The sequence below is a fragment of the Palaemon carinicauda genome, chromosome 12 (genome assembly GCF_036898095.1).
Source record: "Palaemon carinicauda isolate YSFRI2023 chromosome 12, ASM3689809v2, whole genome shotgun sequence".
In the NCBI taxonomy this organism is placed as follows: domain Eukaryota; kingdom Metazoa; phylum Arthropoda; class Malacostraca; order Decapoda; family Palaemonidae; genus Palaemon; species Palaemon carinicauda.
This window is the reverse complement of record NC_090736.1, coordinates 148776749-148920927: the sequence shown is the minus strand read 5'-3', so window position 1 is coordinate 148920927 and position 144179 is coordinate 148776749. Positions and strand designations below refer to the sequence as shown.

Below are 144179 nucleotides of genomic sequence, written 5' to 3'. Positions count from 1 at the left end.
TAAACTGTAATTCTTCCATAAATAGCTAATTTGTTAAATAGCATTTACATTTTACATTTACGAAAAGTCTGGTTCACACATCTCGTGTGACTGTTTGAATTGGCAGCCTGTCAAAAGTCCAGTAAGAGTTGAAAAGAGAAATGAAAAGAAACAGCATAGCTGACCCTAACGATGTGTAAATGATTGTATCCTCATATAACAAACAAATTTTTACTTGAAAGAAAGTCGACCTATTCTTCCAATAAGAGCTTTGGTAAGTAGGTGTTAGAGGTACCAACTCCTCATATGTTTGTCAATAGATAGGTCCAGGAGATAGGAACCAGGAAGGGTTTGTGTACGTGTGTGGAGAAAGAGCGAGAGGAGGACTTAGGAGGAGGAATCTACCATCAGAAAACCTCAAGGGTCCTCGAGTCAATCCTAAGGACTATTGAATGCACCTGTGAGGCGAGCACCAGAAGCCCGATCAGGTACAATTCAATTTGAGCTCCGAGGATAAGGTAAGAAGAGAGTAATTCCAATGGCATGGAATTAGTATTGTTTCATACTCTGAATATTTCTTTACTTGCCACTAGACTAGGATGTTGATTTAAAGAGATTCCTATTAATTTCATCTTATTTTTTTTCAATTTTCAAAATTCCATATATTGTTTCTTATAATCTATATTTATTTTGATTTATTTTAAATAATTTTGTTGGTGAGATACATGGCTGTAAAATACCAGGAAGGTAAAAAAATGAATAACGTAAAGCGAAAGTTATTGAAAAATCGTCTGTAGGAAGATACCATGGAAATTACTGGATGAAATAAAGAAAAAATGTATAAGGAAAACTAATAAATAAAATAAACGACTAAAGTAGGTCAGTGCTTGCAACTAATTTATTATCGTGTTAAAATTATTGCAACGGTATAGCTAAGATATCAAATGAACCGTGAAAGTATACGACTAGCAGGGATCTGGCTGCATTTATAGGTAGAGCAATGGATATAAAATAAGAATTTATGAAGTCCAAACTGACCACAATAGGTTGCCAAAACTGACGATGGCAAGGTGTTATCCTATCTAATTTCAAGGTAGAATGGAATAAAAGTAAAGATTGAGAATCTCATTACGGTATTAATTTATTTAATATTGTGTACGATTTTAACAGAATGCGGCCATTAAAGTTATTCTAAGCAAACAAATCTATAATTGATTTTATTTCTTTAGTGAAAATACACTAATTTGGCTGAGAAATGAAATGCATTTCATCTGGTATGAAGTTAAGTAAGGCCACCTGAGTCGGTGATTCCTCTGTTTTATATACATAGGGAATATTTTTAATAATTTTCAGATACCTTCTGAAAGGAAAATTATCTGTAATTTCCTTTCTTCTGCCCTAAAGACAGCTTATACTAAAATACGATAGTGGCAAAGCATTACTTTCTGATATGAGATTTGGGGAGAGCTAGCGTGGCACAAACCTACTGAGCCGCAAATTAATTCTAAAAACTTTCAACATATTTTTGATTCTGCAATATTGCAAGGGCCCATGTCAGGCCAGAAGGGCTAAATAATATGGCAAGAAGTTTCAAGAACTAGTTCCTGTTTTCCCCAGAACTATGATTTATTACATGTCCCATGGCTTACCGGTTTCTTATAAATAAAGTATGTAGAAAAATTTGTTGCATTTTTATTTTAGTATGTGTATCAATAAGAATTTCGTTATGATATTTCATTCTCGCGGAGTAATACATTGTTTTCTCTAGCACCAGCCACCAGCTGTCAAATGTCAATAGTTACAAGAATAGCCTGTAGTTATTTATAGTTACAACTACAGTACTGGACATTTGAGGTGGGCAATACCATTTGTTGTGGAGTAATTAGTATATGATCCTGGTTTAAACTCAAAGCTTTATAGACCATCACTGATGGCTATCTCGTCTAATTATAATTATAATTTATAAGGCAACACTAGAGCTGAAGCCGAGTAAGTTTATTGTAAATTTTTTTCTAAGTGTTTACAGTTTCTCGTATTTGCCCCGTCCCCAGAACTTTGCTGTATTTGATTGACTCAATAATAACTCCCGATTAAACTGCTGTAACGTGATTAATTAGTTAACGAATTTCCCTAAGATAAGGCAAATCATGGATGTACATTGCACCAAACATAGGGTAAACAGCGTCAGCGGCCAATTCTTTACACAAGAACAAGTAACCTAAACTTTCCTACCTTATATACAAACTGTGTCGTTACCTACTTACCTGACGCGGGGGGGGGGGGGGGTTCTTTCCCCCTTATGCTGTCTTATTCTTAGCCGGCCGCTATCATACATACACCCTTATTTTTCCTACTCTGTCTTTTGTTTTATTTATTTTTGACCATGATTGTTGTGAATTTTTGGAACTATATATATAGACATTTGTAGGGAACCCCAGTGCAAAATCTGGGTTCTTTGGGAGGGGAAATACCAATAACAGACTGATTTGCAGCAATAATAATGAGCAGAAATGCCAAATAAATTTAAGTAACCAGTTTGATAAATATGTGGTTCATGTAAAATTAAAGGGTAAATTTTTAGTTTCAGCCAAATTTGGAAAAATGCAATAAAAATATATTTGTTGCATCAGAAATAGTGTGGTTTCAATGAATTTAACGTTTATTTTGACTGCAAACCAACCGATTTAGAGATTTACTATGTATACCCTAGTTCATCCCACCAATTATGGGGGACACCCTTTGGGAACCGGGGTTTTGGGTGGGGGAAGGGGGGGAGGGTGTTGGGGCATTGAATGATATTTGCAATAAATGAATAATTAATGTTCCAGCACCCCTCCCCCATACCCCTAACTAGGCCTACCGGGGGGAGGGGGGTAGGGCCCCCCAGCGACCCCCCCTTAAAGCCACAGTAATTTTCAGGGCACCACAGAACCTAACAAACCCACCTAACCTAACCTAGGGGCCCTGTACCCCTACCGGGGGGGGCTTCGCCCCCCCTGCGACCCCCCCTTATGGCCAAAGTAATTTTCAAGGCACCACAGAACCTAACAAACCCACCTAACCTAACCTAGGGGCCCTGTACCCCTACCGGGGGGGGGCTTCGCCCCCCCTGCGACCCCCCCTTATGGCCACAGTAATTTTCAAGGCACCACAGAACCTAACAAACCCACCTAACCTAACCTAGGGGCCCTGTACCCCTACCGGGGGGGGCTTCGCCCCCCCTGCGACCCCCCCTTAAGGCCACAGTAATTTTCAGGGCACCACAGAACCTAACAAACCCACCTAACCTAACCTAGGGGCCCTGTACCCCTACCGGGGGGGGGGGGGGGGGGCTTCGCCCCCCTTGCGACCCCCCCTTTAACCAGGGGTAAATTTGAATATATATATTTTGTTAAATCACTTCTTACCTTAAACGGAAGATGACGATGAAGATGTGGAAGGTTGTGGTTGACCCTCTTCTGAATCATCAAGTACTGGAATACGTTCAGATTTGGTACAATACCACACATGTCTATCCTCACGAAAATGTAAAGGCGAATCACAGTTACCACACTGGACACTTAAAGGTAATACGGAATGCTCCCTTAGAAAACGATTCACTACTTCAGGAGTTCCATTATAATTCCCATGAAATCGGCCGATCACATCAAAATAGGAATAATGACATATTTCACACAACCGTACCGGAGGATCCATGACAGTAAAATGACGTGTGATGAAAATATAGAAACCGGAACTTTTGAAAACCGAAAACAAACGACAATCACGGGTTTCTCCCATAATGAAATAGGGAAAAAAACAAAATAGTATCGTTTACAATGTTATATTGCACGAAAAACAGATCCTTGAAACAAGACTGAGAGACCAATGAATCGTCCAATAATAACCCTTGAAAAGAACCCAGTAGTATTTTGATTGGAGGAGCGACATTAGTGGGAGGAGCAAATGCGCATTCAAGTAAATATTGTCACATTACGCAATGGGGCGGAGCCAAGTAAGATGAAAACAGACATACAAACGAACAAGAGCTACCTTGCGTGCCCATGGAAAGATATACACTAAACTTAGAAAAAGTCAAGACCTTCAATTCCTGAAATATTTTTTTTCTCTGTAAGTATGCATTAGCGACAATAATGTATTGAGAAGAAGTGTTTTGTTATCACGTGCTTTACTAGGAAAATATATTAATATAATACATTTCCCAATTTGGTTGAATCCAAAACTTTACCAATTAAAGTATCATAACTATCTATGATTCCCTAAACGTCCCTCTAATGGTTTTTGCTCCAATGTGGCTCGCTTCGCTTGCAAATAAACAATGTCACTGCTCCTATAGTCTGTACCACTGAACATGGATGTGCTGCGCACACTATGACCGTTGGTCATTATTTCGGGAATATTATTTACTTTTACATGAGCAACAGCAGCTATACACTGAACAGAGGGCATTTTCATCATACTAAATTGCTGATATAAGGTTAATTTACACTAAATATTGAAATAGATAGTACTTTACTCTTGAGGCATCTTTATGTGATGGTGGTCAAGCTAAAACTGAAGGGGAGGTGTGAAAAAATTTGGTGTTGTAGAACAACATCTGGGAATTAATGCATAAATATTTTGGAAGCTTGTAATTGTTTATAAAAGCCAGGTAAGCTAATGATGATACAAGCGAACTCAAGCAATGCATGTGCAATGCCAATAACTCATCAGTCTCCCAAATGTAAACAAACAATGGAGTTAGAGCGAGAAATACTTCACATTTTAATCAACCAATAAGTGATTTATTATGCCCCTTCCCACATTTAACATATAGAGAAAATGCCAAACTATCCAGCACTAGTCCATTTTTTATAACGAATTCTAGATGTTCCGCAACTGAAATACAAGCCAATGCTATTGATAGGGGTATTACTTTCGGCGAAGATGAAAGGACAAGCCATTAAAATTTAGCGAGGGTTAACTACCCATCCGGCAAGTTAGCGGGGGTTAGGGGGGTACCTTGCTACCCCTTTCCCACTCACACACCTGTGATTGAGCTCACTTTGCTTTTGGCTCGTATGGAGAGTGTTGTCACCGCTCTTCCTCCTCGCCTTTTTGGACTGCCATTAATCTTTGACTTTTAACGTTTTAACTTGTGTATGAAAACATACTTAATGTTTTTATATATATGTTGTAGGTTTTCTTTTCATTGTTGTGCTGTGTGTGTGACAGCGTAGTACGGCAGGTTCTCAAGGAGGGAGAACCTTCCCTCCCGACCTTTCTTCCTTGGTCATTGGTCTTCCCATTGGCGGATGGCCTTCTGTGCAACCGGCCGCCACCGCTGCTAGGGAATAGTCATCGTTGGGATACTCCTCCGTTTGCCGGTTATCGCCGCCTTCCCCTCTTCATCTTCTTAGAAGAATCTGCTTGGGGAAGGGAGTGCAGCCGCTCACTTATGCGCTGCTGGCAGTATACTACGCAGGGGTTAGGTTGCGCTTATGAATGGTTTTCTTCATTAAGTAAGTAAAATTATAACTGTTGTAATTTAACTTTTAGCTTCGTCTCTGTGGGGTGCCCCTCCATCCCGCCGGAGGGTTGTGGTTCTCTCGAGTAGTTATTTTTCTCGGCTGAATTGACTAATTGTAATTCTTGTTTGTTGCAGTTTTAACGCTGCCGCTCTCCTTCTCCCATCGATATAGGCCTGGGAAGGGAGTGCACAGTCTTGATTTGTGTCTGTTCGCTTGATGGACACCTTTCTCATCTGCAGACAAGGTGGTCCTCCCGAGGGAGTTTTTGGTTACTTAATTTGTTTTATTTTACTTCGGTTAGCGATGCCGTTCTTCTTTGTTTGATTATAATAGCGGATGTAGAAAAGCAGTGCCTTTCATCCTTGGGGAATCTGCTGTCACTGTGCCATCATATTCCTGTTCTCCTGTACCTGCGGCAGCCCCGAATAATCACTCTAACCTCGAGGAACTGGCTCCGGCTATGTTTTCTCAGGTAACGCTCAATGTTCTCTTGATGGACACCTTTCTCATCTGTAGACTAGGTGGTCCTCCCGAGGGAGTTTTTGGTTACTTAATTTGTTTTATTTTACTTCGGTTAGCGATGCCGTTCTTCTTTGTTTGGTTATAATAGCGGATGTAGAAAAGCAGTGCCTTTCATCCTGGGGAAATCTGCTGTCACTGTGCCATCATTTTCCTGTTCTGTGCCTGCGGCAGCCCCTAATCATCACGCTAACCTCGAGGAACTGGCTCCGGCTATGTTTTCTCATTTAACACTCAATGCAGACCTTCAACTTGAACAAGACTTGTTGATGGGAAGCAAAGAGCGCTGCCTGGAGGTCCGCCTCCAGGGGTTAGGATTTCTTTCTCTTCCGAAGGAGAGTTTTCCTCTCCAGATGTTGGGCTCTTTCTCCCTTCTGATGGAAAACTTCCCTTCATCATCTCTTGTCTCTTCTGTGAGGGCTCCCCTTTCTAGTGAAGGGTGTCTCATAGAGACTCCTCTTCGGAGACCTGCTGATGGTCAGCTTGCTGGGCCATTAGATGCTGTTCGACGTCAGGTGGCAGAAGTCCTCGCAGTGTTTGTATTCCCATCCTTGCCTCTGCAGTCTTCCTCTTCGGAGGAACCTGCCCAGCCTGCTTCTTTTGGTTCCCGACCTTCGCTTCAGTCATCGGCCTTTTCCCAATGAACTTCAGTTCATTCGTCACCTTTAAGGGATCGTTCTCGATCTCCTGAGTATGTGTTGCCTCACAAGGGTCACATTTCTCCGCCATAGCTCCCAGCTGCAGTTCCTTGGCTGCATTCTCCGTCTTGTCAGGCATCTGCTCGATGTTCTCCTGCTCGTCAGGTTCATCATTGACCTTCAACGCGAGAATTGCCAGTGTCCCGTCAGCTCATAGATCGCCTAGCCATTGCGTATAGCTAACGACTCTCTCGATCTCTCGTAAATCGCCTGCTACGTGAGAATCGCTTGCAGTTCGATAATCGCCTGCTCGTTCAACCTCTCTTATTTTGCCTTCTACGCCAGAATCACTTGCAGTTCGACAGCCGCCTCCTCTTCCATCTCCCTCTCGGGAATCGTATGCTACACGTGAACCGCTTGCAGCTCGACAATCGCCTGCTGTTCCAGCTGTTCGGAATCGCGCACTCGTCAATGTCGGGAACTTCGATCTCCTACCTGACAGCATTCTCACGCTGCTCGTAACCGAAACGCGTTGATCACTGTCAAAAGCGTGAAACGCCCAACGGCAGGTGAATCGCCTCGGCGTGAACCGTCAGCCCACCTCCTCGTCTAGGGATTCATAGCTTATCGATGCTTAAACTCTCATCGCTTAACGAGCCAGCGTTTGGCTGTTGTTCAGAGTGTTTCAGTCTAACGTGTCTCTCTGCTTTGGAACGCAATTGCCCTCCAGGGCATGAATCGCTCAGCCTTCATAACGCTCACCTGCTCGACAGTCTCACCATCATCTGGCAGGGCGTGAATCGCGGATGCTTCTATCAGCTCGTTGTAGTGGTTTGCGAACTGTGGCCAGATGTAGCATGCAGACTGCCTATTGTCCGAATGCCGACCACACTCCAACATTCACTACACAAAAAGATCAAACGATGGAATACTCAGCAATCTGGGCAACAGGTAAACAGTCAAGGGAACTGGGCACTGGGCTCCACCCCTTGATTTTATACTGGGCAAGGGGACCCAACCAGAACTGAGGTTGCTTAATATTATTCAAGAGGTAAGCCGTCTCACTTGTTACGAGCATGCATGGATTCCAATTTGAATAGTTGCAGCATGCTTTCAAAGTAGAAGGTTTTTCTTATTTTTTAGGTAATTTAACATTAAGAGAGGAAAAATGACATTAAAACCATATATATAAAAATCTAGATTTGTGGCTGAGAAGGGGACACTATTATATACTGGAAGAATATGCTGTTTACAAAAATTTAAAGAATATTTATTTTGAGAAAAAAATAGAGAGGAGAAGGTTCAGATCTCCTCAAAACAGAAGCAGAGACATACTGTAGATATATCCAGGCGGAGCCTCTTAACATTCAATCTTGAAAATATCAAATCTACATATACAAATATAAATAGTATACATATCTTGGCTAAATTCAAATTTAATTTGAATGAATGCTTCCGTTACGGTCAAAGGGAATACAATGTTACATTTCTGACTTCTTTCCAATCTCACTTGTACAGCAGGAAGACAAAAAATTTGTAATAAAAAAAAACAACTTACAACCCCCAGTGTTACATCCAGAGGGGATGGCTCAATAGCTTACCAAATACAGAATAGTAACTTCCTAAAGCCATGCTACAAACATCTACATATTATAGTACATAATAAACGCCACCGTGTATACATTGGTGTTTTGTGGGTATTCCAACTATCTCACCAAGCAACACTATCGCTACAAAAAAAGTCCCAACACCAAATGTTTCAGCAGCCAATTCCAGCAGCTACAATCATTGTCAAAGTTTCCAGCTGGCGGCACAAGAAATTATCAAGCTTAATTGAGAACTACACCACATTACAGTTCAAGATCTACACAGTGAGTGAACAGTGTCTGGTAAAAAATCTCTGAATATATATATTTCAACCATTGGGGTTTCTTCCACTAGAAGTGTTCACTTGACTAATATCCTAAGAATTCCCCACGTAACTAAACTAGAAAATATATATTCACCCGCTTAAGTGTATGATACTTTCAAAAGCAGAGAAGTCCAAATCACTCTCGCCACCTATCTTTAACAGGTTCTCTTTATTTCATCAAGTCAAATAATTTACTCAGGTACACCTGCTTTTGACAGTCTTCACCAGGCTGACCAGCAATGTAAACAGATGCAGGATTATGAAATGTTACTCCTATTCTAGTACCTCTACTTAACTCCCTACTGCGGGTAGGGCCTTCCTGTTACAGTATTACCTGTTAGAAAAAACAATAACAGATCAATTCATTTATTGGGGGGCGCCACTTGAGGATTCATAAATTTAACAATTTATTATGAATTTAAATGACAGTTTATTTTTTTCACACAATCCATAAAGCTTTTTTTTTCCCCACACAAACCATAATTCATTGTACCTTCGAGGGAAAGGCAACAAGGGATCCGCAGAGGCTGATCCTGTTAGGACGGCAATCCTCGCATATGTTCACCTGTGGAGGGATGTCTGCAAAGCCGGTGGCTTAGGTGGCGGCAGCTCAGGGCTGAACCCTGGACGGTCGAGGTGATTCATTCAGGGTATTGCATCTCGTTCATTTGATCTCTCCCTCCTCTGACTTGGAATCCAGTCCCCATAAGCTCCTATGCGAAGGTATCCGCAAAGAAGCTGGCCCTTGGGCCGAAGTCCATACCATGTTAGAGGAGGATTCTCTCCAAGAGGTCCTTGACAGGTCTCCAGGCTTCTTCAGTCAACTCTTTCTGGTGAAAATGCTGTCTGGAGGCTGAAGACCAGTCATCAATTTCTCGGCCTTGAACAGGTTTGTCAGTCAAACCACATTCAAGGTGGAGACAGGAATAAGATTGCACGACTTCATGTGGACATTGGATGTCAAGGAGGCATACTTACAGATCCCAGTTCATCCGTCTTCAAGGAAGTATCTAAGAATCATGTTCAACCAGAAACAATATCAGTTCAAGGTGCTGTGTTTCAATCTTTCAACGGCACCCCAGGTCTTAGTGTCATCTTGGCATACGTCTCCTAAGATATCTGAACGATTGGCTGATTCTAGCAGACTCGGTGGCAACCCTTCTAAAGCACTAAGGCAGACTTCTCATACATTGCCAAGATCTGGGGATCACGGTAAACCTCATGAACTCAATTGCCCCCCTCTCAAAGACATACAGGTATCTGGGCATGATGATAAACATCAAACAGCACAAAGCGATTCCATCAGACAAAATGATTCAGATGCTGAGGAAGGTAGTAGGGCCCTTCCCCAAACGAGAAGAGCTTCCAGCCCAGAGCTGGCTGCATCTCCTAGGCCACCTATCATCTCTGACCTGACAAGTACCTAACCCAAGTACCCAACCCAAGTACCCAACGGGCACCTCAGGATAAATCATTCCAGCGGCGCCTGAAGTCCTAGTGGAATCAGGCCTCCGATTCCCCGGACACCCTAGTTTGTCTAGGGTCAGAGGTATGAATGGACTTCAGATGGTAGGTGGTAGATAAGAACCTCCGCTTTGGGGTCGACCTTCTCGTCTTGTCTCCCGGAATTTATGTTCTTTTCAGATGCATCAAAAGAATGGTTGGGGCCCCACATGCTCTGCCATATCATCTCTGGCCTTTGATCCAAATCAGGAAGGTACTGTATAGTCGGCAGGGTTCTTTCTTTGCGGTTTCGTTTTATGCAACCATGATGAACAACACAATGCCCATTAAATAAAAATTCTCATAATCGCAATAAAATTCACGTTGTCCTAAAATTTCAAATAGCCCGCACTCCTTTACACTTGAATTGCTGCGCGCCACTACCTTTCTCTCCACCTAGCTAGTCCTAGCTCTCTCTGTGCAGTGTACAGTATATCCATATACTGTGGTAAAAAAATTGCAACTATATATGAAATAAACCAGATTTTGATTAAACTTGTGCTTCACTTAATTGTATCCAATAATAATGCATGTAATATTTGCATTTTAAACACCTGACTTACCCGGTGGATATATATATAGCTTAAGTCCCTGACGTCACGGCAGAAATTCAAAACTCGCAGCAATCGCAGATTGAGTAGCCAGGTGTACCACCTGTGAGCCCTCATGCGACCGTACTTAGAACCACTCCCTGTACCGTACTTAGAACCACTCCCTGTATCTTCAGATTTTCTCTGCCGCTCATGCAGGCAACATCGTCGGATATTCACTCGTTATTAACCTGAATTTTGGAGTTATCTTGGTGATGTATTCCTAAATTGGTTATTGGCATTCGCTTATTTTGGTTTTGTTTGGTATTTAATCACTATGTTTATAGCTTAAAAGGTAGGATTAGAAGTTTTTTCAACCTACTGTAAACTAACGGAAAACATATGGCGGTAGGTAAACACCCCGCCTACTCTATGACGTCACAGTCATATGACGTAAACTATAGTATGACTTGCAATTTCTTTCTTTTTCTACAAAGAATGATAAGTGAATACCATCTTATAAGATGAAAGGATTATGTTATTTTAAGAAAATTTTTGTCCTTTTAGTATACTTTCTTTAGATAATCTTCGATCTGTTTTCAAAGATTAACTAAACTAGCGTTCAGTTTAATTTACGCTACGCAGTTCTCAGTCAATCGATACAGTATTACAAATTTCTTTGTATCCTTATTTATGAAAAGTTAATTCTTCTTAAAAACCAAATTATTTGTTTTATAAGATAAAAAGTAATATGTTATTTTACAAAGATATTTGTTCTTTTAGTATTTTTTTCTTTAGATAATCTTTTTGCAGAGATTAAAGAAAATTAGCGTACATTTAATTTTACACTACATAGTATTCATGACAATCAATATAGTCTCACGATTCTTTGTATCATTGTTTACTTGTTCGTTTTTGGGAATACTAATATTTTTCGTAAAATATATATAGATGTTCCAATTGTAAAATGTGGCAAATCATCTTTTATTGGAAACCCTTAAGTAATAAGGGTTGTTTACTTTAATATATATACTTTATTCCTATATCTGTTCATTTAATATTTTATATAAAATATCTTGTTACATTTTATATAGGATTCAGAGAATATCTATTGCTTACTCATTCAAGCCCTTGATAGAATAGTAAGATCTCTCACAACGGGCATGTCTACTTTTGGTCTTATGTGAAAGAGTTCAAAAGTGCAAGTTTTTAGTGCTAAATTAGTGCAGTGAATTTATGCAATACAGTGGAGGGTGCTTCTGCTCGGACCTGTCGTTATCCTAGCCTTAGACCTCTTCCAAGCTCCCCAACCCCTGGGAGAAGGAACGTCGATCGGCGAAAGGAAACGAGAGGCGTTAGCTTGGCGCCGAGCGTCTTGTAAGACCCGAGCAGAAGTTTCCTCGAGCGTTCCTATTGACGCTTCCCAGAACGCTCGCCCTCGCCGTAGGTAAGGCGAGGTAAAAGTGTTATCTTCACTGTGTTGACTCAGCTCACAGACAGAGCTGGCGTCTTACGTATTTCACTTCCTTCTAGATAAATAAACTAGCGTCAAGGAGGACGCCGAGCGTTAAGGAATGGACTACATCACGCCAAGCATTGATTAGCTGGAAGTCATGACACGTAACACCGAGCGTGACGTCATCGAGCTTCCAGCAGGACTTCATTAAACAGGCATGACGTCATTGAGCTTCCAGTAGGACGTCGAGCATCCAGCAGGATGTCGAACATCCAGCACTGCTAACGATGCTGTAAGAGTTTGACACGATGTTTGGAACTTTGGATGAGCGATTGTTCTAGACGCGAACGTCATAGTTCCGAGCGTCTGAATCGCGAGCGTTTGAGTCGCAAGCGCTATTGTTCTGAAAGTCACGTGGCGCCAAATGTCAAGCAGTTTCATTGCGTCAAGCATCTTGTAGTTGGACTTGACATCGAGTGTCAAGCAGTTAAACAGGACACAAAGTGTCTAGCACAGTTCCGAGCGTTTAAATTGCGAGCGTTTAGTCGTGAGCGTCTAAATCGCAAACGTCATTGTTCCGAGAGTCACGTGACGCTGAACGTCAAGCAGTTGCATGGCGTCTGGCTTCCAACAGTTGAACTTGACGTCGAATGTTAGGCACTTAGATGTGACGCCGAGTGTCTTGCAGTTCCATGGCGTCAGGCTTCCAGCAGTTGGACTTGACGTCCAGTGTCTAGTAGTTAGAGGTGACACCGAGCGTCAAACAGTTGCATGGCGTCAAGAGTCCAGCAGTTGGACTTGACGTCGAGTGTCAAGATCGCGAACGTCTTAGTTCCGATCGTAATGACCGTGAGCGTCTAGCGTTGGAATAATTATTACGTCAGGCGATATATTAAGAGATTCAGAAATAAATATTAACTGGAAAGATATTATTTTCTCAGACCAAGGCCCGCTTGAACTAACTCTTGGTGTCTGTTGGAGGGCGAGAATTAAACATCTAAAAGCATTGAGGCCAGAATTCAGGACCTTAGGGAGTTGACTCCTAGGAAACAAGACATCTCTACCTTGGTTAGAGACTTGTAGGAGGAAGGGATTGTCGATCTCTTTTCCCTTATTTATCTTTTAGTGGAATTCTCTTAAGAGAAGTTCCTAAGATCCTTCTCCCTTCAGTTGACTTTAAGAAACTCATGAGTTTTTTCAGAAGAGTTTCCAATTTATTTTGTGCCTGCTGCTCCTCGTCCCGCCTTCAGAGTTTTCGCCAAGGAAGGCATCGAAGGAGTCTGTTTACTAAGATGGTGCTGGTAGGGCAGTGCAATAGCACATCCTCAGTGCAGTATAAAGAGTCTAACTGCAGATGTTGGTGCAGCAACACTTTCAGCTGGAGCAGCAGGAAGTGCATTAGTGTTTTTGTGAGAGAAGAGTGTACCCTTTTTTGCTGTGTGCTTGTGGACGTAGGTCTTTAGTCTGATCTTCCGTCAAAACCCTGAGCAACAATGCTGCTGTACAACCGGGTTTGTGAAAAAAGTCGTTGTACATAGAAAAATTCTAGATCATCTAATAGAGCTTGAGGATGGTGGGAGACTGGAGGCAATGAGGCATAAAAACCTATGAAGCCAGCTTCCTTATCAGGTATGCCAGAATAGCAAAGGTGGAGGTCTAGACACGTTAAGGTCGAGGACCTATTGGCAGCCCCACAGAGACTTTTATAGCCCCCTGGGTGGATCACTGAGTCTCTTAAGGAATGCAGGCAATGAAGCATGATTTCTTTGCACCACCCCTTTTTTCTTCCTCTCTTCTCCTTCAAGAGTTGGTCAAAAGACACAGGTTTTGGTGTCTAAATCTGCAAGAAAGTTTCTACATACTTTTTCTCCAAACCGCACAGACAACAGTAGGAGCCAGACTTAACTACTACTAGCAAGCCTGGGAGAGGAGAGGAGCAGACCTTTGGTCCGTGCTATTACTGAAGGATGGATGCGAAATCTTTTTCCTAGTGAAACCTCCTTTATTAGTTACTCCAATAGACCTTTCTGCCAAATACAGAGAGGAGCCTAAGAGACAGACTATGCAACATCAAATGTCTCTCTTTTTGGAGAGGGAGGCTATTGTCCGGTCCTGGATGTCACTGCTCTCAACGCCTTCGTTCAGAAGACAAAGTTCTCCATGGAGACATCGAAATCAGTCCTTATAGCAATAGGAAAGGTCCACTGTATGGTCTCTTTAGACCTCCAGGATGCTTACTTCAACATCCTCATCCATCCGAACTTCAAGCAATACCTGAAGGTTCGTGTATAGGAGGAAGTTGTCCAGTTTTGGGCTCTTTGTTTCAGTCTAAGCACCACCCCTCAAATAGAGGGTGCGTCTGTTAGGACCTGTCGTTCTTCTAATCTATAGACCTCTTCCAAGGACTGTCGACCTTAAAACTTCTTACAAGCCCCCTATCCCCTGGGAGAAGGAATGTCAAACAACAAAGGAAACGAGAGGCTTTAGCTCCCGAGCAGACGCCTCCTCGAGCATACCTATTGACGCTTCTCAGGACGCTCACCTTCATCATAGGAAAGGTGAGGTAAAAGTTTTTCATCATCTTCGGATGACGCACCGCCCAGACGAAGCTGGCGTCAACTTCCGGACCTCTGAAGAGGAAGGTGGACACGGTCAATCAGCGTCCTATCATGACACGCAAGCTTCTGGTTGTAGTCTTTTGAGCAATCCTGAGCGTTTTTTCTTTCTACCGAAGAAAAATCTCCTACCTAACATCCTTTAAGGATGTCGGCAACTGTCAAATAACATCCAACTCACCCAGTTGCAGGACAGTTGTCTGAGCCTAGCATGACATCAGTTCATGCTCCTTCTCCACCGTTAAACTGGTTATCATCTTCTGGACGCTCTGCGTGTTTTTTAAACGGTGTAGAAAGAGAGCTTGTGGTAGATGTGACGTCTCCTGTACTACAATAGGTTGACCCTATTTTTATTATGCTGCTAGATATGCAACAGAAGGTCTTTCCGCTCATGCTAGTTTTATCAGCCTGCGAACACAAGAGAGTAGCAGGCCTGGACCCTGAGTGTCGGATAACTTCAAACCTGGACACCAAGCATAGTGAGGCTACTAGTCGAGATGTTCTTGATGACGAACGTCTTTATAACTCCCTAGTTAAAAGTCGTATTTTAACTATTTTAACCCAAGGAGTCAAGCAGACAGACGTGAGGTCGAACGTCCACCTAACGGGACGTGGAGCTTCCAGCGGAACATGACGTCCTGCAGGACGTGACGTCGAGCGTCCAGCTAGACGTGACGTCGAGCGTCTATCGGGACGTGATGTCAGCCATCAAGCAGAATGCGAGCCCGAGCGTCAAACAGCTCGTGACATGGATTTGTACGCATTTCCACTGTTCAATTCATTACAAAGTGATGCAAAAGTTTGTGTCACACGAAAGGAACGGATTGACTCTAGTGGCCCTCTTTTGGCCCTCACAGAGGTACTGCAATGGATGGATGGTAGACTCTCAAGAAGTCTTTCATTAGGAGTGGATTTACTCACTGTATTCATGGCACAAAGACTTGGACCTTTCTAATGTTAAAGACCTACAGAAACTTCTCAAATCGTTTGAAACATCAAAGCAACAGCTCCAGGATTCACCAGTTTGGAATCTGAATATTGTCCTGAAGTTCACTATGAGTTACTGTACAGGTTTGAGCCTTTGCATTCAGCTTCATTTAAGGACCTCACAATGAAGACTCTATTTTTTGTCAGTCTGGCGACAGCTCACAGTGTCAGTGGGATTCATGCTTTTAGCTTAAATGATTGGGTTTTTTTTCGAGATCGCAAAGCTATCTGCTCATTGCAGTTAGCCTTTCTCACCAAGAATGAACGCCCTTCTCAACCTTGACCCAAGGCTTTTGAGATTCCGAACCTTTCGGATATGGCTAGCGAGGAGTTAGAGAGAGTCCTGTGCTCAGTAAGAGCCCTTAAGTTATATCTGAACTGAACGAAAGAGTTGCGAGGCTAGTCGGAAGCTCTTTGGTTCTCGGTCTAGAAATCCTCGCTACAGATGTCGAAGAATGCTCTTTCATTCTTCATCAGGCTCTTAATTAAGAGGTTCATGCACTTTGCAGTAAGGCAGACTGCAAATTTTTATAAAGGCCAAAATGCTTGAAGCTCAAACTGTAACAACCTCGGTGGCCTTCAAGCAGAGTAGATTGTTGCAAAGCATTAAGGACACAACCTTTTAGAGGAGTAAATCTGTGTTCGCTTCACATTATTTGAAACTCGTCCAGACTTTTTGAGAACTGCTTCACTCTGGGACCATTCGTAGCAGCGAGTGCAGTAGTGGGGGAAGGATCCACCACTACATTCCCATAATCCTAATACCCTTTTCTTCTCTTGGAACTTTTGAGTTTTTATGGTTGCTTGGAGATTGGTCGACAGTCTTCCACAATCATTGATTTTAGCAGGTGGTCAATTTTGGTCCTTGAGAGAGTCCGGAACAAGGGTATTGGTTGAGGTCCTGTCAACATAAAGGTTTTTACACCGGTTTGACAACTCCTAGAGGTCTTCAGCCCCCTGAGTGGATTGCTGGGCCTCATAAGGAAAGCGGACTAATGACTAGTATCATAAAAGTCAGCTTCCTTATCAGGTACGAACCCTTAAGCGTGTTATTTAACTCTTAGGTAATATTCCAACAATGTTAGCTGTCTCTGACCCTCCACCAAGGGTGTCAATCAGCTATGTATATATCCACCGGGTAAGTCAAATGTTTAAAATGATATTTTCATCATAAGATAAATTTTTGAACATACTTACCTGGTGGATATATATAATTTAACTCCTGCCCTCCTCCCCTCTAGAGACCTATGGGCTTAGAAAATCTGAGGATACAGGGAGTGGTTCTAAGTACCATCGCGTGAGGGCTCACTGGTGGTACACCTGGCTACTCGATCTGCGATTGCTGCGAGTTTTGAATTTCTGCCGTGACGTCAGGGACTTAATCTATATATATATATCCACCGAGTAAGTATGTTCAAAAATTTATTGTATAATAAAAATATAATTTTTAGTGTCATATCTATAATTAAAAACAGCAAATTATAATCTTGTGTATTGCTTACATTTAAATCAGCTGATCAACCCTGCTGAGCCCGCCATTAACCTCTATTTTCGGATCAAATACTTCCCTTATTATTAAAGCATGCTACCGAAGGATATTTCATATTTACTAAAAGATGCAATTATTACTTGATCTATCATTTTCCAATTACCATACTAATTTCATTATTTTATTTGAAACACTTCTCTCATATTTATTTACTTGTAGGCCTGAGAGTGAGTGAGTGAGTCAGTTGAATTCACTGTTTTTGTTTGTTTCTTTAAAATAAACCCTTATTACCAAGATTTGTTTTTAGTTTTTAGAATAAGCTGTATATCTGTTTAAGAAAGTATAAAAATAAAACATTTTTCAGCACTGTTTACAACTTCGTCAATGAGATTATATAAGCATACCGTCTACTGCCATCTTGGCAAAATAGGTACCCTTACGATACTGACGATACTTTTATCGTTATCTTTTATTGTCTTTTATTTTTAGCCCATTGAAGCAGAAGATGGAATAAATATAATTACAAGGTTACTGCCCTGTAGATATAGCATACAGTGCTGCACAATAGACTATGCATAGTTGCGTCGTGCTTCAAGAAAACACATAGGCTACGTGAGTCGTCTGAACGAAAACACCGAACACTTGCAGTTTAGTACAGTTGAGCTGTACTATAGTAATATTACTTGACATATATTAAAGTAATATACACTACAGTATCAGCGAGTGTTAGATTACAGTATTACTAGATATGAACAATTGTTTTTCAATATTAAACTTAGCCGGTGATCATATAGCTGCAACTCTGTTGCTCGACAGAAAAACCTACGGTCAAAATACGCCAGCGATCGCTATGCAGGTGGGGGTGTACATCAACAGCGCCATCTGTCGAGCAGGTACTTAGTACTCCAAGTAAACAAAGAACCAATTTTCTCTCTGTCGGGCTACTGACAAGACCTACTAATACGCTGTTACTAACTGGATTTGTTTTCACAACTATTTGGTGAAGTACACTATTCTAGTTTTGAGCTTTCGCTATGCAGGGGTTTTATCTTCATCTCAAAACTTGAACTCGTTTTGGATAGATTTAATTATGGTGACAAAGAGAGTATGGACTCTCTTTCACTTTTAAATGGCCGACCCTTCCCTTAGACGGAAGTGTGTTTAGGTTTTTAGTAATTTTGCTTAACACGTTATAGATCTATATATTTTATATCTCTCCGCATTTATTAGGCCGCTTCGATTAACTTTCCATTTATTATAAACATATAAAAATAAATTTTTATGTTTTGTTTATATGCGACCTTTCCTGATAGTAGGCGGTCCTAACTTGGAACCGAAGTTAATCAACGTTGAGCCCGTTATATCGTATTTAGCCTTTAAAGAATTTAAAACTTTTTAAATTTAATGTTTTATGAAAGAATTTCTTTGATAGTCTTCGTACTGTTTTCAAAGATGAACTAACGTTTAGTTTTTTAGACTACGCAGTTGTTGACGTTCAGGACGTTCAACATGCGCTCTATCGTTACGATAGAGAGAGAGTGTATCACGGTTTCACTTTGCAGTAAGAGTAAATCGATTCTGACGTTTCGTTCATTCTTTCTTAGCTTAAATGGTTTAAATTCTAAATTAAAGGAACTTTTTATTTGGAAAACCTTTCAGTTTTTTTCCTTTAGCCAAATAACATGTTTTTTTTTGACGATATATAATTGGGCTCTTCTCTCAGGAGCGAAGTCAAGAGAGAAAGAGAGAGAGAGATAGAGACGGAGGGAGAGAGAGGAGAAAAAACGTTCCGTTCAAGCGGGTAACGTTGTTCTCTTGTTACTCTCCTCCCTAGTCGCTGTACGGGGAAGAAGGTAAAACGTTTCTAGGGTTTTATTCTTGTCCCCAGGCTGTGTGCGGTGAGAGATTGTAAACATAGTTTATTTGAACTAATGTTTAGTCTCTTTCCCAGCCACTGAATTCTTTATCTTTATATATGTTTTCTGTTTTTGCTAGTATTAATGAGCTACATTATACGACTGTTTTCGCAATTACTACCTTTTAATGAAGGGTAGAATTGCGTGTTTCAGGTAGAAATCAGTAAAAGTTTCGATTTCAGTGAAATAAGTGCAAAACAGAAAATCGAAGTGATAAAGTGATATGCGCAAAGTGTTACAGTGTTGCGTCCGAGGGTTCGTCTGTTCGTGCCTGTCGTTCACCTAGTCCGGGACCTCTTGCAAGCTCCCAAGCCCAGGGGAGAAGTAATGTCGAACGACTTATGGGTTCGTCAGGCCTTGATCAACGAACAGACGTTTCCCTCCGTGGTTTCGGGCGTATCTACCAAGATCGCCCCACCCACACAAAGACGAGAGAGCCCATTTACTTCTCGTCTGCGGAAGAGGTTTCTCGTAAGAAACCATGGACCAAGGTCTCGCAGCTTATTAAGCGCAAGTCGGTCCCTTCCGCGCAAGTCCAACGGCCCAGTTGTAGCCACTGGGTCAGTTCGGACTCGCTGCAGTCTTCCGACGACTGCTCACCTCCTAAGAGAGGCAAAGCGGTACCGCAACAGGCAGTAACACCGTCTGTTGCCGCACCTGCTACTGTAGACCCTAAGTGGTCTTTGCTGCAGACCATGCAGACACAGTTAACATCTTTAATGCAGGACTTTCGTGCGGAGAAGGTTGACGCTGCACCCGTTAGCCTACAACCAACCACGGTTGTGCGTTCAGTTGACGCTGAGGCTACCTTCTCCCGCACTCCAGCTGTGAGAGTCCCGCCACCCATGCGCAGTGTACCCTGCCAGCCGCATGTTGACGTTCAGCGACGCACGGAACCCTCCGTTGACGTTCGCGAGTTACAACAACAACCTAAGTTGTTTTGTTTTGACGCGGTGCGTCAACCTCCGCATTCTAGAGTTGTTTTGACTGCTCAGTATAGACAGTCAAAGCAGTCTCGAGTGAACACTGTATGTCCTCACGCACCTGTTGTGGTTGACAGTTCAGTTGTTGACAGTTCACAGACTGTCAAGCAGTTACATGACGTTGCCTTCTGGTCTGCTACTAATGCACCAGTGCTGTATGTCCTCACGCACCTGTTGTGGTTGACAGTTCAGTTGTTGACAGTTCACAGACTGTCAAGCAGTTACATGACGTTGCCTTCTGGTCTGCTACCTATGCACCAGTGAGAGACTCACTGAGATAACCTAGCTTTTATCGGACAAGGTTCCTGTAGATGAGAAAGTGCTGTTCTCCCTCCTACTGATATTCCTTTGAGGACTCTGTCATTTGGAGAGGAGCCTTAAGCTGCTTAGCCTCCTATGGACTTTAATTAAATCATGATGATTTTTTAAGGATCTTCGTCCGGATCTTGTAACTGCTGCTCCTCGTTCGCCTAAACGTCAGAACTTACACTAGGCCTAGCTACTTCGAAGCCGTTGTTGTTAAGCTAGTGCTCTCTCGCTCTCCTAGAGAGCGTTACGTTGGCTAGGCGACTGGTTTTTGCACCAGGAGGAGTTTTAGGGATACAGCCTTTGATTTCCCTTCTTTTAAACTGGCTTATAGAGCGAGAGTCTATAGGACACGAGAGAAGTTCTCGGCTTGGGAGTTCATGCCTCTGCCCAGATAGACTTCTCAATTCTGGTAGACTCGCCCTGGCGCCTAGCCAGGAGACGCTCCAAGTTGTTTACAGGTCAACTTCTCAACTTTTGTCGAGCCTTTGAAGTTTTGCTGTACTATTATGTCACACATAACAAGGCTTCCAGGGATGGTAAATGGTTCCGCCTCAGTCGCTAACCCCGTCTGTTGCCACACCTGCTCCCGTAGACCCTAAATGGGCTTTGCTGCAAGACATGCAGTCCAAGCTTGTGTCCTTGATAGAGGACTTAAATGCGGAGAAGAACCTTCTGGCCAACAACCTTCCAACCGGTTGGTTGTGCGCCCTGTTGACGCTGAGGTATCCTACTCGCGTCTGCCAGTTGAGGTGGTTCCTCCACCGATGCGACCCAGTGTGGGTTGCCAGTCGCACGTTGACGTTAAGCGACGCTCGGAGGTGGTTGTTGACGTTCAGTGTGTCACTAGGAAGACGTTCAACAACCAGCAGAGGTGACTTGTTGTGAAGCAGTGCGTCAACCTCAGCAACCCGGTAGGGTGTTGACTGCACACCCAGACAGTCTAGACAGTTTCGGGTTGACGCTGTACTTCCTCGCGCACCCATGGTTGTTGACAGTTCATAGACTGTGCAGCAGTGCCATGATATTGCGTCCGGCTCCGTCACGCATCCACCAGTGCGACCGGATTCAGCGAGTCAGACGTTGCCCACTCCGTTGCCGTTTCCTCATCAGTTTCGGATGAGGAACCCTCTGATGAGGACGTTGCTGAACAAGACGATCAACCCCCAGCCCTGCTATCCATCCAGAAGATGCTGAAGAAGGAACGCTGCCCAGTCAGGCTGTGGATGAGTCTGGTAGGGACACTGTCATCCGTGGATCAATTTGTGTCACTAGGAAGACTACAACTCCGTCCTCTTCTATACCATCTAGCTTTTCACTGGAAAAAGGACAAGACGCTAGAAGCGGTCTCGATCCCGGTTTCCGGAAAGATAAAGTCTTGTCTGTCTTGGTGAAAGGACTATATCAACCTTAGAGAGGGTCTTCCCCTGACTGTTCAGACTCCCAACCACGTTATCTTCTCGGACGCATCGGACGTAGGCTGGGGTGCGACATTAGACGGTAGGGAATGCTCGGGATTATGGAACTTGAGTCAAAGGACAATGCATTTCAACTGCAAGGAGCTACTGGCAGTACGTCTGACCTGGAAAGCTTCAGGTCTCTCCTTCAAGGCAAAGTGGTGGAGGTGAACTCGGACAACACCACGGCTTTGGCTTACATCTCCAAGCAAGGAGGGACCTACTCTCTGACATTGTACGAGATCGCAAGGGACCTCCTCACCTGGTCAAAAGGTCTAGACATTTCACTAGTAACGAGGTTCATCCAAGGCAACTTGAATGTCATGGCAGATTGTCTCAGTCGGAAGGGACAAATAATTCCAACAGAATGGACCCTCCACAAGGATGTATGCAAGAGACTTTGGGCCACCTGGGGCCAGCCAACCATAGATCTCTTCGCAACCTCGATGACCAAGAGGCTCCCAATATTTTGCTCACCAATCCCGGACCCAGCAGCAGTTCATATAGATGCCTTTCTACTAGATTGGTCACATCTAGATCTATATGCATTCCCTCCGTTCAAGATTGTCAACAAGGTACTGCAGAAGTTCGCCTCTCACGAAGGGACAAGGTTGACACTAGTTGCTTCCCTCTGGCCCGCGAGAGAATGGCTCACCGAGGTACTTCGATGGCTAGTAGACGTTCCCAGAACACTTCCCCTAAGGGTGGACCTTCTACGTCAGCCACGCGTAAAGAAGGTACACCAAGGCCTCCACGCTCTTCGTCTGACTGCCTTCAGACTATCGAAAGACTCTCGAGAGCTAGAGGCTTTTCGAAGGAGGCAACCAGAGCGATTGCTAGTGCAAGGAGAACATCCACCCTTAGAGTCTACCAATCGAAGTGGGAAATCTTCCGAAACTGGTGCAAGTCAGTATCCGTATCCTCGACCAGTACCTCTGTAACTCAAATAGCTGACTTTCTCTTATATCTGAGGAAAGAACGATCTCTTTCAGCTCCCACTATCAAGGGTTACAGAAGCATGTTGGCATCAGTCTTCCGTCACAGAGGCTTAGATCTTTCCAACAATAAAGATCTACAGGACCTCCTTAAGTCTTTTGAGACCACGAAGGAGCGTCGTTTGGTTACACCTGGTTGGAATTTAGACGTGGTACTAAGATTCCTTATGTCAGACAGGTTTGAACCGCTACAATCAGCCTCCCTGAAAGATCTCACCTTTAAGACTCTTTTCCTGATATGCTTAGCCACAGCTAAAAGAGTCAGTGAGATTCATGCCTTCAGCAAGAACATCGGATTCTCATCCGAAACGGCTACATGTTCTACAACTTGGTTTTCTAGCCAAACACGAGCTGCCTTCTCGGCCTTGACCAATATCGTTCGATATTCCAAACTTATCGTATGGTTGGAAATGAACTAGAAAGAGTCTTATGTCCTGTAAGAGCTCTTAAGTTCTATTTAAAAACCTTTACGAGGCCCGTCTGAAGCTTTATGGTGTTCAGTTAAGAATCCATCTTTGCCTATGTCAAAGAATGCTTTATCCTATTTTATCAGACTGTTAATACGAGAAGCTCATTCCCATCTGAATGAGGAAGACCAAGCTTTGCTGAAGGTAAGGACACACGAAGTTAGAGCTGTCGCAACTTTCGTGGCCTTTAAACAAAATAGATCTCTGCAAAGTATAATCGACGCAACCTATTGGAAAAGCAAATCAGTGTTCGCGTCTTTTTATCTTAAGAATGTCCAGTCTCTTTACGAGAACTGCTACACTCTGGGACCATTCGTAGCAACGAGTGCAGTAGTGGGTGAGGGCTCAACCACTACAATTCCCTAATTCCATAACCTTTTTAATCTTTCTCTTGAAATGTTTTATTATTGTTTTTGGGTTGTCCGGAAGGCTAAGAAGCCTTTCGCATCCTACTTGATTTGGCGGGTGGTCAAAGTCATTTCTTGAGAAGCGCCTAGATTAGAGGTTTTGATGAGGTCCTGTTGTATGGGTTGCAACCCTTGATACTTCAGATCGTAGGGGTCGCTCAGCATCCTAAGAGGATCGCGAGGCTCCGTAAGGAAGACGTACTTAAAAAGGCAGAGTAATTGTTCAAGTCGACTTCCTTACCAGGTACTTATTTATTTTATGTTTGTTATTTTGAATAACTGCTAAAATGAAATACAAAATACTTAGCTCATAATAATGTAAACATGTAATGCTGGTCTCTACCCACCCCCCTGGGTGTGAATCAGCTATATGATCACCGGCTAAGTTTAATATTGAAAAATGTTATTTTTATTAATAAAATAAATTTTTGAATATACTTACTCGGTGATCATATATTAAAGGACCCTCCCTTCCTCCCCAATAGAGACCCAGTGGACCGAGGAGAAAATTGGTTCTTTGTTTACTTGGAGTACTAAGTACCTGCTCGACAGATGGCGCTGTTGATGTACACCCCCACCTGCATAGCGATCGCTGGCGTATTTTGACCGTAGGTTTTTCTGTCGAGCAACAGAGTTGCAGCTATATGATCACCGGGTAAGTATATTCAAAAATTTATTTTATTAATAAAAATAACATTTTATTTTTATACAGAAAAGTAAGGGGATGACTACAATTCGGTAAATATTTACTTTAGCACAATACTGTACTGTAGCCTTACTGTTACCAGCACATAGTGTACATGTATGCACATGTACTGTACATTGTACATATGATTATAAACTGTGATAGTAACCAAATAAAAAAAATATTGGGCAGTATTTAATGTGTTAATCATCAGCTCAGACACCCACTTCTGGCAAGTGGCAGTGACTTTTTAGGTTAGGAGTTAGCCCACCCTAGTGGCACATTTATTCACAAAAATTCCTTTATTGCGCTTGTGTCTAACCTAACTACCACGAATAACGAGTGCCGACTGTATCAGCATATAAATCTCTTGGAGATGAAGGCAGCCTTCCTTGCCTTCCAACAGTTCCACCAGTTCCTGGCGGGGCACTCCGTGATCTTGATGAGGGACAACACCATGGTAGTAGCCTATCTAAACAAGCAAAATGGTACCTTCTCACAGCCCCTCCACCATCACCAGTAGAGATACTCAGATGGGCAGAAGACAACTCGGTGTGTCTATCTGCTCGCTTCATTGTAGGCAAGAAGAATGTGCTTGCAAACAGTCTTGAGTAGAGCCACTCAGATAGTGGGCTTTAAGTGGTCTTTGGATCATCTAGTAGCCAACAAAGTCCCGTCTTGGTTGGGTTCCCCGACTGTGGATCTGTTCGCGACGGCCCAGAACTTAAGGCTCCTGCTATACTGCTCCCCAATCCCAGACCCCCAGGCTCTATGGCAAGATGCATTCCAACAATGGTGGGACAATATAGATGTGTACGCATTTCCTTCATTCTGTGTGATGAGAAAAGTCCTCAACTAAGTCAAGATAAGCAAGAACTTATCAATGACTCTTAATAGCTCTGTTATGGCATCATGCAGTGGTTTCCCGGACCTTCTGCAGCTCCTGACGGAGCTTCCAAGGGAACTTCCTCCATGACACAATCTACTCAAATAATCACATTCCAACATCTTCCACAAAGCTGTTGCTTCGCTTCACGCCTGGAGACTTTCCAGCATTTCCTCACTCGGAAAGGCTTTTAGCAACGAGTTGCGGAAAGGATAACTAGACACCTCAGATGCTCTTCATTGTCAGTCTTCCAGGCTTAGTGGTCTTTTTTTTCTGTGGTTGGTGTTGTGGAAGGGGTATCACTCCCCTCGATTCCTCTATTCAAACAATAGTGCAGTTCCTAGTATACCGTCGAGAAGAAATGTTCCTCTCGGTATCGACAGTCAAAGGTTACCGCTCAGCCTTGAGTCTCGCCTTTGTTCCTCATTGAAACTATCTCTTCTCATACGGAGTTACAAAATTACTTCTCCCCGGTTGGAAGTTATACCTCCTCCTTGGAATGTGCTTAGAGTCCTTCAGTCTTTGAAGGGCCCTCCCTATAAACCATTATGCCAGGCAACAGATCGCCACCTTACTCTGAAGACGGTGTTCCAACTTGCTTTGGCTTTGGCCAAGAGAGTTGGTGAACTGCATGGTCTATCATACATCATCTCCCATTCAAGGGGATGAGAATTCTCAGATTCTTCCCTGAGTTTTTTGCTAAGACTCAAAATCCAAGGGTAGCAGATCCTCGAATCAGATCCTTTAGGATAGAGTCTCTTCATTTTGTAACTGAAGATTCAAATCAATTGGTCCTTTGCCCAGTGAGGAGTCTGAGGTGTTACTTGAAAAGAACAGCTGCATCTCGCCCCAGTGTGTTGGCACTCATCGTCAGCATGGGAAAGATCAAGAGGAGTGTCACGAAGAATACCATCTTGTCATGGATTCGCAAGGTCATTGACCTTGCACTTAATCCTGACCCCCCTCTACAACGATGACCCAGAGCTCAGACGTCAGTGGCATTGCAACGTCCCTGGCGTTCAAGAAAAACTACTCAATGGTGCTGGTACTGCAAGCCGGCATGTGGAGGCATCAGACAACATTCACCCCCACTACCTGCAAGATGTAACACACAGGAACATGGATACATTTTCCATTGATCCTGTGGTGGCTGCACAACAAGTGGTCTAAACACCTCAAGTTCCTTGGTGGACGAGTAGCAGAGGATTGAGGGCTGAAGTTAACGGGGTTAGTCTGGGGTGAATGAGTAGAATGACTCTTCAGGTAAGATCCATTTCTCTTGTGTAACCTGAGTATAGAAATAATACTTGTTGTGTCCCCAATACCTCTAGCGAGGGGGTTATTGGTTAAAGTCTTAGTACTCTCAGATTTCTGTGACTCGAGATCCTGTTACTAGATCAGCTACATTGCTAGTACAGTATTGCAAACAGCTGGCACAGGCTGTTAGACAATTTTAGCGGGTGCAGGGTTCCTACCGCCTACGATCAACAGTATACCGTAGGCGGTGAGAACCCCGTGTCAAATGCCAAGAGCTAGTTGGCGAGGACTTACTCCCTCCTAAGAGGTAAGTCATCTCCTATAAATAGCGAATGGTTTGTATAGAGTGACAGAGCAAATGACAAATTTGGAAGAAATTTATATTTTTCGTAACGACACAAACCTGGAATTATCTACACAAATTGGCCTGCCAGCCCTCTCCCCCAAGAATGCACTGCCTGCAAGCAAAGTAGGTGCTCAGCCCAGGTATGAGTGGGGTAGCCGGCTACCCCCACCCCTCCCGCTAACTGGCGTTTGGGGTAGTTATCTCTCGCTTAAAATCTTATGGCTCGTCTTTCAGCTGCACCGAAATTAATATCCCCTACTTTCCTCTTGGTATGGGTAGAAGAGAGACTTTAGCTATGGTAAGCAGCTCTTCTAGGAGAAGGATACTCCAAAATCAAATCATTGTTCTCTAGTCTTGGATAGTGCCATAGCCTATGTACAGTACCATGGCCTTCCACTGTCGTGGGTTAGAGTTCTCTTGCTTGAGGGTACACTTGAGTACACTATTTTATTTGGTTTCTCTTTCTCTTGTTTTGTTAAAGATGATATTTTCCTAATAAAATAAATTTTTGAATATACTTACCCGCTGGTTATATAAAGAGCTGAAGTCTCCTGACGCCCTGGCAGAAATTCAAAATCTTGCGCTATCGAAGATACGGCAGGTGTATACCCACACCCTAGCGGTAGTTCAGGTGGAACAACAACACACCTTCAATTCTTCCATGCCTCATAGCAATACCACAGGTAGTCTCTAGAGGGGAGGAGGGTGGGTGTTAAATTTATATAACCAGCGGGTAAGTATACTGTATTCAAAAATTTATTTTGTTATGAAAATATTTTTAAATATAAAACTTACCCGCTGGTTATATAAAGAGCTGATTGACACCCATTGGTGGTGGGTCAGAGACAGCAACATATTGAAAAATTCACTTAAGGGTTACACACAACAAACTTAAGCGGTTCTCACCTGATAAGGAAGCTGACAGCAATGATACTCTGCCTCATTTCGTCCGCTATCCTTAAGAGATCCAGTGATCCACTCGGGCTGAAAATCTCTAGGAGCTGTCAAACGGTACAATCTCCAATAACATGACAGGACCTCAACTAATGCCCTTGTTCCGGGTGCACTCTAGGAACAAATTGACCACCTAACCAAATCAAAGATTGCGGAAGACTGACGACCAATCTCCACAAACAACCATAATAAACGAGTTCCAAGAGATAGAAAAGGGGTATTAGGAAAAAGGGAACATAGTGGTAGATCATTCACCTACTATCGCATTCGCCGCTACCAAAGGACCCAACGTAAAACAGTCCTCATAGCGAGTCTGAACATTTCTCAAATAATGGGATGCAAAAACAGACTTACTTCTCCAAAAGGTCGTATCCATCAGACTTTGCAGAGAACGGTTCTGTTTAAAGGCCACTGAAGTCGCTACCGCTCTGACTTCATGTGTCTTTACTTTGAGAAGCCTCTGATCCGTCTCATCACATTGAGCATGAGGTTCTCGAATTAACAATCTAATGAAAAAAGACAAGGCATTCTTTGACATGGGCATCAAGGGTTTCAGAACTGCACACCACAGAGCGTCTGAGTTACCCCTCAGATTCTTAGTCCTGTCCACATAAAGCCGTAACGCTCTAACTGGACAGAGTACCGTTTCTAATTCATCTCCCGCCAAATCAGAAAGGTTAGAAATCTCGAAGGATTTGGGCCATGGCCGAGTAGGGTTTTCATTCTTGGCCAGAAACCCCAGTTGTAAAGAACAAATGGCTTTTCCATTCCGAAAACCAATATTCCTGCTTAAAGCGTGTACCTCACTAACTCTTTTAGCAGTGGCAAGGCTAACCAGAAACAGAGTTTTCAAGGTTAAATCCTTAAATGAAGCAGAGTGTAAAGGCTCAAATCTGTCACTCATGAGAAATTTAAGGACAACATCCAAATTCCAGGCAAGGGGAGCTGTTTGAATCTTCTTGGTTGTATCAAAAGACCTAAGCAAATCTTGTAGATCCTTATTATTAGAAAGGTCTAAGTTCCTGTGTCTAAAAAACGTTGCCAACATACTCCTGTAACCCTTAATAGTAGATGACGAGAAGTTATGTTTAAATTTAAGGTCTATGAAAAAATCCGCTATCTGGGTTAGAGAGGTACTGGAAGAGGAAATTGCGTTAGTCCTACACCACTCTCTTAATAACTCCCACTTGGACTGATACACCTTGATGGTTGAAGATCTCCTTGCCCTCGCAATTGCCTTGGCTGCTTTCTTCGAAAATCCTCTAGCTCTAGCGAGTTTTTCGATAGTCTGAAGGCAGTCAGACATAGAGCTCGGAGGTTTTGATGATTTCGGGCCAAGTGAGGTTGTCTGAGAAGATTGGGTCTTATGGGAAGGCTTCTCGGGAAATCTACCATCTATTCCAGTACCTCTGGAAACCAGTCCCTTGACGGCCAGAACGGAGCTATCAGTGTCATTCTGGTCTCTTCGTGGGATATGAACTTCTGAATCACTTTGTATAGAATCTTGAATGGAGGGAAAGCATAAACCTCCATGTGTGACCAGCTCATTAGAAAGGCATCTATGTGCAAGGCTTCGGGATCCAGAACCGGAGAGCAGTAACACTCCAGCCTTTTCGTCTTTGCGGTGGCAAAGAGATCCACTAGAGGACGACCCCATAACCGCCACAGACTCTTGCAGACGTCCTGGTGTAAAATCCATTCTGTGGAGAGAACCTGACCTCTCCTGCTGAGTCTGTCTGCGCTCACATTGTTGACCCCCTGGATGAATCGAGTCAAAAGAGTCACCTTCCTTTCCTCTGCCCATATGAGAAGAAGTCTTGCAATCTCGTACAGAGACCAAGAGTGGGTCCCGCCTTGTTTCACAATATAGGCCAGAGCTGTCGTACTGTCCGCATTGATTTGGACTACTTTGCCCCTGATCTGCTTCTCGAAGCCTATGAGAGCCAGATGAATAGCCAAAAGCTCCTTTTGGTTGATGTGGAGAGAAGTTTGCTCCACAGTCCAAGTCCCCGAAAGCTCCTTCTTCTCTAGAGTGGCTCCCCACCCCGAGTTTGAGGCGTCGGAACACAACACGAGGTCTGGGCTCTTCTGAAGTAAAGACAAGCCTTCTTTCAGTCTGGGTTCGTTGTACCACCATTGAAGATGAGACTTGATGGAAATCGAGATGGGAACGCCATCCCTGTCGAGGTTGTCCCCTTTCTTCCAATGGCGATTGAGATGAAACTGAAGAGGATGCGAGTGCAACCTCCCCAGGGTTACGAACTTCTCTAATGATGAGAGAGTCCCCAGAAGGCTCATCCAATCTCTTACGGAGCAAAGTTCCCTCTTCAGGAAAGTTTGGACTTTTAGGAGGGCTGCCTGAATTCTCACCGACGACGGAAAAGCCCGAAAACTCCGACTGTGAATCTCCATCCCCAAATAAAGAATCTCCTGGGATGGAGTCAGTTGCGATTTTTTCGAGCTCACCAGGAGGCCCAGTTCTCTGGTTAGATCCAAAGTAATTTTTAGGTCCTTCAAACAATAATCGGCTGAGGAGGCTCTTATCAGCCAATCGTCCAGATACAGAGAGGCTCTGATTCCCCTCGAATGCAGCATGCTTGCTACATTCAGCATGATCTTGGTAAACAATAGAGGAGCCGTGCAGAGTCCGAAACAAAAGAGCCCTGAATTGGAAGACCTTGCTTCCATCCATGAACCTCAGATAACGTCTGCAGCTGGGATGAATCGGAAGGTGGAAAGAGGCGTCCTGAAGATCTATAGAGACCATCCAATCGTCTTTCCTCACAGCTGCCAGAACTGTCTTCTGAGTTTCCATAGTGAACGTCGAATTTTGGACGTAACTATTTAGAACACTTACGTCCAGAACCGGTCTCCACTCCCCCGAACTCTTGGGTACTAAGAAAAGGCGGTTGTAAAACCCCGGAGAAGTTACATCCTGCACTTCCTCTATTGCTTGCTTCTCTAATAAAAGAGACATCTGAAGACGCATGGCTTGCTTCTTCGGACCCTCTCTGTATTTGGGCGAAAGATCCACCGGATCTGTGACTAAAGGAGGATTTGCCTGGAAGGGGATCTTGTAACCCTCCTTTAACACTTGGACGGACCAGGGTTCCGCTCCATTCCTCTCCCAAGCCTCCCAGAAGTGAATCAACCTGGCACCCACTGCTGTCTGAAGGAAAGGGCAGTCAGACTTTACCTCGGCCGGACTTGCCTCCTCTGCCTCTAGGTTTCCTTCCTTCTGGTTTGAAAGAGCCCCTTCCAGAGGATTTCCCACGAAAGGACTGAGAAGTTCGAAAACCAGAAGAGGATTCCTTAGGCTTACGAGAGGAAAACGTCGAAGGCAAAACTTTTCTTGTCGTATTGGTTACTAAGTCATGCGTGGCCTTCTGCGTGAGAGCAGTGGCAACTTCGCCTACCAACTCTTGCGGAAATAAGGTATTAGCCAAAGGAGCGAAAAGAAGGCCCGTTTTCTGGTAGGGAGACACTCCTGCAGAGAGAAAAGAGCACATCGTGGCCCTTTTCTTGAGGATTCCAGCCGTGAACAAGGCAGCTAACTCGTTGGAGCCATCCCTCACACCTTTGTCCAAGCAGGACATCAAATGAACCAGTCCACTAGTGTCCGTGTCCTTCATATCTGAGACCCTTTTACTCAAAGCTCCCAGAGCCCAGTCTAAGAAATTAAACACCTCGAAGGCCCTGAAAAGACCCTTAAGCAAATGATCGAACTCTGGAATAGACCACCAAATCTTCGTTTTCCTTAAGGCAAGACGACGAGACGCATCCACTAAACTTGAGAAATCCCCTTGGGCAGACGAAGGATAACTCAAGCCCAACACTTCACCAGTCTCGTACCACACACTAGATTTAGAAGCCAACCTTGCGGGTGGAAAGGTAAAGGCTGTTTTGCCAAAAGATTTCTTAAGAGTCCAACCAGGAACCCATTAATTTCAAGGCCCGTTTAGAGGACCGAGAAAGAACCATCTTGGTATAAACTGGAACTTTGGTTGCTTTACCTAAGATGAACTCAGAAGGCGGAGAACGAGGGGCCACAGGAGTAAACTGATCCGGAAAAAATCCAGTAAGAATCAACATAAACTTACGAAGATCAACAGCATGTTGATAATGCTTCTCTTCCTCATTCTCAGAAACTTCCTCTATAGGCTCGTCCACATCCGACTTTTCCTCAAGTTCGTCTTCTGGCAGTGCAGCAACTGCTGCAGCCTGAACTGAAGGAACAAAGTCTGGATGAGATTGCCTGTCAAAGTCAATATCTGCATCCAACTGACGGGGAGAGGTCAAAGTTGATTGACGTGAAACATGGATGGGTAAACATTCTTCGTCAACTAACAACTGCCGAGACCGCTTAGAGTCCGACTGCTGTAGACCAGATTGACGCTTGGACTCAGAAGGCAACTGCTGAAGATCGCTGAGTGGACGCGTACAGTCCGAAAACTGTTGACGCGAACGATCAAAGCTGTCGAGATGTTGACGCTGAGAATCGATGTTTTGACGCGAAGCGTCCACTAGTTGTTGACGCGGGCGATCCACTTCTTCAAAACGTTGACGCGTCGTGTCCACTTGTCGACGCCGATGTTCTTCCTCACGACCAGAAGACGAAAACCGTTCAACCAAACTTCTCTGACGTGACTCATCAAAATCAACCTGGTGTTGAACACTATGAATGGGAGACCGCCTAAGCGATAACTCGTCAGCACCAGAGACCATTGATCGCCTGTGCGATAACTGGTCTGACGCCTGACGCCCAGACATACTGCCAACACCTGGTTGAAAAGAATCCATAAACGACGAGAGTTGTTCTTTCATAGTCACAAGCATAGACCATTTAGGATCTTCAGAATTCCTTAAAGGAATATTCGTTCCATCGTCACCACGTATTTCGGGAGAAGAAAGCCAATCTGAAGGAAGAGGAGGAGCATGAATCGTAACAAGGTCTGAATCGGAAGGAATCTTATCAACACGAATACGGTGATCTGGACGCTTAGCCGGAGTGCAAGCGATGGGAGAACGGAAACATTCCGGTGAGTCCCACGGACTACATCCTGGACGCACAGGCGATTCCTGACTCTGAGTAACTTCATGCGTCCGTTTAAGCGGTCTTGACGCGCGACGCCAGATCTCACTACCCGACCCTTCATCGGAAGACGGGGATAACGCATGAACCTCATCTTTCCTACGATGAGGGTGAACGGCCTGAGTTACGGCAACAGGAACGTTCGAGGGGACGTCTGCACGATTGATGACGCTTCTCGTTCCCTTAAGCCGTTCGACATTACTTCTCCCATGGGTTCGAGAGCTCGAAAGAGGTCTTAGGCTAGGTGAATGACAAGATCGTGCAGATGCACCCTCCACAACACTAAACACATTAGAAACACTTCACATTACCGAGAGATTCACGACTTTTCAGTACACTAAATTCAGACACCGAAACACTTTCCACAGTTCCGACAGAATCACGGTTTTTCAGTACCTTTAACTCAGAAAAAATCATATTTCTATCTGCCGCTAAGGACTCAACTTTCTCACCAAGAGTCAAAATAGCAGTAAACATGTCTTTCATAGTAGGTTCCTGATCTACCACCACGGGGGAAGGAATAGGATTAGGAACATTAACATTAGGTAAGGCTCTATCCACAGATCGTGAAGAACTACGCCTAACTCTATCCCTCTCTAGTCTCCTAACATAACGTTCGTATGTTACAAAATCATCATCCGTTAAAGAAAGACACTCATTGCATCTATCATCAAATGAACAAAATTTACCCCTACATTTCACACAAATACGACACCCTTCACTAACACACCTACGTATAGCGGTTGAGGAGTCGGCCATTTTGAATGGTTACGTGAAAGACCGACGAGCAAAAAATAAGGGAAATATTAATAAAGATAACCTCAAACAAAAAGATTTCAAGATTAGAATAAAGAGAAAACAATTAACGATAGCTTAAACTCAGAAAAGAACGTTGTACATCACCAAACAACTTCCCAAAAGAGTAAAACCACGAGAGTGAACTTCAATATGACAGCCAGCTAGACGGGCAGAAGAAGAACTGAAGGTGTGTTGTTGTTCCACCTGAACTACCGCTAGGGTGCGGGTATACACCTGCCGTATCTTCGATAGCGCGAGATTTTGAATTTCTGCCAGGGTGTCAGGAGACTTCAGCTCTTTATATAACCAGCGGGTAAGTTTTATATTTAAAATTTTTAGTTTATTCAGTATAGGAAATATTTATTTAGATGTTACTGTTCTTAAAATATTTCATTTTTCCTTCTTTCCTTTCCTCACTGGGCTATTTTCCCTGTTGGGGCCCCTGGGCTTATAGCATCCTGCTTTTCCAACTAGGTTTGTAGCTTAGCAAGTAATAATAATGATAATAAAATAGCTCCAGGTTTGTATCGTCAGAATAAATGCAAATTACTTCCAAATTTGTAATTTTATCAAAATATTTTCAGATAGTAAAGTATTTGAAAAGATTATGTTCTCCATCTTTTATATTTGTACTTAAGATAATTATACCTAATTATCTATTCACCTAGTTAATTGTGAAATTTTACTACCATTCAATTCTTGATACTTCAGATGCAATATTACCAATACAATGCCAATACGGTTAACATAACAAAGAATAGTACTCATGAACCATTGTTTAAGGAATAGGGTTGATGTGAGAGCACTAATCTCATATTATATATGGTTGCTACTATAGAAGCCGATAAATACCCAAGCTGAACTGTCTTATTCTTGTTTTTTTTTTCATGAACTTGAGTTCTAAGCAATGTTCTTCCAGCAGATGTTTTTGTTGAAAATCATGGTCAGATTTAAGGTCTGAAAGTGTATGTTATATTGATCTCTGTAATGAAGTTGAATATGCAATTACTGTATTTTAATGGATAATCCTAAAAAGGGACTCTGTATTGAATTAATTATCATATGTGTCAGGTCATCTCCTGAAGGTAAAGAACTTTTGGAATAAAGATATCCCTTTTTCTTTCAGATGTGTTTAATTACATGCACGTTTAAAATCCATAAGCTGAAGCCAGTAAATAAAAGAATTCCTGATCCCTTATTAACAAGGAAACGAGAATGAAGCTAAAGGAATGTTGTTGGCATAAAATTAAATCAGTCACATCTATCAGCACTGATAACATGAATAAAGGCTGTAAGATTCAACTGAAGTTAGTTTAAAGATAAGTTTAAATTTTTAATTAATTTTTTTCACAAATTTACACCTTAGATAGATTACAGAGTAAGTAATAGATATACAGTATATATGGAAGGTAGCTTATGTACAGAGTGATAATATAACGTTAAACATATTATATCCATAAAAAAGTCCAGTAGTGCATAAATTCTCTTAAGTGAGATTGTTCTCAGAATATTTTGTGAGAGGAGCATATTTGTTCCGTAACTGGAATACAAACCACGCTATTTAATAGTGGTTTGTTCCGTAACTGGAATACAAACCACGCTATTTAATAGTGGTTTGTTCCGTAACGGGAATACAAACCACGCTATTTAATAGTGGTTTGTTCCGTAACTGGAATACAAACCACGCTATTTAATAGTGGTTTGTTCCGTAACTGGAATACAAACCACGCTATTTAATAGTGGTTTGTTCCGTAACTGGAGTACAAACCACGCTATTTAATAGGGGGGTATTACTTTCGGCGTAGCTGAGATGACGAGCCATTAAAATTTAACGAGAGTTTACTACCCACACCGCTAGTTAGCGGGGGTAGGGGAGGGTAGCTTGCTACCCCCCCCCTCACACACCTATGCTTGAACTCACTTTGCTCTCGGCTCGGATGGTAGTCGGACGTGTCCGCTGTCATCCTCGCCGCTCATTGGCAGCCATTAATGCTTTTTTTGCTTTCTCTTTTTGACAGTTTTGTGTGTGAAGTTGGCTTCTGCTATTTTGCGCACCTGCCCTGGATTACCCGACCGCCCCTGTGGAACCTTCATGTCGGCGGTCGAGACAGACCCTCACGCCCTTTGCCCTTCCTGTAGAGGTCAATGGTGTGATAGTGATAATAAGTGTAGTGAGTGCAGGGAGTGTTCTACCTCCCAGTGGTAGAGGTTTTCACGGCGACGGAAGAAGAAGTCCAAACGGGATATTTTTCCTTCGAAGGTTTCTTTGAAAGGAGAAAAACCCAAGGCCTCTTCTTCCGTTGTTCAAACCACCTCCAAAGCTCCCACTCGGTGGGTCTCTTTCGAGAGACCATCGAGTGGTAGCGTAGACCGTTGTATTGTTGTCCAAGCTCGGGGTTCGAGAGATGGCGTTGCCTCCCCTAGCGAGGCAGCTCCACCTCTACCCCCGGGGGAGGATTTGTCACTAATTCATCTTTTACAGGTTTGGTCTTCCTTGGGGCTTGAGGGTTCGCCCTTCAAGGAAGTCTTACTTGACTACTGTACATCCGATTGGATGCCGCTGTCAAGCAATCGCCACCTCCGGCAGAGGTTGATCCTCTGTTGATTGTCGACGTTGTGGTGGCAGAGGTATCCAATGCGGTATCTCCTACTACCTCTGCCTCTTCAAACCCCACAGTAGCTGAAGGCTTAGTTTCTCCCGTTCCTGTTCAACCAACGAGGGAGGAACTAAGTCCAACAGTCTCTCCTGCTAGTGTTTCTCCCCCTCGGGGAGTTCACTTACAGAGAATCCTCTTCGAAGGACTGCAGAAGGTCAGCTTGCTCATCCCACGGTCCCCAGAGAGCTTATTCGTCGCAAGGCTCGCCTTCCTTCACCTGCGGTGAGGAGGCGCCTCTTTGGTTCTACATCTTCGTTGCAGTCCCCCGCAGAGGAGCCTCATCAGCGATCACCGACTGTTCCTGCTTTGGTCCTGGACCTCTCAGCGGATCGTTCGCAATCCCCTTCGGTGGAAGGTCGTCCTTTCAAAGGACACGTCGACCTTCCACCTGTCAGACCTGCCGACCTGCCGTCTCCGTTCCTGAATGCTGAGGCGCGTTACGCGTCGACGAACCTGACCTCCACGCTCGTCAGGCATCATCTTCTAACCCTAATACAGGGCATCAAGGGCGTATGCGCCAACGCACGCATACTTCCCTCACGCGCTATGCCAGAAAAGTAGAGCATACGCGCCCACGTTCTCCTGCGCGCCAGGCTTTGGCTGAGCAAGCGCGCCAACGCCCAGCTACTTGCCATCCCTCACCTGGGCGTCAGTGCGCTCCTGGGCGTCAGCGCGCTCCTGCGCACCAGCAACCACCTGCGCGCCAGCACTCTCCTACGCGCCAGCGCTCTCCTACACGCCAGCGCTCTCCTACGCGCCAGCGCTCTCCAGCGCGCCAGCGCTCTCCAGCGCGCCAGCGCGCCAGCGCTCTCCCGCACGCCAGCGCCCACGCACAGCAGTCATCTGTCCTGCGCGCCCACGATCTTCGGATCTGGGCGCTGTTGGGAAGTCTATACTGACTTCTCCCACGCGCCAGCGCTCGCCAACGCGCCAACGCTCGCCAACGCGCCAGCGCTCGCCAACGCGCCAGCGCTCGCCAACGCGCCAGCGCTCGCCAACGCGCCAGCTTTCTCCAGCGCTCGCCATCGCGTCAATACGCGCAGTCTCCTGCACGCGTCCACGAGGATACGCGTGCGCGCCCCGCGCGCCCTTGCCCATCCTCTCCTGCAGTTGCGCGCCACCATTCTGATGCACGCCCACAAGATGCGCGCCCACGAGCAGCACAGGCTTCAACTGCGCGCCCATGCGCCAGTTGTATCTCTCCTGCGCGCTCGCGCCCTATGGCTTCTTCAGGGGCGCGCGAACTCTCGCCCGCGTGCCCACGCGTTCAACGCCCTAATCTTGCGCGCACACCATCTCAGGCTCCGGCGCGCGCTCCGGTGCGCCATCAGTCTCCCGCGCGACCCCAGGTATTCTCCATTGCGCGAGCACCATTACTCGCCCCCGCGCGAGCGTCAATATCGTCCCGCGCGCGAGGCTGCTAGACAACGCATGGTAAGGTTGCCATCGCCTCATTCCCCTCCCCGCAAACGCATAACGGCGCGTATTGCGGCGGAAGGGAAACATCCAGAAGGGTCCAGGATCCCTATTCCTTTTCAGGCGAACCCACCTACGGGAACTCCTCCCAGGGATCCTTCTATCCCTGTCCCTTCAAAGGGGGTGTCTGACAGCACGTCTGTCAGTCAACAACCTTGGTTCGGTGCACTAATCAGAGCAGTTAGACATGCGTTCAAGCCTGTTTTCTCTGAATTAGGTCACAGATCCTTGGCTGTCTCTACCCCTCTAAAGAGAAAAACAGGAGTTCCGGACGCGGTAACTTCTCCAAGGGCTAAGCTGACTCCACGCAAGTCTTCGAGGCAGGTTCCTTCACTCCCCCAGACTTTCTCTCCTTCCCTGTCGGACGAGTACTTCCCGTCCTCGGGAATCGCGTAAGGTGAAACTTTCCCCCATCGCACCAATAAGGGAAACCCCTCCTCGCGCTGAGAAGTCTTCCCAAGTGGGGGCTGGAAAGAACTTGCCATCTTTTATGTTGGAGTCCTACATCCTTCCCAGGAAGGAGTGGAAGGACTCTTAAGACTTTACCAAAGTCCTCTACAAGACCAAGGACGGAGCCAACTAGCCACTCGGAGAACGTCAGCAACTCTCCCCAAGAAGAGCCTTTGGGGATAGGAGACTTCGCTGCAAGTCCAACGTCAGGAAGAGAACAGCAAGAGTCAGAGCATGCGTTTTGGCAAGTTCTGACTCTAATGAGGGCTCTCAATGGGTTTTCCGACCCAGAGATCCTTCCTCGAGAGGGCAAGAACTCGGTCTTGGACCGCGTATTCGGTACTCAGAAACCATCTGAGACCAGTGCGGCTCTGCCCTGGTCTCGGGGTTAAGAGTACCAGGGACAAGGTCGCTGTACAGCTCTCCGAGTTGTCCTCCTCCAACCGTTCCAGTGCCGGCAACAAGCTTCTCCCACTTCCTCGCATACAGCAGAGGAGGTACTTTGAGATCTTGGAGGAGCCTTGTTTAGCTCTTCCTCTCCACCATTCGTTGGAAGAGCTTACCAGGGGAGTCCCTCTTGAGAGACTCTCCTACCGGCAGGTCTCGTTCTCGGCAACCGAGATCCTTAACCAGGAGAAGGTTGCGAATTGTGCTATGCAAGCCACTTCGTGGCTTGACATCTGATTAAGGACCTTAGGTATCCTGATACGCTATGAGGATTTCTCCAAAGAACGTACAAGGAAAGCTGTGGAAAGTTTCCTTCTCTCAGGAACTCGCAACGTCGAGTTTCTGGCCCACCAAGTCTCGAACTTGTGGGCAAACACCATCCTGAAAAGTCGGGATGCGGTGGCTGAGAGATTTCATCAGAAGGTCCCTAGCACCAAGATCAATAAGCTCAGGCATTCTTCTTAAGTAGGAACGATCCTGTTTGAGCCTAAGGATGTGGAACAGGCCGCTGAGAGGTGGAGGAAGTCTCACCAAGACTCCCTCCTTCATAGGGCTTTAACATCTAAGCCCTATAAGCCTCCAGCACCCCAGCAGTTCCGTCCGACCAAGACCGCAAAATCAACGACAGCAGCGAAGACAGTGGTGTCTAAGCCCTTTCCTGTCAAGGATAGGAAAGGCAAAGAGTCCTCCAGGGGAGGTAAGAATCCTAAAGGGAGCAGCCGAGGCCGCAAACGCTAGGATTGGCAGTCCCCCTGCATGTCCACCAGTGAGGGGATGCCTACAAAGTTGCTCAGACAGGTGGCAGCAACTCTGGGCCAATTCCTGGACGATTTCCGTAATCAGTCAGGGATATTGCGTTCCGTTCACAACATCTCTACCTCCCCTGACAACGAATCCAGTGTCATTGAGCTCCCTTGCCATGGGATCGGCAAGGGGGCAAGCCCTTCGGGCAGAAGTCCAGACCCTGTTAAAGAAGGGCGCTCTCCAAGAGGTCCTCGATGAATCTCCAGGCTTCTTCAGTCGACTCTTTCTTGTAAAGAAGGTGTCTGGAGGCTGGAGACTAGTCATCGACCTCTCAGCTCTGAACAATTTTATCAAACAAACTCCATTCAGCATGGAGACCGCAGACACGGTCAGACTAGCAGTAAAACCACAAGACTTCCTGTGTACACTGGATCTAAAGGACGCGTACAGTGAACCCTCGTTTATCGCGGTAGATAGGTTCCAGACGCGGCCGCGATAGGTGAAAATCCGCGAAGTAGTGACACCATATTTACCTATTTATTCAACATGTATATTCAGACTTTTAAAACCTTCCCTTGTACGTAGTACTGTTAACAAACTACCCTTTAATTTACAGAACACTTAATGCATGTACTACAGTACCCTAAACTAAAACAGGCACAAATATTAAAGGTGATTTTATATCATGCATTTCCTAAACACGCTAAAAAGCACGATAAAAAATGGCAACCAATGTTTTGTTTACATTTATCTCTGATCATAATGAAGAAACAATCTGGAGGTAGAGCTTTGCTTATTACCCAGACATATTTCCCATACTTTTCCCTTAGAACTACATCACATCTTCCTACTTTATATATATATATATATATATATATATATTATTATTATTATTATTATTACTTACTAAGCTACAACCCTAGTTGGAAAAGCAGTATGCTATAAGCCCAGGGGCTCCAACAGGGAAAATAGCTCAGTGCGGAAAGGAAAAAAGGAAAATAAAATATTCTAAGAAGAGTAACAACAATAAATATCTCCTATATAAACTATAAAAACTTTAACAATACAAGAGGAAGAGAAATAAGATAGGAGAGTGTGCTCGAGTGTACCCGCAAGCAAGAGAACTCTAACCCAAGACAGTGAAAGGCCATGGTACAGAGGCTATGGCACTACCCAAGACTAGAGAACAGTGGTTTGATTTTGGAGTGTCCTTCTCCTAGAAGAGCTGCTTACCATAGCTAAAGAGTCTCTTCTACCCTTACCAAGAGGAAAGTGGCACTGAACAATTACAGTGCAGTAACCCCTTGGGTGATGAAGAATTGTTTGGTATATATATATATATATATATATATATATATATATATATATATATATATATATATATATATATGTGTGTGTGTGTGTATATATATATATATATATTTATATGTATACACATATACATACCTACATATATACATAAATACATGCATACATATATATATATATATATATATATATATATATATATATATATATATATATATATATATATATATATATATATATATATATATATTACTGTATATATATGGGTTATGGAAAAAATCCGCGAAGTGGTGAATCCGCGATGGTCGAACCGCGAAGTAGCGAGGGTTCACTGTACTTCCAGATCCCAGTCCATCCGTCTTCAAGGAAGTACTTAAGATTCAGCCTAGACAACAAAGAGTACCAGTTCAAGGTGCTGTGCTTCGGTCTCTCCACAGCACCCCAGGTTTTCACCAGAATGTTCACCCTAATATCTTCGTGGGCACACAGGATTGGCATCCGTCTCCTTCGTTATCTAGACAACTGGTTAATCCTAGCAGACTCGGTGTCATCCCTTCTTCAACACTGGGACAAACTTCTGAGACTTTGCCAGGATCTGGGGATCTTGGTAAATCTCGAGAAGTCCTCACTGCTTCCCACTTAAAGACTGGTATATATAGTCATGGTTATAGACACCAATCTCCACAAAGCCTTCCCATCAGACGACAGCATAGCAAGGCTGAGGAAGGTCTCAAGCCATTTTCTCAGACAAGAAGAACTTCCAGCCCAATTGTGGTTACGTCTCCTCGGTCACCTTTCATCATTGGCTCATTTGGTTCCCAACGGTCGCCTCAGCATGAGATCCTTCCAGTGGCGACTCAAGTCCCGTTGGAATCAAGGGTACGATTCCCCGGACGTCCTGATCCCTATGGGACCTGCGGAAATGAAGGACCTCCAGTGGTGGGTGGCAGACGAGAACCTACGAAAAGGAGTGGACCTTCTGGTCCTCCCCCCGGATTTGATGCTGTTTTCAGACGCTTCAAAGAAAGGGGGTGGGGGGCCCACGTACTGCACCACACGACCTCAGGCCTGTGGTCAGAGTCAGAAAAGTATCTCCATATGAATCTAATAGAGATGAAGGCCATCTTTCTGGCCATTCAACAGTTCCAAAAATACCTGGCAAGTCACTCTGTGGTGGTGATGAGCAACAACACCTCAGTAGTGGCTTACATCAACAAACAAGGAGGTACTTTTTTGCAGAAGCTATCCCATCTAGCAGTAGAGATACTGAGATGGGCCAAAATCCACTCGATACCACTATCGGCACGCTTCATTCCAGGCAAAAGGAATGTGCTCGCCGACAATCTGAGCAGAGCGTCTCAGATAGTGAGTACCGAGTGGTCTTTGGATCCTCTAGTAGCCAACAAAGTCCTGACTTTGTGGGGTTCTCCGACTGTGGATCTTATCGCGACAGCGTTGAACTTCAAGCTCCCGCTGTACTGCTCCCTAGTCCCAGACCCCAAGGCTCTCTGGCAAGATGCTTTCCAACAACGGTGGGACAACATCGACGTTTACGCCTTTCCCCCGTTCTGTCTGATGAGGAGGGTGCTCAACAAGACCAGAATATCGGTCAATCTTTCAATGACCCTCATAGCTCCGCTATGGCATCACGCGGAATGGTTCCCGGACCTTCTGCAACTCCTAACGGAGCTACCAAGAGAACTCCCTCCACGGCACAATCTGCTCAAGCAACCACATGCCAACATCTCCCACAAAGCCGTAGCTTCGCTACGACTTCACGCCTGGAGACTATCCAGCATCTCCTCTCTGAGAGAGGATTTTCGCAGCAAGTTGCAGTCAGGATGTCTGGACATCTGCGAAAGTCATCCGCAGCAGTGTACCAGGCAAAGTGGAAAGTCTTCTGCGGTTGGTGTCGTGGAAGGGGTATCTCTCCACTCGATGACACTATTCCAACAATAGCGGAGTTCCTCGTGTATTTGCGGGAAGAAATGCCTCTTTCAGTCTCCGCAGTGAAAGGCTATCGCTCAGCCTTAAGTCTAGCTTTCAGGCTGAAAGGAATGGACATTTCTTCATCGCTAGAACTTTCTCTACTCATACCTAGTCATGAACTTACCTGCCCTCAGTCGGAAGTGAGACCTCCTCCATGGAACGTGGTTCGAGTTCTCAGGTCTCTTAAGAGACCTCCCTATGAACCATTACGCCAGGCATCAGATCGCCACCTAACCTGGAAGACGGTGTTCCTGCTAGCTTTGACTTCGGCCAAGCGTGTTAGCGAACTTTATATTCTCTCGTATGACATTGCCCATTCAAGTGGATGGGGGGAGGTAACGTTGACATTGCCCATTCAAGTGGATGGGGGGAGGTAACGTTCAGCTTCGTCCCTGAGTTTATTGGTAAGACTCAGAATCCTGGAGTAGCGGATCCTCGATTCGACTCCTTCCGGATTTCTAGTCTCCGCTCTGTAACAGATGACCCAGACCATCTCTTACTATGCCCAGTATGGTGTTTGAGGCTATACCTCAAAAGAACAGCTGCAGTCTGTCCTCATGTGCCAGCATTATTCGTCAGCACAGGGAGGACTAAGAGGAGGGTCACCAAGAACACCATCTCTGCATGGATTCATAGGGTCATTCATCTGGCCTTCATTCCAGATCTTTCTCCGTCACTTCGCCCGAGAGCACATGATGTCAGGGGCATAGCTACGTCCCTGCCCTTCAAAAGAAATTTCTCTGTGAAGCAGGTCCTTCAAGCGGGGGTGTGGAAGCATCAAACAACGTTCACAGCCCACTACCTGCAAGACGTGACCCACAGGAGGCTCGATACGTTCTCTATCGGTCCTGTGGTGGCTGCACAACAGCTGGTTCAAAACCTCAAGCTCCTTATTGGACAAGTAGCAGAAGGTTGAGGGCATTGTTACCTGGTTTTAGTCTACATGAATGAAAAGGTTTGACTGGCCTTTATTCTTTTCTTCATCATCCCCTCTCTTCGGGAAAGCAGCATCCTGGGTTCTCTGCATAGCTGACCTCAAACCACTGCATGTAAACCATGCTCCCTTGTGTTCCTAGTATTAAGTTAATACTGTTACGTCCCCATACCCTGACGAGGTGGTATTGGGAAAGTCCTAGTCTACAAGTTTCCATCTAAAGAACTTCAGAACAACTTTCTAGGACGAGTCACACTTCTTCATACCTTCACATACAGCTTGCGTAGGCCGCAGTCCTTGCATAGCAAGGTTTTAGCGAGGTGCAGGGACTCCTTATTTCTTGGGTGCTTACACACTCAAATAATGAGCCCCCGGGCAAAGCCAAAAGCCAGTACTGGTTGGGACGTCCACCCTTCCTAATGGGTGAGTCACCCCTATTAAATAGCATGGTTTGTATTCCAGTTACGGAACAAATGACAAATTCCAAGATAATTTGTATTTTTCCTAACTATACAAACCTTAGCTATTTAACCAAACTTGCCCGCCAGCCCTATCCCCCTTGAATTCCTACCTCCAAGCAAAGTGAGTTCAAGCACAGGTGTGTGAGAGGCGGGTGGGTAGCAAGCTACCCTCCCCTACCCCCGCTAACTAGCGGTGTGGGTAGTAAAACCTTGTTAAATTTTAATGGCTCATCATTTCAGCTACGCCGAAAGTAATACCCCCTTATTAAATAGCTAAGGTTTGTATAATTAGGAAAAATACAAATTATCTACGAATTTGTCATATTACTTTCGGCGTAGGTGAAATGACGAGCCATTAATTTTTAACAAGGGTTTACTACCCACACCGCTAGTTAGCGGGGGTAGGGGAGGGTAGCTTGCTAACCCCCCCCCCCCCTCTCACACACCTGTGCTTGAGCCCACTTTTGCTCTCGGCTTGGATGGTAGTCGGACGTGTCCGCTCTCATCCTCGCTGTCATTTGGCAGCCATTTAATGCTTTTTTTGCTTTTTCTTTTCTAGTTTTGTGTGTGAAGTTATCCACTGCGAATATGCGCACCTGCCCTGGGTTTCCCGACCGCCCCTGTGGAACATTCATGTCGGCGGTCGAGACCGATCCTCACGCCCTTTTCCCTTCCTGTAGGGGCCAATGGTGTGACAGCAGCGATAACAGGTGTAGTGAGTGTAGGGAGTGGTCTACTTCCCAGTGGGAGAGGTTTTTGCGACGACGGAAGAAGAAGTCCAAACGGGATATTTCTCCTTCGAAGGTTTCTTTTAAAGGATAAAAACCCAAGAGGCTTGCCCAAACCTCCTCCTAAGCTCCCACTCGATCGGTATCTTTCGAGAGACCGTCGAATGGTAGCGTAGACCGATGTACTGTTTACCAAACTCAGGGCTCGAGAGATGACGTTGCTTCCCCTAGCGAAACAGCTCCACCTCTCCCCCCGGGGGAGGATATGTCACTAATCCCCTTTTTTCAGCTTTGGTCCTCCTTGGGGCTTGAAGGTTCGCCCTCCAAGGAGGTTTTACTTGACTACATCCGATTGGGTGCCGCTGTCAAGCAATCGCCGTCACCGACAGAGGTTGATCCTCTGTCTCTTGTCAACGTTGTGGTGTCAGAGGTATCCAATGCGGTATCGCCCATCACCTCTGCTTCTTCAAACCCTACGGTAGCTGACGGCTTAGTTTCTCCCGTTCCTGTTCAACCAACGAGGGAGAAACTAAGTCCAACAGTCTCTCCTGCTAGTGTTTCTTTCCCCTCGGGGGAGTTCATTTACAGAGACTCCACTTCGGAGGACTGCAGAAGGTCGGCTCGCTAACCCTACGGCCCCCAGAGGGCGCATTCATCGCAAGGCTTGCCTTCCTCTTCGCCAGAGAGGCCTTCCTTCACCTGCGGTGAGGAGGCGCCTCTTCGGTTCAACATTTTTGATGCAGTCCCCCGCAGAGGAGCCTCGACATCAATCACCGATCACTGTTCCTGCATTGGTTCCTGGACCTTTCTGCTGATCGTTCGCGATCTCCTTCGGTGGAAGGTCGTCCTTTTAAAGGACACGCCGACCTTCCACCCGACAGACCTGCCGACCTGCCGTCACCGTTCTTATATGAACCTAATAAGGTTTCATCTGATCACGCTAAGGCTCGCCAACCAGATACGCTCTATGCTCCAACGAAACCTGATGAGCGCGCTATAGTACCTCGTCAGGCCCCGTCGACAAACCCTAACACAGGGCATCAAGGGCGTATGCGCCAACACGCACATACGTCCCAACAGGAGCCCAGCTCTTCTACGTGCTATGCAAGCACTTTTGTATATATGCGCCCACATTCTCCTGCGCGCCAGGCCTTGCCTGAGCCTAAGCATACATGCCCACGCCCAGCTGCGCGCCAACCCTCACTTGCGCGCCAGTGCTCTTCTTGTGCCGTCAACCTCCTGCGCGCCAGCGCTCTCCCACGCGCCAGTGATCTCCTGCCCGGCAGCGCTCACACCCAGCAGTTATTTCTCCTGCGCACCCACGATCTACTGATCTGGGCGCTACTGGGAAGTCAACTAGAGTGACTTCTCCCACGTTTCAGCTCTCACCATCGCGCCAGCGCTCTCCATCGCCCGCACGCATCCGCGAGGATACCCCACGCCCCGCGCGCATTCGCCCATCCTCTCCTACGGATTCGCGCCCACGAGCAGCACAGGCTTCAACTGCGCGCCCGCGCGCTAGGGGTCTTTCTCCTGCGTGCGCGCGCCCTACGACTGGTACAGGCACACGCGAACTCTCGCCCACGCGCCCGCGCACTCAACGCCTTGATCCTGCGCGCCTGCGCGAATACTCTCCTGCGAGCGCGTGCGCGCCAACAGTCTCCCGCACGCGCTCCTGTGCGCCATCACTCTACCGCTCGCCCACGCGCCCGCGTGCACATCAACAGTGTCCCCCGCACGCGCTCATCAACAGTCTCCCCTGCACGCGCGCATCAAGAGTCTCCCCCGCACGCGCGCATCAACAGTCTCCCACGCGCAACTCCCGGTATTCTCCCTCGTGCGAGCACCATTATTCTCCCTCGCGCGAGCGTCAATATCCTCCCGCGCGCGAGACTGCTGAACTACGAATGGCAAGGTTGCCATCGCCTCATTCCCCTCCCCGCAGGCGCATATCAGCGCGCATTGTGGGAGAAGGGAAACATCTAGAGGGGTCCAGGATCCCAAAGCCTTTTCAGGCGAACCCACCAATGATGAGAACTACTCCCAGGGATCCTTCAATTCCTGTCCCTTCAAGGGGTATGTCTGACAGCCAACAGCCCTGGTTCGGTGCTCTAATCGTAACGCAGGCGTTCAAGCCTGTCTTCTCTTAATTGGGGCACAGATCCTTGGCTGCTTCTACCCTTTTGAAGAGAAAAAGAGGAGTTCCGGACGCGGTAACTTCTCCAAGGGCAAAACTGACTCCACGCAAGCCTTCAAGGCAGGTTCCTTCTTTCCCCCAGACTGTCTCTCCTTCCCCTTCGGACGAAGATTTCCCGTCCTCGGGAATCACGCGTCGAGAGACTTTCCCCCATCGCACCAATGAGGGAAACCTCTCCTCGTGCCGGGATGTCTTTTCAGGTGGGGACTGAAAGGAACATGCCATCCTCGTCAATGTTCGAGTCCTACATCCTTCCCAGGAAGGAATCTAAGGACTCGAAAACATTACCAAAGTCCTCTACTAGGACTAGGATGGAGCCAGCTAGCCACTCTGAGAACGTCCGCGACTCTCCCCAAGAAGAGCCTTTGGGGACAGGAGACTTCGCTGCAAGTCCTACATCAGGAGGAGACCAGCAAGAGTCAGTACATGCATTTTGGCAAGTTCTGACTCTAATGAGGGCTCTCAACGGGTTTTCCGACCCAGAGATTCCTCCTTGAGAGGGCAAGGACACGGTCTTGGACCGTGTCTTTGGTACTCATAAACCCACCAAGACCAGTGCAGCACTGCCCTGGTCTCAGGGGGTTAAGAGTACCAGGGACAAGATCTCTTTACAGCTCTCCGAGATATCCTTCTCCAACCGTTCCAGTGCCACCAACAAGCTCCTTCCACCTCCGCGCGTACAGCAAAGGGGGTACTTTGAGATCCTTAAGGGGCCTTGTTTAGCTCTTCCTCTTCACCACTCGCTGGAAGAGCTTACAAGGGGAGTCTCTCTTGAGAGACTCTCCAACCAGCAGGTCTCATTCTCGGCAACCGAGATCCTTAACCAGGGGAAAGTTGCGAAGTGTGCTATGCAAGCCACGAATCGGGTTGGGGCCCTTAGGTATCCTGATACGTTCTGAGGATTTCTCCAAAGAACGTACCAGGAAAGCTATGGAGACTGTTCTTCTCTCAGGTACTCGCACGATCGAGTTTCTGGCCCACCAAGTCTCGAACTTGTGGGCAAATACCATTCTGAAATGTTGGGATGTAGTAGCTGAGAGATTCCATCAGAAGGTCCCTAGCACCGAGATCAATAGGCTCAGACATTCTTCTCCAGAAGGATCCATCTTGTTTAAGCCTAAGGATGTGGAACATGCCGCTGAGAGGTGGAGGAAGTCTCATCAAGACTCCCTCCTTCATAGGGCTTTAACATCTAAGCCCTATAAGCCTCCAGCACCACAGCAGTCCCGTCCAGTCAAGACCGTTAAAACGACGACAGCAGCGAAGACCGTGGTGTCTAAGCCCTTTCCTGTTAAAGGAAGGAAAGACAAAAAGTCCTCCAGGGGAGGCAAGAATCCTAAAGGGAGCAGCCGAGGCCGCAAACGCTAGGATAGGCAGTCCCCCTGCATGTCCACCAGTGTTGGGATGCCTACAAAGTTGCTCAAACAGGTGGAAGCAATTCGGGGCGGATTCCTGGACAATCTCCGTGATCAGTCTAGGATATCGCGTCCCGTTCATTACATCTCAACCTCCCCTGACGACGAATCCAGTGTCATTGAGCTCCCTTGCCATGGGATCGGCAAGGGGGCAAGCCCTTCGGGCAGAAGTCCAGACCCTGTTGAAGAAGGGCGCTCTCCAAGAGGTCCTTGATGAATCTCCAGGCTTCTTCAGTCGACTCTTTCTTGTAAAGAAGGCGTCTGGAGGCTGGAGACCAGTCATCGACCTCTCAGCTCTGAACAAGTTTGTCAAGATAATTCCGTTCAGCATGGAGACAGCGGACACGGTCAGACTAGCAGTAAGACCGCAAGACTTCATGTGCAATCTGGACCTGAAAGACGCGTACTTCCAGATCCCAGTCCATCCGTCTTCAAGAAAGTACTTAAGATTCAGCCTAGACAACAGAAAGTACCAGTTCAAAGTGCTGTGCTTCGGTCTCTCCACAGCACCACAAGTTTTCACCAGAGTGTTCACCCTAATATCATCTTGGGCACACAGGATTGTCATCCGTCTCCTCCGTTATCTGGACGACTGGTTAATCCTAGCAGACTCGGTGTCATCCCTTCTTCAACACCGAGACAAACTTCTGAGACTTTGCCAAGATCTGGGGATCATGGTAAATCTCGAGAAATCCTCACTGCTTCCCACTCAAAGACTGGTATACCTAGGCATGATTATAGACACCAATCTCCACAAAGCCTTCCCATCAGACGACAGCATAGCAAGGCTGAGGAAGGTCGCAAGGCCTTTTCTCAGATGAGAAGAACTTCCAGCCCAATTCTGGTTACGTCTCCTCGGTCATCTTTCATCGCTGGCCCGTCTAGTTCCCAACGGTCGCCTCAGGGTGAGATCCCTCCAGTGGCGACTCAAGTCCCGTTGGAATCAAGGGTACGATTCCCCGGACATCCAGATCCCCATGGGACCTGCGGAACTGACGGATCTCCAGTGGTGGGTGGCAGACGAGAACCTACAAAAAGGACCGGATCTTCTCGTCCTCCGCTCGGATTTGATGCTGTTTTCGGACGCTTTAAAAACGGTTGGGGTGCCCACGTGCTGCACCACACGACCTCAGGCCTCTGGTCAGAGTCAGAAAAGTACCTCCATATAAATCTCCTAGAGATGAAGGCCGTCTTTCTGGCCCTTCAACAGTTCCAACAGTACCTAGCAAGTCACTCTGTGGTGGTGATGAGTGACAACACCACAGTTGTGGCCTACATCAACAAACAAGGAGTTACTTTTTCGCAGCAACTATCCCATCTAGCAGTAGAGATACTGAGATACCACTATCGGTACGCTTCATTCCAGGCAAAAGGAATGTGCTCTCCAACAATCTGAGCAGAGCTGCTCAGATAGTGAGTACCTAGTGGTCTTTGGATCATCTAGTAGCCAACAAAGTCCTGACTTTGTGGGGTTCTCAGACTGTGGATCTTATCGCAACGGCCCTGAACTTCAGGCTCCTGCTGTACTGCTCCCCAGTCCCAGACCCCAAGGCTCTCTGGCAAGATGCTCTCCAACGACGGTGGGACAACATCGACGTTTACGCCTTTTCCCCGTTCTGTCTGATGAGGAACATCGGTCAATCTTTCAATGACCCTTATAGCTCCGCTATGGCATCACGCGGAATGGTTCCCGGACCTTCTGCAACTCATAACGGAGCTACCAAGAGAACTCCCTCCACGACACAATCTTCTCAACCACATGCCAACATCTTCCACAAAGCCGTAGGTTCACTACGACTTCACGCCTGGAAACTATCCAGAATCTCCTCTCTGAGAGAGAATTTTCACAGCAAGTTGCTGTCAGGATGTCTGGACACCTGCGAAAGTCTTCGGCAGCAGTCTACCAGACAAAGTGGAAAGTCTTCTGTGGTTGGTCTCGTGGAAGGGGTATCTCTCCACTCGATGCCACTACAGTATTCCAACAATAGCGGAGTTCCTCGTATATTCGCGGGAAGAAATGCGCCTTTCAGTCTCGGTAGTGAAAGGCTATTGCTCAGCCTCAAGTCTAGCCTTCAGGCTGAAAAGAATGGACATTTTTTCATCGCTAAAACTTTCCCTACTCGTACGTAGTTATGAATTTAACTGCCCTCAGTCGGAAGTGAGACCTCCCCCATGGAACGTGGTTCGAGTTCTCAGGTCTCTTAAGAGACCTCCCTATGAACCATTACGCCAGGCATCAGATCGTCACCTAACTTGGAAGACTGTATTCATGCTAGCTTTGGCCTCGGCCATGCGAGTCGGCGAACTTCATGGTCTCTCGTATGACATCGCCCATTCACGGGGATGGGGGGAGGTAACGTTCAGCTTCGTCCCTGAGTTTATTGGTAAGACTCAGATTCCTGGAGTGGGGGATCCTCGATTCGACTCCTTCCGGATTTTTAGTCTCTGTACTGTAACAGATGACCCAGACCATCTCTTACTATGCCCAGGAAGGAGCTTGAGGCTGTACCTCAAAAGAACAGCTGAAGCCCGTCCTCATGTACCAGCTCTATTCGTCAGCACAGGAAGGACTAAGAAGAGCACCAAGAACACCATCTCTGCATGGATTCTTAGGGTCATTGACCTGGCCTTGAATCCAGACCCTCCTCCATCCTGTCGCCCTAGAGCACATAATGTCAGGGGCATAGCTACGTCCCTGGCCTTCAAAAGAAATTTTTCAGTGACGCAGGTTCTTCAAGCTGGGGTGTGGAAACGTCAAACAACATTCACATCCCACTACCTGCAAGACGTGACCCACAGGAGACTCGATACGTTCGCTATCGGCCCTGTGGTGGCTACACAACAGCTGGTTTAAAACCTCAAGCTCCCTATTGGACAAGTAGCAGAAAGTTGAGGGCATTGTTACCCGGTTTTAGTCTGCATGAATGAAAAGGTTTGACTGGCCTTTATTCTTTTCTTCATCATCCCCTCTCTTGGGGAAAGCAGCATCCTAGGTTCTCTGCATAGCTGACCTCAAACCACTGCAGGTAAACCATGCTCTCTTGGGTTCCTAGCATTAAGATTAATTCTGTTACGTCCCCATACCCTAACGAGGTGGTATTCGGAGAGTCCTAGTCTACAATTTTCCATCTAAAGAACTTCAGAACAACTTCCTAGGACGAGTCACACTTCTTCATACCTTCACACACAGCTTGCGTAGGCCGCAGTCCTTGCGTAGCAAGGTTCTAGCGAGGTGCAGGGACTCCTTATTTCTTGGGTGCTTACACACTCAAATAGCAAGCCCCCGGGCAAAGCCAAAAGCCAGACTGGCTGGGACATCCACCTTTCCTAATGGGTGAGTCACCCCTATTAAATAGCGGGGTTTGTATTCCAGTTACGGAACAAATGACATATTCGTTGATAATTTGTATTTTTTTAACTATACAAACCTTAGCTATTTAACCAAACTTGCCCGCCAGCCCTATCCCCCTTGAAGTCCTACCTCCAAGCAAAGTGAGCTCAAGCACATGTGTGAGAGGGGGGGGGGGTTAGCAAGCTACCCTCCCCTACCCCCGCTAACTAGCGGTGTGGGTAGTAAACCCTCGTTAAAAATTAATGGCTCATCATTTCAGCTACGCCGAAAGTAATACCCTTATTAAATAGCTAAGGTTTGTATAGTTAGGAAAAATACAAATTATCCACGAATTTGTCATATTTTATCATTACTTTACATCATTAGTTTTATGTTCTTATGATATTTAGTCATTCTAGATATACAAATGTTTCTTTAAAGGTAGATTCTCCAAAAACATCTTATCAGTGATGCAGCAGCTAATATAAAATTGAAAATGCTTTCATTGGTCACAGATTTTAAACATTCGGTCTTAGGGCCATAGAATTCCATATTTCTTGAACCTGTTGTAGGATACTTGTTGAATACTGTAATTGTAATGTTTGTTGCTTGGGAATTCATAACATTTTGGCAAAAAAGGATGGTGTTGATTATTTGTAAGTTTGTATTTCACCTACCATACAGCTAAAATTTTAAGTTATTCCTGAACTGATTCTACCTGGTACTTGGAGTGAGGGGAGTCCAACTTTATTACCATGACAGAGTATATTTTGTTGATATTTGAATTTTCCTTCCAGCACTGAAGTATAACAATTTCTGTCAACTGACTTAGATTTCCAGGCTAAAGGTTAAAGGTGTCTGGTTTCAGTTCCAGTTCTATCAGAATAGATGCTCATCAGAACGTCAGCCGGGCAAGCCCAACCCCCCACTGTGGTACCCTACCACAGCTGTAGCCTCCCCAGTAAACAGCTTAATAAGGTTCAACGGAAAATAACACAAGCCAATCCACTAATCAAATTATCAAATAGAAAATGGTAACTTAGGTTAGGTTGCTATGCTTTGACAATGGCATGCGTTTAAAAAATGTATAGATTATATGATAAAAGTACAGTATTTTCGGTTTTTGTTATTCAACTGTCAGATGTGTACACGAACTAGGCAAATCTGTACAGGTTGTAGACAAGTTTCTTTTAAAATTTTGATAGTAGAAGTAGTGAACAACAGTTCTAGACATGATGTATATTTATTTACAGTCTCTTTCTTACGATTTGAAACTGGGATAAACAAGATCTACCATGAGGAAAATCTTGCAACTTTGAAGTTTGAAAGTTTGTCTTCTACATAAACGTTACATAAACAAGTCAGTAGGGTATTGAAATTTAACATTTGTATAACTTATATCTTCTGTAAATGGAAAATTTTTTCAGTTCATATTAGTCTTATAAGAACGGTAATAAGGGGTATTATAATCCTTTTTTGTTCCTACACTAAATACAAACCCTCATTCTTTACTATAGGAGATATTCTAGCACGAGCTGGAAAATACAGCAGAAAAACCTTAACAAGGTTGTTAACGACCGGGCAGGTAGTTATCCCCCTGTTAGTGGCTACTGAATACCTAATCAAATTCTAGCCGTCGCAGTGGTAACACCGCTGCTCCTGCTTTTGTTTGACTGGCAGACCAGCCTTTCTTTAGTGTTTTTTTTTATTAACTTTTTCTTTTCTTTCTTTATTAGATGTGATGTCCTCTAATATGAGGAAGTGTCCCGGGATTCCCCCAAAATCTTGTGGCACATTCATGTCACCACCGGAGGTGGATCCTCATTCCCTATGCCCTTCGTGTAGAGGTCATAGGTGTTCTGAAGGCTCCCCCTGCCAAGTATGTAGAGAATGGTCGCCAACGCAGTGGGATAAGTTCATGAAGAGGAAGAAGAAGAAATCAAAGAAAAATTCGTTACCTCCAGGTTCGCCGTCGAAAGGTAAGGAGTCTCGGGCCTCTTCTTCGGCCTCTTGATCTCTTCCTTCAGACTCTTCCTTGCCTCCTTCCTCCGGGGGGAAGTCAAGGAAGAGCGCCACCATTGACTCAACTCCCATTCCCCCGGGTCAGGCAGATCAAGTTGCCCCTCCCAGTGGGACAGTTTCTTCCATCATCGGAAATAATTCTATTACCACTTCTATTCCAGATATCGTATGAGCGTTATGGCCTGCCCTTGGACTTCCTGGTTCTCCTTCGGTGGAAGTGTGGAACCAGTTCCTCGTGGGCAAAGTTTTACCTCAGGTCCCTTCTGTTTTGGAACCTTCTGGAGTTCCGGACCTCGCCGACATCCCATCAGCCCAATCGGCGGCCGCTGAAGTGTCAGCAGATGTAAGAACTTCGGCTCCCGCAGAACTTACTTCGCTCCGTGCTTGCGCTTCTACGAAACAACATCGCAAGCGCGATCATCACGATACCTCCCCCTTCTTCTCCTCCTCCTCCTCCTCCTCATCGTATTCGTCGTCCTCGGAGGATAGGAGAGAGAGAGAGAAAAGAGGAAAAGGAGAGCTCGCTCTCCTTTGCCCAGACGTTCTCGTCGGAGAGAGAGGCAACATAGGAAGAGACGTCATCGTTCTAGCTCTTCCTCGCCTTCTGTCTCTTCACGAAATGGCTCGCCGAGAAGCGATAAGCGCTCTCGCCATAAACATAATAAGAGTACATCCTCGCGCCATCGTTCTTCTAAGCGATCGTCTTCCTCTCGTGAGGAATCATCTAGGCACTATAAGAAGAAGAGTGCTACGATACATTCGCCCTCTTCGTCACGAGAGTTTTCTCGTAAGCGCAATAAGCGCTCCCGTTTGGGCGATGTTAAATCTAAGGAAAGAGAGCACTCGGAGCTTGATTCCTCCCCTTCACATTTTATTGGGAGGAGCTCAGAGCGCTCTAGGGAAGGGAGAAAGAACTCTTCTTCTCGCCGTCGCTTTATATCAACAGAGAGAGAGCACTCCCGTCCTTCAACCTCCTGTTCACGCAAAACTCCGGACTTACCCGCGCGGGGTCATTCACCTCGCCCTCGCGGGTCGGACAGAACAGCTCCCGTTCCCGTACTTTCTAACGAGTTACGGAATATGAGCGTCACAAGAACTTCAGAAGAAGACACGGGTTTAACCCTTCTTCTCTTCGGCTTAGAACAGAGGAGAAAACCGATCAATGCAACCTCTTATTGAGACAGTACCGTTAATTCGGTCGCCTTCGCCTAAACCATCAACTTCCAGGCAAGGTCAGGCGAGTGCGGTGCCATTGGCTAGCGCCCAGCCTTCCCTGGGAATATCGGCAATGGAGTATGCTACTTCGCCGTTACCTTCAGACACTAGGGCTTCTATCGCCCCCCTCGCGATTAATTAGCGTGACCAGAAGATTCCTCTGAAGAACAACCATCAAAAGATTTAGAGTCCGCCTATCTGAGGGCTCTAAGAATAATGCGTAATATCTCAGGCCCCGGAGATTTACATCTGTCGCCTCGACATACCGACGCTCCAGTCTTAGACAGACTATGTCGTCCTCCACCAAACCCTAAGATCAGAATCGAACTTCCCTTGTCTATTCACACTGCAGGCCGTCTGAGGACGGTCTCGCAGGCTGTCTCGGGGGAAACGGGTTCCTTGAAGCCTCAAGGATCCCATAAACTTCTGCATTTTCCTTTTTCGAGGCAGAGGCATTTTTACAAGGTCAGAGATGCCCACAACCCTTCTCCTCTGACACTGGACCCCCTCACAGCAAGGCTCACGCCTGGCTGCTCTACAGAGAGACTCTTCTCTCCCAGTCTCTTTCACCGCCACAGAAGCCTCGGCAATGGAAGCGGCGTCAATGTCCCTTCTGGAGGCATTATCCTGGTTTGACACGTGGTCAGGTACAGTTGGCTACCTAGCTAGTCACGAAGACCTTTCAAACCAAAACTCCATGCAGTCCCTACAAGAAGTCCTGGCAGCCGGGGCCAAAACAATGGACTTCCTAACTGCTACGGCTGCAACAATGTGGGCAACCGGATTCTCAAAAGGAGGGAATCAGTAGTCTCCAGACTTCATAGGAGCATCGGTAAGACTGAAAAGTCTGATTTGAGGAACTCAGATCTTCTGCAACCTCTCCTCTTTTCTAAGCAGGCGGTCTCCTCTGCCCTGGATACTTGGAGGAAAGAGACGCAGGACATCACGATGCAAAAGGCTGCTTCCTTTCGCCCAATTCAACAGCAGCCAACTCCACAACCTAAAACAACAATCGCAACTCCACTGCCAGCCAAGATGCCCCTCTTTTACACCCAAACCGATGGGCAGAGGAAAGTCGGCTCCTCCTAAGGCTAAAGGCAGAGGGAAGAACCCTAGACAGAAATACGGTCATGGCTCCCCCCTCACAGTGCGTAGGGGGTGCCTGCAGGGGAGTTGGAGGAGGTGGAAGGCTATGGGGGCCATGCAATGGACCATCAAGGTGCTTCGTTGGGGGTACCGCATCCCCTTCATAGACTCTCCTCCTCCTCTAACTCCTCCCCCAACTCCTCCCCCGATCTCGTCCTCCCAGATCCCTCGGGATCCTGGGAAACAGCAAGCCCTAGCTCGGGAGATCCAGAGCATGCTTCTAAAAGACGCCATTCAAGAGGTCTCCAACGCTTCCCCGGGGTTTTTCAGTCACCTTTCTAGTAGAGAAAGCCTCGGGAGTTTGGAGACCAGTAATTGATCTTTCGACCTTGAACCAGTTTGTAAAGCAAACTCCATTCAAAATGGAGACAGCTGCCTCCATGACCCATGCGGTACGTCCAGGAGACTTTATGGTATCTGTGGACTTGAAAGATGCATATTTCCAAGTGCCGATCCATCGCACATCTCGGAAATTTCTGCGCTTTCTGGTTCAGGGTTGAATCTTTGAGTTCAAGGTCCTGTGCTTCGGCTTCTCGACCGCCCCAGAGGTCTTTACGAAGATTTTCGAACTCGTATCTTCGTGGGCTCACAAACACGGAATTCGTTTGCTAAGATACCTGGACGATTGGCTACTCTTAGCCTCATCCCGGAACTAGCTCTGGATCATCTGAGAAGACTTCTGAGCCTTTGCAAGGACCTGGGGATCCTTGTAAATGCAGAGAAGTCTTGCTTGACTCCGACCCAAGTCTTAAACTATCTGGGTATGTCCATCAACACCCAGGTAGAGAGAGTGTTTCTGTCGGAAGACAGGCTGCGGAGACTGGACCAGTCCATCGCCCATCTCCTGTCTCCACTTATGCCTTCAGTCAAGTCGTGGCAGTGTCTTCTGGGTCATCTTTCCTCCATGGAAAAACTAGGTCCAGGTGAAAGGTCGAGAATGAGAAGTCTCCAGTGGCATCTGAAGACTCATTGGTCTCAAGACACAGATTCCCCATTCTTGGCAGTGGAGGTTCCAAATCTGGTGTTACCAGATCTTCATTGGTGGTCGACCAGAGAGAATACCCAAAAGGGCATTCCCCTCTAAAACCCCAGTCCGAAGTTAATACTCTTTTCGGACGCGTCGCTACAGGGATGGGGTTCCCACCTAGGCCCAAAATTAGCATCAGGAGTTTGGTCTCCAGTAGAGAAGTCTCTCCACATAAATCATCTGGAATTATTAGCAGCCTGGAAAGGCCTAAAATTCTTTGTAGAAGATCTATAAGGACGAGAGGTGGTTCTGATGAGCGACAACTCCACAGCCGTCTCATACATCAACAAGCATGGGGGTACTCTGGCAAGAGACCTCTGTCTGCTAGCAGTCCAGATTTGCCAGTGCGCAGAAAGTCACAGCATTGCTCTCACAGCCAGGTTTATTCCGGGCCGGAGAAACATCGTGGCAGATCAACTGAGCAGGCATCACCAAGTGCTGAGTGGCGAATGGTCTTTGAATCCTCGAGTAGCGAAGACAGTACTAGCTTTGTGGGGTTTCCCCACAATAGACCTGTTCGCCACCTCTCTGAATGCGAAACTTCCCCGCTACGGATCCCCAGTTCCAGACCATCAGGCAGCGATTCAGGATGCCCTTCAACATTCCTGGGACAACCTGGACGTATATGCCTTTCCACCCTTTTGCCTGCTCAGAAGGGTGATCAACAAACTCAGGATCTCCCAGAACTGCAAACTAATGCTAATAGCTCCGGCGTGGCCAAGCAGAGAGTGGTACGCAGACCTCCTTTCCCTGCTGGTTCGAGTGCCGAGGTTTCTACCTCTAGAACCCCGTCTATTGACGCAGCCACACAGTGGTATCCCCCACGGGAGAATCCATTTCCTTAAGCTTCACGCCTGGAGACTGTCCAGTCTCTCCTCAGAAGCAGAGGCTTTTCAGGGAAGGTGGCTGAACACATGTCCAGGCACCTGCGCCAATCTTCCACAAACCTCTACCAAGCAAAATGGAGAGTGTTTGCAGCTTGGTGTAGAGGGCGAGACGTGTCTCCACTCAATCCCCCTCTTCCATTAGTGGCAGACTTCTTGGTGTACCTCAGAGAGGAGAAACTCCTATCAGTCTTGGCAATTAAGGGCTATCGATCAGCCTTAAGCCTCATCTGTAGACTGAGAGGAGTTGACCTTTCCACCTCAGAGATATCACCTTGTTGATTCGAGGTTTTGAGTGATCTTGCCCCCCAGAGGAGATTAGACCACCACCTTGGGACGTGTCCCTGGTCTTACGTTCCTTGAAGGGACCTCCCTATGAGCCCTTAAATAGGGCCTCTTGACTACTTCCTAACCCTTAAGACTATCTTCCTTGTAGCTCTGGCCTCGGCAAAAGGGGTTGTTGAATTTCATGGTCTATCCTACGAAGTCACCCATTCCAGAGGATGGGGGAAGTCTCGCTCAACTTCGTGCCAGGCTTTGTGGCCAAAACTCAGAATCCTTCATCAGCCGATGAGAGGTTTTGAGAATTTCAATTTTCCAGCCTTAATAAGGTAACAGGATACTGACCAATTGCTACTGTGCCCAGTCAGGGCGCTAAGGAAATACCTGAAGCGCACCAGACCTTTCAGACCACGTCTTCGTCATCTTTTCCTCAGTACCAATAAGGTAAAGAAGAGAATCTCTCGCAATACCATCTCTTTCTGGCTCAAGAAAGTTATTGCGAGAGCCATTCACAGAAACTCAGAGGCAGCTCAACCCAAATCCCATCAAGTTAGGAAAGTGGCTGCCTCTCTGGCATTTAAGAAGAATTTTTCAGTCTCCCAAGTCTTAAGATCTGGAGTCTGGAAGCGCCAATCTACATTCACCTCTCACTATTTAACCGATGTGACACATAGGTCTCTAAACACCTTTTCTATAGGGCCTATTGTGGCAGGGCAACAGGTGCTGTAATTACCTTTGTGCCCTTTCAGGGGACAGTAGCCATTGGTCGAGGATTCTGCGTTACACTAGGCTTTAGAAGAACATCCATCTATCTTCTGCTCCTTTCTTCTTCCTCCCATCTGGGTATCCTAGTCTGTAACCAGTTTCAGCTGGACTCACCAATGGAAATAAGGTATGAAACTCATCTGACTCCTCTCACAGGGTATAAGTTATACTCGTAGTCACGAGGATTCCCCTTTTCAAGGTCAGGGGTTTCCTATGTATGATAGGGTCCAAGTCATTGTTCCCGACCCTCTTCATACTGAAACATTTGTTTCCACGTAATTACAAACCTTCAGTCGTGCAAAGATTTTTGGGGATCTACAGAGGAAGGTTAATGGGAGATTTGTTCATCAATAGTCTAGTCTTAGGACTATCTTCCCTAGGAATAGGGAACCCTTCGTCCACCCTGACCTCAAGACTAAGTCTCCTATAGTAAAGAATGAGGGTTTGTATTTAGTGTAGGAACAAATGACAAACTTATAACAAAGTTTGTATTTTTCCTAACATACAAACCCGAATTCTTTACTCAAATCTTCCCTCCGTCACCGCCCCCTAAGATAATCCTAGCTAGAATCCGATTGAAGGTATTCAGTAGCCACTGGCCGGCAGTCCCCCACCCCTAACAGGTGGATAACTACCGGCCCGGTTGGTAACGACCTTGGTAAGGTTTTACCGACATATTTTCCAGCTCGCGCTAGAATATCTCCTATAGTAAAGGATTCGAGTGTGTATGTTATGAAAAATACAAACTTTGTTATAAGTTTGTCATGTTGGTATTAAATAATTAATTTATTCCATATTGACAAACCAAGAGTTTTCTTATTTTCTTAATGATACTCCTTCAATTATTTGAAGCGTTATTTATAATTCCTAGACAATTGTGTGTATACCAATAAATATTATAAAGTTAATTTCTATCAAGGAACAGTATTTTTAGCAAACTCTGGTACCAAATCTGTTTTATTAATGTAAAATCAAAATGATTTATTTAGAGAACACGATAAAAGATTTTTATACTGAATGTCTGCTTGCTCTTTTACATAGATTTTCATGAAAGAATAATTTGCTTCCGAAAGCAAATTAATTTTTTTCTATAATCTCATCTATTAGCAGTTTTTATCTGATATTATATCATATGTTTGAGTTCACCGACCAAAACATCATATTTTTCCTAAATTAAAATATTACTTTTTTCAGGATAATGTTGGTTGCTTGCTTCAAATCAACAAATGACTGACGACAGAAATACTGTGATCTACTGTGCCAGTGGAATATAGGAACTGTGACTTCAAGAAAAAATAAAACAGTTCTTTGTTTTAGGCATATGGAGAATTAATAATTTTCTTTGCTCTTTTTTAGATGTGTGTACAGTGAGGCCCTAAGTATATTTATAGTTCTTCATTAACATGTGAAAGTTAGCAGTTTTAATTTCACTGCAAATACACTAATTTACTCTGTCCTAAAACCTGTAGCAGTCTGTGCCAATATTTTTCTTTTAACGTTATACTGATTACTATCACTTAACTATTGGCTATGCAGTTGTCAGTTTTTTTTATTTGAAATTTCACGTTCACTTAATCATCATAAATGCAACTGTCAATTTTTTATTTGAAAATTTCAAGAAATAGCTATACGCAAAATTATTTGATACTTTAATCAAACTTAAAACATTACTGAATAACCTCTTCAGCAACTTTGATCACAATCTCAATGTTCGGCTATCTTGGGTCATACTAAATTCATTAGAAGCCTCATTATTAAATCCTATCCCAGGAAATGTATTGTCATCAATTGAAAATTCTCTTGATAATATTTTTCTGAATTTTTACCTGAAATAGGAATACAGTATTGGTAATGCCTTGTTTTTTCAGGACTAGAAGAAGGTTATATAATTCTCAGTTGTAGACTATGCCATTATATTCTAATTTGATTAGACCACACTGCTTGTAGTGGAACAGATAAATGTAACAATCCTTTATTTCTGGAAACTAGCGCCAAAATACCCACCAATACTCCTTAGTGATTGTTCTTTTGATAAAATGCATTAGGATCCTGAAAATCAAGTGGCAACCATTTTCAAGAAGGGATCAAATTGAATACAGTATACAAAAATATTACATTTTGCAAAAATAATGCAAGGACTTTTCTTATTTGAAAGATTTTGGTGTCAATTCATACATTTTTTCACAATGTAGAATCCAAATTTTTAATTATGTACTTACTCACTAGCTTCATTGTACAATATCAGTCCCAGAATCCTATATTTGTTCCGTAACTGAAATACAAACCACGCTATTTAATATGGGTAATTACTTTCGGCGTAGCTGAAATGACGAGCCATTAGAATTTTAACAAGGGTTTACTACCCCACCGCTAGTTAGCGGGGGTAAGGAGGGCAGCTTGCTACCCCCCCCCCCCCCCTCTCACACACACACCTGTGCTTGAGCTCACTTTGCTCTCGGCTTCGGTGGTAGTCGGACGTGTCTGCTGTCACCCTCACCTTCTTTGACAGCCATTGCTAATCTTTTGTTTGCTTTTCCTTTGACAGTGTGTATGAAGTTGGCCTCTGCGATGCATAAGTGTCCTGGTTTACCTGACCACCCTTGTGGTACGTATATGTCGCGGTCGAAACGGACCCCCACACCTTGTGTCCTTACTGTAGGGGCCAACGGTGTGATAAGAATAATGTGTGTGGTGAGTGTAAGGGCTCTTCTTCCATGGCCCAAACCTCCTCCGAAGCTCCCACTCGATTGGTTTCTTCCGAGAAACTGTCGAGTAATAGCGTAGGCCATAGTTCTGTTGACCGATCTCGGGGTTTGGGAGAGGGAGTTGCCTCCCATAGCGAGGCAGCTCCTCCTCCTCCCCCGGGGGAGGATTTAAATGTAAATGTTACTAATAATGATTTGTTGCAGCTTTGGGCTTCCTTGGGGCTTGAGGGTTCGCCCTCCAAGGAAGCCTTGTTTGACATGATCAGGTTGGGGGCAGCTGTCAAACAATCGCCGACTTTAGCAGAGGTTGATCCTCTGTCTATCGTCTACGTTGTTGTGGCAGAGGCTTCCGATGAGTTGTATCAAACCTCTGATCCTGATGTTGCTGATGTAGCTGAAGGCTTAGTTCCCCCCTCCGAACATCTTTCGAGGGAGGAACTAAGTCCAACGGTCTCTCCTGCCGGTGATTCTCCCCCTCGTGGGAATTCACTCACAGAGACTCCTCTTCGGAGGACTGCTGATGGTCAGCTCGCTGACCCCACGGCCCCCAGAGGGCGTTTAAGGCATAAAGCCCGCCTTCCTCTTTGCCGTAGAGGCCTTCCTTCACCTCACAAGGGTGTTAGGAGGTCCCTCTTCGGTTCATCATCTCCGCAGTCCGCCGCAGAGGAACCTCGCCGTCGTTCGCCGACTCTACCAGCTACCTCCCTGGACCTCTCCGCAGATTGTTCGTGCTCTCCTTCGGTGGAAGGTCGTCCTTGCAAAGGACACGCCGACCTCCCACCTGCCAGACCTGCTGACATGCCGTCGCTGTTCCTGGCTGCTGACGCGCTGTGGGCGCCTACTCACCCTGTTGTTAAACGGGCAACGGTCCCTTCAGGGCACAAGGGACTTTCACACAAAATTGTGTCTAAGTCCCTTACGCACCAGGTATCCCATGCGCACCGACGTTCACTTGTGCGCCAGTGCGCAACTGCGTGCAAGGGCTCACCTGCTGATGATCCTGTTATAGCGAGCCAGTGCTCACCTGCGCGCTAGCGCTCACCTGCGCGCTAGTGCTCTCCTGCGCGCCAGCGCTCACCTGTGTGCCAACGCTCACCTGTTCGCCACCGCGCTACTGCGCGCCCTCATCCTGACGCACGCCATGTGTGCCCCCGTTCTCCTGCGCGCCAGCGCTCGCCTGCGCGCCAGCGATCTCCTGCGCACCCACTATCTTCTGGTCTGGGCGCAAAGGGGAAGATAACCTCTTCCCCTGCTCGCCAGCGCTCTCCAACGTGCCATCAATTGCCGACGCGCCATCGGACCCCGCCTGCTCGCCATCCTTCCTTCACCTGCGCGCCCACCTATACAACCAGATGTGCTCTCTCATGTGCGCCCGTGCGCTAGGGATATATCTCCTGCGCGCGCGCACCCAACGTTATTGCCCTCACGGGCTCTTTAAGATCCTGCGCGCGCGAGCGCTCATCCAGCCTTTTGCGCGCCCTCTGCAATCTCCGGCCCGCGCCCTCCCACCATCACTGTTGGAGTCCTGCATCCCTCCCAGGAGGGAGTCGAAGGACTCCAAGACCTTATCGAAGTCATTCTCAAGGATTAGACCATAGCCAGCCAAGCCCTCGGAGAACGTCCACGAGTCCCCCCAAGAAGTGCCTTTGGGGACAGGAGACTTCGCTGCCAGCCCTTCAGGAGGAGAGCTATAGGAATCAGAGCAAGCGTTCTGGCAGGTTCCCTCTCGTGGGGGCAAGGACACGGTCTTGGACCGAGTCTTTGGTACTCAAAAACCCTCAAGGCCAGCGTGGCTTTGCCCTGGTCTCAAGGAGTTAAGAGTGCCAGAGACTAGGTCGAAGGCCATCTCTCCGAGCTTGCCTCCTCCAGCCGATCCAGCGCCGGTAACAAACTCCTCCCGCCTCCTCGTGTCCATCAGAGGAGGTACTTTGACATCATGGAGGAGACTTGTTTAGCTCTTCCCTTACACCACTCTTTGGAAGAGCTTTCCAGGGGAGTCCCTCTAGAGAGAGACTCCAACCGGCAAGTATCGTTCTCGGCGACGGAGATCCTTAGCCAGGAGAAGGTGGCGAAGTGTGCCATGCAGGCAACTTCGTGGCTGGACATCTGGCTAGGGTTTCTGGGCATCCTGTTACGATCTGAGGATTTGTCCAAAGAGAGTACCAGGAAGGCCATGGAGACCTTTTTACTCTTAGGCACTCGTACCATCGAGTTTCTAGCCCACCAAGTCTCGAACTTGTGGGCTAATACCATCTTGAAACGTCGAGATGCGGTGTCTAAGAGATTCCACCAAAAGGTCCCCAGTACCGAGATCAGCAGGCTCAGACATTCTTCCATCTTGGATAAAAATTTGTTCGAGCCTAAGGACGTGGAGCAGGTGGCTGAGAGGTGGAGGAAGTCCAACCAAGACTCTCTCCTACATAGAGCTTTAACATCGAAGCCCTATAAACCTCCAGCAACTCAGCAACCATGTCCTACCAAGACCACGAAACCGGCAGCTACAGCTAAGACAACGGTGTCTAAGCCCTTTCCTGTCAAGGACAAGAAAGGCAAAAAGTCCTCCAAGGGAGGAAAGAATCCTAGAGGGATTGGCTGAGGCCGCAAATGCTAGGATTGGCAGTCCCCCTGCATGTCCACCAGTAGGGGGATGCCTACAAAGTTCCGCAAACAGGTGGCAGCAACTCGGGGTCGATTCCTGGACGATTTCCGTAATCAGTCAAGGATATCGTGTCCCATTCACAACATCTCTACCTCCCCTGACAGCGAATCCAGTGTCATTGAGCTCCCTTGCCATGGGATCGGCATGGGGGCAAGACCTTCGGGCAGAAGTCGACACCATGTTTAAGAAGGGCGCTCTCCAAGAGGTCGTCGACGGGTCCCCAGGCTTCTTCAGTCGACTCTTTCTTGTAAAGAAGGCGTCTGGAGGCTGGAGACCAGTCATCGACCTCTCAGCTCTGAACAGGTTTGTCAAGCAGACCCCGTTCAGCATGGAGACGGCAGACACAGTCAGACTTGCAGTGAGACGGCAAGACTTCATGTGTACACTGGACCTGAAGGACGAGCACTTCCAGATCCCAGTCCATCCGTCTTCAAGGAAGTACTTAAGATTCAGCCTAGACAACAAGATCTAACAGTTCAAGGTGCTGTGTTTTGGTCTCTCCACAGCACCACAAGTTTTCACCAGAGTGTTCACCCTAATATCGTCGTGGGCACACAGGATCGGCATCCATATCCTAGCAGACTTGGAGTCAGCCCTTCTTCGACACCGAGACAAACTTCTGGGACTTTGCCAGGATCTGGGGATCATGGTAAATCTCGAGAAGTCTTCTCTGCTTCCCACTCAAAGACTGGTATACCTAGACATGATTATAGACACCAATCTCCACAAAGCCTCCCCATCAGACGACAGGATAGCAAGGCTGAGTAGGATTGCGAGTCCTTTCCTCAGACGAGAAGAGCTCCCAGCCCAATCGTGGTTACGTCTCCTCGGTCACCTCTCATCCTTGGCCCGTCTAGTTCCCAACGGTCGCCTCAGAATGAGATCTCTCCAATGGTGACTCAAGTCCCGGTGGAATCAAGGTCACGATCCCTATGGGTCCTGCGGAACGGACGGACCTTCAGTGGTGGGTGACAGACGAGAACCTACGAAGGGGAGTGGATCTTCTCGTCCTCCCCCCGGATTTGATGCTGTTTTCGGACGCCTCAAAGAAAGGGTGGCGGGCCCACGTTCTGCACCACAGGTCCTCAGGCCTGTGGTCAGAATCAGAAAAGTGCCTCCATATAAATCTGCTAGAAATGAAGGCCGTATTCCTAGCCCTTCAACAGTTCCAACATTACCTGGCGGGCCACTCTGTGGTGGTGATGAGCGACAACACCACAGTAGTGGCTTAAATCAACAAGCAAGGAGGTACCTTTTCTGAGCAGCTATCTCATCTCGCAGTAGAGATACTGAGATGGACCGAAGTCCACTCGATTCCACTATCAGCTCACTTCATTCCAGGCAAGAGGAATGTGCTCGCTGACAGTCTGAGCAGAGCGTCTCAGATAGTGAGTACAGAGTGGTCTTTGGATCATCTAGTAGCCAACAAAGTCCTGACTTTGTGGGGTTCCCCGACTGTGGATCTGTTCGCTACAGCGCTGAACTTCAAGCTCCCGCTGTACTGCTCCCCAGTCCCAGATCCCAAGGCAATCTGGCAAGATGCCTTCCAACAACGGTGGGACAACATCGACGTATACGCCTTTCCCCCATTCTGTCTGATGAGGAGGGTACTCAACAAGACCAGAATATCGGTCAATCTCTCGATGATCCTTATAGCTCTGCTATGGCATCACGCGGAATGGTTTCCAGACCTTCTGCAACTCCTAATGGAACTTCCGAGAGAACTCCCTCCACGACACGAGCTACTCAAACAACCACACACCAACATCTTTCACAAAGCCATAACTTCGCTTCGACTTCACGCCTGGAGACTATCCACCATCTCTTCGCGGAGAGAGGATTTTCGCAACAAGTTGCGAACAGGATGTCTGGACACCTATGAAGGTCATCCGCAGGGGTCTACCAGGCAAAGTGGCGAGTTTTCTGTGGTTGGTGTCATGGAAGGGGTATCTCTCCACTCGATGCCATTATTCCAGCAATAGCGGAATTCTTCGTGTATTTGCGAGAAGATATGCGCCTTTCAGTCTCGGCAGTGAAAGGCTATCACTCAGCCTTAAGTCTAGCCTTCAGGCTCAAAGGAGTGGACATTTCTTCTTCGATGGAACTTTCCCTACTCATACGAAGTTAAGAACTTACCTGCCCTCAGTCGGAAGTGAGATCTCCTCCATGGAACGTGGTTCGAGTTCTCAGGTCTCGTAAGAGACCTCCTACGAACCATTACGCCAGGCTTCAGATCGCCACCTAACTTGGAAGACGGTGTTCCTACCAGCTTTGGCCTCAGCCAAGCGAGTCAGTGAACTTCATGGTCTCTCGTATGACATCACCCATTCAAGGGGATTGTGGGGAGGTAACGTTCAGATTCGTTCCTGAGTTTGTTGCTAAGACTCAGAATCCTGGAGTGCCGGACCCTTGGTTCGACCAAGAATACTATCTCAGCATGGATTCGTAGGGTAATCCATCTGTCCCTGAATCCTGACCCTCCTCCATCACGTAGCCCTAGAGCACATGATGTCAGGGGCTTAGCTACGTCCCTGGCCTTCAAGAAGAACTTTTCAGTGACGCAGGTTCTACAAGCGGGGGTGTGGAAGCGTCAAGACGACCTTCACAGCCCACTACCTGCAAGACGTGACCCACAGGAGGCTCAATACGTTCTCTGTCGGCCCTGTGGTGACTGCACAACAGCCGGTTTAAACCTCAGGCTCCTTAATGGACAAGTAGCAGAAGGTTGAGGGCATTGTGACCGGGTCTAAGTCTGCATGAATGAAAAGGTTTGTCTGGCCCTTATTCTTTTCTTCATCCTCCCCTCTCTTGGGGAAAGCAGCATCCTGGGTTCTCTGCACAGCTGACCTCGAACCACTGCAGGTAAACCATGTTTCCTTGTGTTCCTAGTATTAAGCTAATACTGTCACGTCCCCTTACCCTGACGAGGTGGTATTGGGAGAGTCCTAGCCTTAAGTTTCCATCTAAAGGACTACAGATCAACTTCCTAGGACGAGTCACACTTCAGACCTTCACACACAGCTTACGTAGGCCACAGCCCTTGTGCAGCTAGGTTCTAGCGAGGTGCAGGGACTCCTTATTGTTGAGTGCTGACACACTCAGATACTGAGTCCCTGGGCAAAGCCAAAAGCCAGTACTGGCTGGGACTTGCCACCCTTCCTAAGGGGTGAGTCACCCATATTAAATAGCTTGGTTTGTATTTCAGTTACGGAACAAATGACAAATTCATAGGTAATTTGTATTTTTCCTAAGTAGACAAACCTTAGGTATTTAATCAAACTTGCCCGCCAGCCGTATTCCCCGTGAAGTCCTACCTCTAAGCAAAGTGATCTCAAGTACAGGTGTGTGAGGGGGGGGTGGGGTAGCAAGCTACCCTCCCTGCCCCCCGCTAACTAGCGGTGGGGTAGTAAACCCTCGTTAAAATTCTAATGGCTCGTCATTTCAGCTACGCCGAAAGTAATTACCCATATTAAATGGCTAAGGTTTGTACAGTTAGGAAAAATACAAATTACCTACGAATTTGTCATATGGCAAAAAGTACCCATTTCATAGGCACTATCAGTCTGATATATTAATGGATGCACATTAATGAATGTACAAGTAGGCAGTAGGCCTACACTTGTTTGCCACATATTGGTTTATGCTTCTAAGCCTTGCATCTGAAGCTGCACATTGCAGTGTTTGTCAGATTAAATCAGTAAAATTTGCATCAACCTCAGCATTTTAACTTGCATCCACTCTTGGTCGCTACTATCAACTCCAGACGATCTACCACAGATCTTCTTCCTTGGTCCGGTTCTACTTGGCAGAAGTCCCTATTTCTTGATGTACTGTTGACTAACTCCAGACATAGCCCGGCAAGTAGGCAGCATGCTTCACATGCTTCTTCATCATTGCTTGGGTTAGAGAAATGGCTTTGTATAGCCGCTGCATCTGAGCAAACATTTCCAACCTTGCACCATCAGTGCCTTCAGCTGTGCTCGATTTGTTATATGTCATGACTTCAAACATCTCTAAGGCCTCTAGGTCTTCATCATCCACTACCGGTGGGTACTGTTTGAGTTTGCTGATAATAGAAGCAGCATCACAAACATCCCAGGTAATCCAAACAGACTTCTCTTTGCCAGAAAATGCAAAAACAAATTGTTGTAAGTCAAAGCAAGTTTTCTACAAGAGTGCATCACAGGTCATGTGCAGTAACCCACTTCAGGCTCTGTCTTTAGGCTAAAGCAACTACATCTTCTGCAGATCTAGCTCCTGAAGTGCCCATAAAACATTGACTGGAATAATGACATCTATATCCATGCCTTTGACTGATGACTTAGCTACATTTTTCTGTTGCATGCCTGGCATGCACAAAGATCCGCATATCAGCTTCTTCATTACTGCACGAAGTCAACCCAACTAAAGTGATGGTGTGGTTGCTGACTGCATCTTCTTCCTTGGCCACAATAATCCCATTTGTTATGGCCGCAATCTTATTCGCCTGAAATTTTAACTGCTAGGTTTTGTTGTCATTTTCTTTTATGAAGTTTCAAGATTTTGAGGGAATTTTTCCCTCCCTCTTCACCCTGTGTTTTACTCTGTCTCCCTGCTTTGATAAAGTTTCAGCTTTCAAACTGGAAGGTTGGTAAACATACAACACAAGGTCTGTTTTTTTGTACTTGTTAAAGTATGCTTGCACTTTAGGAAGGACATCAATCATTGTGTACTCTTTAAATGTCTTTGAACTCCTTAAGGGCTGATTTATTATCAACATAGCACCATCAATGATGATGGTCTTTGCATTTAGCTCTACCTCAGGAATTGTAACTTGGCTCACAAGAATGGTGATTAAGTTGGATTCCCAGTTCTTCATACATCTCTAGCACCCTGTTGTATGAAATGTTGTTGTCATACTCATTAGGGATTTCCACCATCATTCTTTTTCTAATCTTTGTGTAGATGGAAAGCTCAATGTAAACATGGAATGGGGTCAATGTCTTTGTAGTGTCTGTGATTTGGTGCTCCTTCTTTGTACCTTGCATAGCAGTTGTACCAAAGCAACTGAGTAATTGCTAGATCTGTTTTTGAAGTGCCAAAGCTCTGATGAAATTTGATGTCCACTCTGTGTTCAAGAAAAGCCACAACTGATATTTATTTATTTATTCTTTATTGACAAAACTTTGTATACATTATAGTACAATATTTATATTTGGTTTACACAAAACAGTGGGTTTTATTCTGTAACAAATATACATCTTCCCCATTACATTATAAAATATTTTGTCCATAAAAATTAAAATATTTTCTTCCATAAAGAAATATAAGTATATTAACCAACCATCACAACAAACCCCTCATACATCAACACCAAAACTAAACAAATATTTAATTATAAATCTTTAACACTTCAAATATATACTGGCACAGGTCAATTACGTGATTTTCTTCTCCAAACAGTGCGTCTATGTTCGTATAATTAAGATTACTAAATTTCTGCCTCTTCGATCGTGACATTGTACATTTAATTAGGACGTGCACTTCATTCTGTACTGTCTGTGAATCACAATTACACACTCGCAACTCCCTTGGAGTTCTATTCTACCTTCCCGTCTCTATCCTTAGGTCGTGGGACATTAAACATAATCTCGAGAAAGCAATTCGCATATAGTCTGGTACATAACCATTTTCACTGTACACTCTATGCATTTGCAAGGATCTATTTTAAATTTCTCTGTATGTATAATAAAGAGTGGGTGAAAGAGTGTGCTCAATGTAGCCTCCATAGAAGGTTCCCTTTAATACTTAGTTGTGCTGCAGTATGTGTCTTTGCAAGATGTTAGATGAATCACCAAGGATAGTAGCTTCACTATAGTAGTCATGCATATCTGACAAGACAAAGCTCCCATTTTACCAGAAATCCAGAACATTCTTTCCCTGCTTGTTAGTTTTCAACTTGGGTATTTCTAAGAGCAGCTTTTCCATAAGTATTATTAAATTGACAGCAGGTGCATCAACACCCACCTGTTCCAAGCACCAGGCATATAGATGAACTATGTCTGCATATCTGAAGACTGCAGGACCCCTCACCACATTTGGTGGTCTCCACTAGAATTGTGGATAGCTCTCAGAATTCTTATGGGTGGGCATCCATCATAGGTGCTCTCTCGTGTTCCAGTCACTTAGTGCCTCTGAGGTATGTCATCTCTATATTGTAAGGTCTGTCAAGTATGCAAAACGATATTTGAGTTCCTGAGCAATACCATCTCCATTGCTGAGCCTTTCAAGAGGTTTTCCAACATTTAAAGTTTGGGCACATTCTGGGGGTCTGTTATAGAAGTTTATCATTGTGACTTTTATGAGTTCAAAGGATGGAGACTCCTTGCCACATATGAAAGACATTTTACCTTCAGGATGGTTTTTGCAACTTTGCCTGATATTCTACTGGCTGAGCACACACTGCTCTTCTCTTCTGGCAGTCTCAAGTTTCATGTTGTTGAACATAAAGACACACCTTTGCTGATACTGCGTCTTGTTCCTCTTCATTGTTTCCTTAATGCCACCACCATCATGAAGTCTGGTTAGGTCTGGAACGAGATGCTTCATTAATTGCATTAAAAGAGGGGAATATTAGTCAGTCACATTGTAGTCATCATGTTCTTGTGGTTGTTGAGCATGTAGTGATTTAAGCTCTTTACTCATCTTCTGGCCAAGACAGTACAGTACTTGCTCCAGTCATTCCAGAATTTAGATGTTTCTGTATCTGTATTTGTCATTTTGGTTAATGGTATTCAAGGTATCACAGTATGATGATTATCTTTATTCAGTAAATCAAGGCAAGGTTTCATGCTTTTACCACCTTGATCACAATCATGCACCAATATAAACATAAGATCTACACGTTGCTCGGTCATATATCCAGTACCATTAAAGTCCCGTGTGATCTTGTAGGCTACGCTATCCAGGTAACTACATGCAAAACAGTGTAAAGCCCCATTCCTGTTACCTTTGGGTAGGATCTCCCAAGCTGGCAAACCCTATCCATTCAGGCTGGGCTATCTAACTTAACATCTATTAAACTAAATGCAATTTACAATAGATAACTGATGTTGGGCTTACTATACAGCAATATAGGCACTAAACTAGGTTTTTAGTTACACTAAATACTTATTCAGCTGATGTGCCATGTTTGTAAGTTCATGGATCCAAATTTGAATTCTACGCTTTGAAAGATGTATGCTTTGACTCCAATATTCTTTAGATGAGTCTACAATTATATTGCAAAATGCAATATTTCTTTATATTCAATGGCATCCATTTTGAAAAATGGCAGCCATCTTGAAATTTTAGGTGGCTATTGGGTTTTATCAAAAGGACAATCTCAAAGGAGTATGTGCACTAGTTTTGGGGGTGGTTTCTGGAAAAGAAAGATTCTCCTGAAATTTGGCTGTTATCTGCCTCACTAATTCTTCTTGGGACATGTGGGCTAACATTATTTATGCTACCTGAATTTTTACTTCTGGATAATTAATAGCAATCATTTTTAATACAGTATTGGAAAAAAATATAGTACAATTAAGAATCCGGAAACAAATTAGCTAAAACTTTGGGTAATAATATTAGAAGGCGGCTATTTTTTTCCATGAACAAACACTGTGGTATTTTTTATGTTAATTTTATTTAAGAAAATCAACTATAGATTATATGGTATATTGCTTACTTTGAAAACAACATTTCCAGAATTCAAAATATTTCAAAATAACTTTGCTAAATATTTTCTTATCTATAGTTTTACTGATCACCCATTTTCTCAGTAAGGTGAGGTACTTCTGGGTGACGATCTTTGTTACAGTGATTTCTATCCTTCATTGTATATCTATGGTACTGTGCTTTTGGTGGCACTTTTGAATATTGGACTAGGGCTGAAAAATAGGATAGCTACTTAATAATTCCAGGTGTTTGACCCTGTTTTAGCTTGTGATATTTTAAGGTTTTGTTTCTGTCCTTACTTTCCATTGGGCCTTCCCAATCTGTGAATATTTGTGGTCATGGAGCTTCTCCTTTGATTAGAAAATAACGCATGACTTGAAGTCTATGGCTATTGTTATTATTTTTCAGAGTTCTCTGCTTAGATGTTGTAGTTTTGTGAATTGATAAAATTTCAGCAGCAATAATTTAGCTCTACTTTTCCATCTACTTATGATTTGGAATACATAGAGAATTGTATATGATTTACATAATATTTGTTGGATCATAGTTCTTTACCTTATGTTAATTGATCAGTTTGAACGTATGATGGTTTGATAAAATGAATTGCCGGTAATAACTATTCTCAAGTTGGTTTCTTGGGATCTTTACCTTACAAAACAAGCCTTTCTTCTTGGAAGTCTTATTATTAGTTTTAAAGATTTCCAAGAAAATTATTAACTAAGTTTCAAGACTATACCTGACTTAAGGAAATTCTTAGGTCACTAGCCGACAATCTTGGAAAGGCCAATTTCGTATCAAGAAAATTTCGATTTTTCCTTGACACTTTTCTATGGGGCGTTGGTTCTGGTTTGAAATATATTCTAAAGTAAGTTCTTATATTCTGTTAATTTGTTTTTGGTCTGTTGAACTACTTTGTAAGTTCCTCGTTTCATAGAGGTGTTTGTGGGGAATCCCTGTTTGCTGATTTTTCTCAGACAATTTAGTTTTGAATATATACATTTTCAGTCACTTGATTGTGTAGAGGGTTTTCTTTAGTATTCAGACTTTTCTGGGGCACTCTGCTTTAAGAAAGCCCGATTTTATGAATTTTCTCTAGGCAAAGATTGGTTATTAGGTAATGCCTTGATTTACCTATCTTTTGTGATTATACTCCTTAGTTCCGATTTGCTTAAACCTTCTATCGTAGCACTCCTTGGTCTATGGAGTTACTATATGGAGAAATTCAGGCTGTACAAGGTTACTTTTGGATGATAATTAGTCTATGCAGTAATCTGGGAATCCTTTATGTATGGAGTTATTCAAGATGTTTCGTTATTTAAGGTGTTTCGTTATACTGTATAAGGTGTTTCTTGATCCAATAAGTCATTTGTGGCAGACTCGATTTATCGGGTTTTAATGTTCTCTCGTTTGCAGAATTTTCGGAGCATGCACTGATTTATTTGGGCCTTATTCTTTGGTCCCTTCAGTTATTCATGACACTTCTTGGTCTAGGAAGTTATTCTGATCACTTTGTCTTTAGTGTTATTTCAAACACTTCTCTGGGGTTGTCTTGGACAATGAAGTAATCTGGGACATTCCTTGATCTATTAAGTTATTTTAGAGTACCACATTCCTTATGGAATTATTTAGAGCAATTATTTGTGTGTTTAGTTTTCTGCAACACAATTTGGTCTAAGGAGCTATTTTGTGTGCTCATTGAATTTATTTTATGTCACTCATTCTTTTCTTTGTTTCTATTCAAGTAATCCTTTGTTTCATATTTTTTAATCACTCGAAGTTTTTAAGTGTTTTGTTTCTCATTTCTTATACAATTTTCTTGTCAGTCTTTAAGGAAAGTTTTGATGATCTTTAGGTTCCAGAGTTATCTACACTGCTCTGTGAATTTAGATCTAATGGGCGAAACCTTTTCAATTGTCGTATTTAAGATTTGTACACTTTTCTAATAATTTTATTTTCATTTTGGGGGGATATTTAAAAGAGAACTTCAGTATCAATGGAATTCAAGGTATGTTCACATGTAGCACCTTAAGTTTTTCTTCCTATACTATCTGCCAAACCATTAGGAAACTTGCAAAATATTTGTTCCATCTCCCTTTGTTCCTTAAATGAAATAAAAATAATAGCATATATGTATTGTAAAATTCTGGTATATTGTAATGGATAGATAACTGTATGCAATAATTTTCTGTTTTCCTTTTATTCAAAAATGTTTATTCCCATTTTACAATACTAAGTTTTCTAAGGGTTAAAACAAACTAGAATCCCCCATTTGATATGTATATATATTGAAGATAAAGAATAGTATGGTATTTGTTTTCTGTATTGTTGAATGTTTGAATAATCTCTCTCTCTCTCTCTCTCTCTCTCTCTCTCTCTCTCTCTCTCTCTCTCTCTCTCTCTCTCTCTCTCTCTCTCTCTCTCTCTCTCTCTCTCGCTAATGATACTTAATAGATTAAATTTTATTGTTGAAATACAGATATTTGTGAAGGGAAATGTACGCAGAACCTTCAATATTATGAATCATTACTCCTAAGTACAGGTTGATGTTATGGAATTAAAGGAAACTTGCATTTTGGATAAAGTGTTTGTAATGTTTTAGTAAATAGAAATAAGCTATGTCAGTTATTGAAGTTAACTCTTAAAACTGAATGTTTGTTTATTGCATGAAAGAAGAGAATATAACTGGTATGACTCTTGTCTGTTATTGGAAATAATCGTTTGCTAATTAGGAGTTTTAGAAAGTGACTTGAGAAAGCAGCCAATCAATGAAGTTAGATACAAATGTTAATTTCTTATGTCAATTAAACCATAGTGTAAAATGTTTCTGTTTAGCTAAAGGGAGGGAAAAGAAGTTTGGAATTATTTGGTTGTGTAGATAAAAAGGGGTTTGTGATTAGGTACAAAATGGTTGGGATATGAAATAGGTGTATTTTAATGGCTGCTCCAACCTAAGGAAGCTCCTTTAATTTCCAGGTACTAAAGTACACTAATCTAGTAATTCTCTCTCTCTCTCTCTCTCTCCTCTCTCTCTCTCTCTCTCTCTCTCTCTCTCTCTCTCTCTCCTCTCCTCTCTCTCTCTCTCTCTCTCTCTCTCTCTCTCTCTCTCTCTCCTCTCTCTCTCTCTCTCTCTCTCTCTCTCTCTCTCTCTCTCTCTCTCTTATATGCTAAATGAATATACTTTGAAGAATGACAGGCTAATTGTTAAAAGTAATGGGAAGTTTTTTTACATATGAAGTTCTCTTTTATTGCAACGATGTTCAACTCCAATTTCAGGTCTCCCACTCCCCATCCTTGATCCTTCCTTATCCCAAATTTGGAAATGTTAAAAAAGATAACTCTCGCCTTATATGGCTGATGAATCTCCCTCTGCCCCCCTCCCTCTTTAAGCATCAGTTCTGCCATTTTATTCCTCACTTTAAAAGGGGTCAAAAGGTCCGTGAAGTAGATCCTGGTCTTAGCTAGAGTAACCACTTGTTTATTTGGACTGTTGTTTTATTCTCCATGTACAGAATTGGTTCATCCTTATACTGGTGTCTTGAGAGCTGTATCCCAGTTGTTTACTTGAATATATTATACTTGTCAAAGGCCAATAGCCTGTATTTGTAAACAAACATGTTAGATTTTAATCTGCTTGTTCATCCAGCTGTCTTGTCAGGGCAGGTTTTATTCTGACAGCTAAAGTCATGAAAAGTAATTGTTGTGTTATGCCATTATTAATTTGCTCAAAAGCCTCAAATTCTTTAAGTTGTAGTGATTTATCATAATTTGGAATTTAGTAAAATTATAGTAACATCAATAATTTCAGAATTTCTTAAAAGCTTGCATTGTAGAAGGTTATAATGTCAAATGTACAGGTTTTGGTAAAATTTTTATCTGTTAACAAAGTTATATACACTTTTATCAATGACAAAATATCAAATGTGTTATGAATTGTGTATTGTAAGTAGTGGAAGTCTAATGTCAAACGATTGTGATGTAATGAACTCCAAACATGGTTATGATCATTCTGAAGTTAATGCGTAATCAGTGGTAACTGTTATTTCAAAAGCTTTCATAAAACTCTCCTAGTTCAAGTACAGTATAATTAAAATGTTTGATATAATGATGATTGTACTTAGCGTAAATGTTTCAAGGTATTGGTAATGTGGCCTTTCTTAAGTCTTGCATTTCAGAGCTTTCTATTATGGCGAAATATCTGGGCTCTCTGAAAAGGTGCACAGCTCGGTTCATAAACTCCATTTTGCTTCTTGTCTCATGTCATTTGGGCCCATGACATAAAGGAGGGATAAATTACACTAGAATCATTTTAAACGAATTGTGTAATAAGTTTTGAGTCATTTCGTTGACATGAAAGCCGTCTAGATGTTTGTGTGCTCAAGTGTGAAAGTTGTGTTGTTATGAAGAATAGGTTTAGTAATCTCTTGTTGGTGGCAAATAATCTCTCAAGTTTGTATTTTTAAGTGTAAAATTTAACAGGTAGGTGGTTTATGTTTGTTTTAATTTCCGTACATTGGTTAAGGTATGAAAGATCCATATTTTCTATAAAAATCTTGTTCGCATATCCTCATAACCTGTAGTGTTTTAAAGATGTATTGATTTCCGGGTAACTTTTATGGTCAATGCAATACTGATGTGCAGAAATATTCCTATCTTTAAACAGCATCGCTCCTCGAGGAAAATTCATAGCTTTGCAAGAAACATAGGTATTTTACACATGCAAAGGAAGTAACTGATTTCAATTTAGACTATTTGAAACTGGCGTGAACATTGACTATAACTGTAAATGTTTAAAATAGCTCACACTAAGAATATGGATAGTTATTAAAGTAATAACAAACCTTATTTGTTATTTGTAATGAGCATCTATTGAGAAAAGAAGGAAAATCCTTATTGATACTGTATGTCTAACGGAACTAATGGAATGAAAAATTTGCAAGTGATCAGATTGAAAGAAGGTATAATTTGAAATGATGATGTAGAATATTGAAGGTTATATTATACTAACATACGTACACATAACAAGGCACTTCCCCCAATTTTGGGGGGTAACTGACATCAAACAAATGAAACAAAAAAAGGGGGTCTTTCCTCTCTACGTTCCTCCCAGCCTGACAAGGGACTCAGCCGAGTTTGGCTGGTGCTGCTAGGGTGCCACATACTAACATAGTAAATAATTATTTCAGACCTCAAACCCTTCGAGACTTGCCTACCATTGATTTAGTTGTTTGTCTTTGAGGTATTATCAGAACATGCTGAATTTAGAGAAGTTTGAGTATAAAATATCGAATAAGATTGGCTTGAAAATATTGATGGAACTGAAAAAATGAGGAACATAGTAAATTGGCGATTGGATATTAAGTAACCAAGCTATTTTAGTGTTACTGATTTTATTCCACATTGCATTGAAATAGGAAACACTCTCTCTCTCTCTCTCTCTCTCTCTCTCTCTCTCTCTCTCTCTCTCTCTCTCTCTCTCTCTATATATATATATACATGCCTTGGCATTCCTTTGGTTCCTAACTCCGCTCGCTTTATATCCTTCGACTTTACCTCCTCCTTTCTTGCCTTCATTCCTTTACCTTTTCTAACTTTAGCTTCAATGTATACCTGCAGGGTTTTCTCTTGATTATAATTCATTGCTGAAGGGCCTCAGAGGCCCCTGTACTGGACTATAGTTATAGTAAAATCAAATCTCTTTAAAAAATGCTAATCGCAGGAATCTGCGTCAAAAACAAGTTTTTCGTTTATTAGTAAAGAGCTCAATTGCTTTTTAAGTTGCTTTTATACTCTTAAGATGGATTTTTCAATATTAATCTTACCCGATGATCATGTAGCTGTCAACTCTGTTGCCCGACAGAAATCTACGGTCGGGATACGCCAGCGATCGCTATACAGGTGGGGGTGTACACAACAGCGCCACCTGTGAGCAGGTACTCAAGTACTTCTTGTCAACAAGAACTCAATTTTTCCTCTGTCGTGCCACCGGCTAGACCTACTGGGATACGCTGTTGATTCTGGAGTTATTGCTCACGATTTGGTGATGTATTTGCTCTAGAGTTTAGCCTTCGCTATTCAGGAAACTTTATCTTTAGCTTAGCAAGCTTTTGGAATTAATTTGAATTAATTATGGTGACGAAGAGAGTATGGACTCTCTTTCACTTTTTAATGGCCGACCCTTCCCTTAGACGGAAGTGTTGGTGTCGAAGAGAGTATTGACTCTCTTTCACTTTTTATTTTATATCTCTCCGCCATTTATAGGCCTCTTCGATTAACTTTCCTTAAAAAAAAAAAAAAAAAAATATGCGACCTTTCCTAATAGTAGGCGGTCCTTACTTGGAACCGAAGTTAATTAACATTGAGCTCGTCATATCGTTTTTCCTGTTAAGAATTTATGCTATTTTAATTTTATGTTTTTGAAAGAATTTCTTTGATAAGTCTCGTACTGTTTTCAAAGTTGAACTAACGTTTTGTTTAGTCTCCGCAGTTGTTGACGTTCAGAACGTTCAACTTGCGCTCTATCGTTACGATAGAGAGAGAGTATTCACGGTTTCACGTTGCAGTAAGAGTAAACCGATTCTAGCGTTTCGTTCATTCTTTCTTAGCTTAAAGGGTTTTAATTCTAATAAAGGAGCTTTTTATTTGGGAAACCTTTCAGTTTTTTTCCTTTAACAAATAATATGTTTTAACGATATATATAATTGGGCTCATCTCTCAGGTTCTAAGTCAAGAGAGAGAGAGAGAGAGAGATAGAGACGGAGGGAGAGAGAGGAGGATAAACGTTTCGTTCAAGCAGGTAACGTTGTTCTCGTTTTTTGCTCTTCTCCCTAGTCGATAGAGGGGAAGAAGGTAAAACGTTTCTAGAGTTTTATTCTTGTTCCCAGGCTTTATGCGGTGAGAGATTTTAAACGTAGTTTATTTGATCTAGTGTTTAGTCTCTTTTCCAGCCACTGAATTCTTTATCTTTCATTATGTTTTTCTGTTACATTGTAATACTGTTTTCGCAATTACTACCTTTTAATGAAGGATAGGATTGCGTGTTTCAGGTACAAACCACTTAAAGTTTCGAGTTCAGTGAAATAAGTGCAAACAGAAAATCAAAAGTGATAAAGTGATATGCGCAAAGTGTTACAGTGTTGCGTTCGAGGGTTCGTCTGTTCGTGCCAGTGGTTCACCTAGTCTGGGACCTCTTACAAGCTCCCAAGCCCAGGGGAGAAGTAATGTCGAAGGACTTATGGGTTCCTCAGGCCTTGATCGACGAACAGACGTTTCCCTCTGTGGTTTCGGGTGTATCTACACACGTTGCCAACGTGATCACCCCACCCACACAAAGACGAGAGAGCCCATTTATTCCTCGTCTGCGGAAGAGGTTTCTCGCAGAAACCATGGACCAAATCTTGCAGCTTTTAAGTGCAAGTCGGTCCCTTCCGCGCAAGTCCAACGGCCTAGGTGTAGCCACTGGGTCAGTTCGGACTCGCTGCAGTACGACAACTGCACACCTCCTAAGAGAGGCTAGGTGGTACCGCAACAGGCAGTAACTCCGTCTGTTGCCGCACCAGCTGTTTTAGACCCTCAGTCACAACGGACAGTAGCTCCGTTTGTTGTTGTCTTTCATAGACCCTAGTGGTCCATGCTGCAGACTTTACAGTCTCAGCTTGCTCCTTCATACAGGAGTATCATGCTGGAAGGTTGACAATGCAGCCTGTTTACCTACAACCCGCCGAGGTTGTGCGCTCAGCAGATACTGCGGCTGCCTGCTCCCACACCACACCTGTGAGAGCTCCTCCACCGATGCGCAGTCCTCACTGCCAGACGCATGTTCTTGCTGCACCATCTGCTAACATGCGTGAGCTGCCGCATCAGGAGTTGCCGGGTTCCAGCACTATGCGGCATTCTCCTCAGCCCATGCAGCATGCTCTGCAGACCTTACAGCATACTCCGCATACCATGCAGCATGAGCCGCATTCCATGCAGCATGAGCCTCATACCATGCAGCATGAGCCTCATCCCATGCAGCATGAGCCTCATTCCATGCAGCATGAGCCTCATCCCATGCAGCATGAGCCGCATGCCATGCAGCATGAGCCGCATACCATGCAGCATGAGCCGCATCCCATGCAGCATGAGCCGCATACCATGCAGCATGAGCCGCATGCCTTACCTCATGCTCTGCATACCATACCGCATGCTCTGCATACCTTACAGCATGCTCTGCATACCTTACAGCATGCTCTGCATTCCTTACAGCATGCTCTGCATACCTTTCAGCATGCTCTGCATACCTTACAGCATGCTCTGCATACCTTACAGCATGCTCTGCATACCATACCGCATGCTCCTCAACCCACCGCAGCCCCTCCCACGCACCAGCACTCTGCTTTTGTTGTTTCCAGCTCCCACACTCCGACTGCGGAGAAGGTTGACGATGCACCCGTGGGCCTACACCTCCCACGGTTGTGCGCCCGGCATGGCTTCATGCTCTCACACTCTTGTTGTGAGAGCTCCTCCACCCATGCACAGTATACCCTGCCAGATGTTTGATGACTCCCACACACAGAGCACTCCGTTGCCGTGCGGGAGCTACCACAAGCTGCCGTGTTTTAACACGGTGTGTCAGCCTCCGCAACACACTGTGGTTACCGCCACTCGCCAGCAGCAAACTAGTCAGGCAGGAGTTGAGGCTTACCCTCACTGAGAGAACTTAGCTTTTCTCGGATATGGTTCCTGTAGATGAGAAAGTGCTGTTCTCCCTCCTTCTGATATTCCCTTGAGGACTCTGTCATTTGGAGAGGAGCCTTAAGCTGCTTAGCCTCCTATGGACTTTTATTTAAGCATAACATGCTTCCAGGGAGGGTAAATGGTTCCGCTTCAGTCGCTAACCCCGTCTGTTGCCACACCTGCTCCCATAGACCTTGAGCTTTGTTGCAAGACATGCAGTCCAAGCTTAGTCCTTGATAGAGGATTTCTTTTTACGGAGTCAGTGTGTCACTGGGAAGACGTTCAACAACCAGCAGAGGTGACTTGTTGTGACGCGGTGCGGCAACCTCAGCAACCCGATAAAGAGTTGTCTGTACTACCCAGACAGTCTAGACAGTTTCGGGTTGTCGCTGTACTTCCTCGCTTCCCCATGGTTGACAGTTCACAGACTGTGCAGCAGTACCATGATCTTGTGTCCGGCTCCATCAGACGACTGGCTTTTAAGAGCTCCCACAAGTCGTCGCTGTCTGGAGAATCTCAGATGGACTATGGATCTGACCAAAGAACTGGGCCTCCTGGTCAATTTAGAGAAGTCCCAGCTCGTCCCATCCCAGACCTTTGTCTACCTGGGTATGGAGATTCAGAGTCGAGTTTTTCGGGCTTTTCCGTCGGCCCCAAGGATCAACCAAGCCCTAGAATGCATCCAGAGCATGCTGAGAAGGAATCGATGCTCAGTCAGGCAGTGGATGAGTCTAACAGGGACACTTTCATCGCTGGCCCTGTTCATCGAGTTAGGGAGACTCCACCTCCGCCCCCTTCAGTATCATCTAGCTGCTCACTGGATAAAGGACATGACGCTAGAGACGGTCTCAGTTCCTGTTTCCGAAGAGATGAGGTCTACTCTAACGTGGTGGAAGAACAGCTTTCTTCTCAAGGAAGGTCTACCTTTGGCTGTTCAGAACCCCGACCGCCGTCTCTTCTCGGACGCATCAGACACGGGCTGGGGTGCGACATTGGACGGACAGGAATGCTCGGGAACATGGAATCAGGAGCAAAGGACACTTCACATCAATTGCAAGGAGTTGTTGGCGGTTCATCTGGCCTTGATAAACTTCAAGTCCCTCCAGCTAAACAAGGTGGTGGAGGTGGACTCCGACAACACCACAGCCTTGGCTTACATCTCCAAGCAGGGAGGGACTCATTCGAGGAAGTTGTTCTAGATCGCAAGGGACCTCCTCATCTGGTCAAAAGATCGAAAGCTCACGCTGGGAACGAGGTTCATTCAGGGCGATATGAATGTCATGGCAGATCGCCTCAGCCGGAAGGGTCAGGTCATCCACACAGAATGGACCCTTCACAAGAATGTTTGCAGCAGACTTTGGGCCCTGTGGGGTCAGCCAACCATAGATCTGTTCGCTACCTCGATGACCTAGAGGCTCCCGTTGTATTGTTCTCCGATTCCAGACCCAGCAGCAGTTCACGTGGATGCTTTTCTGCTGGATTGGTCCCATCTCGACCTGTATGCATTCCCGCCGTTCAAGATTGTCAACAGGGTACTTCAGAAGTTCGCCTCTCACAAAGGGACACGGCTGACGTTGGTTGCTCCCCTCTGGCCCGCGAGAGAATGGTTCACAGAGGTACTGCAATGGCTGGTCGACATTCCCAGGACTCTTCCTCTAAGAGTGGACCTTCTACGTCAACCTCACGTAAAGAAGGTACACCCAAACCTCCACGCTCTTCGTCTGACTGCCTTCAGACTATCGAAAGACACTCAAGAGCTAGAGGCTTTTCGAAGGAGGCAGCCAGAGCGATTGCCAGAGCAAGGAGGACATCCACTCTCAGAGTCTATCAGTCTAAATGGGAAGTCTTCCGTAGCTGGTGCAAGGCCAATGCAGTTTCCTCAACCAGTACCACTGTAACCCAGATTGCTGACTTCCTGTTACATCTAAGGAACGTAAGATCCCTTTCAGCTCCTACGATCAAGGGTTACAGAAGTATGTTGGCAGCGGTTTTCCGCCACAGAGGCTTGGATCTTTCCACCAACAAAGATCTACAGGACCTCCTTAGGTCTTTTGAGACCTCAAAGGAACGTCGGTTGTCCACTCCAGGCTGGAATCTAGACGTGGTCCTAAGGTTCCTTATGTCATCAAGATTTGAACCTCTCCAATCAGCCTCTTTTAAGGACCTCACATTAAAAACTCTTTTCCTCGTGTGCTTGGCAACAGCTAAAAGAGTAAGTGAGATCCACGCCTTCAGCAGGAACATAGTTTTCACATCTGAAACGGCTACATGTTCCTTGCAGCTCGGTTTTTTGCTAAAAACGAGCTTCCTTCACGTCCTTGGCCTAAGTCGTTCGAGATCCCAAGCCTGTCCAACTTGGTGGGGAACGAACTGGAGAGAGTACTTTGCCCAGTTAGAGCTCTTAGGTACTATCTAAAAAGGTCAAAACCTTTACGAGGACAATCAGAAGCCTTATGGTGTGCTATCAAGAAGCCTTCTCTTCCAATGTCTAAGAACTCAGTTTCTTACTACATCAGGCTTCTGATCAGGGAAGCACATTCTCATCTGAAGGAAGAAGACCTTGCTTTGCTGAAGGTAAGGACACATGAAGTGAGAGCTGTGGCTACTTCAGTGGCCTTCAAACAGAACCGTTCTCTGCAGAGTGTTATGGATGCAACCTATTGGAGAAGCAAGTCAGTGTTCGCATCATTCTATCTCAAAGATGTCCAGTCTCTTTACGAGAACTGCTACACCCTGGGACCATTCGTAGCAGCGAGTGCAGTAGTAGGTGAGGGCTCACCCACTACATTCCCATAATCCCATAACCTTTTTAACCTTTCTCTTGAATACTTTTTATGGGTTGTACGGTCGGCTAAGAAGCCTTTTGCATCCTTGTTGATTTGGCGGGTGGTCAATTCTTTCTTGAGAAGCGCCGAGGTTAGAGGTTGTGATGAGGTCCTTTAGTATGGGTTGCAGCCCTTTATACTTCAGCACCTAAGAGTCGTTCAGCATCCTAAGAGGACCGCTACGCTCAGTAAGGAAGACGTACTTAATAAAGGCAGAGTATGGTTCAAGTCGTCTTCCTTACCAGGTACTTATTTATTTTATGTTATTTTTGAATAACTAATAAAATGAAATACGGGATACTTAGCTTCTTTGTTAACATGTATGCTGGTCTCCACCCACCACCCTGGGTGTGAATCAGCTACATGATCATCGGGTAAGATTAATATTGAAAAATGTTATTTTCATTAGTAAAATAAATTTTTGAATATACTTACCCGATGATCATGAATTTAAGGACCCGCCCTTCCTCCCCATAGAGAACCAGTGGACCGAGGAGAAAATTGAGTTCTTGTTGACAAGAAGTACTTGAGTACCTGCTCACAGATGGCGCTGTTGTGTACACCCCCACCTGTATAGCGATCGCTGGCGTATCCCGACCGTAGATTTCTGTCGGGCAACAGAGTTGACAGCTACATGATCATCGGGTAAGTATATTCAAAAATTTATTTTACTCATGAAAATAACATATTTCTTTCACATCAGTATAGTAAGAGGATTAATACAAAGTATATTTGGATCTTTGATATCAGTTTGTTGTATGTGGTGAGAGTTTGCAAATATTTAAGGTTAGGATTTTGTGCTATGAAAGTGTTATGAATTCCACTGTAGGGAAAGGGGGATTGTGGTGCTAGTACTGAGTGATTGGTGTGAGATTCATTAGAAGAAATTGGATTGTTCTTTTGCCAATTTTCTTTCAAAATCTCATGTCCCAAGGTGGACAACAGCAGTAAGTGTTTTTCTCAGGGTTTCCTTAAAGAAGTCATTCTGGATAGATGTGAGGTGCAGCATTTTTTGTAGAGTACAAATTAGGATTGCAGGTATCAATATAAAATCAGGGTGGCTTTTTGTATTGTAATCTATATAGCATAGCTTCTGAGGAAATTTCGTGTAACCATGTAAAATGGAGATAAATTTTCTCTACCCATTTAGGAAGTACAACATCCAGTCAGTCAGCCCATTGGCAAGATTCAAACTCAAATTTCCAATTAGTGTAACATCTTCGGCTTCAGTAAGCAGAGTAGGCCTATAGGAAATATTTGCTATTTCAAGTTTTTGAAATAAGTGTTAGAATCATGAAAATGTATTGTGGGAAAAATTCACTTGAAGTTTTCAGTGTAAGTGTAAATAATATAGATTTTCTCAGATCAATACTGTATAAAAAAAATCTTGAAAGAGCAAATTCTTTTATCTTTTTATATTGTTTTGATGTATTAATTCTTTTAGTTCATAGGCATTTGAATTTTATAACTTTCACTTTATTAATACTGTATAGTATAATTTTTCTATTTTTATTTTTTATTTTTTTTATAAAAGTTAGGCTATAGTTGCTGGTCCTGTGTTTCTTTCTATTATGAAAACTATTCGTTTTTTTTTTTTATTCTGAATCAAAATGCGAAATGAATTAATCATTATTAAGTGTCATTAAGGTGTGAAACGTCAGAGAATTACAGTAAAGCTAATTATTTAGCAATCAAAAGATACTTATGCCTTTGTTGGTAAATTTTCTAACAGCTTTAAATTAAAAGATATTTATGAACTCAGACGTTCGTATTCCGAATAATACTAAAGTCTTATCTGCTATTTAATATCGGTTCACCTTGTGTTGGTTTTCGGTAGAAAATAACGTAATCAGTGAACACAATCTCCGTCTGTGTCTGTCTCTTTTGTCTGAACTTAATCTATCAACTGTAAAAAGTGCTTTTATAATTTATCTTAACTCTGGTTAATTTACAGTCTATTAAGGACAAAAATCCTGTAAGTATCAAATTATTATTACTACTAAAAATAGCTTCATCCTTACTATTTTGGCCCGAACTTGTAAGTTGCACAGGACCCACATAAAATATGCACTATAGAATCATCTCCTTTGATTATAGGCTGAAGATAGGTTAGTAAGGGAATATTGGTTCAGGAAAGTATTGCAAGGAATTATGAGAAGAGGATAGTTTAGCAAGATATAAGATGTGGATAACAGTATAAATAGTTAGAAAGAGATTGGTAGTATATCAAGGGCTTATATGCTGAGGATAGTATACTGTAGTAAAAGATTATAAGCAGATGATATTTATACAAAGGATTATAATATGAGGATAGTATAATAAAGGAATATAAGTAGAGGAGAGTATAATAAGGGATTATAAGTTGAGAATAGTATAATAAGAGATAAGAATAGAATAGTATTAAGGGTAGTTAGCTGAGGGTAGTATAATAAGGGATTATAAGCAGAGGATAGTATAATAAGAGATTATAAGCAGAGGATTGTATAATTAGGGACTACAAGCCAAGGATAGTATTATAAACGGTTATAAGCTAAAAGAATACCAAGTAATAAAGTTGAAGATAGTATAAAATGATGTTGACTTTGTTTAATTCTATAGATGTTTCAGAGAAATCATATTTCCAGGAGTATTGTATATTTTTGGGCATTGATTGTACGCCTACGTTTATTATTAATTACATAAACTTTGAATTAAAACTTAATCTACCTCGAGTAGTAAATAAATTTTCAACTGGGTTCATGTTTTCATAACACTTTGTAAAAAAATAAATATTTTCATAAGGTAATAGAAAATCTACATTTTGTTTAGAAAGGTGTCAGCTTCATACAATGTTACAGGTTAAACACGCTTTCCAGCGTTGCTTTTTTTAGGCTGTACTTGAAAACTTTATTACACAACTAAAGTGATTTAGGTGTCCACGTGTAAGATGAATGCGTACTTCGGTCCGATCTGACTGTCTGCTGGGGGAAGTAGCAAGGATGGTCAGGGCAGTAGTCTTGCACGTCTCTTCTCTTTTACCTGACTCAATCATGTGCATTAAATGGGACGAGACAGGGAGGCAACTTGGCATTTGTGAATCTTGTCTGCTTTTGAGTGAGCTTCAGGTGTCTGTAGTAATGGATCGTTCTGAAATTGCACAAAGGCTTGATAATGACACTTACTGATTTTAGATTTTTAATTTGTTTTCAGTTCTAGAATTGTTAATGACTTTTTCTTGTCTAAATGTATAATTTCATGATTCATTAAAAATTAACATCACTAAACTTAGAATCTGCCTTATTGTAATGTAAGTATTGATATAGATGTTTTACTATTTGACTTCAGAACTCCAAACTATTCTAGAAGTCTTTAAATCACAATCCCGATATCAATGATTGTAAAAATATAAAATAAAAAATTAAAAAAAAAGGAGGAAAAGGAAAGCATTCAAGGGCCTAGTAACATTGCTTCCTCAGAAGAAAACTTTGCATTAAGTCTCTGGTTACTAGGTGGGATAGGGGATGGCCTTGGTGGGCTTGCATTAAGTCTCTGGTTACTAGGTGGGATAGGGGATGGCCTTGGTGGGCTTTCCTTTTCCCCCTTTTTATTAATTTTATGTTTATATTAGAGAAACCACTACTTACTTACACAATCATTAAATATGTAACCTCAAATGCTGAGCTTTAAATGCACCTGCAGTTCTTAAAAAAAAGAAAATGGACTCTATCCAGAAAGAAAACGGGACGTCATCCTTTGTTCCATGTTGGATGAAGGATGGACTCGACTAGTCTCTTGGTCTAATCGTGAACCTAATGCATGACAATTGTTAAGTTTTCTTTGACTTTAGGGTGTTTAAAGCTTTCAGAAAATGAGGTTTCATTTATTTGATATCTGTTATTGATTAAAGTGACAACACTGAAACCTGTCTCATGTTTGGCATTCAATCTAATACAATAAAAGTCTTTAATGAATTTTTCAAGTTTTTCTTCAACCATATTGTGTTACTGGGATGTTTCAAGTACCTTTAATTAAATACCTTCATGATTGAATAAGAGGCTTTTGAGGAATATTAGCTAATGGCAATAACAAAACAGTTATTATTCTTGCTTTGGTAGTCAGGAAAAAATACTTTAAAGCTGCTGGATTAACAAGTGGACTTAGTCCAAAATGAGTTTGATATAGCCTGGCCATCTTGACTTAGTATGTTATGATAAACACCTGGTACTGATACTCTCATTACGCCAGTGGGGATGAATGAACTCTGTATATTGGGGATCAATAACAGTCCAAATGGAAAAGTGGCTAGTTAGGATAATTTCATGAGCCTTCTGGCTCTTTTTTTTTCAAGAGTAAGGCATTTGCTGTTGCTAGAAGGGGCAGGGGGACTTTTAGGGAGAACACTCTGTCATACGAATTTTAACATAAGGAGAATACCCAGAGTAGTTGCATTTTCATTTTTTAATTCCATTTCAGGTTTTCTTTGAACACACTAGGGGAATCTAAAATAAAGTATATCATCTTTCACTTGCCTTTTATTTCTGAATTCTCAATATGTTACAATGTTTGAACAAGGTATAAAGTTCTATAAAGCTCAATATCTTTTCATGTGATAATTACTTAAACAGCCTGTTAAATACAGAAAACTAATATGGAAAACAAGGCTACAAGAAAGGATTTCTAAGAAAAAAGTTTTGTGCCATATCAAACATTTTGTAATAAATAAAAGACACTAAAGATCTATTGCACAAGGAAAATTGGTATGGACTAAAATACTTTTAAGATAGAAGAGCAAGGGTCTTGAATGACTATTTATGGCTAAATAATTACTTATCAGTGCTAATAGAATAACTAGGCCTACATATATCAAATAAGTAAAGGTGGATGGCCCCGCATTTGGACGTCAGTGGTTAGAGATAGGGGGCACTACTGACTAATTTTGTCATATCCTTGGTTTATTATAATCAGAACTGGAACTGGTGTATTCATAATGTTGCATACAAGATATATGAATACCTAATTAGAGTCATCATCATCAATAAAGGAAATGAGATTTCTTGTGAAATCCTGTTTATCCATGGTCAGTGATTTCTTAATATATGCCAGAAGAAACAAATTGGAAGATTGTGGTAATTTTCAAAATTGAAATACTGTAGATAGTCAAGACACTGTCTTATTTGAAAGCTGATCTCTGAAAAACTTATCAGTAAACAACTTCTAGAAATGCCTCCTTGGACCTGTAGAGGCACTATGTCTTTCTATTGTTGCAATTACTATCAAATCAAATTAGGCTTATTAAATAATTTACAGAAGAAAGGTTATTAAGAGATTCAAGCTTTCTCTCAAACACCCCTATTCTTGCCTTACTATCTATATTTTGAAAAAAAAAAAAAATCTGTTAAAACTGATAGCACAGCCTAAAGTCCCATTTATGTTATGAAGAAAAATATTTTGATTACCTATCTAAATATCTTGTATACAATATCATGAATAAACACTTTCCAATTCTATGACTATAATGACCCTAGAATAAGATTAAATTAGTCAGTAATCTTCATACAGTATTACTTTCTACTGATGTCAAAATGCATACCTTTCCTTACTTAATGTATGTAGTTATACCATTAACACTGATGTAATTTTTTTTTTCTTGCCATAAATCATCATTCAGGGCCCTTGCTCTGGTATCAAAGTATTTTTGTCTATACCCATTTTTCTTATGCAGTAGACCTTATCAAGTACGTAGCACCTATTATTTACAACAAAATATTTGAAATCATCATTCTAACAAAAACTAGTAACAAGTTATACAAGCATCTTGCCTGAGTTAAATCTTGATAATTAATACCTGTAATAAAATCATAAATGACAAAACATGGTATTTTATAATTTATAAAAAAAAAAATACTGGTTTTAAGTAATTGATATCTGCTTTGCTACCTTAATGTGAAAATATTCAGTTTTTCAATTTCATGTATTTATATGGTTATTTTTATCTGATTCCAAAGCAATTTTACCTATAAAACCAATTTTGATATGGTTGAAAGATACAATATACATTTCTATTACAACTAAAAATTTCAACCAAAACACTGCACCCTGATGTCTCTAAAGGTTGCTATTTTACAAGGTTTAACCTTAAAAATACTCCTTCAAAATCATAAGTTGAAAATTTTTGTATGCATTCATCAAATTATTTCCAAAAATCCATTATTCTCTTTCTTTCTTTCAGCTTCCATATTATTAACTATTCCTCTAACTGTCTTAAATAATTGATCAAGACCTGATGCATTTCTTACCCGAGAAGAAATGCATTGCCTACAATTCCTCCCTTCAAGTTTACCCATGTATCGAGAACCGAAAGTTTATGGAGCATACTCTAAAAAATATAATTTTCAGCCATTTAATTAGGTGTCACTACTCCTTTTAAGGATAATACTGAAGTTTTACAATAAAATCACTCCCAGAATATCCGCTTCAAGAAATATTCCTTGAATGTTGCTTTAAAACTACTGTACTTTACTGAGGAGTTTCTTCTCTTAACACTATCTTTGGCAAACTAATCCTTCCTAGGAACTATCAAATTACTATTCTCAAAAGTTGATTTTTAAAACATGGCTACAACTATTTTTAATCATATAGGCTATATTCTAAAAATACGAGGCAGTTTATACAAAATGTGCAAAGCTTAGAACCAGCAGACAAGATCATTCCTCCTTTTATACCAATTTTACAATTTTAATACTGTACTTTGAAACACATGAGGCTCTTTCACAAAATTGAAAAAAAATAGAACCTACTGCAAACAAGTATTTGGAATATAATACATGACCTGATTAAGAGAAATTGAAAAAATACATTAAATAATTAACAAAATGCATGAGAGAGAGAGAGAGAGAGAGAGAGAGAGAGAGAGAGAGAGAGAGAGAGAGAGAGAGAGAGAGAGAGAGAGAGAGAGAGAGAGAGAGAGAGAGTGTGTGTGTGTTATATTAACCTTCTAATGCCCAACAACACTAAGACTTAAGAAAAGTGACTTCCTTCACAAATATTCAAACTTATTATTACGTTCTCACATTCTAAATCATTCTGTTCATGATGCTTCCCTTGAATATCTACCATACCTTAACTTTCCCTGCTAGTGGACCAAATAACACTACCTTTTCAGGAGAATCATTCTTTTCTAGAAATAAGTGATAAAATTGCCACATATACTTCTTGGGATTGCTTTTCTGATAAAATCTGTTAGCTTCATAACAATTCAAGATGGCAGCTATTATTCTAGATGAATATCATGAAATTTACTAAAATATTGCACTCTGCAATAAGATCACAAGGACTTGTCCTATTTTAATTGATTTTGGTGTACAATCATACTACTTTAACCATGTGGAATCCAAATTTGGGACCAAGAACTTGCTCGCTTCCTTGCACCAACAGAGCGTATGTCAATGTACAATCTGGGTACGCTGGATGGCACTGTTGCTGGGAAGCTTAGCATGGGGTTTAGTACCAAATTAATCATTTAGCGTACGTAAATAGTTAGTTTAGAGTCCCAAATGTTGTCTAATGAATCTCGCATCAGCTACTGCACATTACATACTTTTAAACATGGATGTTTAGTTACACAGCTGCATTTGAATTGAGTTTGTGTGCCAGACAGGAGAGAGCCCAGACAAGGTTTGTGGGGCTTTACATTGCTTTGCGTGTAGTTTTCTGAATGGTATACATATTACATAGGACTTATATGATACTGGATTAGAGATAAGCTAGGTGTAGATCACATCTTAATTTCTAAACCTAGTCACAGCATATTTCGTATTATGATCAATGTTATAAAAGGATAAACCCTCAGCTGTGATTCACTAAAAACAGATAATTATCAAACTGTGATACCTTGAATACCATTTACCAAGATGGCAAATACAGATCTAGGACCGTTTAAATTCCAGACTGACTGGAACAACTGTTATCTTGGCCAGGAGAATAAAAGTAAAGAGCTCAAGTCCCTGCAAGCACAACCACCACAAGTGTATGATGGCTACAATCAGTTTGTGACGGATATTGCCCTCTAAAATAAAATTGATGAGACATCTATTGTTCTGGATCCAGGTAAACTTAATGAGGGTGGTGGCATTGAAGAAACTCTTGAGTAGGAACAAGGTGCAGCATCACAAAAATTCTCAACTTAAGTTCAACAAGAAACTCGAGTCGGTAAAAGATAAGCAGTGTGTGCTCGGCCAGTAAAATGCTACACCAATCTGCGTAGAACCCTTTATTACTATTAATTCCTAAGCTACAACTCTAGCTGAAAAAGTGGGATGCTTTAAGCCCAGGGGCTCCAACAACTCAAACAGCCCAGAGAGGAAAGGAAACAAGTTAAAATATTTTAAAAACAGTCTTCTTCTTTGTTTAAAAACAGTAACAGTAAAATGAATATCTATAAACTATAAAAGCTTTCACATAATAAGTGGAAGGGAAAGATAGAATAGTGTGCCCAAGTGTACCCTCAAGCAAGAGAAGTCTAACCCAAGAAAGTGAAGACCATGGTACAGAGGCTATGACACTATCCAAGACTAGAGAACAATGGTTTAATTTTGGAGTGTCCTCCTCCTAGAAGAGCTGCTTACCATAGCTAGTCTCTCTTCTCCTCTTACCAAGAGGAAAGGGGCCACTGAACAATTACAGAGCAGTAACCCCTTGGGTGAAGAAGAATTGTTTGGGGTTGTCAGTTGTATGAGGACAGAGAATATGTAAAGAATAAACCAGACTATTTGGTGCGTGTGTAGCCAAAGGGAAAATGAACCGTAACCAGCAAGAAGGATCCAATGTAGTACTGTCTGGCCAGTCAAAGTACCCCATAACACTAACGGTAGTATCTCAACGGGTGGTTAGTGCCCTGGCCAACCTACTACCTGGAACCCTTCTTGAAGGCAAATGTGTTTCATATGCAAAAAAGGAGCCCCATCCTCTGAATTCAGACAAGTTTGGTTGATGAACCTCTATAACAGACTTCATGAATATGCCCAACATTAAATGAAGGAAAACTTCTGGTAAGACTCAGCAGTGGAGATGGTCTGTACAGGTCAAATAACAATTTGCATGCTTGACAGAGCTGTACAATAGTGAGGACTTACCTCGAGCGGCCAAGAGAAATTTAGAACAGGAACCTGTAACTGAAGATGATGCATAACCACAGGCATCCTCAGAGCTAGTCACTTACCCAAACAGATCTGGTGACAGTCCTGCAGTCTTCCGACAAGCAGATTGTTCACCTGCATGCCCCGTGCCTGTAACAGCTAGATGTTGATGCACCTGCTGTCAGTAATACCTGAATTGGAAGCTCACAAGCAGGCAAGTGCTCTGGCTTTCAAGAAAGATGTGGGCTCTATCTTGTCAGTAGCATCTGACTATTATAGTGATACTATTATCCTTAGAAAAGTACCTGACATATGCTGGACCACAACTCGACATATGGTGGAACCTTCTGTGAGGGGTGCATCAAGCAGGCCATTCTACCTATTTCTCCTCATTTTATGGTCATACTTGAACATGGAGTGGACATCATATCTCAACTGAGGTTTGGCACATCAAAGATAGAGCTTGCAATTGCTCAGTTGCTTCAGTACAACTGGCTATGCAAGGTACAAAGAAGGAAGGAGCAGAAACTCTCACTCAAAAGACAGAAATCCCATTCCTTGTTTACAGGGCCTGTCCTTCTACACAAAAATCAGAAAGAGAACGTTGGTGGAAATGATAAACAAACATGGCATCAATTTCATACAACGGGGTGCTAGACGGGTCTCAACAGTTGGGAGATGCTGTTAACTTTCTTCAATGTTATTTATTATTGCAGGAGGCGGCGAGGGACGGTGGTAGGAGTAACAGCTGTGTGCCACTACCATAAAAATTGTTTTAGTAACAGACACCAGACTTTACTTTGGCCTGCCACCCTGATCTAAAATTTTAACAATTGGTAACAGTGGGGTTAGTGCAGGTGGAAGGATAATAAAAAGAATTAAAAAAAGACGACCAAACCTCGTGACTGCGGTTGGGCCTGAGTGTTGGTCTTTTGAGGAGACGAGTTATGATGGCTGGAAACAAGAGTTGAGAAGAAACAAGCTGTGACACTTGCCCTAAAGAAGTGAGGTGAGAAGCAAGGTTTTTCAAAAGGTGGACATTGAACAGCTGGCAAACAACAACGGGTGCAAGTTTTGCTTCAACACTCGGACAAGTGGTACAAAAAGGATGAGATATCAGCTGCATACGAGGCATGAACCAAATTAGACACATACAAGAAGGGGAAGGAAGACACTATGGAGAAATACATTCTGGAGTTTTGAAGAGAATTGCTGTTTTGAAGTAGTATAAAATGACTATACCTAAGTGCATTTTGGCATTCGAGTTGTTGAACAATGCTGGGCTAGAGATGAAAGACAAATAGTGTTGACAGCAGTGTCTTTCAGTGAGCTGGATAAGATGTTCGATTCCGTGTAACAAGCACTCAAGAAATTTTTTGGGAGGGGGGGAGTATCAGGAAATAGTGCCTGTGTGACCCTTACAGTAGTGGTGAAGTCTGAGCCAGTTTTTAGCACAGAGGTGGTAAACGTTGTTGCACAGCCAAGAGGACGTGGAGGATTCAGGGAAGACGGAGGAAGAGATTATGTGGTAAAGTGAGAAAAATGAATAAACTATGTTGATAGATTTAGCAATGTAAGAAAATGCTTTGTATGTGGATCACAATACCACCTGACTCCTGCATGTACGAAGAGAGTATGTTAACAGTGCTAGTGAAGATCCACCTAAAGAGGCAGAATCATATGTTGTTGTGGAGAATACAGTGATGTCTGTGTTACTAACAGAATCTGTTATTTATGCTATCCTGGACACAGCCTGCAGTTCCTCAATGTGAGGTGTTCACTGGATACTGATTCAGCTGTTGAAAGATTTAAGTAGTGAGGACAAGAAGTGTTACACATATGTTGAATAAGTCTCAAACAGCTGTGAGACATGCATAAAGTATAAGAAACCACCACCAGACCTCATTGTTAGTGTGAATATGGCAAAAGAATTCAATGAAGTTGTGGCAATAGACTTGGAGTATAAGAAAGGAGATATCTATTTTCTGCATATGGTGGACATGGTAACTAGGTTCTCAAAGTCGTCTTTGACAAAAAGGAAAGAGCCTAAGGAGATACTTTAGCTGAGAAAATCATTGAAACTTGGTTGGGAACTGATTTGGGAGCAACTGTGAAGTTGTGTGATAATGATGTGGAGTTTGCTAACAACAAATTCCTAAAAATGTGAGAATATGAACATTGAAGTGATGCATACTGCAAAAAAATTCTCCCTCAAGTAATGGCCTGTGTGAGCGTAATCATGCAGTTATAGATGAAATGGTAACCAAAATAATGGCAGAGCAACCAGATTTGTCTTTAAGTGGCTTTATCATGGGCAGTTAATGCTAAAAACTGTCTTCAAATGGTAGGAGGTTTCAGCCTATACCAACTTGTGTATGGACATAACCCCAAGTTGCCATGTTCCCTGAGTGATGAACTCCCTGCACTGGAAGGTAATACATCAAGTGAAGTAGTTGCTAAACATCTTAATGCCAGCTTTTCTGCAAGGAAAGCTTTTAATGCTGCTGAAACATCTGAGAAGATAAGGAGAGCACTAAGACAGAGTAAGAATCACCAGTAAAATCCTTTGAAGTGGAGATCAAGTCTATATCAAAAGAGAAGTGCAAAAGGAATGGAAAGGACCACCCAAGGTTATTGGTCAAGGTGGTAAAACAGTGATTTTGAAATATGGCTCTAATATCACAAGAACACAAGAAAATCATGTTCAGGAGATACCATATAGCTTTCACAGGGACATTGACGAAGGAAGGGATGCGACTACTTGACATGTTACGGCCCCAGAGTGAACAGAAAGGAAACGTTAAAAGCAATTAGAGAGAAGAGTCGAGTTGTAAATCCAGTGGAAACTTGTAGAAAATGAAAATAGTGATCAAGCAAAAAAAAAAAAAATTAAAAAAAAAGGACAACCAAGGAGTGTTCCAAAAGTTGGACTGAGGTTAAGATTCCTTTTTAAAGATTCAGATGAATGGCAGACAGTAACTATACATAGTCGAGCTGGAAAGTCTACGGGAAAATACAGCAGCTGGAGGAATATTGAACATGAAGATGGACATATATCTGCCCTTAACTGGAACAGGGGTGTTGAAAAGTGGGTACCAGTAATAGAAGAGGATGAAGTGTGCATGAAGCCAACGAAGTACTAGTGGTTTGTGAAAATACAGAAGGTCTGGAACTTGAAAAAGTAAATCAAGAAGAAAAGTTGTTAGAATTTTGGGGTATATGAGACAGTTCCTAACACAGGTCAGAAACCAATGTCAGATGGGTGGTAACAAGAAAAACAGTGAAGGAAAAAAGAAAACTAAAGCATGGCTAGTTGCCAAAGGTTTTGAGGAAAAAGAAGAAATTCACTCATTCTCCTACTGTCAGCAATAAAGGATTAAGATCTTTTCTTGCAATTTTATTTTGAAAAAAGTGGCCAGTAAGTTCAATTGACATTAAGGATGCATTTCTACAGAGTGAAAGATTTGAGCGTGAAGTCTATCTTGTTCCCCGTTGAAGCAGGGTGTGATAAGAATGTACTATGGCTATGGAAATTGGAGAAATGACTATGGTCTTAATGATACAGCTAGGTATTGGTGCCTCCCAGTAAAACTGAGGATGGGATGCAAGCAAGCAAAAACTGATGAAGGTATGATGAAGGAGAATTATGTGGAATGTTTTTAATGCACGTAGATGATTTCCTGTGGGGAGAAACAAAGTAATTTGAAAATGAAGTCGTTGCAAAAATCAGAAGTCAGTTCCAGGTTAGGGAGCAAAGTAATACCACATTTAGATACATTGGACTGGATATTAGTACAAAGTGAACAGGGTGTTACACTTTACCAAAATAAATACTCTCCTAAGTCTTTAGAATCCATCAGTGTAAATGCTGTGAGCGGATTAAACAAGAATATGGAGTGTGAGGAAAAAGAAAAGGAAAATTTTAGGAGTCTGGTTGGCCAACTGGGATGGTTAAGTACTAATTCAAGGCCTGATTTGTCATATGATGTATTAGAACTTAGCTGTAAAGTAAATAGTCCCAAAGTGGAAGATCTGATTTAGGCAAATAAATGTCTAAGGAAAGCCTGCCCTTTCGAGAGTTGAATTTACTTCCCAGAATTAGGTGACCTTTCAAAGTGCAAGTTGGTTGTGTACAGTGATGATTCCCCCCCCCCCCCCCTAATCTCCATGACTGCTTTAATAGTGCAGGGGGCTTTGTGATTTTTCTTGTGAGTAAAAATAAAAGTAGTGGTCCTTTGTACTGGGAGGCAAAGAAAATTAGAAGTTGTGAAAAGCACCATTTCTGCAAAAACACTAGCTGCTGTTGAGGCAGTGGACATGGCCTGCTATCTTGGGAATGTTTTGTCTCAAATATTGTATGATGATGAAAGGAAACTGTTGGTGGAGCTCTATGTAGAACTATTCACTTATTGACAATGTGTACCCAGTCAAAATGTTTCTGAAAAGAGATTAAGAATTGATATTGCTATTCTCAAAGAAACAGTTCAGATTGGAGAGATAAAGATCTTTTGGGTAGATTCTAAAGCACAACTGGATGATGTGATGACAAAAAAGGGAGTAAATTGTATGAAAATATCTAGAGCCCTAGAAAATGGAGCTTTGAAATTATAATAGTTTAACTGGTTTAGTGTTTTTATTTTGGGAATTTATGTAAAGAATATATAGTTTCATTAGTCATTCTAGAAGTTGTATGTTTTAAGTGTTTGTAATACATTCATTATTTTGCTGTATTGTGATATTGAAAACTTCAATTTTTTCTAATTTTCTTTATAAGAGAGGGAGTCTTAACACTTTTCAATGCATATTTGTTATTGCACGAGGAGAAGGTCAGGGATGGAGGTGGGAGGTGGGAGGTGAGAGTGACAGCTGTGTGTGGCTACCATTAAAATTGTCTTAGAAATGGATACCAGATTTTATTTTACCCTGCCACACTAATCTAAAATCTTAATAGTCAGCAAGTACATGGAGGATGGGGAAGTCTGTCCATCAGTTCTGCAAATAAGGCTGTATATCACATCAACAATGACAACATAGACCACACTCCCACTGCAATGACAGTAAGCACTACTTTTCATGGAAACAGCATTTTTGTTCTGCAACATCCAACCCAAGATGACAAGTTCCAGACTACTTCACCAATATCTGGCATAACTTCTTCCTTAAGTATAATCCCTCTTCTACCCAAAGTGGTGCGGCACACCAGGACACCAGTTTACCGAGGACACAATTGTTAATAGAGTACGAGTGGATGGAAAAGGTCACTGTGACCAGTGTGCCAGTGTATGCGAGTAAGCCAGCCCATTATGCTTCACAGAAGAGAGGAAAGCCATTTGAGATCAGCATTACAGTATATCCTTTTTGCCTCTGCTGAGAGATCGAGCAAACTCAGTTATTACAGTCAAGCATGTGATGGAGGGAAAGTGAAGATGTCTGCTTGACCAACCTGGGATATGTGATGAGGCTTCTAGTGAATTCAGCACACTCGCCCACTACCAGCTAAAGTAGTTGTTGATACATGATTGGACATGTTTGCTCAGAAGCAAAAGCCATACCTCTAACCCTAGTAATGCTAAAGCGCAGCATGTGAAGTGTGCTGCCTACCATGCGAGCTGTATCTGGAATCAGATAACAGTAAATCAACCAGAAATGCAGATTCCTGCCACCGGGGGCTGGAACAAGGAAGGACATCTATGGCAGATCGTTATGAAAAAGCTCTTACCCATTGCAGAGTTGCCAGTAGCTGAGCAAGTGGGTGCAAGTCTAAATGCAATTGATGAAATGTTACTTCTCTGGTCTAAATTGCATGGCACTATACAACTGCAAATGTGAGTTTTGGAGGATTGTAGTGCAGAATGTCCTCAACTTACAAACATTCGTCTATACAAACAAATCCAAATGAAAATTAAAAAATACTGTAATAAAACAATATAATTTAATACAGTATGCAAAACAACATTGTGATAATCTATTTCATATGAAACCTGAGTATTCGTTGACTTTTGTAGCTGGAAGTCATAGGCATGGCAATTCAGGTTAGGCCAATATTTAACAAAATTGGACTTACAAACAATTTGACAGCTTTTTGGAACCACTTGAGTTTTCAAGTTGAGGACCCGTACACTCATCTGTGCAGCAAGAAAATGTGGCAAACAAGTATAGGCCTACTGACTACACTTGTACATCCAATAATAAACACTTATAGTGCACATGGTATGGGCACTTTTTTCCGCTTATTAGGATTCTGGGACATAATATGGTACAAAGAAGCTAGTGTGTAGCAACATACAGTAGTTTCAAATTTGGATTCTACGTAGTGAAAATTGTAGGATTTGACACCAAGATCCTTCAAATAGGACAAATCTTTGCCATTTTATTGTGAAATGCAATATTTCTGTTATTCAGAGGAAGCTATCTTGAACTTTCAGGTGGCTAACAGGTTTATCAGAAGAGGAATCCCAAGGATTATGAGAGCCAATTATGGTGCTAATTTCCATATATGAAAAATGCTACAGTTATCTGCTCCAATATGTATCCCATTATACCTAATATATGGATTGGTTGCTACCTCAATAAGTAAACCTATTTAATAAATAAAAAGCTTTGCCAACTCTGTTCTCGCTTTGTCTAACTAAATTATTTGAGAGAAACTTCTAAAACTGAGACTTTACAGTACATAAAATTTTCAACAGAGTCAAATATGTTATTATTACAGGAAAGGAAGGAAATAGGGTGGTAATTTTCAAATGTAAGCCAACATAAAAAAAAAAAGAAGACTGGATGACACTGGCAGGATATGGCTAGCTGGAGAGCCAGACTTGTTTTGTCCAATAGATACTATCTTAAACTAATATGCTTGTACCTTTCCAGAAAAAAGTCTAGATTTGGCATTGTGTAAAATTATTCAATGACAATTTTGAGAGAAATGAAATGGTATCCATAGAAAAAGATGGAATGGTATACATAAGAGTTGCAAAATTGAGTTACAGACTATACAGTATTCACAGGCAATTGATACATTTTAACATACAGATTGTAGAAAGAATTTGAAGCAATTGCTATAAATATGATTACTGTTAATGTCCCTTCAGTCACACGTTTATGGAACTTCTTTACTGTAACTTAAGAAATGGTACACTCTCGAAGTGTATTAAGACGACCAGAGGAAACTGGATTTTAACTTAAACAGAAAGGTAATAAAAACTTAAAAGGCAAAATTCTAAGGAAAAAGTCCTTCATCATTAACATTTTTTGGTCTTCACTAGTTGTTAATATTAAATTTCCTCACTTTTCAAAAAAATTTACAAGATACATAAAAACAATGCATTTAACTTTATCTATAATAATTCACACTAAATATTTTAAGAGGTCATAGGAATCCTTTAACAATCAGTAGCCTACATTTGTATTCAATTAGTTTTCAGGCAAGCAAACAAATTATTATACTTGTTTCATATTGAATAGTAATCAGGATATTGTAATCTGAATTTCAATTATAATAAAAATTGCTTGTAAAGGTTAATCTAGACCAGATTTGAAAATTAGATTTTGAGTCTTGAATTTACAAGAAAAAATTGCTTTGTGATTTTTTAATGTAGAGCTGCTTGGCATTAAAAACTAAAATTAGCTTTAAATACAATGACTGTAAAAATCAACTGATAGGATACATGCTACTAGACTGAGGAAGTGCCAGTAACTTCAACAAATACACACACTTTGATAAACTTCAAGTAATCTGGCAAATATAGTTTTAAAACTTTTCATAAAAAGAATCAATTTTTGTCTTCTCGGATACTTTGTGAATTTGTCTTTCTGTAGTAAATCCCATATTGGCTTCTTATCTTCATTTTGACCTCCTTTGGAACATCTTGCAATACTTGGTGATATTCACGTCTGGAAAACAAAATCCATTAATTGTACAGATATAACTTATTTAAATATACTGTGCAATTCTCTATCAAGAATATATCACTACTAAAATATCTTACATGAAGAACTATAAATATATACTATTTTAATATATTAAATCTAAAATTAAAAGACCAAATATTACTAACGAAATTATATTTTGTGTAGTGAAAAAATATTACCTCAAATCCTAACGAGGAAATATTTCACTACATTCAACTACAAACTGACCTCTGAATCAACAGATCAATATTAACACAGCATGAGCTCCCACAAATCATTCAATTACTTTAATTCTCCCCAAAAGATACCAAAGAAACAATTCCCTGAATAAAATTTCATAACTTACATGACAGAGGATACTTGTCAAGCACACAAACTACAAACATGCATAAATTCCGAGCAAAAAATTAGATTTATTGACATGGAAAAAGTTTCAAGTACAGAATACTACTTAGTACTGCACTTGTATATAAGATTGATAAATAATTAAATTGTATTTTTACTATCTTTAAAACAGAAAACTGCCCATTAGATTCCTCTATTTTTCCAAAAAATACATAGTTCTCATAAAATGAAAAAAGCTAGATTTTTATGATGCATTGTATGGATCTTCCATAAACAAACTCCAGCTATTCTATTGATTAATCTATCTAGGTGTATTCTCTGGTTAACCTTCAACCAATAAACCAGCTTATAATACAAACCTCTAGTTATTTATACGGATTACCTTCCCGCAAAGCAAGAAGGTAGTCAATAAACTGAAAAAAATGCGAGGTGGCAACCCTACCTAATCACTGCTGTGGGTAGGTAGGGGGTGGCTTGGGGGTACCCTCCAGCCACCGATCTCCACTTACAGCTCACAGAGCTGCCTCACTTTTTGATTGCAGGCAGGACTTCTGGGGGACAAGTGATAGCAAGAACTTGTGTAAATAACCACAGGTTTGTACTAGTAAGGAAAAAAAAAATTTATTTATTTCCAAATTTGTTATTTGTTCCTTCACTAACAAACCTCATGTTATTTATATGGATGACTCACTCTCAGGTGGGTGGAAGTCTGACTTCTGGCTTAGTCATTGACCCCGGTTTCCCTAGTACAGTATATGACTGTATCTAACGATAAACCTTGACACCTCGCTAATAAGTTCACGAGTATTATTGCAGCCTGAGGAATCTGTGTGGTTGTGGGAATAGCATATGAATGTCTAAGTAAGAGTATTCAAGTTCTTGAACAGGAATCTTACATATAGACATTTCCCATTGTTTATCTCGCAAAAACCATTGGGGACTTGAATATAAATATAATGAATTGTCTATACTAGGACACACAAGGGAAATTTTTCTCACGTGCAGAGGTTGAAGCCAACTTGCAGAGGGACCCAAGGTGCTGTTCCCCAAGAGAGGAAAGATGAAGAAAGGAAAAGCCAGACACTCATTCATCCCAGAATGAATCCAGGTAACCAATGCCCTAAACCAACTGCTATTTGTCCAACAATGAGCCCGAGGTATTCTTAAACCACTTGTTGTGCAGCCGCCATAGGGCCGACAGAATGTATCGAGCCTCCTGTGGGTCACGTCTTTGCGATAGTGAGCGGTGAAGGTAGTTTAACGCTTTCACAAGCCTGGCTGCCTGCTTGAACTTGTGATACCGAAAAGTTATGCTTAAACGCCAGGGACATACTGATGCCACTGACATCATGAGCTCTACGTTATCGAGCTTGAGGAGGGTCATGTTGGATGGCAGAGTCTATGATTTTATGGATCCAAGAAGAGATGCAGTAGTGTTCTTGGTGACCCTCCTCTTATTTCTGCTAGAGATGACTAATAAAGGTGAAAACAGGCGTCTTGGTGCTGCAGTGCATTCAAGATAATATCTCAAACTCCTCACTGGGCACAGTAACAATTAATATGGGTCATTGATTACAAAACGTAGACTCTTCATCTGAAAGAGCCCGAATCTATGGTCCAGTACTCCTGGATTTTGAGTCTTGGCAATTAACTCGGGGACAAAGCCGAGTGTCACCTCCCCCATCCCCTTTAATGGGCGATATCGTACAAGACGATGTAGTTTGTAGTTCATGGACTCTCTTTGCAGAAGCTAAAGCAAGTAGGAACGCTGTCTTTAAAGTGAGATTACAGTCTGTAGTATGGCATAGTGGTTTGTAAGGACCCTTAAGGGATCTCAAAATGCAAACCAAGTTTCAAGGAGGTCTAATCTCCGACTTGAGGCAAGTGGTCTCATAACTCCGTACAAGTAAGGAAAGCTCCAATGAAGAGGAGAGGTTCACTCCCTTCAATCTAAAGGCTAAGCTCAAGGCTGAGCGATAGCCTTTTACCGCCGAGACAAAGAAGTTTTTCCTCTCAAAGGTATACAAGGAACTCTGCTATTACTGGAATAGTGGCATCAAGGGGAGAGATCCCCCTTCCACGACAACAACCACAGAAGACCGTCCACTTAGCCTGGTACACTGCTGTCGAAACTTAAGCAAATGTTTTGACATTCTCTTCGCAACTTGTTGCGAGAGGAGACACTGGATAGTTTCCAGGCGTGAAGTCGAATAGACGAAGTTCTTGTGAAAGAAATTGACATGTGGCTGTTTGAGTAGATCTGGTCGTGAAGGAAGTTCTCTTGGGTAATCTACTATCATTTGCAGAAGGTCCGGGAACCATTCTGCATGATGCCATAGCGGAGCTATGCGGGTCATCTTTGGATTTGTGGATGCTCGGGTCTTGTTGAACAGTCTTCTCATTAGACAAAACAGGAGCAAGGTGTACACGTAGATGTTGTCCCACCATTGTTGGAATGTAACCTGCCATAGAGCCTGAGGGTTCGGGACTGGGGAACAGTACAGTGGGAGCTTGAAGTTCAGGGACGTTGCGAACAGATCCACAGTCGAGGGACCCCACAAAGTCAGAACTTTGTTGGCTATCAGAGGATTCATAGACCATTCGGAATCCACTATCCAAGTCGGTCTGCTCAAGAAGCGAGCTGATAGCATTACCGAATAGTCTTCTGATTATCTTAGAATCCCTACTACAAGATGGCATAGGTGCTGCAAAAAGGCACCGCCTTGTTTATTTATGTGAGCCACTACTGTAGTCTTGTCGCTTATCAACAATGCAAAGTGACCTGCCAGCAACTGTTGGAGAGCTAGGAATGCTGCTCTCATCTCCAAGAGATTTATGTACTGATACCTTCTGGATTCGGACCAATGGCCTGAGACCGTGTGATGCAGCATATTAGGCCCCGCACCTTTCTTTTAATGTGTCTGTAAAGAGCAACAAGTCCAGAGGAGGGACAAGAAGACCTAGACCTCTGCAGAGATTCTCCTGTCACCCATCACTGAAGATCTGCTACTTGATCCTGAGCCAATGGCACTAGAGTGTTCGAGGATCCGGTGTGCTCATCCCATAACGACTTTCGATGCCCTTGCAGGGATCTCATCCTGAGGCGGCCATTTGGAACAAGAATCAGTGAGGTTAGACGACTTAGGAGGCAAAACCACTGACGTACTGGCATGTCATCTCGTGAGAGGAAGGGACGAGCCACTTCTCTCAGCCTGTGTATTCTGTCTGATGGAAAGACTTTTTGAAGGTCGGTGTCCATGATCATACTGATGTAAACCAGTCTCTTAAGGTATCTTAAGAGACAAATGACATTCTTGTGGGCCCATGATGACACTAGGGCAAACACCCTGGTGAAGACCTGGGGTGCTATCGAGACACCGAAACAGAGAACCTTGAACTGGTAGTGTCTTCCCTCGTGTATGAACCCGAGATACTTCCTTGATGACGGATGAACTGAGATCTGGGGGGTATGGATCTTGGAGATCCAACATGCACATGAAGTCCTTGGGTCTTACAAACCTTGAATGACCATATCTGCAGTCTCCATCCTGAACAGAGTTCGAAAGACAAACTTTTTCAGGGGCGACAGATCTATGTCTCCAGCCTCCAGACGCCTTTTTCACAAAAAAAAAAAAAAAGTCTACTGTAGAAGACTGGGGACCCGTCTAAGACCTCTTGGAGAGCCCCTTCTGCAGCATGGTCTGGACTTCGTCCCGGAGAGCCAGCTCCTTTACAGATCCCTCCATATAGGAGCTTAGAGGAAATGGATCTCAAGTCAGGAGGGAGAGATTGTATCAAGAGGACGCAATACCCTACACCGACCACTGTGATTGTCCAGGGATCAGCCCAATGATGCTGCCACCTTTGCCAGACGCGTTGCAGGCGTCCTTCCACTGGTAGACTGATGAGAGGATTGCCCTCCCTAGCAGGGGCGGCCACCTTGACAGAACCCCTTTTCCAACTTTCTTTTCTCTGAAAGACTGAGACCCTTTCTGGTCCCTGGAATAAATTGGCTTCCAAGACACCTTCGTCATTCCTGGTCAAGATGTCAAGGGACATGAAGAGCTAGACTGATCTTTGGGGGGTTAGGAAGCCCTCCCATAAGGCCGAAAAGTCATGGCTCTGTGGAGGAGAGAATCCTGGAGGATTTTTGCCACCTATCAACAGCTCTTTCCACCTCTTCGGGGTTGAAGAGATTCCCTTGAGAGTCCAGTTCCAAAGACGCAAGACCTCCACATTTGGCACCTGCCTGTGGAACTTTCCAATTATTACAGTGGAACCTCTACATACGAACGTATCTACATCCGAATTTTCCAACATCCAAAGTAAAATTCGAGCAAATTTTTTACTCTACACCCGAATTTTATTTCGACACACGAAGTAAGCAATTTTCGTCGTACCGGTTGTATCCGAATTTTTCGACACGCGAAGTACAATTCGAAAACGTTCCTACTTTACACCCGAATTTTTTTTCGACACCCGAAGTAAACAATACCCGTACGCGTAGTTGGTACTCATAGCGCCGGATGTGTTTTTTATTTCCGCCGATAGAAGGCAGCACTTCGACCTCGGAGGGACCCTGAATTAGCGTGGCTTGGGTCAGTCCTCTGTTCTCGTCGGCTTCGTGCGGTTGTGCCCTGTGCGTTCTGCTATTACTGTACTGTTTTAATCGTGATTTTTTACGTACATCCTTTTACGGTAATTTACGTAAAGTATGGGTCCTAAAAGGCTTAGTTTTGCAAGTGGTAGTGGTAGTGGTGAGAAAAGGAAGAAGGAAATGCTTTCTTTAGACGTAAAGCAAGAAATTATTGAAAAACATGAGTGAACTTGCTAAAGAATATGGCCGTAATATGTCGACGATCTCGACAATCCTGAAACAGAAGGAAGCCATTAAAGCAGTGAAACCTTCTAAGGGGATCACCATTTCAAAACGCCGTAGCCCTATCATAGAAGAGATGGAACGACTTCTGCTAATCTGGATCAAGGACAGAGATTTTTGGCAACACCATCACCGAAACCATCATCTGCGAGAAGGCGCACGCCATCTTCATGGACTTGAAGGAGGAGAGCTCTGGGGGTGATGCTGGGGAGAGTTCAACCGAACCTTCCCCAGACGATTTCAAGGCATCTCGTGGCTGGTTTGAGAAATTTAAGAAACGGTCCGGGATTCATTCAGTTGTTCGCCACGGAGAGGCTGCTAGTGCGGACACAAAGGCTGCAGCTGACTTTGTCAAGAACTTTGAAAGGATCCTGCTGGAAGAAGGCTACGTAGAGCAGCAAGTGTTTAATTGTGATGAAACCGGGCTGTTTTGGAAGAAGATGCCCAGTCAAACCTACATCACCGCCGAAGATAAGAAATTGCCTGGGCATAAGCCAATGAAGGATTGGTTGACTCTTGCCGTATGTGCCAACGCTAGCGGGGACTTTAAAGTCAAGCCCTTACTGGTTTACCATTCGGAGAACCCTAGGGCCTTTAAGGCACACAACGTGGATAAGGACCAGCTTCAAGTTTTCTGGCGATCCAACTCGAAGGCCTAGGTCACTAGGCAGTTCTTTGTGCAATGGGTTAACCAAGTTTTTGGCCCTTCTGTGAAGAAGTATCTTCATGAGCAGAAATTGCCTTTAAAGTGCCTGCTATGACTTGACAATGCACCCGCTCACCCCCCCGGACTTGAAGATGATATCTTCGATGAATTTAAGTTCATAAAGGTGCTGTATCTTCCACCGAATACCACCTCTATCCTCCAGCCCATGGACCAGCAAGTCATCTCTAATTTCAAGAAGCTCTACACCAAGCACCTATTCAAGCAGTGCTTTAATGTCACGCAAAGCACAAACTTAACTTTGCGTGAATTTTGGAAAAGCCACTTCAACATCGTGCACTGCTTGAAGATCATAGATCAGGCTTGGGTGGGATTAACTCGACGAACCCTCAATTCTGCCTGGAAGAAGCTGTGGCCTGATGCAGTTTCTCCCTGAGATTTCGAAGGTTTTGACCCCGAACCTGATCCCGTGGTGGGTGCAGCGGAAGACGAAGAGGAACTCCCTAGGCAAGTCCATGGGTCTGGAGGTCGACGCAGATGACATCACGGAACTCTTCGCCGAACATCACGACGAACTTACCACAGAGGAGCTCAAGGAACTCCATGCTATGTCTGAGCACGAGTGATGACGAGGAAGGGAGCGAGGAGGTAGAACATGTGTTAGGTTCGGCGCAAATAAAAGAGGTGTTAGGAAAATATCAAGACGTGGTCGACTTCATCGACAAATACCACCCAAAAAAATTGCAGGTTTGTCGTGTAGTTGCGCAGTTCGATGATGTTTGCCTAACTCACTTTCGAAACATTCTGAAAAGCCGTACCAAGCAACTATCTATCGATAGCTTCTTTAAAAAAACTACGAAGCGAACTCGTGATAAAGAGGATGGAAGTGTTGTGGTTCAAAGAAAACGGCAAAGAGTGAAGCAAAAGAAATTCAATCAATTTTAAGTGGAGAGAGTGAAAGTGATTAAAATTAATCATCAAAAAAAAAAAGAAAATTTAAAAAAAAAAAAATATAAAAATAAAAAAAATAAATAAGCTAAGTTATGTTAAAGTTCACTTAGTGTAAGTTAGAATAAGTTACAGTAGTGTACGTTTATCGTAGTTAACCTCTCTACCTCCTCGCCACCCGTCCGTCTCCTCTCTGCGTAGCAAGACCAACAACACCTACGCTGGAGTTTCTAAGGTAAAGTGACGCTAAAAACCTGTTTCTTATTTATCATTTTTTGATAATTATTCTTTTTTACATGTCTATTATCTAATTTAGTGTGCATTATTCTCATGGGTAATTATGTGTAGTAATTTATTAAGGAGTTATCATAGGTTTTTGGTCTCAACCACGGATTAATCCTATTTCAATGTATTCTTATGGGAAAATTCGTTTCGACATCCGAACATTTTCTACATCCGAAGTCGGTTGTGGAACGGATTAAATTCGTATGTAGAGGTACCACTGTATATCCTTTTTCTTTAGAATCGCATTCGCTCCAAGTTGACCGTGTGGTGTGAAAGAAATTCTAAGGTCCGGGTACCTGATTGAAGGAAGGACTCCAAGGACCATCTTGTCGAATCTTTGGAAAGATTCTCAAATTGGACAATCTGGCCCAATGACCCAAGCAGCTTGCATTGCATACTTCGCGCCTCTCTACATATTGAGGAGCAGAGGCAGAAAGGGAGGCCCTCAAGGAAGCTAGTGCCTGCACTGGAACACTCCTGGTAAGAGATTCCACCGAGGGGTCTTAAGAGTCAGGGTAGGACAAGGCTCGTCCTGGATCTTGTAATATTTCCTCTGCAGAATGAAAGGAAGTGGAAGAGATTGGGAGGAAGACCCTGCTCTGAGAGGGCTAGAAGCACCTGGTATCCGAGAGATAGCTTTCCTTCTGGCTGCAGCAAGTCCTTTTGACCAAGAGAGAACTACACTGGTCATAGGTTGTTTCTGGGTAGCTGAAACTTGGTCCAAAAACATATCTTTGCCTTCTTGTGGTGCAGTGCCAAGGTCCAAGAGGAAAACGCCATTTGGACTGGCATTTAAGAGAGACCAGCCTATTTAGGAGGTAGCCTCTTGGGCATCATCAAATGCTCCTTTGTGATTTGTACTGGGCAACCAGGAAATATTGGAACACCTGCGTACTTGCTGGGAGGTTCCTTAAGTCTCTCTGGAAAGACTAGAGCTGTCGGTAGAGGAGTTAGTTGTCGGAGAAGTTGGATCCTCGCTTATTTTTGAAGCTATGACCTAGGCACGCGAGACAACTGCCGACACACCACCAGGGTCACTCGTTGAGGGAGGCGATTTCTGTGCGACTACGTGTGAATAGTGCGTGAATCACGCGGGATCGTGAGATTTGCGATTGCTGGCGCGAGAATCACGTGCATTAGCCACAACTTCGAAAGCAACAGATGGCAAACAAAGAGGAGGAGGCCTCAGAGAGACTCTTGCAGCTGTAACACTTTGTACCTTTGCTGGAGGAGAAGATGGGAGCCTTTGAGTGGGGTCAACGAGCTGCGTTCGCGAGTGTTGTGGTACAGCAGAGCTCGTAAAGGGGCGTTGCGCAGGCAAAAGCTTGCAAAAGAAACCCCAGACTTTGAAAGGTGCTGGAGGTACTCTTGGAAGAGGCTTCTCATGGAGCTGGTCTTCAGAAAGTCCTTGTCCAGTCGGAGATCGTTTGGGAGAAGAATCACGAGATGTAACACGACGCGTAGATGGAGAGCGCAGGCGTCTACGTCGTTCTAGCAAAGAGGATCTTCTTGAATGGAAGCTAGAGAATCTAGCGCATGATCATGAGCGCGCTTTGCTTGTGATCATGAACGCTCTGAAGATCTTGAACGTCTAGCCCTTGATTGTAAGCATCTTGATCGTGAGCATTAAGCTTGTGATCATGAGTGTTTGCCTCGCGATCGACGTGATGGCGAGTGCTTAACATGAGATCTTGGGCGTGTAGCTCGTGATCGTGAAGCTCGTGATCATGCACGCAAACGCACAGCTCATGAACCTGAGCGCGTAACTCGTGATCCTGAGCGCGTAACTCAGGATCGGGAGTGTAAAACTCTTGACCTCGAGTGTGAGCGTGAAGTTCGTGATCTTGGGCATTGTGCCCTTGATCGTGAGTGCTCAGTTCGTGAACGAGAAGAAAGTCCCCTAGAAGACAAACGCCTAGACCGTGATGAACTGAAGTCTTTTTGGCGTAAGCGTGTAGCACTTGAATGCTTGAATGCTAGCGTCTTTGGGATGAGCACTGAGGTCGCAAACAATCTCTATTCATTGAACGCGGTAAATGACATTCCAAAGGTGAGCGTGAAGCTCGTGAGGGTGATTGTCCCTAAGGATGAGAATATGTAGTCTCTCGTCCTGGTGATTGGCGAGCAGGTGGAGTGCTGGCTGTAAGAGGATAGTTTAGCCCAATCTCAGCAGCAGGTGAGGGCAGTGCGCAGAAGCTGGCGAGTGGAGATATCGTCAGCAGGGAGGAAGGTGGACCTTGCACATGTCCAAGGCAAAAGATGTTGAAGCTACAGTGGACGGGTCTCTCCTCGCACCACGCTGAAGTTGCAGAAGCGTCCCCTTCAAAGGGGGAGCCGAAACCCCTGAGGACAGCAAAGCCTTAAGAACATCTGCAAGGGAGAAAGGCTCCTTGGCAGCTGAAGGTGAAGATACTTCACTAGGGGAAGCATCAACCCTCCCCCCGTACCCCAAGGTTGCCAAGGAGTTAGTCTGTCTGCACTCTTACTTGACTATTTCCATGAGAAAGATGGGCGAGGAGGAACTTTAGAACGAGATCTAGGTGCACGAGAAGAAGCCCGAGCCCTTTTCCCATCGGAGGAATGAATTGAATTGAATATAGGATTTAGGCATTAAGCCAAGCACTGGGGCATCAAAGGCCATTCAGCGCTATATAATGAAAATCATTCAATCATATCTGTACACACACCATTTAGTATCATTTTAACCTTTAATACAAATCGTAACACTTTCATACAATAAAATCTAGATGTGAAATAAATAGGGATTAAAAGGGTAAAATAAATAAATAAATTAATAAAATCAATTATAGCTCATAATATAACCCAATACTTTGTATAAATTTTCTCAAGTTCAGGGTATTACAGTTTTCCCCCAGTATATCTCTTAAAGGTTTGTCCTGGAGTAAATGTGTCCTCTGAAGATTAAAAACAGGACAATCGACTAAAATATGTTTAACATCCATTGTCACTTGACAGGTATTACAAAGAGGGGCCTGTCTCCCTTCCCCACTCTTCATTAAATAATTGTGCGTTGCATATGTGTGGCCAATACGCAGCCTAGTTAAAATAATGGTATCCCTTCTACTTGTAGAATTACAAGATGACCATTTATCCACCAATGGGTGGATTAGTTTCAATTTTGTATTGGTGGTCAGTTCAGACCATCGAGCTTGCCACTTATTTTTACAGTAAAGATGAATCTCACTTTTAAGATCTTTGTAAGGAATACTCAAGGGGGATGGATTACTTAGCCCTGAAGCTTCCTTTGCTGCCTTATCTACTTGTTCATTCCCATCCACCCCAACATGGGCAGGGACCCAACAGATGTGAACACTGATACTCTTCCTAGACTGCAGAAGTACTAACCAGTCCTGCACCTCTTGTACTAGATGATGGCCTGGTATAATTTGTTTTAATGAGAGTAAAACACTATTGGAATCCGTAAAAATTGTATAAAAACTATTTTGGTTGCCATTTTTAAAAATATGTTGGACTGCGAGAATTATTGCGTACAGCTCAGCAGTAAAAATTGAACAAGAGGATGGGAGTTTCCTTCTAATAACAATATCCCCCACCACAGCTGCACTTCCAACTCCTGCAGCCGATTTGGAGCCATCTGTAAAAACATGTTTCCCATGATGTTGAGCAGCATGATTTAAAAACTCACTTTTCATTACCCTACTAGGTAAGGTATTTTTCCCTCCTGCAGTAAAACATACTTTAACAGGTGGATTACACCAAGGAGGAGACTTGGGATATCCTACCTCTGCTATCTGTGCTGTTAACAAGCCTACTTCTCTAGCATCGTTTTTCAGCTGTACTTCCAAAGGCTTAGGCACTCTAGATCTGTTAGGAGCCCGATCTAAAGGCGTCCTAACATATTTACAGTTAGGATTGTTTCTCACAGCAAGGGACCTAGCTAAAAACCTCAAACTCAACTCCTCTCTGCGAATGGAAAGGGGAGGTATGCCAGAATCAACATAGAGACTGTCAATGGGAGATGTTCTGTAAGCACCTGTGCAGATGCGAAGCCCAGCATTGTGAACAATATCAAGTTTTCCAAGTAAAGTCTTTGTAGCTGACCCATATATTTGGCATGCATAGTCTAACTTGCTCAGACACAAAGATGTATAAATTCTAAGCAAAGTTGTTCTATCAGCACCCCAATCAAAATGCGATATCACTTTCAGAATGTTCAGTGACTTCTTAACCCTGATAGATAGGTCATTTATATAGGGACCAAATGTCATTTTCTTGTCGAAAATTACTCCAAGAAACTTGACACTATCCTCATATGGCAAAATACAATCATTTAAGAAAAGGGTGGGGATCTCTTCCCTTTTACGAGTACGAGTAAAGCGAATGGCTTTGGTCTTCTGAGGAGAAAACATGAATCCACGAGAATTTGCCCATGCGGAAGCAGCATTTATTGCAATTTGAAGATTTTGGCATGCTTGAAGTGCAGATGATCCACTACAATAAATTGCAAAGTCATCGACAAATAGTGATCCTTGTATGCCAGGAGGTATGTGACTAATGAGACTATTAATAGCAACAGCAAACAAGGTCACACTCAATACGCTGCCTTGGGGGACACCTTCTTCTTGCATGTAGGATGAAGATAGTTCTGACCCTACTCTCACTTTAATTGAGCGGTTTGATAAAAATTCTTCAATAAAAGAGAACATATGTCCTCCTATACCCCACGAGGCCAATTGCTTTAAAATACCACCCCTCCAGGTGGTGTCATATGCCTTCTCGAGGTCAAAAAAGACACCCACCACCTGGTTTTGGTTAGAAAAAGCATTTGAAATTTCCCTTGATAACATCAGCAAAGGGTCTAGAGTACTTCGGTTCCTCCTAAAACCAAACTGTCTGTTAGATAAAAGATTTTTTGATTCTAGATACCACACAAGTCTGTTGTTGATCATTCTCTCAAATAGTTTGCATATGCAACTGGTCAAGGATATGGGCCTATAACTAGATGGCAGTTCTGGGTCTTTACCAGACTTGTGGCCTGGAATTACAATTGAAGTATGCCAGGAATCAGGAGATGTATGGGAAGCCCATAGACCATTAAAGGTTTCTAATAAAAATTCCTTGGTATCCACTGGAAGATGTGATATCATTTCATACCGGATGCCATCCTCACCTGGGGCAGTTAAAGAAGAGCTGGAGATAGCATTTTGCATCTCCTCCATACTAAAAGCCAGGTTAAAAGCTTCAGTATTTGAAGAAGCAGGAGGAACAACAGATGTTGATGCTCTAATTTGTTGAAATGCTGGGGAATAGTTGTCAGCACTTGATACATGAGCAAAGTGCTTAGCAAGAACCTCTGCTACATCTTTGGGGTCAGATATATATCTATTATTTTCCCTTAATATTGGTAGAGGCTTAGGGACGAATTTACCTTGAAGTTTTCTAATCTTGTCCCATATTTCCTTTGAAGGAGTTTTGGTATTAATATTAGATATATATTTCTTCCAAGATGCTCTCTTTGCTTTTTTAAAAATTCTTTTTTGTTTGGCACAGGCTCTGAGATATGCTATTCTATCTGCTAAATAGTTTGTCCTCAAGTATCTTCTGAAGCAAGTTCGGGTCACTTTTCTTGCGTTGGCACATTCTTTACTCCACCCAGGAACTACAGAGCGATGAGGTAAATCGCATGTTTTAGGTATAAACTTGCTAGCATTATCATCAATAATATTTTCAAGATGTTGATAGGCATGCACTGGAGATGTAAATTCATCATATTCTTTATCAGTGTGTGAACAGTTTTCATAAGCTGCCCAGTCTGCCTCATCTATCTTCCATTTTGGTGGACACTGAGAAGGAAGATTATGGACATAATTTAACATTATTGGCCAATGGTCACTGCCATGTAGGTGTTCATTTACTGACCAAAGGTAGTCCAATCGAATGGATGAGGAACAGATTGACAAATCAATGGCTGATGTAGAGTTGTGGACTACATCATACCTAGTTGGAGAACCATCATTCATTAGTATTACATCATTGTTGTCGATTAATTCTTCAACAAGATTACCCCATCTATCGCACACATTTCCACCCCATAAAGTATGCTTTGCATTAAAATCACCCATTAAAATAAAAGGGGCAGGAAGCTGATTGATCAAGTCTTGGAGGTCAGAAAGTCTAAGCCTTCTCGGATTACCAGCATGATCTAAGAGGAAAAGTTCTAAGGATGGTTCAATATATAGCGAGCATAAAGTAATTTTTTTCCCGATATGAGTTCTAACTGCACATGCCTGTAGTGGTGTATTGAGTGGGATAGTTTCAAATTTTACAGATTTGTGAATAATAAAACCTGTACCACCTTGAGCTCTTGCAGCTTGCAAAGGAGGGGATCTACAAAAATGATAATTGAGTCCAGGATTAAATGGTTTGTCACTGATCTTGGTTTCCTGTAGACAAATTACCTTCATGTCTGAGTCCCTGGTTAAAGTTTTTATTTGCTCAATGCTAGTACTTAGACCTCTGCAATTCCACTGGATGATAGACATTATCTTTTGTTATTATTTTTCTTTGTCTCATTTGTCTTTTGGGACTTTTCAGATGAAGCCATGTAAGGCCTGGAGATGGAAGGCTTTACTAGGCCACCACTCTTCTTTTCTTTCTTTCTAGGATCTTTATAAGAGTCAACCTTAGGATCATGAGCAGTAGGGCACTTACCTGACTTAGATGAAGGTGAGGATGATGGGGACCTTTTCCTCTTTGGAAGATCTTGTTTTCCAATCTCCATCAAATCAGGTAGAGATTCTGCCTGAGACAATAAATTTAAGGTGGTGGAAGCCACATTGGCTTCCTTGGAGGATTGCGCTAGAACTTCAACAGTTCGAGCACTTAGCCCAAAAGGCTGGGCTACTACCTCTAGGGGAGATGCTCCTATCAGTGACAATACTTTTGGTGTATTGGAAACCATATTGACCTCTTTGGAGGTTTGTGCTCTGGCTTTTATAGGCGGAGCACTTGACCCAGATGGCTGGGCTACTACCACTAAGGGAGATGCACCTGACGGGCCAGGTGCTGCCACTGGTCCCCCTGTGGTAGTAAGGGGTAGTGGATTATAATCTTTTGTTGGCATCTTAACCGCGTGAGCAAAATTAAGTTGCCGATTGAGTAAATGCTTTGCATAACCTACACTTATATGTTCAGCATTTGCTTTCAAGATTGCAGCTTCTTCTTTCTTGTATTCTCTACATTTTTTATCATTTGATTTATGATGATCTTTACAGTTTGCACAGGTTGTATCTCTGTTGCATTGGCCATGTTCTAACAAAGAACAGTTAATACAGATCTTCGTATTATTGCAGTACCGGGAAGGGTGACCGTACTTGAAACAATTAAAGCATTGTAAAGGCCTAGGTTTATACTCTCGAACACGTACTCTTTCATTCTCAATAATTATATGATCTGGTATAACAGGGGTTTCAAATGTTAAAACTACCATGCTTGTTTGAGGGATCTTACTTCCTTTCCAAACATTAGCAGGGCACATGTCCAGAATTTCCGGTTCTGAGAATTCATATAGATCTCTATCAAAAACTACTCCTTTACCATAGCTGAAGCTCATATGTGGTTTAATATCCTTAATAGGATCAATTTCTGCAATCTTCATGCCACAAAGCATGTGAGCTTGAGTATCTGATTTTGCATTAATCAAAACAGATTGCTTACCGTATCTACTAATATCCTTACTTTTAATTAAACCAACTTTTTTTTGTATAAATTTACTAATCTTATAATAGTTATAATTATCCATCTTCCTAGATGCAATTATCCATGTTGGGGGCTTGGGGGTTCTTACTTCTGGAAGTCTATGCTCTATTTCTTTTTCCATCCATTCTTCTGGTTTATATACCTCTAGGTGTCTTGGTGCTTTATCACATAGAGCCCCAGAAATCAAACAATTGTCAATTTTTATGCTCTCTAAATTTTTATTTGCTTCTAAAGCAATCTCAAAACTTGAAAATGATACCCAAGCTTCCCAAAAGCCTTTACTACCATTAAGCTCCATTAAAATTTCTTTGATTGCCCCAAATCTACAGAAGGCTTCATGAATTATGTCATAGCTACAACCAATTGGTATGTTTTTTAAGTGGAGAATTTTCAGATTTTTTGTTGGATCTGGTAATGAGCCAGAACCAGAGAGTAAAGTATCACTGTTAATACAAGTATCATTTTCCACCAGTGCCGATAAATTGTCTTTAACAACACTGGTCAGAGAAGTATTGTTGGAGGAATCCTTTTTATTGCCGAGGTTGTCAACAGAGCTTTCCCTATTTAAACAAGCAGAAGTCGTCAACGGTGTCTGGGGTTCGCCATTTGATCCAGGGGTACGGGGAATATTAAGTTTACTCATTAATTATTTTTTCAGGGGGAGGGAAGGGGTCATAATAACAATGAAGAAAAACAATGGAAAAAAAATAAAGTTCAAGGGAGAGAAAAAATTAAGACTGTCTGAAATTCCAAAGAAGACACCGTTAGCCTTTCCCGGAATTAATTTCTCCACCAATGACACCTGTGAAAGCTGCTTACCAAATGTCCACTCCCTACCCTACCACAAAGGGATGGTACCACTATGATTAGAGTGGCTCAAGTGTATGCCAAACCCGCTTGATGGGACCGAGAGCATTTCAAGAATACAATCATCCCCACTCTAATCATAGTGGCAGGCAAACCGGACAGAATGCCGAGAGTCCTATCTCTATGAAATCGCCAACCCCTGGAATCCGAAGGCCAAATTTCCTACGAGATAGTTCCGCGTGCCAGTATGGGAATACTGACACTCCTAGGTGTCCAAACATTTTCGGGCAGTTGGCAAGACCACCACAGCTCCCACAATTGATTTTGAAATAAAAACCAATCATGGATACAATGTCCCCTCTAAAAAACCTGGACAGTGAAATGGGTAAGAGAGTTTTGACAGCAAGGTTGGAGACAGCTGATAATTATGAAGGAGGAATAAGCAATAAGAGGTAATAGAAAAAGAATGAGAGAAATTTAGAGTCAAACTGAGGAAAAGAAATTCCCCAGTTCGAGAGCCCTCTTGCCCGTCACTAGCCTTCAGCACGGGAATGATATGCCGTGCTGAAGCCCAATGACTTCATCAAGGCATTCTCTCGTTAAGAGGGCCCATCGGAGGAAGACCCCAGGGGAGAACTGTCTTGCTTGGCTTTCTTCTTCCTGCAGCGCCCAAATTTCTCACACTGGGAGGCAGAACACTCTCGAGGCTTGTCGCAGGGCACACCCTGCTCACAGCGACGCCCCCAGCAGGTTGGACACAGCAGACTGGGATCTGTGTGCAACAAAGACAGTGAGGTGCCACATGGGCGACCTTCCCACCCACGACATGTTTGCATGGAGTGTGCAGAAAAGGAGTCACACACACCTGGTAATGCAGAAAAGGAGTCACACACACCTGGTAAAGAGAAAAAGCACATAAAGCAATGGTTGGTAAGATCTAATGGTTAAGCCTTTGGAGAAGAAGAAAGCGGACACGTCTGATCTCAACCAGCCAAAAGAGAAATGTGAGGGAGCTCTGTGAGCTGTGTGTGTGGAGATAGGAGTCTGGGGTACCCTCCAGCCAACCTCCTACCTACCCACAACAGTGGTTAGGTAGGGTTGTCACTTCACCTTTCAGTCTATTGGCTACCTTCACCGAAAGATAATCCATATAAGTAATGTAAGGTTTGTTAATGAAGGAACAATACTGTTATGACCATTACAGTATACAAAGTTTGCATGACAAACAAATGACAGCACCATGTTTTTGTGCTCCTTTCTATGAATTCAAGCCTCAGGGTAAATACTGCATCTAATAATAGTTAAATGACCAGCTGCTTTAGGTCAAGCCATCTATCCTACAACCCTAAGAAGTAATAATAATATCGTCATAGGATCAGGACTTGGTCTTGCACTGCATTCCTCTTAGTGAGTGGACAGTATACCTTTCACAGATTTCTGCATTGGTATTAGGAGGACTGTAAATCAAGATTTTCATATAAACCCATCAGTAATATGACACATTAGGAAAACTATAATTTGTATTTTTCCTAGCTATACAAAGCCAAAGCTCTTCAAGTAGGAGTATTATTTCAGCGATAACTGAAATTAGCTGTTAGAGCTTTTGCGGGGTGTAATTACCCTCTGCTAGTTAGTGGAGGAGGGTAGTGTGGGTAGACTAACTACCTTGCTCACACCAGCACTCGTAAACAACCATCAATTTGCAATAGTGTCAGGAATTCCCGGGGGAAGGTTATGGCGGGACCAATATGTGTAAAGAGCTCCAAGTTTGTATAGTTAGGAAAAATTAAAATCATTCCAAATTTGTCATTGGCTCCAACACTACTGTACAGTATATAAAAACCTTACTCTCTTTACGTAGGAGACTCACTCCATGGTGGGTGGGTCCTAAAACCAACTGGCTCGTGACTGTCCTGGGGGTGAGACTCTGCATTGCTCGAGTTGTTTACAGGGACCTCTGACACTTTGTGATCCTTATACGATGACGGCCTGGGCAATCGGTGCTAAAAGCAGTTTAGCATTATGACTTGACCAGCTAAGCTTAATGTTGGAGCTAAACTTCTCACTTATCCTAGACACCGCCAGACTCCATCACGCTTAGAGAACGGGGACATATATACAGTATACTGTACACACATCAAGTTACACCTAGAGCTTAGTACCCACTTGCAGTCAGAGGTGGTCAGCTTGCAGAGTTCCTCGGATATTAAGCCTCAAGAAGAATTACCAAGTCACTCGCACATTCATTCTCGACTTATTCGCAGGTAACATCTGCCCTCAACCGACTGCTACTTGTCCTACAAGGGAGCCGAGGTGTTATTGACCATATTTTGTGCAGCCACCACAGGACCTAAGGTAAACGTGTCCAGGTTCCTGTGGATTATGTCTTGCAGGTAGCGGCGGTGAACGTTTCTACACGACCGCTTATTGTACCTGCTCTACAGAGAAGTTCCTTCTAAATGCCAGGGATATGCTGACACCCAACATGAGCAGGAGGAAGATGACTGGAATGTGAGGAGCCTGGTTGTATGGCTGTTCCTATTACCTATCTGATCCAGGAAGATAATAGAGTTCATTGTAATCTTCCTCCTGATTCCCTCTGCTCACAAAGAGCCTGTTGATCTGAGAAAGGGATCTAGAGTTTATTTTTAAATATTTCCTTAGTGCCCTAACAGGGCAGAGGAACAATTGGTCTGAGTCATCAGTTACGGAAAGGATCCTCTCAATCTGGAAGGGCCCGAATCTGGGATTGGCTACTAACTCAGGGACGAAACTGAATGTCACTTGCCCCCATCCCCTTGAATGGATGTCAGGACAGACCATGCAGCTTGCTGACTCTCTTGGTAGAGGCCAGGGCTAAGAGAAAAACAGTCTTCAGGGTCAAGTCACGATATCATGCTTGATGAAGGGGATCGTATAACGCTCCTTCCAACTGAGGCCAGGTGCACAAAATTCTGTATGAGGGGAGAGAATTCCATTGAGGAGGAAATGTTACCCCTGTTCAGTTTGAAAACGAGACTCAAGGTCAAGCAATAGCATTTCACCACTGACACTGAAATTATTTCCTCTTAACATACAGGACCTCTGCTATTGATGGTATAATGGCATTAAGGAGAGAGATAACCCGTCCATGATACCTTCCACAAACGACAGACCACTTTGTCTGCAACCAGTCTTGAAAAGCTTTTCTTTGCGGGAGGGTTGCTGATTAACCTCCAGGCATTAAGGAGAAGCAATGGAATCGCTTGATGGAAGATCTGCACGTATGGTTGTCCGAGTATACCAGTAGTGGGGGGAGCTCTCTCAGTGCCTCTGTGAGCATATGCAGGTCCAGGAGCCATTCTGCATATTGCCACAATGGAGCTACAGTATTAGGGTCATCGAGAGAGATCTTGCAATGCCCTGACTTTGTTGAAATGCCTCCTTACTAGGGGGAATGCATAGATGTCTATTCTGTCCCACAGATCTTGGAAGGTGTCTTGCCAGATTGACTAGAAATCCAGTACTGGAGAACAGTTCACAGGAAGATTCCAGTTCAAGGACATCGCAAATAGGTCTATTGTCGGCAGACCCCAAAAAGTAACAACTCTGTTGGCTTTCTATTCTTTTAAAGACCATTCAGAGCCTGCTATCCGAGTTCTCCTGCCGAGATTGTCCGCCAGTACATTTTTCTTGTCCAGGATAAAATGGGCCTAAAGGGCTACCGAGTTTTTTTTTCCATCAATCTGAAGATTTCCTAAGCTAGTTGTCAGAGGTGCTATAAAAAAGTACCTCCTTGCTTGATTATTCGACATCACTGTAGTGTTGGCGCTCATCAGCACTATGGAGTGCACTGAAACGAGCCAATGGAATTGCTGGAGGGCTAGAAAGGCCACCCTCATTTCCAGGAGGTTTACATGGCACTATTGCTCAGATCGGACCAAAGCCCGGGTAACGTGAGGTGCAACAGATGAGGCCCCCCACCCTTTTGATGCATCTGTGAAGAGCAACAAATCTGGGGGAGGAGAGAGGTGGTCTACTCAGGTCTCTCTTTTGCTCTTGACTTACCGGTACATGAGCGTTTGGTGGGTCGAGGTGCCGAGACCAAAAAGTCTTCAGCTGCCACTATAGAAACTAAATGCATAGATAGCTGTTAGGAACCAACTTCTCTAGAGAAGTTAGGTGTCCCAGCAGCTACCTCCCTCTCTCTGTTCCTCAGATGGGAAAACTTTTCCTAGTCTGCTCATGATTTTCATCCCTAGATATACAATCTCTTGAATAGGTTGCAGGCGAGACTTCTCATAATTTATCACGATCTCAGATCCTGGAAAAGGGTGGGAAGCCTGTCTTGGTCGAGAAGGGTCTCCCTCAAATCTGCTAGAACTAGCCAGTAGATAATGAAGGAGACGAATGCCATTCTAGTGAGTTTAGGTGGACAATAGGGTGAAGATACGAGTGAACACCTGAGTTGCCGTGGACAGGCCGAAACACAGCCCCCTTGAACTGGTATATCTTTTGCCTAATGTGAATCTCTGGTACTTTTTGGAGAATGGATGAACATGAATCTGGAAGTACTGTACGCATCCTTGAGGTCTAACGACATCATTAACTCGTGCGGTCTGACGGCCTACCTGACTGAGCCGTCTACATCTTGAACAGGGTTTGTTGTGCAAACTCATTCAAAGCTGAGAGATCGATGACTGGTCAGCATCCTTCAGACACCTTTTCCAAAAGAAATACACTAAATGACTGTAGAAGCCTGAAGACCCTTCCGAGACCTTTTGGAGAGCGCCCTTTTCCAGCAGGGTCTGGACTTTGGCCCAAAGAACCTGTTCCTTCACGGATCCCAAATCTGCCATCATCAAATGAAGGGTCGGAGGCAGGCGCGAGTGCAAACGGGACAACGTACCCCTCTCTGCGTACGGAGATCGACCAAGGTTCGACCTCGTGGAACACCTACCTCTGCCATCTGCTCTCCAGGCATCCTCCTTACCAGTGGATTGGTTGGGGGAGAATGCACTCCCTAGTGGGATTGTCCACGTTTATCTCGCTTGCCTCCCTTGACCCTCTTCAAGCCCTTAGCTTGAACGGGTTGTTTGGGACCTTGGGTTTTTGTTGGCTGATTCTTCTGTAAACTCTTCTTTGACCCCTGGCTCTTCGTTAAATATCTGTGGTGGTGGCAAAGAGGAGTAGGGGCATGGGGTCATAGCCCTATGGAGGAGGGAGTCCTGTCTCTTTCCTCCACCTTTCTGCCACTGCCTCAATGTCCTCCACATTAAAGAGGAGAGAATGACCATCAAGGAGTCGCATAACCTCACTGCCTCTCTCTTTGGTACCTGCTGCTAGAATTTCAAGAATACCGCATAGCATCGCCTCAAAACCCAGCTGACACACTGGTTCACGATGTTCTGTATTAGGAACTCAAGAGTTCTCATCCCTGAAAGGAGGGAAAGTGAAAAAACCTCCCCCTCCTCTGAGGAGTAGAGAGGTCCTCGCGGTGAAGCCACCTCTGCCAGTGGCTTTGCAGGCATCCCCCCCCACAAGTGAACAAATGGGAGGACTGCCTGTCCTAGTGGAAACGTCCTCTGCCAGATCCCTTCTTTTCCCTTTCCTCCACGAAAGGACTTCTTACCACGAAAGGCTTGCTTTAACCCCCTTTGACCCTGCTGTTTCGGGTCTCTAGCTCTTTTCGGTTGCGGTTTCAGCTGTGGCCGAGAGGGGTAAGGTCTAGCTGTCAAGATCTTCTGGATGAAGGAGTCCTACCTGGATTTCCTCCACCTCTCTACCACCCACTAGACATCCTCGGGGTTGAACAAGGAATTACCCTCGAAAGGTGCATTCCTTAGTCTCGCCACTTCGGCCTGAGGGAGATGTCTGTGGAACTTGCCTATGACTGCCTCTCCTCTTCAGGATAGTATTAGCCCAAAGGTTCACCACCTGATGGGAGAGAAACTTGATGGTCCGAGTGCCATACAATAGGAAAGTCTCCAAAGACTTCCTGGAGGACTCCCAAGACAGATTCTTAGATCGAATTAGTTGTCCTAAAGACCCCAACTAGAAGTCAAGCCAAAAAGTCACCTGCATGGCGTACTTCCCAACCTTCTCCTGGTTGAGGATCTCGGAGGCCGAAAAAGAGACGAAGTCCCGTGAGTTTCTCGAAGGGCGTAGCCTTCGAGAGTGCCTCTATAGTGACTGAGAGGCAGAGTTGGGAGAGACTTCCAAGAATCTCGTACCTCCTCTGAAACACATATGGAGGAAGTAGGAGCTTGGAGGATAAATTGGAGTGGAGCGAGGAGGTGGACCCAGTTGCTTGGTATACTGCCTTCTGCTTGGCACTCCTCAACCCCTTTGACCAGGCAGAGCTGCACTGGCCCACAGGGGTTTTTGAGTGTCGTAAAACTGGTCGAGGACCATTTACTTCCCATTTAGAGGGGCTACCGATGGATCTGGTAGTCAATTGACGGATCAGATGCAGGCTAAAACCTGCCAGAAGGCATGCTCAGATTCCTTCCTCTCATCCACCGTTAGCTTAGGGTTAGTGGCGGCTGGCAAAGCGTCGTCCTCGGGATCGCTTTGCCCTTCCACATCCGAACTCTCACCCATAGGAGCCTGGAGTGGGTCGTAGTTGTCGACAGGATTGTCCGGAAACGGAAAAAGTGGAGGAAGTGCTCACTTCCAGCTGCCTAGGAGGCAGCAAAAAGGGAAGCCTGGCCAAGGATTTTGGGATGGTGTTTAATCTTTCAGCTCCCTGCTACAAGGCAGGTGTTCCGAGGTCCTAGAAGGATCTGCTGGTCTACGGGCGGGATGGGAGTCCGCCGCGCCCAGTTGCAAGTCATACCTCCTTAGGCACTTCCTCGACTGGGGAGGGACGGAAGGAGTCCCTGTAGCAAGTCCTTGGGAGGTGAAGGACAAATTCTCTTCCTCTTCCCCTTGGGTCTGGCCTGTGGCATCTTGAACTGCAAGGGGCTACCCTGGAGTTCTTTCACATTCTCTTCTCAGGGGAATCTTGCAAGGGGAGAAAGTTTTCTCCCTGCCAGAAGGACCCGCCGGAGTGGAATCCTCCGAACTCCTCCTTGGATTGGCAGGAGGGGAAGCCCTAAGGACGAGAGGCGGCAACAAAGGAATCCTTGAAGTGCCTCCTAAGGACTGGGAGCAGGGAATGACTCCCGTCACGGCCTGATACATTACACTGAATAATGCTCGAAGCCATGGGGGGTCGCGGACTCCGGAAGAACCAAAGGGAAGGTCCTTAGGAAGACACGGATCCCTGGGTTTAGGAACCTCGGCAGGTTTCTTAACACTCTTGCCTGTGGGAGGCTTCCCGGCAGGCAAGATAGGCACAGGCCTACCCTTAGGGATAGGGTCTGAGCGTTGTTGCGTGAGCGACTGACATCTGAGGCGATTGAGGCCTTTGAGACTTAAGTGAGTGATGGGTGTCTCCCTTTGCAGGAGGGTTACCCCAGGAGGGATGATCTTCTGCAGCCAAAAAAGGAGGTGGTACTTCATCTGAGGACGAAGTGACCACCGGGGTGAGGCAAGGTTGGTTTCGCAAGGATGACAAACCGCAAGACCCCTATCTCGACCGAGACGTAGAAACGTCAGACGAATCACTTCATCCGAGAGAGACACCTACACTGGTGGCAAGCGTTGGTTTGCTGGGGGAAGAAACGGAGGCCCCCTGCACTCAAGGTTGTCCCAGAGTTAGAGCACCATTCACACACTACCAACTCCCTGGGGAAGCCGATCGAGCAGAATCAGCGTGGTGAGATCGAGCCTATGGAGAATGACAGCGAGATTTCTTCCCTCTCGAGGCCGACCTCTAGAAGCAAGAATCCCTCTTTGCCTCCTCCTCCTAGCGCCTACCTAATCTCAGCAAACTATCAGGGCTCTCACCCCAAAACTCAACGCAAGAATACTAGTGCATGGAAGAGCGACCCCTGCATGCATGACAGACCGTGAGGATCAATCTCCTCAGAAGACATGAAGGTGCCGCATCAGTGCCCTTCTAAGCCGGGACAAAGCAGCATGGTCTTTTGGATCTTCATCGGCACTCACACCTGAAAAAGATGGAAATATTCCAAGCTTAAGGCCAGTTGTCCCAAGGAAATCTTTTTATTTATTAGGCTTTATAAGAGGAATGAGACGTCTGCACTCCACAGAGCCGAAATAAAAAGTGACGATCAGTTGCTAGTGCTGGTGTGAGTGGGGTGGCTCCCCACTACTACCTGCCACTAACTAGCAGTGGGTTGTTAACCTCACAAAAGCTATAGCGACTTGTTTAAGCTTCGCCGAAGTAAATACTACTTAAAAAGCGAATAGTTTGTATGTTGCGCTGGAGCGTGTTTAAATGTAAATATATGAATGTTTCGTGCGAGTTACAACTATGAAAATTCAAGCATATTGGCTATTGTTAAAGAGCACTTTCAAGCAGTGATTCAGGAGTTTACAGTTGATACAGTGCTTTTCTTTATGGGGGAACCGGGTTATCGTGCATTTTGAATGCTTCTTGTATACATGCTTCTAAAGGGTTAATGATAGTTTATGTAGTCACAATGCGTCAGACGTGTTACAGTTCACTCATCACCTGGGGCCTAGAAATTTCTTCGGCATACTGTACATGTCCTACGACAAACTTCATGATGGACTATTAGGTTCAAGGCCGAAAATAATATGGCCTAACCATACTGAACTCCCCTCACGAATGTTCGTGTGCTCGATCCCGGCAGGGTTTTGCCACCAGCTTCTGGTATATAGGAAGAATACGTTACAGAGGGCCCATGCTCTAATTAACCTCACAAAAGTACACGACACAATAAGATTCCTTAAATAGGAAAATTTTCCCTTGCAATACCTCTTAGGGCACTTCCGCCGATACAAAAAATTATAACAAACCAAAGTAACAAACAGTTCCAACAGTGACAGTAAATAATATAAGGACCATGGTAGCAACACATTCTCTAACCACATTACAAAAGACAAAAATAGCTTGACTCAGGTAGGTCTGAGGTTCATACTCATCTAAGTATTGTTACTACTGTAACTACCTTAATGATTTCAATTGCCATTCCAGCTCGTGCTTCAGTTACAGTAATACCTTGAGATACAAGTTTGATCCGTCCCGGGACCGAGCTCATATTTCAATTTGCTCGTATCTCTCACGAATTTTTCCCATATAAAATAACTAACAAAAAAAAATTAATCTGTTCCCAACTTCAGAAAATATCCCTAAAAATAGTTTATTACAATGAAAAAACATGTTTTTAATTGTTGTAATCAACATTCAACGCTAAAAAAATAACAAATAGCTATGAACTGGTTATGATGCTCAATGAAATGTAACATTACTATGGAGTTCTTACCTTCAAGACAGACGGTAGCGGATAACGGCGGTGTGTGCGGAGGAGGAGGAGGGAAAGAGGAAGGGGAGGTGAGAGACTTGACGGCAACATTACGTAACATAACCTTAACTTTAAATTCAACTTGAATGAAATTAGTAACTTTATTCACCTTAAAAGAAATTAGCTTACTGTACACACACACTTAAAAATAAAATGTTTATCTTACGTTACACTAAACTTAATTCTAATTTTGTTTTCATTTTCATCTTTTACTTTTCTTCTTGCGGCTTGGCTCTTTTTGCCTCACTTTCACCTTCCAGTTTTTGACAGCCTTTTTAAAAGGAACCTATCTAGGCATGTTTGCTTTTGTCTCCCCTTCAAAATGTTGTGAAAATGACGCACACAAGTGTCGTCACAATAGGCTAATGCACGACCACACGCCAACTTGTCCGGGTGACCCTTTTCCATAAAATTAGAAAACTCCTGCCACTTCACTAATATGTCTGATTTCTGCCGTAGAAAGGCAGCCCTCGTCTTCCACCACCTCCTTGCTACTGAGCTCCTGCAACACCTCCAAATACTGCATCTCCTGGAGCTCTTAATTCCTGTATCATGAGCTCTTCCTGATGCTCCTCGACAAGGTCGCTCACTTCTGCCTCGTCTACCTCCAGCCCCATGGACTTTCCGAAAGACAGAATTTCATCCATCACAATAGGTTCGAGGTAATCAGGGTCTGTCGTATCGAACCCTTCAAAGTCCCTCTCAGCGACGGAAGTTGGCCACAATTTCTTCCATGTTGAATTAAGAGTTTGTCTTGTGACAACCTGCCATGCATCGTTAATCATTTTCAAGCAATGGACGATATTGAAATGTTCCCTCCAAAATTCACGAAGGGTGAGATTGGTGTTGTATGTGACATCGAAGCATTTTTTGAATAAATGCTTCGTGTACAGTTTTTGAAGTTGGAAATAACTTGTTGGTCCATGGGCTGGAGGAGTGGCATGGTGTTGGCCAGGAGATAAAGGACCTTGATGAACCTGAACTCATCAAGAATGTTCTCTTCAAGACCAGGAGGGTGACCAGGAGCATTGTCGAGGACCAGGAGACATTTCATTGGCAGGTTTTTCTCCGCCAAATATTTTTTGACTGCCGGACCAAAGCACAGATTAACCCATTCGGTGAAAAAATGCCGAGTAACCCAAACCTTAGAATTAGCGCGCCACATCACTTGAGTTTTTCTTTCAAGATCCTTTAGCTCTTGAAAGCACATGGGTTTTCAGAGTGGTACACCAGCAGTGGCTTGACCTTACAGTCACCGCTGGCATTAGCACACAAGGCTAGAGTTAACCGGTCCTTCATGAGTTTATGGCCCGGTAGTCTTTTCCTCTGCCGTCATGAAAATCCTCCTGGGAATTTTCCTCCAAAAAAAGGCCAGTTTCATTGCAGTTGAAGACTTGTTGGGGGATGAAGCCATGTCGGGGGGATAACCAAGGCAAAGGTTGTGACTAAATCCTCCGCGGCTTTCGAGTCGGAACTTGCTGCTTCCCCATGCCTCACAACCAAATGTATCCCAGTCCGTTTTTTTAAATTATCCAGCCAGCCCCGACTGGCTTTGAAGGTTTCCACTGGCGTCGAAGTCTACCCTCTCTCGGCTGCTTGCTTCCCTTTAAAGTCATCATAGATTCTACTGGCCTTCTCGCATATGATCGTCCTGGTCACGCTATCTCCCGCCAACTGTTTCTCCTTTATCTATAATAAAAGATAGGCCTCTCCATCTCGTCGTGAATATCACTACGCAGCTTGGAAAGGATGGTTACTCCTTTGGAAGGCTTGGTGCTCTTTATAGCATCCTTCTGCTTGAGGATGGTACATATAGTCGATGTACTCCTCTTATATTGGCGCACCAGCTCAGTCACTGTTACGCCATTCTGTTTTTCTATTTTTTCATGCTTCATCTCCATTGTCATCGTACGCTTTTTCTTTTCAATATGATATTTTCATAAAATAAATTTTTGAACATACTTACCCGCTGGTTATATAAGAATGGCTATAGTCCCTTGGACGCTCCGCAGAAATTCAAAATCTCGTGGCAATTGCAGATATGCCAGGTGTACAGTAGCGCCCTGGCGATAGACAGGCCGAACTATTCCAACCAATTCAGACCTTCCATGCCCCTTGGTCTCTAGAGGGGAGGAGGGTGGGATTATAACTTATATAACCAGCGGGTATGTATGCTCAAAAATTTATTTTATTATGAAAATATAATTTTTAAACATAAAACTTACCCGCTAGTTATATAAGAAAGGCTGATTGACACCCTTGGTGGCAGGTCAGAGACAGCAACATAATTGGAAATTCACTTAAGAGGTAAATATAACCACTTAAGAGGTTCGTACCTGATAAGGAAGCTGACTTCAATGGTTCTCTGTCTCATTCTGTCTGCTATCCTTACGAGATCCAGCAGTCCACCCAGGGGGCTGAAGATCTCTAGGAGCTGTCAAACAGTGCAATAACCTATAACTTGACAGGACCTCAACTAATACCCTTGTTCCGGGCACTCTCTAGGAACAAAATGACCACCTGACTAAATCAAAGATTACGGAAGATTGCCGACCAATCTTCACGTACAATCATAAAAACATATATAAAAGTTCCAAGAGGAGAACAGGGGTACTAAGAATTTAGGGAAATGTAGTGGTGGATGTTTCACCAACTACTGCACTCGTTACGAATGATCCCAAAACGTAACAGTCCTCACAAAGAGACTGGATACGGTATAAGTAATGCAAGGCGAATACAGGATTACCCCTTCAAAAGGCTGTATGCACGATGCTTTGCAGAGAACAGTTTTGTTTAAAAGTTACAGAAACTCCCACAGCTCTAACTTCATGAGTCTTTTATTCTTTCGACAGCTTAAGGTCCGTCTTACCACAGTGTGAGTGAGCCTTTGTAATTTATGTCTATAAGAAATGATAGGGCGTTTTAGACATAAGTAGCGTAGGCTTCTTGACTGCGCACCAAAGAGCCTCTGAATAGCCTCTTAACTCCTTTAGTCCTGTCCTGATAAAACTTGATCGTTTTAACCAGACAAAAAACTCTCAACTCTTCACAAACCATATCCGAGAGAATAGTGATCTCGAAAGATTTAGGCCATAGATGAGAAGGACGTTTGTTTACGACCAAGAATTCAAGTGCAAAGAGCATATGGCTTATCCGTTTCTGAAGTACATGTTCTTGCTAAAAGAGTGAACTTCACTGACTCTCAACAGTTGCCAGACTTACTAAGAAAAGTCTTCAAAGTCAGATCTTAAAAAAAAAAAAAAAAAAAAAAAAAGGTCGAGTGTAAAGGCTCAAATCTGTCACTACCGCGGAATTTCAGAAACAACCTCTAACTTCCAGGCTGGCGAATCTTGCTGACGCTTCTTAGTCATCTCAAACGAAATGATCTGAGAAGATCTAGAGGGTCTTTATTTGATAGATCCAATCTCCTGCGTCTGAAGACAGCTGCCCGCATACTCCTGTACCCCTTGATGGTCGAGGAGGAAAAAATGTGCTTTCTTCTAAGGTCTAAGAAGAAATAGGCCACTTGTGTTTTAGAGTTACTAAATGAAGAGACTGCTTTAGCTCTACACCACTCAAAAAAACCTCCTATATGGGCTGCAAAACCTTGAGGTAAAAGTCCTTTGTACTTTTCATACTATATACACATGACATGTGGTTTGGCCTAGAAAATAAGCTTGTTGCATATGCAGATGATGCTACTCTCTTTGCATCAATTCCATCCCCTGAATGTAGATCTGGGGTTGGTGAATCCCTTAATAGAGATTTAGCTAAAATTAGTGCATGGTGCAAGTTATGGGGTATGAAGTTGAATCCTAACAAAACTCGAAGTATGATTGTAAGTAGGTCAAGGACAGTGGCTCCTCAACATCCGGATCTCAGTATTGATAATGTTTCTTTAAATTTGTATGACTCTTTCAAAATTTTAGGTGTGTTTCTCGATAGCAAATTTACTTTTGAGAAACATATAAGGTCTGTGTCTTCTTCAATTGCACAAAAAATTGGCTTACTGAGAAAGTCTTTTAAGATATTCGATGATCAATCTATTCTGAAGAAGTGTTTTAATTCTTTTATTCTACCTTGTTTTGAGTATTGTTCTCCTGTCTGGTCTTCAGCTGCTGATTCTCATCTTAATTTGTTGGACAGAAACTTACGGTCTATTAAATTTCTTATTCCTGATCTAGATATTAATCTCTGGCACCGTCGTTCAATTAGTTCATTATGCATGTTGCATAAGATTTTTCATAACTCTGACCATCCTTTACATTCAGATCTCCCTGGACAATTCTATCCTGTTCGTAATACTAGGCAGGCAGTTAATTCTAATAGCCAAGCCTTTTCCATCATAAGACTCAATACTACGCAGTACTCTAGAAGTTTTATTCCAGCTGTTACCAAGTTGTGGAATGATCTTCCTAATCGGGTTGTTGAATCAGTAGAACTTCAAAAGTTCAAAGTGGGAGCAAATGCTTTTTTGTTGACCAGGCGGACAAGAGTCTTTTTATAGTTTATACAGTATATGACATATTTGTTTTTGACGTTGTTAGTAGTTTATATATGACATATCTGTTATGACGTTGTTACTTTTTTTAGAATGATTTATTGTTAATTTGTTCTCTTCAGTTATTTATTTCCTTATTTCCTTTCCTCACTGGGTTATTTTTCCCTATTGGAGCCCCTGGGCTTATAGCATCTTGCTTTTCCAATTAGGGTTGTAGCTTGGATAGTAATAATAATAATAATAATAACAAGCGATAGCCTCAGCTGCCTCCTTCGAACAACCCTCTAGATCTTAGGGGTTTTCCGAAATACTGGAGGCAGCAAGACCTAAAGCTTTATGGTTTAAAATAAGACGTTCGCGATCCTGACACAGGGAAACTGTCTGATGGCATGCTTCCAGCATGCATCCAGCATGGGCCCAGCATGAGTCCAGTATGGTTCCAGCATGCTGCATATACTCAACATGCCGTAAGAGTGTCAAGATCTATACCGCCTCCCAAAACGCATCCAGATCGGTCGCAAGAAACCGATATCGAAGCTAGGATTGTTAAAAAGTAGCATCAACAACGTGAACCTCATGCTGTGAGGTTAAGACCTGATCGCGTGTAACCAGCGAGTGTTCAACATACTTTAAGCCAAAAGCTTGACGCGAGGGAGCGTTAGCTGCGTGGCCAGAGAGACGCAAAGGAGAGACAACAATCTGTCTATACTGCTGTGAGAAAAAGACTTGACTATGTGTCTAGCATGCGACCAGATTGCCGCATGTGTTTGCATTGCCGTAAGGTATCAGCGTGCTGTATGCGTTCACCTTGCCATGAGGATACAGCGCGCTGTGTGCGTCCCGCCTGTTGCAAATCTACAGCGTGCCGTGAGGAGGCGACAGCATTGCGTCCGGTCAGCGGCGCAAAGAAGCAACTGTTTGTCTATCATGACGCAGTGAAAATCCTGACTGACCTTATCCAGCATATGTCCAGGCTAACACATGCGTCTAGGTTGCAGTGGGATTTCAGATTGATCCGTTTGCTGAGAGCTGTCCGCGTGTAGCATGCGTCCGCATGAGCGGTAGTCGCGTGTCCCGCAGAACACGAAGGTGAGACAACTTGTTGAAAGGATCAACCTTGACTGTCAGAGTCCAGCATACGACCAGACTGGCGTCTGTGTCTGCGTCTGCGACTGCGTGAGGGAGAGACCAGACTGGCGTCTGCGTTTACGTCTGCGCGAGGGAGAGACCAGACTGGCGTCTGCGTTTGCGTCTGCGCGAGGGAGAGACCAGACTGGCGTCTGCGTTTGCGTCTGCGCGAGGGAGAGACCAGACTGGCGTCTGCGTTTGCGTCTGCGCGAGGGAGAGACCAGACTGGCGTCTGCGTTTGCGTCTGCGCGAGGGAGAGACCAGACTGGCGTCTGCGTTTGCGTCTGCGCGAGGGAGAGACCAGACTGGCGTCTGCGTTTGCGTCTGCGCGAGGGAGAGACCAGACTGGCGTCTGCGTTTGCGTCTGCGCGAGGGAGAGACCAGACTGGCGTCTGCGTCTGCGCGAGGGAGAGACCAGACTGGCGTCTGCGTCTGCGCGAGGGAGAGACCAGACTGGCGTCTGCGTCTGCGCGAGGGAGAGACCAGACTGGCGTCTGCGTCTGCGCGAGGGAGAGACCAGACTGGCGTCTGCGTTTGCGTCTGCGCGAGGGAGAGACCAGACTGGCGTCTGCGTTTGCGTCTGCGCGAGGGAGAGACCAGACTGGCGTCTGCGTTTGCGTCTGCGCGAGGGAGAGACCAGACTGGCGTCTGCGTTTGCGCGAGGGAGAGACCAGACTGGCGTCTGCGTTTGCGCCTGCGCGAGGGAGAGACCAGACTGGCGTCTGCGTTTGCGTCTGCGCGAGGGAGAGACCAGACTGGCGTCTGCCATAAAGGAGAGACCAGACTGCCACATGCGTCTGCTTTAACGCTTTCCGTAACACGAGATGATCTCTGCGAGGAAGCGTTGCTGAGCATCAGAGAACTACGCTGTCTGATACTATCGGAAGACCGTTTTCTTGGTCTATGGTTGTCCTTAGATTCTTTAAGGAGAACTTTTCTCCCCGAAAATCGTAAGCGCCAAAATAAGATGAAATTGACCACTTTTAGCTCAGACATAACATACACTTGCGGGGCACCGTGTGCGCCAACTCCGCCGTGAGCGATCGCTGTAAGATATCATCAACCATAGTCCCGTGACCGACCTGGGAAAGTCCTTATGACATTTCCAGCGCACCTTGTGCGCGACCTGAAAGTATCTAATGCTGTAAGATATCATCAACAGTAGTCGATAGTCTCCAGAGGAAAGTACTAGACATTCCCCCAATCTGGGGGAGGAGAAGAAGCGTGAACAGAAGTAAACTGAGCACCTTTTCCCTCGAACTACGTGTCTTACACGATTTTCGGTGCAGACACATCGCCTTCTTCCGAAAAGAAAACCTCCGGCGAACATTAGTTACTGCAGGATAGGTTATCAGGAAACATACAACTCATGAAAGGCCTTGGGCGTATTGGTTGGTGTCTACCAAGTCTAGGTTTTGCGTCCTTCGACGAGGACAAACTCTTTCTTCCCGGAAAGTGCGTAAGATTCCAGAGGAAGAGTTAGGTTTGTATGCGACTTGTCTGACTTCCGCTTCTCTCGTGGAAGAAAACACGCTAGATTTCTTCCAGCTTAAGCATCGCGACACGCCTGCTGTGAGGGTAAGTCCTGTTCGCGTGCGTTCAGGACGAGTAACTTCCTAGTCTAGCAGAAAGGGAAAACTTAAAACGCCATCCTCATCAGGGAACTGCGTCCTATTACGCAGAAAAATGTCACAAGATCCGTGATACCATAGCGATGACGAACTGATCGCTTCAAGACATTCAAACTTCACTCTTCTTAAGAGACTACGTTACATGGTTGTGATGTCAAAGTTCGTCAATCGTAGGCGAAGAAAACATCTTCACTTCGTCATTCCAAAGCGGAGAGGGAATGTCTTGGAATGCATCGACAGGATCGCTCGGTGGAACATAGGTTTAGCGCACAAGGTCCGCGATATACCTCAGCCTTTCGACATTCCTTCTCCCAGGGGTTGGGAAGTAAGGAAGAGGTGTCGGGCTAAAAGCAAGACGGACACGAACAAACACATCCTCCAGTGCACTGTACTATGTTTAAGAGTCACTGAACAATAGCGTTTTTAACTATAATACATTAAATCATAAAAGATCTGCCCGTTGTGGGAGATATACTCATACGCTCTATTCTCATAAAGGCCTTAATGCACTTCCTGCTGTTGCAGCTGCAGGCGCTGCTGCACCAACTCTACAGTTAGGTTCGTTATGCTGCATTGAGGACGCGTTATTGCACTGACCTATCAGCACTGTCTCTTTACACTGTTACTCTTCTGAGAACCATTTAATGTTAATTTGTTTATTTTCTTATTTCCTTACTGAGACATCTTTCCCTATTGGAGCACTTTGTGTTAAAGCATCTTGCTGTCTCAACTAGGGTTGTAGCCTGGCTAGTAATAATAATAAAATAAATAGACACACCTTCAACGCAACTAGCGAAAAACTCTGAAGTCGGAACGAGGAGCAGCAGGTATAAAATAAAAGGGAAACTCTTCAGACAAACTCTCATGAGTTTCTGAAGGTCACTCCCTTCCTCCTACAAGACTCTATCCTAGGTAGAGAAGTCTTGATTCCTAGGAGTCCACTCCTTAGGATTCTGAATTCTGACCTCAATGCTTAGAGGTTTTAATTCTAGCTCTCCCAACCAAGAATTAGCCCAGCAGGCCTTGGTCCGAGAATATAATATCTTTCTAGTTAAGATTTATTTCTTAATCTAGCGCCTGGCGCAACAATGTCCCAACGCTAGACGTTCATGGTCACGTAGACATCAAAGTCTATTGTCATAGGTAGCGAAGAGTCTGCACTGACGCTGTCGCTCCGGCCCGCTACCGCTCCGCCCCGCTACAGCGTCTGACTGACGCTGCTGTCTGTCATGTCGCTTGGTAGCATGCTCTGCTGCCTGGCGATCGTCGTGGCGCCAGGATAGACTGACACACGGCGCTATGAGCGGTCAGTTGGTGTTGAGAAGCAGGTACTCGAAGCAATGCATCCACCTTCTCCCACCGTTGAACATTGCGGCTGGTAGGCCGCCATTGCGACAATGAGTCATCACCGGAATAGGCAGGTCGCCTGTGCAACACCGCGTCAAAACCTGAATCGTGGACACCCAATCGCACTGCCAACGGCAGACTGATAAGACTGCATAAACGAAGGTAGTTGCTTTTTCATGTTTAACAGCAAAGACCAATGAGAATCAATCTTGGGCGACACGTATGCAGCATTTTGAAACACGAACCCGCCTTCTTCGTCGATTCCATAGCGCTCCCCACTGTCGGGAGACGAACACCCATCTGGTGGAAGCGGCGGCACCATGTCCGCGCTGCAAGAATCGTAACACACGAAGAATGATTCTAATTTTGTTTTCAGCCGCGCCTGAAGCGCGTCCTCGCTTAATGTTAGAAAACACTTTTACCTCGCTTTACCTATAGCGAGGGTGAGCGTTCTGGGGATCTACAGAAAACGCTCGAGGGGACTTCTGTTCAGGTCTTACAAGACGGTAAACGCCAGGCTATGCCTCTCGATTCCTTTCGCCGTTCGACTTAACTTCTCCCCTCGGTCCAGGAGCTTGAGAGAGGTCTAAGGCTAGGATAATAACAGGTCCGAACAGAAGCACTCTCGAATGAATTGAATAAAATTCACTGTACTAATTTAGCACTAAAAATTTGCATTTTACTCTTTGGTAAAAATTATATTTTCACAATTATTTAAAACCAAAGTATACACTCTCAAACAAAATGACCCCCGAGAGAGAGACTTGCTATTCTGTCAATGGTTTGAATGGGAATGCAAAAGTCACTGAATCCCATATAAATGCAACAAAATATTAAATATAAAACATTACCTTAATAGATATGACAAAAATATCTCTATAAATCAAAACAAACCCTTATATTAAGGGGTTCCAATAAAAGGCGTATTATCACCCGTAACCATTGGAACATCTACAATTACTATACGAACAATTTTAGTATTCCAAAAACCAACAAGTAAACAACGAAACACAGAATCGTAAGCTACATCGATTGTCAAGAATACTACGTCGTATATACATTAATTGAACCGTAACTTCCTTTAATCTTTGACTAAAGAAAAATACTGAAATAACCAATTAATTGCGGAATAATATGTTCCTTTAATCTAGTACTACATAAAAACTTGAGTCTGTAGAAAAATGTACTATTCATAAAAATCGAGACAAAGAAAAATCAAAATATCGTAACGATACTGAAAACTGCGTAACATAAATAAACTGAACGCTAGTTACTCTTTGAAAACAGATCGAGGATTATCCAAAGAAAACCTCTTAAAAGGACAAAAATTTTCTTAAAATAACAAAATCCTTTAACTTGATTTATAACTTAATACTTCATAAGAAAGTATTCACTTATCATTCTTTGTAAAAAGGCAAGTCAGACTTTTAACTTACGTCATAAGGCTGTGACGTCATCAATGGACGAGATGTTTACATCCTGCCATTATGCTTTCGTTAGGTTTAAGATAGGTTGAAAAATTTCTAACCCTACCTTTCAAGTTATAAACACGAGATCACAGATCAAACTAACAAATAGGCGAATGCCAGAACCCGAAAATTAGGTGTACATCACCAAAATACTTCTAAAATCCTGGTTAATCACGAGTGAATTCCAATACTTCTTGCTCGCAAGAGCGCAGGGAAGGTCTGAATTGGTTGGAATAGTTCGGCCTGTCTACCGCCAGGTCGCTAGTGTACACCTGGCATATCTGCGATTGCCACGAGATTTTGAATTTCTGCGGAGCGTCCAAGGGACTATAGCCATTCTTATATAACCAGCGAGTAAGTTTTATGTTTAAAAACCCTTGTTTGCACTCGCTTACTTTGGACCCATTGCTTATTTATTTAATTATGCACTGATTAACACAAAAACACAATAAAAGCAAACACTACAGCCGATGCTTGGAGATAACTTTACGCAACGAAGATCCAATGGGAAAGACCGAGCGATGCTGTCCTGGTGAGCAGCCTCTCGCACATTCGGCTAACTGGCGGCCGCACAGGGAACTACCTCATATCCCAGGAAAAAATTTTGCTCGGAACTCTCCTTGTATCTCAAATTTCTTGTATGTTAGGACAATCTCATCTCAAGGTATTACTTCTCTAATTTATAGGACAAACGATATGTGTAAATGTAGGAACAAACGATTTCCTAATGGGTAGTCATAGTTATAGTTTAGAGTGGGGCCATGTAATGCTTATTCAACATTATTTGGGTAGTATTACGAGTATCATATCTTTGTTTAAAGGTTAAAAGGTCACTCATGAATGGCAGGGGCAAGGAACAGTGTCATTGCCCTATCGAGTAGGACAATGCCCTAGAGACTCGCCATATATACGTGTGATCGGCGCCATGCCCCTTCTCCACCAAAGCTAGGACCATGGACAGCCAGGCAATGGCTGCTGATGACTCGGAAGATAACCTATAGGCTCCCCCAAAACCCACATCCTTAGCTCACAAGGATGGTGAGGTAGAACCAAAGAAACTAACAAGTTTGAGAGGGACTGAAACCTCAGTCTGGCGGTCGTCAGTCAGGGACGTTACTACACTGGCCATTAAAACCCTAGGGAATCATGGTTAATATATGATAATTTCATTTCTAGTGAAACGAATTCATTATGAGATATGAAATAATGCTTATCATTTTGGCCTTTTTCTCGGTACGACTAATCGGAGCTGGGGCATAACTTTCATATCGTTTGAAGTAAATGTGAACCCTATTTTAATTTCTAAGGCCATAGTTTACCTTTGAGAGTAAGAGAGTTATTGCCCATGCATTGTTTGCCTTTGATTTTGGCAGTTTTTTGTTTTTTGTATGATGTAATCATTAGCGGGCTTTTTGAGCCAATTAAGAGCTTTTAAAATATTTATGCACAAGTTCCTGGAAGTTCTTTTACAAAAGCGACTTTTCCCATTCCGCTAAGAGCACACGACTACAGTTGCAAGTAGTCTTCCACATGGGACTTTAATGAATTTCAAAATTCATTATAATTTCATCTACTTTTTGTGAGAACTAGGGATTAGTGGGACAATGTTTATTTATGAGCGAAGCGAGTCACGATGGCGCAAAAACCATTTGAGGGAGGCGATATAAACAATGAGTAATCATGATACTGTCATTTCCCACCACATACACCAACCATATATTTTTATGGTATAGAAAAAAAAAAAAAATAAATAAATAAATAAAAAAAAAAAAAAAAAAACAGAAAAAGCTTCACAAATAAAGGAATGCAGTATTTTATAGAAAAACTCACGTTTCCTTCAAAAATGACCATTATTGTATTGACATTGCAAGTAAATAGTTAATAAGAGAAACCCTAATATCCCACGGTAATAGGAGTCACCTCACCCAGTGGCAACCTGGGCTTTTGGGTGGGAAAATTTTACGGGTGAATTGATGAATAATGGTAAAACTAACCTTTTCTTCTCTATACATTATTCTCTGGGGTGCATAAAAAATCCACAAAATACTAGGATCCATTCCCCTGAAATGTCTATACATTTCACTTTAGTTTACATTTTACAAACCACACGTATACGCTCCTGTTTCTAAATTTGTACATACTATGTGACCTAGGTAGGGGGATCCAGGGGCCTTGCCTGTTGGCTAGGTCTGTGACCTGGGGAAGGAGGGTCCAAGGAGCTTGCCTCGATTAGGTCTGCGACCTGGGAACTACTAGGTTGGGTTAGGTGGGGCGTGTTATGTTCTGTGGTCTTTTACGAATCACAATAATAGTAACTACAGTAATCACTTTTTGTTTTCTGTTTTCACCCAGCCAAAGTTCTTCATGAAGGGGGAGTATAACAAGAGGATGGTATAACTGCAGTGGTAATAAATTCATTGAAAGCACAATATTTACCGAAGAAAATCAAAGTATCACAATTACCGGCAATTCATATATACCTCGGATGGTTTTTGTTCTACCATGGCTTACTTCATTAGCAAAAATAAACAATTTCACAGCTCCTGTTCTGGCAAACGGAACATGGATGTGCTGCGCAAAGCATCCCCGTGGGTCTTTATTAATGCAACTGAAACCTACACATGCGTAATAACACCACATCTCCCAAAGGTCATAAACCCTAAAATTGTTTTCACATTTTAATCGATTGATAGGCAAGTAATTGTCGCAGGTCAACTGCCATAAGTTATATTAGGGTATATCTAACTAAATATTTATTTACGAAGGAAATAAAGGATATTTACAGAAATCTGAGTTTACTATAATAAAAACGCATTGTTCTTATTAGCCAAGGTTTTTCCCTCAAACTATAATATAACCCAGAAATGGATAAAACACTAGATAGCAAGTGTAAAAAAAAAATACCATGCAAGATAATAAAGTATCATATTTAGCCCATCTTGTTTCTCCTACTCTTCCAATAATACTATATGTGCATTTAGTTCATTATAACACGGGATCATGTTACTTAAATTATTGCGTAAAATGTGTTGCTGTGACCAAATTGATAGACTGACAATGACTGAACATATAAATAATATGTTAAGAAATTGTAACTATCATATTAAAAACATAGCATTTATCAGTAAATCCTTAAATGAAAAATCTATGGCCATACTCAATCACCACATATTTTCAAGAATTGATTACTGCAACTCACTGTTCTATGGCTTATCAAATTATCAGCTGAAGAAAATTCAGAGTACAAAACAGAGCTGCTAGATTAATAAAAGGACTACACAATAGGGATAGACTTACCCCGGCACTAATTAAATTACACTGGCTGCCGGTAAAGGCGAGAATCTAATACAAGCTACTCTTACTAACGTTTAAGATACTGAACCAAAATATCTAAAAGAATGCCTGAACAAACTAGAACTAAAAACAAATGTTACCATAAGACACACGAGTGACAAACATAAGACTATCTGAACCAAGAACAAACAGTACATTTGGTGAAAGGGCTTTTAGCTACTGTGCACATAGACATTAAAATAAACTGCCAACTGAAATGAAGGTCCTAAAGGGAGCAATTGAATTTAAGAAGAAACTAAAGACGTTACTTTTCACAAGATCATATGATTTGGAAGATGCTACACTCAAAGAATTGTGTAAGTTACAATGAAAATGTTTCGTTAGATGACTGATACGGACCCGCCCGAGAAGTTCATTCGACTTCAGAGGCGTGTTGGATTTAACCCCAAAACAAGTAAACAAGTAAAAGTAACTAGTTAGGGGTGTATGTATGATAGCGGCCACCTGTATGTTTGATTACGACAAACTTAGAACACGACAATGTAAGGTGGGTAGCAGGGGGGAGTTAGGTCCCCCGTTAGTTAAGTGGATAAAGACACGGCTTGTAGGTTAGGGGGTGGGGAAGTTTTGGATAGTTGATGTCCACATTTAATCCACACGGAAGGACCTGGACGCTGATATACAAAGGCAGTACTAGTTGGCCATAAAGGACAATACATAATTATATAATGTTACCTTGAAATTCCCAACGGCCTGTAGTAATCTTTATTGCTGATGTTAATTGTTTTGAGGTATAATGTTTTAGTATAAAAAAATCCAGCAGTCAGACAAAGCGTGCCTCGAACGTGTAAAATTCCTGTATAGAATTGAAAATAACATGGATTTTCTCTCTTTGGTATATCTAAAGCCATGAACTAACCAGATTTTACTCATCCTCACTTGAATCACCAGCGAACTTCCATTATAAATCTGCCAACAAAAGTACTTCGTGAAGTCATCTCGTACATGGTAAACACTGTCATAACATACTGACCTTACTGAAATGACTACAAATTTAGCAAATTCCGAACAAATCCAAGGATCCTACACAATTATGTTACCGGGTGACGTCACCTCCTTAAAAGAAAAAAAAAAGTTGTCTTAGCATCGCCATCTATTGCAGACGCGCCCTACTAATTAGCTAAAAAAAATCTGTGGAGTTTTGGTATTTTGGAAGGTTCATGTGTTACCATAAAAGATACACAATAATTGGTATATTATTATTCATCTAGTGATTTTCCATAGATCTATATTAAGTCACATTGATCATTAGAGTGCCTATATTCTTTTTTTTTCTACTTATAGGCTATAACTAGTTGCTTGTTCATTTACAAAATGCAAGTTAAGGTTATGCTGTTTATTTCATGTGTATGTAATGCAAATATAACTTACAGAATATATGAAATACACGCATCTGAAATAGGACCTGGGCTTAAGACTAAACTGGGGGGGGGGGGAATAAGAGGTGGATGGTCTAATAATTCCTCAGGCTTCTTAAGTCACATATTCTCGTACAATATAGAGATATGGTCAGAAAAAGATGCTCTTATCTTTTCGGCATTTAATGTGATCTTTGTTTCTAAAGGCATGAGTTTGCAGCTACATTAGTAAAACAATGGCCTCAAGAAGTGACCTTAGCATATATTACGCCCTGTTTCAATGTATAATCTCGGACTTTGATAAATTACACATTCTGCCAGTTATAATCCTATATACATTCAACATACAACCATACTTTAACTTTTCATTCATAAATACGATGGAAAATGCACCATTAAATAATAGTTTATACTTGAAGGGCCATATATTCAACATACGCTTTGTGTTTTACGTATGGCGAGTTCGATGTAAAGCTACAATTGTTTTGTAGACTTAAGTTTGTGTTACCAAATTATTAGATCACTAATTCCCCTGAGAAGTTTGGAAATACAAAATAATAATGAGCTTAAACAGAAATAGAAAAACCTTGAGTAAGTTTTTTTCCAATGATAGATTTTTCTTTTATAGTGTAGCATATATATAATGTACCATGCATGATATAAAACACCCATCATAGTTCGAAAAGAACGCTGGTGAAATTATTTTATCTGGTAACACTGACTTGAGTAAGCACAGACAACAAGCCCAGCGCCACCTGTTGCGGATGCGCCCTACTAAAGAGGCCAAATGCTCATAGAAATCCAAGCAACGTTCCTGTCTTCCCTGTACTGTCTTTGATTTGAGCGTTGCTGTCTTTTGCCAGGAAGTTTTTTTTTTTAATTGATTACTCTAGAGTTAATTCTATTTAAAATACTAACTTACTTTATTAGTTATTTTCATGGTCTTATAACACTTTTGGGGGATCATGACTCGCCAGGAACGAAAACTCCGGCCTATCTGGAAGACTTAAATCACGAAATCACAGTCACAGAGTGACTTAGTAATGATTATAAATCTGGGAAGAATCCATTAATATTTCTATAATGATAATTTAACTACAATTTAGTTATTCAAAATAATTACCATAGACTGTGAAGTATCCTAATTTATTTTGGTATACTTCATATACATAAAATATTATAGTTCAGCCTTACTAAGTGAGGATCCGTTTTCTAAGGTGGAAGTTTAAATTTCATTTTCTTTGTATTAAGACAGTAACTTAGTTAAATTGTTGATGAAATTTTAACGTTAATTTTAACTTTCATTCAGTTGAAATCAGCACAAGAAAGCCCACATTTCCTATAATCTTATTACCACACCATTAAGTCCTACTCTATCTTTAACTTTTATAATCTATTTATACTTTTTAAACTTCAAGTATTTATTATAGAATACCTTTAAATGTATAATGAGCGTTCGTATGTATTTTCAGTTGGACAACCTTTACCAATGTATTAGAATCATATGTTCGTGTAACCAAATAAAATTTTTATTATATTAAGTAACTTTTTCAATATTCAAGATAGTATTGAAAGTGGAAAATCATGTATTAAATATGGAGAAAAGAACAAAATGGAATAAAATAAACATACAAAGCAAGAATATACTGTACGAGCATTTGATAAATGAACAGAACAATACCCCAAAGACTGGCCATACACTGGCTTCATCATCAGTTCCCAAGTCTCATCCCTATCAAGCTAGGACCAGGGAGGGCCAGACAATGGCTGCTGATGACTCCAAATCTCCACCCCATACTTAGCTCTCAAGGATGGATAAGTTGCGAAAAATACCAAAAAATATCGAGCATTAACGGGTCTCAAGCTCCCGTCCAATAGATTACCAGGTAGCGAAGTTTCATATAGGCTACTCCAGCCATAGCCTATATTTGAACATGCTTTATGTTGGTACCACTAATGTTATCAGCAACAACTGTTGTAGCTTTTTGTCAGGTCACAGTAGTCTTATGTTAATAACTTTTAGAAAAGTAAACATAAAATGAAGAAAACAGCACCAGTAGCTTATCGCCTAAACCATTTAACCAATTTTCAAAGAAAATTTTTGAATTTTGCTTTGCCACCAGTTTCCAAAAATATGCCAGATCAAACCCCCTTTTAGATACCTCCAAAGTGATGGAACAGGTAACGTGAATTCCACCCAATTTTCGACACCATGTTACGTCTTTCTCATTCCAGCTCGTGTTCAAGTAAAGCACACGGACTTCTTCGACAGAACTTTACAGACTGACTTTCTTACAAAACTCCATTCACCATGAAAGGTTAACTTGACCATAAATAACAGGGAAAATATATAGTTACATTGTTCAACTGCTTCTTTAACTCGTTACAACTGTTAGTAGAGTAATTACATAGCAAGTCATAGCAAAAATGTCAATCAGTGTCGAACCTTTTTTTTTTCTTTTTTAGAAATAGGAAACTACAAAACGGGAAAAGACCCTCTAATGATTACTAATGAACTCTACAACATTACTCTATGTATGTGTATATATATATATATATATATATATATATATATATATATATATATATATATATATATATATATATATATATACATATATATATATATATATATATATATATATATATATATATATATATATATACACACATATATATATATATATATATATATATATATATATATATATATATATATATATATCAAACAAGTTAACATTCCTTATCAAAATTTGAACTTAACTAATTGTCCAAGATAATTACGAATATATCTATATATATATATATATATATATATATATATATATATATATATATATATATATATATATATATACTGCATATATGTTATTATTATTATTATTATTATTATTATTATTATTATTATTATTATTATTACTAGCTAAATTACAACCCTAGTTGGAAAAGCAAGATGCCATAAGCCCAAGAGCTCCAATAGGGAAAAATAGCCCAGTGAGGAAAGGAAATAAGGAAATAAATAAATGATGGGAACAAATTAACAATAAATAATTCTAAAAACAGTAACAACGTCAAAATAAATATGTGATATATAAACTATTAACAACGTCAAAAACAGATATGTCATATATAAACTATAAAAAGACTCATGTCAGCCTGGTCAACATAAAAACATTTGCTCCAACTTTGAACTTTTGAAGTTCTACAAGTTCAACTACCCGATTAGGAAGATCATTTCATAACTTGGTAACAGCTGGAATAAAACTTCTAGAATACTGTGTAATATTGAGCCTCATGATGGAGAAGGCCTGGCTATTAGAATTAACTGCCTGCCAAGTATTACGAACAGGATAGTATTGTCCAGGGAGATCTGAATGTAAAGGATGGTCAGAGTTATGAAAAATCTTATGCAACATGCATAAAGAAATAATTGAACGACGGTGCCAAAGATTACTATCTAGATCAGGAATAAGAAATTTAATAGACCGCAAGTGTCAGTCCAACAAATTAAGATAAGAATCAGCAGCTGAACACCAGACAGGAGAACAATACTCAAAACAAGGT

The 144179-nt window shown here is 43.1% G+C and overlaps 1 long non-coding RNA gene across 1 annotated transcript; it reads right to left on the bottom strand.

The window, feature by feature from the left end:
* Positions 1–100196: 100196 nt before the first annotated feature.
* Positions 100197–140221, bottom strand: LOC137650689 (uncharacterized). The gene is made up of 2 exons (XR_011046054.1): positions 140117–140221; positions 100197–100764 (listed from the first exon to the last, which is right to left on the bottom strand). It is a non-coding gene; the product is annotated as an uncharacterized lncRNA (long non-coding RNA).
* Positions 140222–144179: the final 3958 nt, after the last annotated feature.